Consider the following 144,179-nt stretch of genomic DNA (forward strand, 5'->3'; position numbering starts at 1 on the left):
GCTAACTCATGCTGTTATTTATACATAAAAAGAAAGTATCCCCACCTAAACATTGTAGAACAAATACATTTCTAAACAGGAATTTAGATATTAATATACACTATGAATTTATGGTCTGTGAACAGCAAGTTTAAGTGGGTCAACTGCACTAAAGCGATCCTTTAGTTATCTTTAACTTGTGTTTATAGCCTCGAGATCACTCTACTTCAAAAATTGTCCATTTTTAGCTCCTACTATTCAGTTATTTTTTTCCAATACAAAGAAATTGAAGAGGAAGTACACAGGTCAGATTGAAAAAACAAATTTGTAAGTACTAGGTCATAGTTCAGGGAAAAGGTTTTATTTAGGGCTAACAACTAGATAATAAATAAAGGCATATACTATACTCATGTAATAACAGATGTTCTCATGCACTTAACACATACAATAAAGCTGGCTTACATTGTTGTTTGGACAAATTGAGAAGAGGTATTTGGCAATACTATACATCTGAACAATTTAAAGATTATAGAACAAATTCTTCCTGCTGTTGATTTTTTACATTTCCTTTATACAACTTTGAATAAATATTAATACACTTATTTTTCCTCATACTCTGTCTTCACTTTTAACATGCCAGATAGCTAAGCCATAGCAATATACAACCGCCTAGAAGCTGCTTTTATGGTTTATATTAAGTGGTAAGAGCCTGGAAATTATTCCTAATTTTACCATTTTTGTAAAAGTTAGTTAGAGCCAAATTTTAGAAAAAATTGCACAGAGTTTAAGGTCTTTTAAACATTCAGTGCAAGGCCAGTCCAGACCACAAATTATGATACTGTAACGTAAGCCAGTATAATTTAAATAACAAAACGTGCCCAAAAGATTCAAGAGGAAGCAAACAGAGAATGATTTTACAGTTGAAAGATTAATTTGATACCTAACATGCAGATACTGCAGTATTAGACATTTTTCAAATCTTTATGAGATGGCAAATTTAGATGATATAAGTAGGCTTTTTTAAGAACAGAACTCACAATACTACCACAATGGCCAAAAAATGACAAACTATTATAAAGAGAAATCTATCTGGTTAAAAAAATTAAGTATTTCAATTAACACTGAAAAGTGTTTGTAATCATTATTTACAATTTATCAATGATACCAGTGTACAGCTTCATACAGTCAAGTATACTGCTTTCAGCAAATGCCAATTCTTGATCCCCCAGTAAAGCATTAGACAGTAGTATAGTATTTTTTCTAAACACATCAATTTAATGAAGGAGATCGATCTGTGGTCCAGAGTAATTCTATATATGGCCATTTGGTTTGCAAACAGCGCTTTATTGGAGTATCATCAGTCTGTAGCATTGGATCTTCAAAGCCCATAATAACTGCTGTGCCTTCTACATACATGACCTGTCAAAATAAAACCATCTACTTCAGTATATTTCCTGAGATACCTTTAAAGATAGACAGAGAATGTTGTTTTCACAGTGTAGGAAGCCACTTGTAACAAAGCATGCTTTTCATAACAAAAGGAAAAACTCAAATCAAATTAAAAGTTTTACACAAGTATTTCACATTTATTGAAATATGAGATCCAGAGTATCTAACTGGTAGGTATTGATGCCTGAAATGTCTATTCAGGGCATAGATTATTCATGCAGTTCACATACTGACAGTAAAGGCCAAAGCAGAAAAATAAAATAGAGAACTTAAATGACGCAAAAAGTCTGAGGCAATAGGCCATTCATTGAACAAAGTCAATTTGCTTTAGATAAGAAAAAGATGAAAAAGCACAACAGGCAAACCATGTACAAATCTTTCTTCATAGCATATCACAAGTCTTACAAGAAAGTCAGAAATCATGTTTTGACAAAATTTTCAGATGAGTAATAGTACAGTTTTGAAGCAGAATGGTTTCACTGCACCAAAGTCTGTGTTTCTATATATGGAAACACTATGAAGTTATAGCACTGAAATTTGCTCATATAGGTAAATGTTACTATAAACAATCTGAATATTTTTAATTCAAATACAACAGAAAAGAGGGAGGAGTGAATTAACATACACAGGTATCAATAGACAACAAATGAAAAGAAATTAAATACAATTGTGCACAAGAAAATACAGGTTAATAATGAGGATGGACAAAATCTTATATTCCTTATTTCATGCTTTCACGAATAAGCACACAGAATATATTTAACCACCCAACTAAGTGGCCCGATTTTCAGAGGTGACGAGCACCCACAGCTTGCACTGAATTGGAGCTGCAGGTGCTCAGCACTTCTGAAAGACAGGTCACTTCTTTAGGTACCCTTAGGTGATTTTATAATCCCAATTATTCTGATTTCAATGAGCATTAAATGGTGATTGAATCAAAATGCATTTTCTGGAAGGGACTCCTCACTGGTAGTTGTCTCTATGTCTATTCTATTCATTCCTTGTGATCTCTACTCAGACTGATAGCAAAGGTGCTAATTAGAACTGGTTGAAAAATGTCTTTTCCTTTGAAGAATAATCTTTGATTTGACAGAAATTTGAATATCAATTTTTTTTTGGTGAAAACCAGAAATTTTGATTTTGAAATGCTGCTGTGGTGCTTTATGGGAGTTTAAGTTAATCTTTCTCATAACCGCATTCTTCTCTCCAGGTCCGACTACACCTCCCATGATGCATTGCCTCCTCTCTGGAAGAATGTGATTGGTGTACCACAGTAAATATGGTTCGACCAGAGAGCATGGTATATAGAAGTGGAGTATGAGGTAGCATTTCTAAATTGAAATACTTCTGGTTTTGGGAAGGGGAGGGAGTAATCAATTTTCTGTGGAAAGCAGAGAATTTTTGCAAAACATGTTTCTACTGAAAAATTTTGACCTAGCTAATTGTTCGGTGTCAAATGTGGTGGCAGTTCTGCAATATGGACAGAAGGAATGGCACTGACATCAACTCATTTCACATAAGACAGTGAACTGCTATCACATGGTCATGATTATTGGTTCTCCTAAGCAGGTCCCAATTCATTTTCTCTCAGATCATCATACCTTTTCATTATAATTGGACTGCTTTAATCCATTGTAGTGATATACACTGAATGACTCTGGAACCCTGGAGTCCTGGTATAAACAAGACAGTTCATGTTACATCATAAAATCAGCTTATCGTGCACCTTTTTTCTCTTTACAATTACTTTGCTTGAAGGGAAAGGGGCAAGTAGGTCAGAAAAAAAAAGGTGAGTTAAGATACAAGATACTGAAAATTTTCCAGGCCCCTCATAGGAGAAAAATACAACACCCAGTCAATCGGTTCCACTACCTGTTAATAGATTAGGCAACCCAAAATGTTCAAGAGACTAATGATTCAGTGCCCAACTAGATATCTTGAAGTGGAATGATTTAAAAAGAGAGTTGAGCATATACACTCTGACAATTGGGCCTCCGAAGTCACTCATGTTCAACACCCAAAAATACTAGCCACTTAAAACTGTTAAGTCTGATATAGTTAGAATGCTTAAGTACTCAGTAAAAGGTTTAATGAATTCTTTCCAAGAAAGAATTCCTTCTTCACTTACCAAAAAGTGCAGAAGAATCATGTCTGGTATTTAAATTTAATAAGACAACTAATTCCACTTTGTCAGTGGTGTATTGCTTCCAGACTTGCCAATAATTGCAACATATCGGTTTTTGTATGAAATAAAATTTAATTCAAAAGACTTTCTAGTGGTTCCACAGCTCTGGACCTTTCAATCTGAAGAAAATGAAAGCTGCAGCCTACACGTTTCCTCTAGACATTGAATCATCTCTTAATGTATTCAGTCCGTACCATCTTTGGCAGCAAAGCTCTAGAAGTGCTTTTGAATCATTGTTGTGTTAGTGTTTCACATTGCAGTATTGTTTTGCTACGGTACATTTTTCTGATCTATATTACATCTTTAAAAGGTGCATTGCCAAGTATACTTTTAAAACAGTAGTGGGTGTTTCACTTTTCCTTAGTAACACTTATCTTTAAAATAAATTTTCCATTTTTTTTTTAAACAAATGCTAATTTTCCTGTATTTCAAACATGGCTGAAATTAATAAGGCTATTTTGTTTACTAACTATAGCTTCAAGTTATATAGTGAGATGTGTAAAGATTTGTTTGGGTCCTAGCATCAATTAGGTCAGCAAAATCTAGGAATAATATTTGTTGGCTAACTGCTGCTACAGAGGCTGCAAGACTGGTACATAACACTGTGGCCATTTCATTCTCACAAAAGATTAAAATAAAACTGATTTTGATAATTCAGGTGACTTTCCAATTCCCAGGTAAGAGAAACGGCATTTTAGATCTAAAATACTTGATGACAATTTCTCCTTATCTGACTTTGTTCCCTTATCTGTAGAGCCCTTCAAATCAGCGGGTATCCGCTTTATATCCATGGACCATTTCTGTGGATAGCTGCATGGATGTGGATACAAATTTTGTATCCACGCAGGGCTCTGATGGTAAGAGCCGGCGGACAGCTGTGAGGAACCGCGGCATGGATCCTCCACCTGCCTTGGGTGGGGGTCCTGGGAGCAGGGACACTGGGCAGGGGGCCTCTGCTCAGGGCAGGTGAAGGGTCCGCCATGGCTCCGCACAGTTGCCTGCTCGGCTCTTTCCATGGCCGGGCGGGCGGCTCCAAGCCGCCCTCACCCCCTCCAGCCAGAGCTGGATCCAGGAGAGCCACAGTGGCAGCTGTTGGGAGACTGGGTCTCTCCACCTGCCCTTAGCGTGGGGCTGCTCAAGACCTCGACCCAGGGCAGGTGGAGGGTCCGCCATGGCTCCCCACAGCTGCCAGCGTGACTCTCTCCGACCTGGCTCCAGCTGGGGAGAGGGGCAGCTCTGAGCCGCAACCCAGCCACAATAACAGTCGGGCAGGCAGCTGTGGGGAGTTGTGGCGGACCCTCCACCTGCCCTGGGCGGAGGGCTTGAGCAGCTCCAGGGCATCTCCACAGGTCTCCCCCGTCCTAGGCCAGTGTGGAACCCAGCCGGGAGGCTGCAACGGACCCTCCACCTGCCCCAGTGCAGGGGGGGCGGGGGAAGGAAGGGAAGGCTGAGAACAGCCCCTAACTGTTTCCCCACACCCTAGATTCCCCGCCCGGCCGAGGGCAGGTGGAGGATCTGCGACTCCACGTGGGCTCCTCACAGCTCTCCCCGACTGAGCTCCGGCGTGGGGGATGCCTTGGAGCCTCAGCCCGGCCCCCAGCGTAGAGCCCTGCAAATCCACGGACATCCACAGGTAATTTTTGTGGATAGCAGATCGGATGCATCCGCACAGGGCTCTACTTATCTGACACTTGGCAGCTTCAGCAGCGAGTGCTTTTTGGTGTGAAGGCTACAAATTAGAATACTTTTTCATTTAAACATTTTGGAATGCTAATCATGTGGGACAGTTATATTGAATTGAGTTCAAAGAGTTACCCGCTGACCCGAAGTATAAAAAAAATGCAACATTTATTAGCTTAAATAATTTTGCAAAAATGCACATTAGAGGTCTGAATGTTTAATGCATCACTGAAGAATTCTATTTAGTGAAATACAAAATGTTCTATGGCAAAAGAAGTAGGAAAAAAAAATCTACGTTACCTGCTCAGGGAAAAATTCTTGCAGAAAGGGACCCAGTAATATGATTCCTAGTCCTTCTGGGTCTAATTTGGTCTTCATGAGATTTACACTAAAACAAGAACATTGGATACAAAAATATGAGTTTAACATTTTTATTCTCACATGACTTATGTGGTACTACAACACTTCTGACTGCCAAGTATATTGAGGTTTTTTGATTTAGACACAAATGAGAAATGCACCAGAACGGCACCAGATTTGAGAAAATGCAGTTATTTTTAAACCAAAGTAATCTGTTATTTAAAATTGAAGTAGTTATAATTTTGAAAGATTGCCTTATTAGGTAAAGTCAGCTAAAAGTCATGCAGACTAAAACCTACACTTTAGCCCAGAAGACATTTTACTGTATGCTGCAAGCATTCCTCATCTTAAACACACAAACCAGTCATCCTTTGAAGAGCTCTGACCAAACAACCTGTTTTTAAATGGAGATTTGAAAAGCCACCAATGAATACATTTCAGAGATTTTTAAAATTAAGTTTGATAAGAATAAATTTAATTGAAATAAGGTCCCATGTTTATCATAGTATATTTACATAGTGCCTTTCATATTAAAGTAGCCCAAACCACTTAACATTTATTTTGATATTATACATACAAAAAGAGTGAATGAGACTATACATGGAGTAGTATAAAAGCTTTATTGGCAATATAGTGTGGGATTTTTGCAAGTCATTCTAAATGAGTGTCAATAAAACATTTACATTTCTATGTATGCAATATATTTTACAGACACTATTTAGCAGAGCTTTAAAAAGTATTAATATTTTTCCTAGCTCTCAGTCTAGTTCTAAAAGTTTACCAGGATAGGCTTCTGAATGAGAAACTTTAAAATTCACACGGTATCTAAACTAGCTCTCCTGTAAATCAAGCAGAATTTTAACATGAATTTTAAACCTGTCACTGGTCCACGATAGAATATTTCCCATTCTGCTAGCAAGCCAAACCTTTGGTGTGTTTAACATTTTAGTTCTTTTTTTAAAGCAGTCTAAAAACTGTTCAGTTTTGGAATATTAGAACAAGTTCTAGGCATGATGGATTAGTGGACAGAATGCACATGAGGCATATTTAGGTCTTGTTTACATGGAGCAGCAACATGAGTATAAGGCTGTGATTTCTAACGCGCAACAACATATTGTGCATTAAATTGGTCCACGTAGAGCCCGCTGGTGCTCACTACATTTTCCACAGCTCACTTTAACATAGTACTGTTCCAGACAGAGCTATGGTGAAGTGCAGCAGGGTACACGGACCAATCAACACGTAACACATTAGTGAGCATCAGAGGGGTAGCCGTGTTAGTCTGGTTCTGTAGAAGCAGCAAAGAATCCTGTGGCACCTTATAGACTAACAGACGTTTTGCAGCATGAGCTTTCGTGGGTGAATACTTGCATCTGAAGAAGTGGGTATTCACCCACGAAAGCTCATGCTGCAAAACGTCTGTTAGTCTATAAGGTGCCACAGGATTCTTTGCTGCTTCTACATTAGTGAACATTAGAAATCACACCCCTGTAAGGTGCATTATTCCACTTTATAGATACTCACAAATGTATACCACTTTTCAAATACTCTGCAATTAACCTAATGAATATAGAGAAACCCCTTTACTCAATGAAAGACATCTCTAGAAAATAATATAGTAACTGTTTAAAAACCTCTCAGCCACACTAAGTTTGAAGCCTCGTTTTAAGCAGTCATGGGATAAAAGAAAGTCCTCTCGTGGATCAGTAACCGGTTAAAAGATAGGAAACAAAGCATAGGCATAAATGGCCAGTTTTCAGAACAGAGAGGGGTAAGTAGCAGTATCTCCCAAGGATCAGTACTGGGATCTGTGCTGTTCAACACATTCATAAATGATCTGCAAAAAGGGGTAAACAGTGAGGTGGTAAAGTTTGCAAATGATAAAATTACTCAAGACAATTAAGTCCAAAGCTGGCTGTGAAGAGTTACAGAGGGATCTCACAAAATTGGGTGACTAGGCAACAAAATGGTAGATGAAATTCAGTGTTGATAAATGCAAAATAATGCACATTGGAAAACATAATTCCAACTGTACATACAAAATGTTGAGGTCTAAATTAGCTGTTATCACTCAAGAAAGATCTTGGAGTCATTGTGGTTAGCTCTCTGAAAACATCTGCTCAATGCGCGGAAGAAGTCAAATAAGCTATCAGAATGTTAGGAATGGGATATATAATAAAATATAAATATCATAATGCCACTATATAAATCCACGGTGTACCCACACTTCGAATACCGTGGGCAGGTCTGGTAATCCCATTTCAAATGAGATTTTAGAAATCGAAAAAGGTATAGAGAAGGGAAACAAAAATATTTTGGGGTATGAAACAGCTTCCGTATGAGGAGAGATTAAAAAGACTGGGACTATTCACAGCTTGGAAGAGAGACTACTGAAATGGGATATGATAGCGGTCTATAAAATCATGAATGATATGGACAATGTGAATGTGTAATTTACCCCTTCACCTAACACAAGATCTAGGAGTCACCCAATAAAAATTAATAGGCAGCAGGTTTAAAACAAACAAAAGAAAGTACTTCTTCACATAATGCAGTCAACCTGTGGAACTTATTACCAGGGGCTGTTGTGAAGAACAAAACTGTAACTGGATTAAAAACAAAATTAGTTAAGATGGTCAGGGATGCAACCCCATGCTCTGGGTGTCCCTACGCCTCTGACTACCAGATGTTGAGACTGGATGACAGGAATGAATCACTTGATAATTGCCCTGTTCTGTTCATTCCTTTTGAAGCATCTGGCATTGGCCACTGCCAGAAGACAGGATACTGGGCTACATGGACCATTGGTCTGACTCCAGAATGGCCGTTCTTATGTAGAAAGTAAACATTAACCAACTGAAAATATAGATGGAAGTTAGGGAAAATGTAACCATCAAATTCTAAACAGGGATAATCTTCTAAAGAGTATCATAGGATCTTTAGTAATCACAAATTAGAAGAATCTCATTTCACCTCTAAAGATGACACCTTCAGCAACAGTGCCATCAATGCCATGTTGCAGGAATTCGTTCAGAACTGAAATAGAATAATTCCATCTACTGAGTCACCAGCATAACTATCCAACCACAAATGGTTTTCCTTGCACATTTCCCAAACACTGAGCAGGTCTGAGGATGGTTAAGTTTTGAGATCTGAAGAGATCACAGCCTGATGTAGAAGTTTATAGGAAACTACATATATATTATACATAATGTAGATGTTATTTGCTTTGAAGAACAACACATTTGTAACCACCATGTTTGATTTTTATGTTAAAGAAAACAGCATGACAACATATAAGGAATTAAGAATCCAAATACTCTTTACGTTATTTAAGTTTGTTCCATATTTCACAGACTGGAGACCCTAAACACAAGGAGACTTAGATGTCAGCTGAAAAATGTGGTGAACCTACATAAGTCAGAACCTACTCTATAATACTATTGCTTTAACAGAGAAAATATTGAAGACTATGGATACGGAGAAATTCCACAGCTTGATCTGCAGCAAAGAGTCTTTTTAATATTGTATACCTTTCTTCTGAATGATTCTTGACCATACAACACCTGATGTTCCATACGCAATAAGAGGTCATGATTATGCCACAAATATCCTAAAACCCAAGCAGCCATTTCTAAAAGAGAGATGGATTTAGAAGGAGGATTTTTCCCTTTTCTTTTGGGAAAGCAGATTTTTTTTTTTTTTTTTTTTAAAAAGAGGCAGTAGAACAAAAGAAGCCTTTCTAAGCCTCCCAAGTCAAGCTTTTCCCCTAGAATTTGCAAAATTCTGTTCCCCTCTGGAGGAGAAAATATGTTTCACGTAGAGCTAAGTACAACTACATAAAATGCAACCATACAGAAACACAATCAATCTGAAAAGCAGTTTGAACTTTGAGCTCTAGGATGGTATTAAATCTTCCTGTAACATGGTGGTCTGCTGTTGAGAGACCTTGTTTTTTCTAGCACACAGATTCACCTTGCAGTATAGGGTTGTCATAGGCAAATACATGTACTTACAGAAACGTGGGACACAAATAGCTAATAACTGGGAGGTAGGAAAGATGCTCTTCTTTCTAAATCAAAAAATATTTTAAATCTTATCTTTAGGCCTTTTTTATTTCATTTACAACTGACTCAATATTTTGAGACATTGTCCTCAGGACACTACACAGAATTAGCTGTACTAACAATTCAAGATAAAACCAACCCATAACTAATCTGTTAAATGAAAATTTAGCTACACAAATTATACTTACTATTCAGGATCTGATACAAGATCCAAAGCCTTCATTACATCTTCTAGAAGGGTATCAGGTATAAATCCATTATCTACAAATGAGACAAATTTTCTCATTAGGGGAAAATAAACTGAAAACATTTCAAGATTATGGATTTTACCCAAAATACTGGCAATCAAACCCACATCTTAGAATAAGATGAGGTCTTAGAATTCATGATTTACATATATATATTTCCTCAATTAAAAAACTGCAGGCCTACAGGTCTTAAAAATGCCATTTTTCTAAAACATTTGAAAATGTGAACCTTATTAAACTTTATTAGTAAAAAAAAAAAAATTGACATATAACACCTTAAAATGGTGAGAGACTATTTCTAAACTTGTTTCTAATTAAAATAAAATGTGAATATCAGGCAGCTTCTGATTTCTAAAATGAAACTCTCAGAACACGATGGATCAGGTATGAAAGTCTTACATTTTTGAAAATGATTAGGGAAAGTGGTGGGTCACACACCAAGAAACATACAAAGTCCCCAGTATTGAAAAGCTTACAATAAGAACTCTACTTCCTACTATTGCTATATTTGACTTCCTCATGCTCTGTAGTTTTCAAGAGGCTTGTCCATTTTATTATTAGGTTGATAAACAGCAACACTTCGTGATTTGGTGGTTAATCAGTAGGTAGCATACTTCCCTATGGGTATGTCCAACTACACAAGAGCTGGAAGATGTGAATTCCAGCCTGAGGAGACATACCTGTAACTAGCTTTGATTGTGCTAGCTCACTAAAAATAGCAGTGTAGCCTTGGCAGTGCAAGCAATGGGAGGGGCTTGCTGTGCCAAGTACATACCTATGGTCTTGGATGAGATCATACACAGGGCAGCCATGTATGATTTATAGCACACTAGCTCACTAAATCAGAGATAGTGCAGGTATGTCTCCTCAAGCTGGAATTTACACCTTCCAGCAGTAGTGTATGCATACCCTATGAATCAGTATTAAGCCTTATCATGAACAGTGCCTTACAATGCAGGGGGCTGAACTACTGGAGGTGCAGTGTTCTGCATATATTGTAAAATTGTTGTCTTATTTTTCCAGAAAGATTCTTCACACTCAAAACCAGTTAATATAAAGATCTCAACCCAAAGCTAAAAAATGCAGCCCTACCTTCTGGGTCATATGTTTGAAAAACTCTTCTGGCTTGTTCTGAAGGAGCTTCAGGGGCAACAAGGGCCAAATCCTAAACAAGAAAGTTCCACAAGATTCATTATTTCAGACCAATACATATTGTTTCACTATGCAAGTACATGACCATACTGAAAAATTTCAAACCTTAAATTAATGAAGAAACAAAGTATAATGGCAGAGGTAAGCATTAGCTTCAAGTTAATTCCACACATTGGTGGTATTCAAAAAGGTTGCGTTAAGAATGCGTTATGGTTTATTTACATGGCTTTCCAGACAACTATCCTGGTATGGATATAGCTTGTCATGCAGATGTCATGGCATAGAAATAGCTGATTCCAAGAGCAAAGAGAGTGTTATAATTGGGATGCTTATATTGGCAACTAAATCCTTTTGAATCTAAAAAAGGCCTACACCTTTAAATCAAGGTTAAATACTCTTTAAAATAATTTTTTAAGACAAGAATAATTAAAGACATGGAAATAAACTCAGAAAAGTTGGTAAAATGCAGATAGGTATACCAGAGCTAGATCATGCCAGACTAGCCCAATAACTTTCTTAGAAAAAAATAACTGAGTTCTTTAGACAAGGGAAATGCAATAAGTCTAATCTGGACTTCAGTAAGAAATTTGATATAGAGATTAGTTAAAATGGAAAAAAAAAGTAAATTAATAGAAGAATTGTTAGGTGGGTAAGAAACTGGCTAAAAGAAAGAAGACAATAGGTCATGCCACAGGTGGCCCATCAGAGTAATCTGATTGCGGGCTGCGAGACATTTTCCTGACATTGACTGTCCACAGGCACGGCCCCCCGCAGCTCCCAGTGGCCATGGTTCGCTGTTCCCGGCCAATGGGAGCTGCGGAAGGCGGCGGGCCGCAGGTTCTGCACTATTGAGTTATGCTGAAAAAACTATCAGGCTGGAAAGAGGTTACTAGTGGAGCTCTTCAAGGACCGTTTCTGGAAACAATCTAAATTAATATTTGCCTTAGTGTACTAAGGAAATTTACTGAGGACAGAGTTGGGAGTCATGGTCAATACAGAGGAGCATCGGAATATTATACAGGAAGAATTGTATGACTTTCAGAGATTCCAGGGCTGTGTATAACAGGCTATAGAGCACCCCCAAAATAATTCCTATAGCAGATCTTTCAGAAAAACATCCAATTTTGATTTAAAAGGTTGCCAGTGATGGAGAATCCATCATGACCCTTGGTAAATTGTTCCAATGATTAATCATCTTCATTTAAAAATTTACACCTTATTTCCTGTCTGAATTTGTTTAGCTTCACCTTCCAGCCATTAGAACATGTTATACCTTTCTTTGCTAGACTGAAGAGCTCATTATCAAATACTTGTTCCCCATGTAGGTACTTATAGACTAATCAAGTCTTTGTTAAGCTAAACTGAGAATCATGTTTTATAATCCTTCCATCATTTTCATGGCTGTCCTCTGAACTCTCTCCAGTTTATTGACTTGCTTCTTGAACTGTGGAAACAAGTACTGGACACAGCATTCCAGTAGCAGTCACATCAGTGCCAAAACACATAGATAAAAAACAACATCTCTACTCTTAATCGGGATTCCTGTTTATGCGTCCAAGGATCATATCAGCCCTTTTGGCCAAAGCACACTGGGAGCTCATGTTCAGGGGATTACCCACCCCCAAATCTTTTTCAGAATCACTGATTACCAGAATAGAATCCTCCACCTTGTAAGTATGGCCTACATTCTTTGTTCCTAGACATATAAGAATTTATGTGATAAGATGGAGCTTATCTTTGGAAATGACAGGAGAAAGACAGACCTAGGTGCATTTGTTGATCACAGGATGACTGAGCCACCAATGTGATGTGGCTGTAAAAAAAAGGCAAATGCGATCCTAGAATATATCTGGTGAGGTATTTCCAGTAAAGCTAGAGAAGTATTTATATCGTTGTCCAAGACACTGATAAGACCTCATCTGGAATAATGTGTATAATTCTGGTTACCTATTAACCAGAAAGATGGATTCAAACTGTAACAGATGCAGAGAAGGGATGTTAGGATGACCAGAGGACTGCAGAGCCTATTCTACTAGAGGAAAGCCCTTGGCTTATTTAGCCTTGCAAAATGAAGGATATGGGGGAGGGAGGGGGAATAAGATTGCTCTCTATAAATGCATTGGGGGGGGGGCAAGGTGTAAAACATCAGGGAGGGAGAAGAGCTATTTAAAGTAAAGAACAATATTGACACAAGAACAAATGGGCATAAACTGGCCATGAATACATTTAGGTTGAAAATTAGAAGGTATCTAATCATAAGAGGAAAGAGGTTCTGGAACAGCCTTCCAATAGGAGTAGTGGGGGCAAACAACCTAACTATAGTTTTGATAAATTTATCCAAATCAATCTTAATTGGATTATATGACACGGCTGACAGCAATTGCCAGAGACTTGACTCAGTGACTCGGGAGGTCCTTTCCAGTCTTATGTTTTCATTGCACTAAACCTAAATAATTTGTTACAAGTTAAAATAAAAAACAAACAAAAAAAAGTTACCCTACTTAATTAAAATGACCCACAGAGCACAATTTTTTTTAAAATTTATTTTCATTTTCTTAAAGCAGAAAATCAAAGACAACACTTTCAGTCAGCAGATTTCAGCACATGACAAATGGTTTAGTCTGGATTGTGCAGGCCTGTACTATTGTTCAATTTAACTGAGTAGACATAAATGGAAGCCATGCAGCTACATAAAGATAATGACGTATGTTATTTTAGTACAGTGACCCACATCTTAGATTGAAGAAATAAAAAGCTACCTCGGGGAAAAATAGAAGTGAAATGCATTCAACCAGAATTTCATTCTTATATTAGGTCTCAAATGCAAATACTCCAAATGAGCAAGATATTTAAAAATATGCTAAACTTTAAGGTTGGCATGTGCTTAAATACCTCCCTGAATGGGAAGTTAAGCTTGTAACCTTGCTCTCATAATTCATTGAAAGTATATGTAACGATTTACTTCTTTAGGATGCTAAATTGGCATACAACAACATATTAGGAATCCCCATATGTGATGAACAATTTGTACAACTTAAAATAAATGGCATTCCTATTTAAAGAAAACTAATAAAAAGGCACTGTAATAAGTTTCATAACTAGAACAATGTTATAGAACCTCAATACTTTTAGCAGTACATTCTCATGTTTATATAATTTATCTGAGCCCCTTTCCCAACTGTAAGTTTTGCAAAAAAACCAAACTGTTACACTACCAAACTATAGGATTTAAAAAAAAAAATTCTTCCAACCAAAGGTTGTAACAGAAGTTTGATGGAGTGAACAAAATTAGCTCTTTATCTTGCATCTCCGTTACTGCAACATCCTTAACATAAGAACGGCCACACTGGGTCAGACCAAAGGTCATTCTAACCCAGTATCCAGTCTTCCAACAGCGGCCCATACCAGGTGCTTCAGAGGGTATAAACAGAACAGATAATCATCAAGTGATCCATCCTGTCATCCATTCCCAGCTTCTGTAAAACAGAGGCTAGAGACACCATCTCTCCCCATCCTGGCTAATAGCCACTGATGCACTTATCCTCCATGAATTTATCTAGTTCTTTTTTGAATCCTGTTATAGCCTTGACCTTCACAACATCCTTTGACAGAGTTCCACAGACTGACTGCGTTGTATGAAGAAATATGTCCTTCTGTTTCTTTTTTAAACCTGTTGCCTATTAATTTTATTTGGTGACCCCCAGTTCTTGTGTTATGAGAAGGAGTAAATAACACTTCCTTATTTACTTTATCCACACCTTCTCTCTAGCCTTGACAAATGCAATCTTGCCCCGCTCATATCCAGTCAGAATACTATTGCAAATATCATTTTCCTAGGGCATTACTTTAATCGTATCCCTCTTTGAATTCCTCTACTTGCTCCCCATTTCTACATCAAACAAGCTGCTCATATTCACTTCCAAGGCCATTCAGACAATTCCCACCCTATTAATCATCTCTCATTCACTATTTTGGTGTTGACACTCATCTCCTATTGACCTGTAATGCCAGCCTCCACTGCCCACTTGTTCAATTTTGTAACACACCTTCATTGCTTTCTCCCATGCTGACCCATAGGCTTGGAAGGCACTCCCCATAAATGTCTACAACGCTACTGACTTGATTACCCACCTTCAAAACCCTCCTTTGCCATGATGCCTACAAAAAACTTTACATTGGTTAGGCTGCTCATGTGCCTATCATGACCAATATTATGTCACTGTTTACTTGTACTCCCTCATCTGTCTATATCCATCTGTTATCTCTTGTCAGATTAGAAGTCCCTTGAAGCAGTGGCTGTCTTTTTGTTCTGTATTTGTACAGTACCTAGTACAATGGGGTCCTGGTCTATGACTACATCCCGTAGGCACTACAATAATACAAATAAATAATATTTGAAAAGGTTAAAAAAACCCAATCTTAAGAACTTTAAGTATGAAGAAAATGAATCATTGCAGCAATAATGAATATCCAGAATGCTCTGATTAAGTTTAATAGAACTGTATTTTGGGGTGGAGGACACAGCATGAAAACATTCAGGCTGGAACCTTTCAAACAACTCCTTCCTAATTTTATACAGGGCTTGAAAAAGACGCTTCACTTGGTCTAACAGAAACTTTTGTCAAGGCGAGTGGGCTGAGGAGCTGCTGGCTTCTTTCCTGGCGAATGATAGACTCAGGATTGGAGAGGCTATTTTTAGGTCCCTTAAACCTTGTTTCATATCACAGTGTGTCCAATCTTCTCCCCTACTTTCATAACATGTGATGTCAGCTTAATTGGGCAATAATTAGCACAGGATTACCATCTCCTTTAAGTTTAAAAACAGGCAACAAAGAGCTTTTATGCCATTCATTTGGCATTTTCCCCTTTTTTAAGAATATCACTGAACAAACTTGTAAGACACTTGATGCCTTCCCTTCCTGATGATTTCACTGCATCCACTTGTACTTCAACCGGACATGGTGCTGTCTCCTTTTTTCATATTCCTAAATGCCTCTGCAACCGCTTTGTCCTGGAAGTAATCTATTGCACTTCAGTTTGGCTCACATATTCTTAACTCCCCACCATAGGCTCTCATTCATCAATCTTTCAAAATAATCATTCCAAATTTTGATTGACCCTTTGTTTGCAATATACTATATTCATTTCTAATATAAGCAAACTTGATCAAATCTCTAGTCATTTTCTCTCTTGCCTTGAGTCCATAGATGGTCTTCTCTCTTCTGTAATCCTAGTTAGTCATATATGCATCACGGTCCATACTTCTTGCTGTCACATTTCTTTTGGCTGACTTTTTTTGCCCCCATGTATGCCATCTTATCACTCAAGTCACTGGCCTGCCATTTTTTGAAGGTTACTTTTTTCTCTAATGGATTCTTTAACATGAGTATTCCACCCCCAAGTCTCCCTTCTTATCTCTTTCGGCAGTGGATTCACTTGTTTCCAGCAAAGGTGTCTTAAGTTTGAACCAACTGTCCTTCATGCGTCAGCTGCGACCAAATCTCCTGATGTGCATCTGCAGGTGTTGAATAGGGGAACTCCCTGTAGATATGCAGGACAGCTTGGAATATTCTATAAGTAGTTGTAGACCAACTGGCAACAACATCTCTCAGCAGGGCACTGTGGGGTAAGCAGGTGGTGCAGCTACCAGCTAAATGCTGGTCAGATGAGGATGTCAAGGCAAATAAAGACTGCCTTAAAATAAGTCTTGCCAGTCCTGGTGGGGATCGTAAGCCTTAGTAGGGAGCTCCCCTAGTAGAAGAAAAGCTATTTCAAACCAAATGTGTTAGACTTAGACAGTCACCTGTAAATCTCATCGAGTTCAAATATATTAGATAGATGACTACCTAATATAACCAATCCTAAAGCAACTGTTTGAAACCCATGCATGAATGAAGGGTTTTTTGTTTGTTTTGTTTTTTTAAATTGCAGTATTAAAGAGGTATAACTAGTTCTTTTGGTACATGATTGTATGCCTTCTCCAAGTTCACAAGGACAATATCCTGTTGCTATCTCTTTTCTCTGAACTACTCCATGAGGATTAATAGTGCAAATATGGCATCAGCTATGCTTCATCTTGGCATGAATCCATACAGACCCTTCCAAATTTCAACCATTCACACAGATGCTTTTCATCAATCTTCTCTCATACTTTCACAGCATGTGACATCAACTTAATTATGGAATTAGTTATGATGACAAGTTATGGGAGATTGTAGGTAGTGTCATGGCACACCCCCTTTTAAGATTATTTAAAGATCTTTTCTATTTACACATTCTAAACGTATTAGTTTTACATTAAAACTTGATGCATGCTGTGGATAAAGCCATTTTATCCTCCCCCCACACCCTAATCTCAAAAAGTTACATTATAAGTGTGACGTTGCACTCCATATGCTTTATGAAAATATACTTGGAATGTGAATATAATGTAATGAATATGCTTTATGCAAAAGGTTTCTTTAAGGTATCACTAAAAAGCTTATAATCTACTGAATGTGTTCATCCTGTTTGTATCTAAAAACTAGAAATATGAAGTTAACTCTGAGGTCCTATTGTAATTATGCAAAGTGTGGGCCATTAATGGTGGTTTAGAATCTTGACCAGGACAACTGGCTGTAAATGGCTCTGTTTACTTGTAAGCCTTCCTGCGTTCCTGTGAGTCAGGCTGGAAAGAATGGAGGCTTGGGGTCTCACAGGACATGTGACCTGGTATTGGAATCCATCTTAAACCTGGTGCTTTTCCATTTAGAAGGAGGGGTGGGGACCCAGAGAGACAAAAGATTCCCACCTTGTGCCAAAGCCATAAAAGGGGGCGGAACAGAACAAAGGGGGCTGCAGTCATGAGAAATCCCCTAGTTACCACCTGAGCTGGAACTAACAAGAACTGTACCAGGGGAAAGGATTGGGCCCAGACAAGGAAGGCATCTAATCTGTGAAAGAAGCTTATTGGAACATCTCTGAGGGTGAGATTTACCTGTATTCAGTTTCTTAAATGTATTAGGCTTAGATTTACATGTTTTGTTTTATTTTGCTTGGTAACTTACTATGTTGTCTGTTATTACTTAAAGCCACTTAAATCCTACTTTTTATACTTAATAAAATCACCTTTGTTTATTAATTAACCCAGAGTAAGTGATTAATACCTGGGGGAGCAAACAGCTGTGCATATCTCTCTATCAGTGTTAAAGAGGGCAGACAATTTATGAGTTTACTCTGTATAAGCTTTAAACAGAGTAAAACGGGTTTATTTGGGGTTTGGATCCCATTGGGAGCTGGGTGTCAGGGTGCTGGAGATAGGTGACTTGCTGAGCAGTTTTTGGTTAAAGTCTGCAGCTTTGGGGGCGTGGTGCAGACCTGGGTCAGTGTTGCAGCAGACATAGCATGGTAATTTCAGCATATCAGGTGACAGTCCCAAGGAGGTCTCTGTGACGGAACCCATCACAATATGATCTTGTACTTGTTTAACTTTTTACAATTCCATGGGCTATGGAAGGAGTCGTCAAAATAAGTCTCAAAATATCTCCAGCAAATTCCCATAGATATGACTTGATTACTTGTTTAATGGTCTTCATTTGGTAACAAAACTGAAATAATGTAAATATTCATAATTTGCGTTGGGCAGTGCACATGCCTGTCTTCTCGTTTCAATATGCATGACCATGGAGGAACACAAGGAATCAGTCTTTCCATTCATTAATTGGCATCTGAAATATATTGTATACTTGTACAGTAAATGGCTACAAGTTTAAGCCAAATGCTAAACTGGAATAAAGCCAGCTATTTGTTACACATGACATTTTTAAAGTATGGAATTTTGATGTTCTATGCAAGTCATTCAAGAAGACATTATATAATTTGCTTTACATGAAGCTTTAACTCTACACTACGGTTTTCATTGTTTAAAATAGCAAGATCAGAAAAGCACCATTAGCTACCACAAAGAATTGTCAAGAAAATAAACTTGTACTTTTTTTTAGAAGTGCAAAAAAACCCTAAACTTCATAGTAACTTTGGAATTCAGATGGAATATTGTGCTATGATAGCAGGTAAAAACAAATTAAAATATCTTCATACGTATATGACCCGCATTCCCTACGGCAGGGATAGTCAACAGGCAGAATATAGGCCAAATCTGGACCACCAGATACTTTTCAACGGACCCCGAAATCCTTTTATTTACTTATTATTGTTTATTATTATTATTATTGTCTGGAGGCTGGCCATACCTTTGACCAAGAAATTTGGACCTTGACAAAAAAAAATTGACTACCCTTCCCCTAAGTTTTTGCAATGGAAATAAATGGAAAATATGAACTTCAGTCAGTAAAGTTTAAAAATGTGGCAAACATCTAACAAAAATGTATTTCAAGTGCCCAAATTGAAATTCCATCATTTCTGCCAAAATATGAAAAACAAACCTCCAGCCTTGTGAACTGCATTTGATACATTCCACACATTGAAACTTCCATACAAGGAAATCTCATCAACAGTTTATCATAACAATTGTTCAACACTTTTAAAGTACTCCATGTCTCAAGAGGCAAGGAAATCATGTTTCACCCTGTGGCTCTGGTGATACACATTTTTACAACTTTCAAAAGTTCTCTTCAATAATACCAGTTATTTTAAGATCTCCTGTTTATTCTTGGAGGCAAAATATATTCTTAGTAAGTTCTAATGAAAACATTCCAGAAGTTTGTCCTGCTAATCCAAAACAGCTCATAAGAATGGCTATAATGACTAAGCTGCAATGACATGCCTTTGAGTTTTTTACAACACTCTTCATTGAAGGACCTATTACCCTTTTAATTCAAACCCACTTGGATATGAAATATTTAGAAATTCTATACATACTACAGTAAGTATATGACTTACAGTAATATTTTATTACTATTAAAATATCTTGAAAAATATTTTCTACATTGTTTGCCTAATTTCAAATTAAAATATCAATATATGTAAGAAGTGCCTAAGTTTGATAAAGATTACATTCATGTTTTTTAATAACTATTCCAAGCTAATCTATAGATTTACATCATTCCTAAAGTATTACAAAGGCCATCTTTTTGTAGTTCACACCAACTTTCATCTCACTACACTCAATAAATTGATAGTTGTTACTTCTAAAATACAATACAGCAAGTCTTCCCACTCAAAGGACACAGATGCTAAGACACAGATGCTAAGATTGTTTTTAAAAACAATGGATTCCAAAAAGTTAGGTTCTAAGCAGTCTAATTTTCAAGAGTGCTAAATACCCAGCAAATCACGATGATGTCAAGACAATATCTCAAAGCACACTCAGTACAAGCTTACACACAAATTCTGTCACTTCAGCACAATACTGACCAGTGACACCATGCTACTCCAGTTCGGGGCAACACCATAGAATAGAATACCAAGAGTGATAAAAGCATGCAGTGCTTTTGTGATATGGACAGACAAACTAGACAGACTAAAAGTGATCATCAAGTGTAACCGAAGAATGATTGATTAAATGCACTAGACCTTTCACTCACTGCATCACAAAAACACAAGATCTAGATTTTCTAAGTTTTTGTTTAGTGTCCTTTTATATATCAAAGTATGAATACAAAGTAAATGACATGAAATATTGGTATGATATACAAAGTACATTTTAGCAGAAACAGTTTTTTAACACCAAACAGAAGTACTTGGTTGATCTGCGAGCCCACAAAGCGTGCAGAGAAGTCTAAACTTAAAGATCGTATTAAAAACTGGCAGTTGAAACTACTGCAAGTTAAAGGTAGAAGGTGGCTTTGAGGGAGGAGTTCCCATCATGCTTGCATTTTCCTTAAAGGACTTTAGCCAGGCAGACGTAGTTTACAACCATTCAATAAAGGAGTGATTTGTTTTTCAGTATAGTATAGAAGGAAACAGAGTACGTTTTTTCTAGGCTCTTCTCATTTCAAGAATTTCTTTCCTTCTCCCAAATCCTTAAGGTCTTTCAGTGACCTGCTATAGACCTGTATTAAAATGATTGGCTGGGAAGTAAGACAATACCCAGTGAAGCCTATCAAGCCACTACCAAATGTGCTGGATGGATTGCTGTTAATCCCTGCTAGTGCTTCACTGTCTTCCGAGTGAAGTATGAAGGTCAAATTGATCCCCTTACCTGGTAGGGAGTTACTCAACCATTAAAAGACTGGGTCAGCCAGAAAAGCTTACATGTAATCAGTTCAGTTAACACCAATTGCCAATACACAGAAAGTTAAGGCCAATTCCTATCTACTAGCTGTAGTTCACTGTTGTACCTATAAGAATTAATGTTATTTTTATGTGGTTGATTTGAATTACATATAGAAATGTGTTCAACAGTAACAAATCAGTAGCATTCAAACCTGCACCTTATTTGATGAAGAGAAGCATGTAGTTCAAACATACTTTATACGTTTCTCACTTTCAAAAACAAGCTTATAGCCAATATTACTGTTTATTTAGCTAATGCTCTGACCCCATTTCTATTTAACCTTATAGTGAAGTCAATGTTGAATCAATGTCAGCATAATTGACTCCATAGCAACAGACCAGTGTGTAAGAACAGAACTGTGATTTCACAGCAGGATAAGACAGGAGAAGCTGGACTATGAGAGGAAAAATGTTTATTAAAACTCAAAACTTTAGTAGCAAAAAATGCAACACAAACAGGAGGATTTTTGGTTAAATAATCCTGCTTTCAATTCTGCTTTGGTATGAAATTCTCTCATTAAAAATAAAGAAAGTAATCTCCATGTAGTGCTATGGCAGCTTCCTAGAGGTTTATTTTTCCAATAGCATATTGGTGGTTTGTTTGCAACTCACTATAAATGCCAACAGGAGCTACAGAAACCCCTTATATTAGTAAAAAAAAAGGTGATACTAGCTTGTGAAAGTGTGTACACAGTAAATCTGTTTTATTTCTGGTAATGAGATCTTGAAACTCAAATGCAACACTCAATTCTATAAGATGGTGTTTTACCTTGTTGGCAGAATACTTTACAGTACTTTTTAAAATCTTGAGTAGTTAGTTGCTAATGATTAAATATGCTTAATTATATGATTTTTATGTAAAAGCCTGCCTTTTTAAATCTTTAGCGTAAGGCCATCTGGAAGTGATTGATTGTCTCTAAGTCTTAAATCTTTTTGATAAAACAATTTAAATAGAGAGGTTTCTTACTGACTGGGGAACTTTTTAGACTAACCATGTGATTTCAAATTTGCTTTGGTAAAATTCAAATAAAGACTAATTCACACATTTAAACTAAAACCAGATAGAATTAATTTCCTGTAATCATAAAACTGCTGAAATAAAAACCTCTTCAATGCCAAAGAGTTGTAGCTCGGTCATCAGTATGTTTAAAAGCTACCTACACTACACCTTTTTATAAAATAGCAACAGTAGCTGCTCTTAAATAACTACTGAAAATACTAGCCATCCGTTCACTGGCTAGATAGATAAGCAATTCATTACCCACGATCTTTCTGCTCTGCTATACCTTTTATTGCAGATATTCTGCTGTTTATGTTCATCAATACACATTAAAAAACAAAGCAGCTTTTATACACCAGCAGAGTAGCCAGTATGTTGCAATACTACCGTCACACAAAAAAGTAGGCAGAAAAAATAGGGATTCTAGACATTTTAAAAACAGGTAAGTTGAAAAAAAAAGTTTTCTATTCTTCAGAAATATCTGGTAATTTTACTCAATAGCTCCACCTTGGGCCAGGTCACAGCTAATCCCAGTTTCAAATATATCTTCATGTCCAATAAAGTTGAATTATCACATTTGACTTATCTTAATACTGAATTCAAAGTTGCTCCATATTGTTGCCCATGAATGTGAGTTTTGCTTAAAGGCAGAAGTTGAGTAACTTGATCAAGGTCTGACACAAGGGTCTGCTACTGAAAAATCTCTAAAGGGGAACACTGACAGCAGGGAGCCTGCATTTTACTCACTACTTTCTACTTGGTTAACAATCTGCAAAAGTAAATCAGTTGTAAAGCAACACAATCTCTTGTTCTGCAATACACAACTGCACTTTTCCGGATATGCCACAGGACAGGCCTGTGATACTGGTTTCAAAATGTTGCTAATATCACTGGAAAACATACCATGTAGGAGCAGAGGCACTATTAAAGAGATGATGCATTTTCCAGAAAGTTGCACTCTGGAGGGGAAATGACAGAAGAGAGATTCAGAAATGTAATCTAGAGATTAGTCTTTGGAAAAAAAGCTGTACCATACTGTGAAATATTTGCTTATTTTTGGGGTTCTTATTTGAAAAAGAAAAGGAAGGGGAGACCATCTGCCACAAAGGAAATACAGTAGAACCTCAGAATTACAAACACCAGAGTTACGAACTGACCAGTCAACACACCTCATTTGGATCTGGAAGTACACAATCAGGCAGCAGCAGAGACCCTCCCCCCCCAAAAGGTAAATATAGTACAGTACTGCGTTAAATATAAACTACTACTAAAAACAAAGGGAAAGCAGCATTTTTCTTCGTAGAAAAGTTTCAAAGCTGTATTAAGTCAATGTTCAGTTGTAAACTTTTGAAAGAATAACCATAACATTTTGTTCAAAGTTATGAACATTTCAGAGATACAAACAACCTCCAATGCCTGAGGTGTTTGTAACTTTGAGGTTCTACTGTAAAGCACAGTACACACAGGAGAACCAATTTATAAGCAAAACATAAGAAATAAGAAAACACAAGAACCTACCAGGGAAACTCAAGAATGTTAAGAGTAACTGAGTGCATTCATGTAATTCATTTAATTTGTGTGGGATCCCCTTTTACGTGCAGTTCTACTCAGAAGCGGCTAAGGTGGCATCCTGGGGTTCCACATCTGTTCAGACTTCCACAAATCTGCTTCAATAGGGCAAAATATGCTAATATCCATGCCCTATAGTCATATCAAGATGTAAGTGTTCATGCTTTGTACAAACTGAGTAGAAACATACAAAGGGTTGGCTTTAGTACTTCCTCCCTGCAAAGTCAAATGCTTCCTAGCCAATTCATTAGTTTTCATCTTTCTTACCCTCACTGAGCATCAACATAAGTTACATTTGTAATGATAAAATAATCTGTTCTGTAACCAGTAAGTGAAAGAATGCAAACACCAAACAAGTAAACCAATCCAGTATCACTGTATTTGATATATTAGCATTGTTGCTTATAGAAAGAACTTTCTGAAAAGCTATGCTTCAACAGTGCCTCTTTATAACTTAACACTAAAGACCCCACTAAAGGGGTCAGTCCTGTCTCTGGTACTATTCAATATTTTCATTAATGACCTGGATAATGGAGTGCAGAGTATGCTTATAAAATCTGCAGATGGCTCCAAGTAGAGGGGAGTTACAAGTACTTTGGAAGACAGGATTAGGATTCAACATGACTTTGACAAACTGGAGAATTGGTCTGAATTCAACAAGATGAAGTTCAATAAGGACAAGTGCAAAATACTTGATTTAGGAAGGAAAAAATCAAATCCATTACTACAAAATGGGGAATAACTTTGCTAAGTGGTAGTACTGGTGAAAAAAAATCTGAGGGTTATAGTGGATCACAAACTGAATGAGAGTCAACAATGGGATGCAGTTGCGAAAAAGGCTAATATCCTTCTGGGGTATATTAACAGGAGTGTCGTATAAAAGATACGGGATGCAGCTGTCCCACTTGGCAGTGGTGAGGCCTCAGATGGAATTTGAGCACCACATTTTAGGAAAGATATGGACACATTGGAGCAGGTCCACAGGAGAACAAAAATGATAAGGGGTTTAAAAAACCAGATTTCTGAGAAAAGGTTAAAAAAATGGACATGTTTAAGTCTTGAGAAAAGACAATGCGGGGAGGGGGAGGGGGGAAGGTAGGGACCTAATAACAGTTTTCAGATATGTGAACGGCTGTTATAAAAGAGTACAGAGATCAATTGTTCTCCATGTCCACTGACGGTAGGACATAATGAGCTTAATCTGAAGCAAGGGAGATTTAGGTTAGACACTAGGAAAAACTTTATAACTGTAAGAGTTGTTAAGGTCTGGAATAGGCTTCCAAGGGAACCCCCCACATTTGGAGATTTGTAAAAATATGTTGAACAAACACCTGTCGGGGTGGTCTAGGTTTACCTAGTCCTGCCACAGTGCAGGGTCCTGGACTTGATGACTTCTTGAGGTCTCTTCCAGGTCTACATTTCTATAATTCTGTGATTCTAAGTCAGGTATTCAAACTCCTCAAGCAGGAAAAAGTTGCTTAAGCACAAATGTAGAGCCTGGTTAGAGCTACTGCTTATTTTAAAACTTATGTACAGCTTGCCCTCAAAGACAAGGTATCAGGCAACTGTGAACAAGTATTTTAAAAACAGCTATGTGATAAAGAATTCATCTTCACATTACAGCAAACGTTTTAGATGTTCAATTCTGTAATTGCCTACAGCACACCAGATGCTTAACTCTGTCGGGGTGCATTATGAAACTCCCTGTTCTGTTGAGGTACTTCCCTTCTCTCTCCACCCCCACTTCCTGTTTACTTTTGAATTCTTTTCTTTGAAAGAAAGAAAAGTATGCTAATACTGCATTACATGTAAAACTTCCTTGTTAGTTCAGTTTTCCAACCTTAATGCTGTATTAGTGCACTTTTTAACATTAGTGCTCTGGGCACAGTTGTTTTCTTGGTTGTATAGGCCCTTGAAATTATAAATTTTCTAAATATGCCAGCCATTGCTTTTGCGGTCCTGGCCCATGAAGTGTATTCAGCTCATCCATGTCTTACACTCATGATCTTAACTACACAAAGTATTCAGAATATCTGTTTTCTAAATTAGCCAGTACATATGCTTGCAGAGTTTAAGGACTATCTCCACTAACAATTTTTTCTGTATTGGTAGAATGCATGGTATCAAAATGTCATTGATAAAACTTTTAAACTGAACAGTTTGCTGACTTCATGTATAACATGCAAAATAAATCCATATTTACCATTTAAAGTTTTTAAAAATCTATTTTAATTCAGGAATATAATCTTAGATAAGCAGGCACACAAAAAGGTGTTTGATTAAATGTGACTTCTAATGTTACTTGGAGGGAAGAAATAAAGACATCTGCCATGTAAGGCATCAATATCAATCTGGTCTCAGTAACAGATATCACTATATACACTGCCAATTTATCCAGGGAGGGTTAAGAGCGTCCTGCACCACTAAAGACTGTTTTCTTTAAAATTTAAAAAAAAAAAGTTTAGGCTTTCAATGTGTACCCTCATGTGCCCTCACCTGAAAGTGAAACTGCTTAATCAGAAGAGGTCAAAGGTGTTATTCTATACACAAGAACGTCCCTATCACTATGAAAGGGGACAATGAAGGGTATGTAAAACTCGTTTCCCACCACTTCAAAAGAGTCTGAAATGGATTTCCAAGGGTATTAGTCACTGCACTTGTAAAGGATGAAATTGGATGCTGTATATGGGTTTTTGCTAATGTTTCTGTGGATTTAACAGCTGTCACATGCATTACGGTTTTCATGATCAAACAACAGCCAAAAACAAATTGATTTCTGTAAGGTTCTTGCCATGCATACAATTGCACTAGTGTCCATAGTGTTTCTGCATTTTCACTGGATACATGTTTAGGAGTTTATAACTAGAAGAGAATTTGGGACAGAGCTTGGCATAAAGCTTCAGTCCAAGACTATCTTGGTTACGATTTAAAAAAAAAAGATTTGCCACTCAACAGTATACTGCCACGTTGGGGGTCAAAGTTAGTTTTCTGAGCTTATTCCTTTGCTTCTAGTCCAGCAATGTTTGAGTAATGCAGACATAGCAGGCTTAGCCTCAGAAAGGGCAGTCAGGAACAAGGAATGTCACCTCACACTACCTCCTCCAGCTAACCAAGGAGAAACACTGACCTGCTCAGGAAAAAGTCTACTGCCTTCCTTTGCCAGAAAGGAAGATCAAGAAGAGAAAGGACAAAATGAGGCAATAGGCTAGATATAAAATATATCAGAACTGTGCACAGACATTTGAAAAAGTTCACAGGCACAGTAAGTGGTCAAAAGGGCATGTTTACACTGCAAAAAGAGACCTGTGGCATGGCCACAGCTGGCCTGGTTCAGCTTACTTGGGCTTGCAGGGCTTGGGCTGGGGGGCTAAAAATTTCAGTGTAGATATTCAGGCTCAGGCTGGAGCCTGGACTCAGACACTGCAAGGGGGGAAGGTTACTGAGCCTGGGTTCCAGCCCAAGCCAAATGTTTACACTGCAATTTTTAGCCCTGCAGTCTGAAGTCCATAGGCCCAAGTCAGCTGATGTGGGTTCTGAAACTTGGTGTCAAGTTTTTTATTGCCGTGTAGACAGACCCTAAAGATTAATGCTCTATATTCTGAAAACCAATAAATTCTCACTTCAAATCACTACTCATGGACATTCAGTAATTATATTCTAAAGGCTTTTATTTTTGGAACTATACACTACATTTATGACTTCCAGCTAAGTGAGGGAAGACACTTTTGATGGATGTGTCCCATTTCATTTTGTAATCAAAAAAAGAAAAAATCTAGGACAATCTTCTACCAATAGTCAGCACTTCCCAACTGAGAATCATTAGCCAACACTCATTTTCTAAATGAAAAGGCAATACAGGGAGTTTGTGCCATCAGTTCTCAAACTAATCCAGGCAGAGTTAGCTGGTCACACAGTGTTGCTTCTCTTCATTTCCAACTGTTAAATCACTTTAAGAGACTGGTAAAAAACCTCCTAATAGCACTATCATGTAAACAGCTGCTGTGGCCATACGGATCACAAAATAAGAGGGGAGGCGGTATATGCGATTGGGAATGGAAGGGGTGTTCCCCACACTAGGACAGTTTGCATTTTACTTTATAGTAAATATGGGAAACAGAAAGAAGTGACATTGTAGTCTGTCACACCCTAGGCATCTCAGTCTCTCCTGTTAGCAGCAGCAAATATTAAAAACAGTATTTTGGAGTATAGTGAGTTATACTTCTAAGATCTCTTGAAAAGTACATATCACGAAGGAATGTTTGAATAAGTCTTACTCTTCTAAAATGTATTTTTGCTATACCAATATAGAACCAATCACTATACATATACATATAGCAGCATAAGTACTGGAATGGTGAACCGTGGCCAGTGGGAGCTGCGATCAGCCAAACCTGCGGACGTTGCAGGTAAGCAAACCATTCCGGCCCACCAGCGGATTTCCCTGATGGGCCACGTGCCAAAGGTTGCCAATCCCTGGTCTAGATGAAGTTTACAGACTCATGATAGTTCAAAAGCTTGTTGAAAGACCATGCATGATAAATAGAGAAAAGGTTAGCTATGAGTGCTGCGATAGTCTCTTCATTGAAACAGCCTAACACAGCTTCTCTTTTCTCCCTTTTATCTTTTCACAAGTACGAGGACATTCATTTAGACCTGCCTCTTTGAAAGATGGACTGTTCTATTGCTCAAATTTAGTAGGTAAAGAAGTGATTGTTACATTGTCTTCTTAAACCAACTCTTCCTTGCCTTCCACTCACTTAAAACCAGATTAATATTTACAAGAACTAAGGCCCTATCTATGCTTGGTATACAGTGATCTGCAATCAGTGTTGCTGCATTTGTGCACTGAAATTAGACAAACAACTGGTGCAAGTCATGGCTTTTGTACCTTTGCTTGGACGGGTTGCAGAGATGCTAGCTGCTGCCACAGATGGAGACTAATCTTAAGTATAGAAAAAATGTACTGAAGATTAACTGGATTACAGTGACATCATGTTGGCCCAATCTATAGATTGTGTATGAATTATATTGATTATCTCATCAATCGTCATCTTCCTCATCATCATCACCAGCGATTGTCATCGTAGCTTCTCCCAAAGCACGCAGACTGGTATACAGCTTTTATAATGTGTTATATTAACACCACTAAGTCTAATGAATATTATGTAGGTGTTTCATCCCCTTTTCCTTACCTATATTTCCTCACCCTATGAATGTTGGGGTGCCCTTCTCCCATAGGTTACTAATCTGTTTACTTAAAGTTTATTGTCTTATATGTCAATTAGTTACTATGTTATTCTTGTGGCTGGACATCTGCTGATGTTCCTAACTTAGAATATCCCAAGCTGGTATAAACTAGCATTTTGTGTTTACCTGTGAGCAGTTTAATCATTACAGCATTCTATCTTATGATCTACTGGTTACTCCTGGTTAACTGTCTTGGCTACACTTGCCAGTTACAGTGCAATAAAGCCTCCCAGAGTGCTGTACCTCACTCCCCGTCCACACTGGCAAGGCACATACAGTGCTGTGTCTCTGCAGCTACAGCGCTGCTGGTACTCCACCACCCTGAGAGGAGCAACAGCTGTTGCGTATTGGCTGAGATGCTGCTGCTTCAGTGTAAACGGGGAGTAACGTTATGACGCACTGATTGACCTCCGGAAACTCCACATAATCCTTTTAACTGAAGTTTTGTTGTGAACTCCAGACGCGGAAGTGCTGTTTCAAAGCTCCATTTCGGGGGCTGCTTATCAAAAAAACAAACACAGCTACTGTTTGCTTTGAATGAGTGAGAGGCAGGCAGGGGGGCTCCATTTGGAGTACTAATGTTTGCTTGAAGAGAGAGATTGTGGGGGGGGGGTCCATTTCCGTGAGGAGCTGCTTATCTGGTCTATGAGAAAAAAAGAAACAGCTGCTGTTTGCTTTCAGTGAGTGAGAAGGAGTGGGAGAGGGAGGGGGGGGTCTGAACTTACAAGACAGTGTGCTGACACACTCTCAGCACTCCAAAACCCACTCTCTCCCCCCACGCTCCCTGTCACACTCCACACACACACACCCCATTTGAAAAGCACGTTGCAGCCACTTGAATGCTGGGATAGCTGCCCATAATGCACTGCTCCCAATGCAGCTGCAAATGTGGCCACGATAGTGCACTGGCAGCTGTCAGTGTGGACAGACTGCAGTGCTTTCCCTACTCAGCTGTACGAAGGCAGGTTTAACTCACAGCGCTGTACATCTGCAAGTGTAGCCATACCCTAAGGCTTTGGCCTTATGCCTTGATTAGCTTGAAACATTTAACCTCATTTTGTTACTACTTTAATTTATATGTATGCCTTGCCTAGCAAATACCTGTACCTAGAGGCTACAAAGAAACTGAAGCAGGCAACAGTTGAGCTTTTAAAGGATTTTGTAGTCTCCCATGAGATCTTGGCTATCATTTTAGACTTGCACCTCTGAAGGATAGTCATCAAAGCAGCTTTCAAAGACCGAGTTTCCATTTTGTCTTTAAAAAAAATCATTTTATCCCTATGCACAAGAAAGCTTTTAGGAGTGGAGAAAGCCTTTAATGGAGCTAAGGAGTACCACCAAAAAAGTATTAAAAATAGAATGGTAAATGAATCCTCAAAGTCATTAAAAAAAAATCAGATTTTTCTTTAAAATACCATGCCCTTAGTCATGCTCAGAGAAAAACTGAAACGGTGGCTAGAGTAGCAAGACTGAGTTTTGTGAAATATTCAGAAAGACCCACAAGTCCATAGCACTTAAACCGAAAGTACCACACTGACAATCAAGACTCAGACATACCATTGGGGAAAGGAGCCTCGCAGAAGAGTGGCTTTGCTTTTCCACTTCACGGGGCACAAATTACAGAAACAAAGAACAATTGGTTTACATTTATGTGCTGAGTTTCTATAAATATCAATTTTAAGCTAGAACTATCATTTAACCCATCAAGTTTCAGTCAATTGGGATGTTTATTCTTCCAACTTTGAAAAGCAAAATATCTACCCGTCATGTGATGAGTCTGGCCCAATGTCTTCTATTGTACCAAACATGGCTGGAACCAACATTGGTTTGACACCTAAAAAAGGATACAGAATGATACAATGATGTTCACAGCCTTCTCTTCTATGTGGTAGGCTAATATACTGTACACAGTGACTTACAAAGTAAGAAATGTATATTTAGCAGTGCATTTGATGTGTTCAGTACTTGCAAGCCATTCTGTGTACTCAAAAAAAATATGAGAAAGCCGAAATATGTTTATAACTCAACATCTGAGATGTCAGGTATATAGAGGTATTGTATGCTGTTCATCCACTAGAAGTGGACCATGCCAAATACTTCAAATTACAGTGGACTCATTCATAAATCACCTTACCTCATTCTCTGCAAAAAAACCCTCAGTTGTCCTATTAAAAAGTTACATTAAAATTAATTACTAAGACAACTGAATACTTCTGATGTCTTTTGCACAGAATGAGATTCGACTTATGAATGAGTCCAATGTAGTAAGTCCAAATATTAAAATAAATATTCAATACTGCTTTGCTTAGAAATGTGCAGAAACTTCCATTAAAAATTTGGCATCAACGATTTTTATTCAAATAGTGCATTTTATATGGTGGCTAAATTTTTTATGACAAAGTGATTTTACATATTTCTTATTACTACAACCTTTTGAAGTTAAAAATTACACCAAACCATAAAATAACAGAATGTGCCAATTAAACTTTTAGTTATAGTCAGAGAAGACCATAAATTACATTGTGGAGTTACAATATTTATTCTCAATGTACTTCAATATCAAATTTGCCTGTTTTACAAGTCAGAAGATGTATCTTTAACTAGCTACACTGCTAACTGATCTGAAATTAAACTATGCTCTCCTTCATGTACCACCAATAAAAACTTGAATTAAAAATTACTATTTTGTTGCTCTGGAAAATGAAGAATATATGTAATGATGATAGTTAAGTAGAGAATATGATTTGAAGACAGAGCACCCACACTGAATTAAAAAAAAAGAAGATTTTTGTAGTCACTTTTCTAGCCAGATTTTAAATAGACTAAAATGTTTAAATAGATGGTTACATTTCAGCACACACTTAATTGCATTTTCCCTATAACTCTTGGAAAATTTCTGAAGTGCCTCTTCATTATATTTACTTGAATGTTTGGCTTGTCATGGGAAATTATCTTGTTTCATCTATAATGGGTGTTTTGTTTGTTTGTTTATTTTGGAAAGGGCCTCCTACAATACAAACTGGAGCAAGAGTTTTCATTCTAAAAATTCTAATTAACTTTGTTTCTGTGAAGATCAAATAGGAACAGCTTGGGGAGAAAAAAAATCTGGTATATTTTGACTCTTGATTTACAAGCCTTTCATCTAGGCTTGGAAAGGCTGTGGGAAGATACAGTAAAAGTGATATTCCATCTCTATTCTAGCTCAGTGTGACTGTACTAAAATGTACAGCTTTGAAGAAGGAATCCAAGATAAGAACCAAAAATCTTAATCTTTAAAGGCATCTTGAACTTGCACACATGAATGACAAGTGATTTCATCAAAGCAATACTCTTCCATCCCCCAAAGTCAATGAATGCAATTCATTTCATTTGTAATTAACCACTTCAAGTCATCAAATCAACACAGTCTACCGAGGACTTTTGTGCCAGCCAGAGTGACCACAGTTGATGGTGTCGTAGCAGGTTAGTGAAGTTCCCAAATCTGACTCAATCCGTCAAATCAACAAATCTCTGGGGCAGCCCCGCAGGTGGCACCAGGTAGGGAAAGTGCATGCACCTCTTCATGCATCAATGGAGAGTTTGAGTGCAGTGTGTTGGGGTGTTTTGTGTCCATCCAGGCTACAAGGCTGAAAAGTATGCCACACCACTTTTGATCATAATGAGTGATAGAAGGATGGTCAGATCTCTGAGATTATGAGATTTTGCACAAAATCAAGCCATTTTATGCTCTGGATTTGGTGCTGACAGCACACATGGAATGTTTCTAGCTGCCAAGTCTGCCTGTAAGAGAGTGTCCAGGTTTCTGATGTCTATTAGCAATATGGGAAGTACATAGGTTTGATAGGTCTTGAACTTGGTCTCAATGCAAAGACATGAACTTTGTGCAGGAGGCGGTGAGACCTATTCGCAGGGCTGCCTAGCGCGGGTTGGGGCCCCGGTGAAAAAAAGTTTTCGGGTCCCCAGCAAGGGCGGACCAGCTAAACAGGGCCGACGAAGCTGGGGAAGCTGGGCCCCCTTCCGGAGCACCGAGCCCCAGTAATTTGTACCGGCTCCCGCACCCTATCTCGTCGACCCTGCCTATTCGTCAAAGAACGTCCAGTTTTCTGAGACTGTCTGAACTCTGCTTGCAGAGTAGGTAGATGAATGTGTCAATACTCCATGGTTCTGGACGTTGGCCTTCTGCCATGAGATGTTCAACCTGATAGTGTGGGCAGACTCTGAGACCCTGGTGGGCAGGGCTGAAATTCTATAACCTCTCCATAAGCAGGTTAGCATCGTCGACAACCTGGATTCGGACACGTTGAGCAGCAAATCCTAATATCTAGCTGATAGTTTGACAAAATAATGCCAGGGCAAGAATGCATACCTGCAGCACACCCGAGGTTGTGCAGAAACACAGAGAAAGCCATGCACCAATGCAAACTCTTGTCAGTACAGGTGTGAAGATTGTGCATATCTGAAATGCCAAGTCCGCTCTGCATGAGACAAAGTGCTAACATGCAGACTAATTCAAATGCTACTTTGAAGCGTGTGGTTAAATTTTCAATGCAGCTCAGCCAGAAGCCAAAGGGTACGGACAGCTTCCACTGTGGACTGCTCAACAATGAAATCTGATCGCTGTGGATGATGTTTGTTAAGGAGTGGCTACATCCTACCATGCAGAACATGAGCAAAAATCTTTCCAGGAACTGATAACAATGAGATCAGCCTGCAGCTGCTACATTTGGTGCAAGATTTTTCATTTGTACATGGACACTGTAATGCCATCTTTCCATTCTGCTGGCATTTTGCCTCATGCTCAGTTTTAAAAACAGTTGATGCAGGCACATGTGCACTGATTCAAGGCATCTTTGAGCAGCTTGAATGGAATATCAGGTCCAGTAGCATGTCTATTCCATAACTTTTGGATAGCCTACTTTAGGTGATGGAGTACAGTGTTTGTCCCAAGTCTGCAGCTACACTGTTTGCTAGATCACATAGCTCTGGACAGTTGTGAGCAGGTGTGTGGGTCAGCACACTTTCATAATGTGTTTTCTCTCTGTCCAGGACCTTGTCCATCAATGAGCAGGGAAAGCCATTTAGTTTTGGGATGGGTATGTCAGAAGGCTGTTTATGGCTGCCAGCCAGATGCAATGGCTCTGAAAGCAGGAGGCAGATTGTTGTACTTTAGGCTGGCCTCTGCTTCATCAGCCATGTAGTTGATGTAGATCTCATGGTCACATGTGGCCATGGCCCAGAAAATGCCTTTCAGCCTTTTACTTTCCTAGACACCTTCTTGCTTGCATGCTCCCGTCTTCTTTGCTAATATATCAGAGGCCTCTTCAGAAAGCCAAGGTTTCTTGCACAAGTGTCTGACATTGATTTTTCCAGCTATGGCATGTAATACAGCATTAGGTAAACCAAGTCCAGGTGATCTCCACATCATCTGATAGGGTACTGAGGTTACATATGTGATCCTCAACGGCCTTGTGTATTTCGCTGCTTCAACAGGATCCTCAAATAGATGCTGGATGTTGTACTTACTGTTGGTGGACATCTGGCTTGTGAGGAGTTGGAAAATGCAGTGAGCTCCACAACTAGTTTGAGTCTGCTGGTGCTTCTAGATCTAGGGAGATTTCCCTATGGAGTGGTTTCTGATGAGGATGTGATTAAGTTCCTTCATGGCACATCCACTGTTTGAAAACCAAGGACAGTGATGGTTAAGGTGCCTAAACCAGAAACCCATGACAGACAAGCCCTCCTGGGCACACAATGTCAAAAGCTGGATGGTGTTGTCATTTGGGGAACCTGTACTGAAGGGTGCTGGCACAGTTTCACACCCATTTAATTTACAGCCAGTCATGGCATTGAAGTCTCCAAGCACTAGCAGAGTTGACTGGCTTTGCTGCTAGCTGGTGGTAGAATGCATCCTTTTCCGCAGGTAATGCTCCTTCTGATGGTGGGAAGGCCATAATGACTGATAGGTGTCCACGACAATGTTGGCGCCAAGTACAGAGTAAGTGTGAAGAGATGGGGTTCCATGTGCTTAAAGTGGTCAGACAATCTCTAACAAAACACCACACCCTGAATTAAGTGTGGACCACTGGAGTGGAGAAAGGTTGATCCTTTCACAGTAACTTGATCACTTTGCGACAGATAGTCCTGTGATGTCAGCTATTTTGATCTTGAAATGGGTGAGTTCTTTGACAAGTGCTGTGTTGTTAACACTGAATGGCACTGGATACATGTGCCATGTGACGATATGTAACACACCTCTAAGGTCTGGTTTGGACTTGCACTTAAAGTTCCAACTTCCTGGAACAGCTAAAATCCATCTTCAAAAGATGGATAGGAAATCTTTTTGTAAAAAGAAATAATTAACTTATTCTCGTAAGGGCATATATACAGTTACATTTTCATGGTCGACATCAGCTGTTCTCAACCAGGGCTCTGTGGCGCCCCACAGGGCTGAAACCCCGAGCTCCGGTGGAGCTGAAGCCAGGAGTGGAGCTGTGGGGATGAAGCCCCGGCATCCCGTGGAGCCCTGAGGCACACCTCCCTGCTGGGCCCTGGAGTTTCTATAGCATGTTACAGGGGGCCTCAAAGAAAAAGGTTGGTCTACATCACCCAACCATGAACAATAACCTTAGATGTTTATACTTACAGTGCGCACATTATGATAAGGTTAGTTAGCAACCTTAGAAAACTTACAAATATTCACATCAGCTTTGTTTTTGATTTCTGAAACCAGTTAGAAATGTTTTCACCATGTTGACTTGATTCTCTTTAAGTGCAAATTCTACAAAGATTTGTAAGTAAAATATGCAGTACCTTTTCAGATTAATAACCTCTGTGCTGAAGTTTGTAAATCTTGATTAAGAATGCTTCAGAATGCTGGAGACAGTATTTCCTCTTCATATACCTAGACAGTGATCCCTCATGAAGCCCTGACTACTTCTGATCCGAACAGGGGACTTGTAAAGTTTGCAAGAGGCAGCAAGTGCCTCAGCAGCCTGATCCAATTCAAACTTGTTAGCCGAAGTTCTGAATACTACCAACAGCTAAAACTCCTCGTGATCTTTCTACAAAACTCCCACGATTCTCTGCCAGTGCTCAACATACCTGTCATTCATGCCTCTGATTTCGGGCATCAGCCAATTTTTACCTCTTCTCTCACATCCACTCAGCATCTTACTCTTGACACTTTCACAAGATCTTTTCTTTCTGTCCCTCTCATCCAGACCCTACATCCTCCTCTCCAGACTCCTAAACATCCACATATCACCCACTTCAGCCCATACAAAATGAAGTTGTGCTAGTCGTTTTTGCCTATGGCTCTGTTCCCATCTTCCCGGTCTATAAATCCTTCCAATGACTCCTTTTTCTACTGCTTCAGGTACAAGATTTTTCTTAATTTCAAGGCACTTCATGAATGTGCACAGGGACTTGGATCCTACTCTACTCTTCTGCTTGTGGTTTCAAGAGTTAAAAAAAACCTTAAGAGCTACTAAAGTTTCCCCAATCTCATACCAAGGAGTCAAGACCCCAGTACTGCAAACCCCCAGAGTTCAAAAGTCATCAGTCAGATCTCCCAAAAATCTTTGTTGTTGTTGTTTGGTTTTGGGTCTATCTTGATTTAACTACCCCTGTCAACTCTCAGTGCGCATGCAGCAGTAAGTGGTGCCAACACTCCCAAATTCATAGAATAATGTGATTTTGGTCCCCCTCACAGACACTCTCACTGGCTGCCTGATGGAGTAAAGCTTACAGCTTCTCCCCAAACTCCAAAATAGTTATGTCCCATTCTGTGCTCAGATCTGCCTGTCTTAAAGCTCATCAATTAATCATGCACCCTCCACCCTCACATCAAGTCTGCCCTAAGCCACATAGTGAAACTCTGCTCCTCCTGCAGCTCCAGGAGACCTTCACCTTCACCCCCCTTAGGCCTGCGGAGCAGCTACAGCAGGGTCCTCTTCTACCTCTCTCAGGGGTATGACAACAGGAGTGAATCCTTTTCCTTCATTACCGCTGGACCCTCCTCCCCCTCAAATCTAGGTGGTCTTCACCACCTTTTCCCTACCAAGTGTTACAGGGATGAAGGAATGGGAGGGGAAGGAGCCAAGAGGAGCAGACTCATTTGTCACAGGAGGGTCTGTGGAAGGTGCAGAGCCAACCTGTTCCTGATCCCCTGCCCCACAAACTCATCTCATTCACGGGTTGGGGAAGAGAGGGATTGTTTGCTTCTTGATTGGCTGCTTTTCCCCAGGAAACTGGGAAGTGGGAGAAGGCAATCAGCTGTTTTACCACACACAGGGCTGAAATTCACATAAAGGCTGGAGTGTGTAGTCTCAACACAAGAATGGCTCCAGCAGGGGCCAAAATTACATTACTTATGATGAAATCACAAGGGCTACACATATTAGATCTTCAGAATAAGTATAATACCTACATTTGCTATGGAAGGTCAACAGGGAAAAAAGGGAGGAGGAGTTGCCTTGTATAGCAAAGATTTATAAACTTGCACTGAGGTTGAGACAGAAGTGGGAGGCAGATGTGTAGAAAGAGGGTTCAGGTTACAGGCCCCCTAGCCGGAGCTGAAGCCTTTGCCTTTAACCCCTTCCCCACCTGGGGCAGTGGGGCTCAGGCTTTGGCTTTGTTCCGTCCCGCCCTCCCGGGCAGTGGGACTCAGGCAGGCTCAGGCTTCAGTCCCCACTCCTGGGGTCATGTAATAATTTATTGTTGTCAGAAGGGGGTCACAGTAAAATGACGTTTGAGAACCCCTGGTTTAGATAATACTTAGTTCTGCCTCAGTGAAGGGGACTGGATTAGATGACCCATTGAGGTCCCTTCCAGTCCTATGTTTTAATTATTCTAATTTAGGAAACATTTATGGCAGTTTAACAGAAGTAGTACTTTTATGAATGCCCAACAACATGAGACTCCTCAAACAAGCAAAGAGTTCCTGTTTCTAAGCTCACAAAAATCACATGTGTAATGACAAGTGAGGGTCAAATAGGGAGCAGATAAAGAGGGAGACCAAAGGCAAGATGAAAAAAAGATAACTTAGCCGGTGAGAATGGCACTTCTACATATCTTGATAAACCAACTTCTTATTTATTGACAAGTTAGCTATTCTGCCCTTCACCTCATGCAGGCTTCACATCACAATTGAGTTTTTAGGAGGATTTGAACACAAAGATTGAGCAGAGAACAGGCAGAACTCTCCTGGAAACTATAATACAGAGACCATTTTTTAATAGCTAAAGAATTCTGTACTTAAACTTTGTCCCTTGTTTCAGAATTACGATCTAAAAGAAGAGTTCATTGTAAGTTGTTGAATTAGGAATGGGCAAAACTGCAGAAAAGCTTTCCACAAATTAAAAGCTATTTCCTAAAATCAAAGATTCACTTATGCAGAAAGCAGCTTTTCAGAGAAGGAGGTAAACAGTTTGACTTACAAGGGACAATGTCTCAACCACAACTATGGAAATACATGTCTAGAGAAAATTCAACATATGATTTACGAGTTCATTAGGAACTGTTAACTCAAATGTTTTATACTTTAAGTGTAATGGTTTAGCTTAAATCCTAAAGGTTAAGCTTTTCCTGATATGATGTACTAATTCTAAACATTTAGTATGTATACTCGAGCTTACAGTAGATTTCTGTACCTCATATGGTTTAAAAAATGGGTAAAAATATTTCCAAACAGGTGGAGTTGCAAAGAAACCCCATACATTTTATTCAAACAAACCTCCCCACAACTATAGCAATTTAACATCTCAGACGTAACATCAATAGCACTGTAAAACCTAAAATATAATAGTAGCTTAAACAACCTCTCTTTTTTAAAATGCAAGTTTAAGCTTAAAGACACTATAAAGATATCAAAAACTATTAAATTTGTTTTTTAAGGGAAGGGCTGTTTTAAATGTTCTGTGATTCAATTTTTGTATTAAAGGCAGCTGAAACTAACACTGTAACAAGATCTGAACTTTGGATTTATATGGTATTTATCTGCCTGGGGTCGTATAACAAAAACCAAAGCTATCATACCTTGGCAAAAAAGACTGAGATGTGTTTCACTGCCAAGTATCCAAATAGGAAACTTTGGAGATTTCAAGTAGGAGCCAACCTAGAAAAGATGCAGTAAAAACAAATAAACAAACTAGCTTACAGCTATAGTGAAGCCCCAATACCCCCCCATTTGTAATATTAAAAAATTAACATTCAGTCACAATTTGAAGGCAGTATTTTAAAACTTTACTAAATCTGTTTTTGATTACCATATCCCCCATTTAATAATTGGTGATCTGTGATTTAGCCATGTAAATCCAACCATCAGCAGAATTAGATGGCACTTGGCCCAATCCTGTGTAGTGCCAAGTGCCTTCAAACACCACCGAAGTCATGAGCTGGTGGTATGCTGTAACTCTGAGGCCTAAGTTACTGTTCATGCCTGTAAAAAGTAAAAAAAAAAAAAAAAAGTGTGTGTGGGGAGAGGAGAGGGTTAAAGCAACTGAATAGAGAGCCTTACAACAAGAATGCAGTTTATTTATATTGAAAAGATCCTATTTAGAAGAAATTTTTTTTTTAAAGGTACAACTACCAACTTGTTTTGAAAAAGAAGGATTAAGTGACAACAAAGGGTTAGGTGTTTAAGTTGATTAATGCAAAAGTCTACAAACAATTACATCATAATTCTACATCTTAGGTGGCATATTAAATAAGTTTTTAAACTTGTCCCGAGAGAATGTGTCACACAATTTAGCGCAATTTAATAGATGTGGCAGTTTCATCTCCAGAGATTGTACTGCTCAAACACCCTACTCCAAACTGTCCAGGAAAAAGTAGTATTGGATACTCAGGATGTCAAAACTCCACTGCGTAATTTGGAAAACAATATAGCTGCTCCTGGCACATTGGGAGCAGATTTCAATAAGGGAAAGTGTCAGTCGGCGAAGGCAGTAATATCCCATCTCACAATCTCAGAGACTAATCCTTCAAACGTTCATGCAAGTAACCGTACTCTTGTGTTTGTTTGTATATTCAGTCCCTTAAGGTAGAAGTCTATTTGGTTTATGCACTTGACTATGCATCCTGTGATTATAAACTCATTTATGTTACCTGACAAAAATAAAACAGACCAATCAGGTGCATTTCTTCATCCTTATTAAACCAACCTAACTTATGGTCCCTCATTTCAGAAGTGAAAGCTCTCCCTACAAAGGCCAAGCGGGTATTGCTGAGTTTAAGGCATCATACCGCCATATGCCCTACATGGGGTGCACTTATGCTTACCTTAGTCTACCACTGCATCTTTTTAATCTATTTTTATTCAAGTGATTAAACTTTGAAGAGACATTCATGGTTTGTAGTCAATATTCTTTTAAATATATGCAAATTCTACATAATTCTCTATACAGCATTAGCCAAGTCAAAAGGATTCAGTGTAGTATGAAAACAAACACCAACAAGCCAGCCTTTGACAAATGTTACCAGAACAAAAGTGCATGGCAAATAGACAGAAAACATTAACAAAGCATCCAAAATATTACAAGTGTAGTGAAAAGCATACTAATGTCCCTTAAATAAAATCTTAGTGTTGAAGACTTATGTTCTGTATCACCACATATCAAAATAGCCAGAGTTTGCATTTAAGTAGATTTTGGTATGTGCAGTGATGCACACATGAAGTTAACATCCAGCCCTTGGATGTCAATGTTTTTGGCACAGAGAAATAGTAATAAGTAAATATCCAAGCAATTATTTATTTTTTTAAAATCTAGGGAGTTACAGCACAGACTGGAACAAGGAAGTTACAATACATAAAATCATAAATCAACTTGGATTTAACTCTAAGTATAAAAACAGTGCCAGCTTCTACTTACATTAAAGTTGCTGCAAAGCAGTTCCTTTGTAAAAAGCAAATCTAAGAGCTACCTATCAATGCATAAATAATGAACCACACCAGTGTAGCTTTAAAATATATCACTAACTAAAATAGTACATCTGCCAAAATTACACATTTTGGCTATTCCATTTTTGTCTTTATTTTCTATATGACTGAAGTATGGGTTTTTTTAATTTAACAAATGAGGTAGCTAGTATCTACTTTTTTTTTTTTTTAACTTCTGGTACAAATTAAAGTGTTCAGCACTTCATAAAATGCATGGTATTTTTGAGCAAGGTTGGAATATCACATTTAAACATTCTTTTGGCTAAGAAAAGGGCAAAAATACATAAATTAGTTATTCTATTAATGAAGAGAATAAACTGTTCATTCTTAATGTTTACTCATCACAAGACATGTATTGACATGCCTAACAATAAAGAGAATGTTATTTTATTACAGACTTTTAGGCTTGGTTTCATTTTGAGGCTAGAAATACTACAAACCAATAACTCTTAGACTGTACTCTTCAACAGTTTAGGATGAAGTGCCTACATGCAATATGTTCAGAAGAGGATGATGCGTTAATGGAATACTGCTAAGGAGCAACTCGCAAGAGAAAGATCATTTCAGAAAATGATGACGAAAAAGGCAGCTTACCTTACAGTATCTTAGGGATTCCATTAATGTCAAAAAACCTACAGTTGCCTGTTTACGTATACCAAGTAGTTCTGTTTAAAAACAAAACCCAAACATTTAATTAGATAAGTTATTTTCTATTTTTTCAAAAATCATATGGTTTAAGACACCTTATTTTACAAAGACATACAACTTAAACAAGCACTGAAAAAGGAATGAGGTCAGGTCAACTAGAAGCTTTAAAAAAAATTCCTTGATGACTTTAGCCAAATCCCAAATTGTTTTTTCCATAAATGAATACAACCAAAATGAATTTTACTAGAAGTCTGCTGTTGACAGTCCTTTTAAAAAAGTTTAGATTTTCAATAAAGCAAATTCTTCTGAAGTATTCCAGTATGCTCTAGAAAAAAATAACACCCTGAAACTGCCATTTTTGAAAATGAAAGGAGCAAAAATTTCCACTTTTCTCTAATCATATTGACACTGTGTAAAATACAAAATCAACTGGTTTTGAAATATTAGTTATTAATAAATGACTATTTCTCATTTCATTTTCCTGTGGAGAACTTCATTTTTAAATTACATTGCGAGCAACCATCTGTACCAGCACTCAAGTATCAGTACTAATCATCTGAAGTACTATTTTTAAAGAAAGCCTCACAGTAAGAATGAAAAATATTTCGAAGCCGATGAATCTTTGAAAAGTATAATCTATATAGAACTAAAACTTGGACTTCGGCATCTTTAGAAATGTAGTTCCACTCTGAAAAGGACTAAAAACGGCTCTGGGCTCTCATGTTTATTGTCTCAATGAACCACAATGTGCAAAATTTGCAAATAGGAAACTATTTGCCTGAGCTGGACATTCTCTTGGATCTGAAAATCAAGCGGAGTTATTTTGTACTCAAGAATAACCACTAGTAATAAACATTCTGCAGCCAAAAATACAGCATCCCTAGCTTTACACAGGTCTGATTAAAATTTAGTAAACAAATCTGTTGATCAAAAGGAGTAGAATCCAGCTTTCACTCTAACAAGAATAAAAGCAATAAACATTTGTGACACTAAAGCAAGCATATGTCTGAACATACAGTGAGCAGATCTATTTGGTAAAGTCTTTAAGGTAATATATCTACACAGCAAACAAACATCCGCAGCTGGCCTGATTCAGCTGGCTTGGGCTCGGGAGGCTCAGGCTGCAAGGCTGTAAAATGGTGGTGTAGGCATTCGGGCTCAGGCTGGAGCCCAAGCTCTGGAACCCTGCAAGGGGGAGAGTCTCAGAGCCCAGGCTCTCATCTGAGCCCAAACATCTACACTTCAATTTTACAGCCCCACAAACCCGAGTCAGCGGCCAGTGTTTAACTGCTGTGTAGACATATCAAAGTCACTTTTCAGAGAATTACACCGAAGCTACTTTGATTTTGGGGAACTGTAGCTCTTAAATATACATTTGATAGTAATAGTAACTCATGTTATGATTACAAACTGTGATGCATTTACCTACAGGCCAACTTCTGGGGTAACACTCTGAAGAGAAAGAAAATCAACTTTTTTTTTTAATAATGTTTCAATTAGACTCAATCCTGCATTTTATGACAGCACTGTATTTCGCTCTTACTTACTTGGGACACCATGTGCAATACGTTTTCAAGAACTTGAATTCAACACCCTGTGCAGTGAATTGACTACAGGAATTGCATGAAAGAAGTGTTAGTTTTTCCATGCATTTCCTTTATCTATCCATTCCAATAAGTCAAAAAAGATGATATTGGGTAAGTTTGGCATGATGTGTGTTTCATTCATATAAGCTGGTTATTATGCACGATCTTCCTTTCCCAATGTTGTCCACAAACAGACTTCTTTGCTCCTAGCTGCCCAGGAAATGTATTCTGAAGATTCTACACCTTGTAGAATCAAAAGTTTATCACTAAGGGATCTTTCTGATTAACCTCTATTTTGGAGGTACCTTTGGACCATAGGCTGTTAAAATTCTTTCCAGGCTGACATTCAGCCAGACAGGAAAGAATTTGTTCATGCACTGGTACATTTGGGAGCTCAGGCAGCATACTTATTCACTTACAGCCCCATTGCTATATATGGCAATATACTGAGCAGAATCGCACTTTCCTTGGGAAGAAGCAAAAGTGGCAAGTCCAATTCAAAATCTAATAGGGGCCTTGGGTTTGGGGGGGGGGGGGGGATGGGACAGGGCTCAGGGCAGAGGGCTGGGTGACTGCCCCCCTCAGAACCCCCAGGCCCCCCATTCCTTGTCCTCTGACTACCCCCTCCCCTGGGACCCCTGCCCCTAACTACTCCCAGCACCCTAACTCCTATCCAAGCCTCCCTGCTCCTTGTCCAATGACTGCCCCCTAGAACCCTACCCCCTACCCATCCCAACTGCTCTGACCCTTATCCACACCCCCACCCCCAGACAGACCCCCTGGACTCCCATGCCTATCCAACCGCTCCCCGCCCCTTGACAGCCCCCGCCCAGAACTCCCGACTCATCCAACGCCCCCAGCTCCTTGTCCCCTGACCACCCCCTCCAGAGACCCCCCCCACCCTAACTGCCCTCCCAGGACCCTCCTTGCTCCCTGTCCCCTGACTGCCCTGACCCCTATCCACCCCTCACCCCCTAACAGACCCCGGGACTCCCATGCCCCATCCACCCCTCCCGCTCCCTGACTGCCCCCTCCAGAGACCCCCGCCCCTAGCCACTCCCCCTCGGGATCCCACCCCCTATCCAACCCACCCTGCTCCCCATTCCCTGACTGCCCCCACCCCTTATCCAACCTCCCCGGCCCCCTTACCATAAGGCTCCAAGCAGAGCCAGATAGGCTGCCTCGCGGGAGCGCGCAGCCCCGCTCCTCAGAGCTCTGCGCGCAGCGGCAGGGCTCCGGATGAGCGGGGAGCGTCTTTCCCTCCCCACGGAACCAAACACTGCCCCGCGGGAGCGCGCAGCCCCAGCCCCCAGAGCGTTGCATGCGCGGCAGCAGGGCTCCAGGAGAAGGGGGGAAGGCGCCGGCGGCTTGCTGCGCTGGGCTGGACGCTCTGGCCCGGGAGTGCAGACCCTGCGGCTTGCTGCACCGGCGGGATTTTTAATGACACACTGGAGTCCCGGCAGACCACAGCATGCCATTAAAAAAATCGGCTCGCGTGCCGTCTTTGGCACACGTGTCATAGGTTGCCGACCCCTGTCCTTCTATTTTGAGACATTATGTCAGAAAGGAAACAGAAGAGATCCTCTGATAGTTGAGGGCTTTCACATAACCTGCTATTCTGACTCAGGCTTCTTGTCAGAAAATTAGTCCTTTTCTAAAAGAATTTTTGCAATTACTTTATTGGGTAGTTAGTTTTTAGTGCACTGCACCTTTTATAAGAGCACTTTTTTCTGTCCTTTATTGTGCTATACCTAGTGATACTACTTGAAGCTTAATGTAACTTAAATGCCACCTTGTGTTGATATGAAATAATGCAGAAGTTCTGACATTACAGAGATTGTTTTTGAAAAGGCACAGCATTGTATATATTAATAAAATGTAGTCTCTTTGCAGCTGCTTCATTCAGATGAAAGAGGAGGTTACTCACCTTGTACAGTAACTGAGGTTCTTCAAGATGTGTCCCCCTGTGGGTGCTCCACTTTAGGTGTCGGTGAGTCCTGGCGCTGCTGATCAGAGACTTTTGGTAGCAGTGCCTGGTTGGGACGTGCATGCGCAGTGGCCACCTTGTGGTACCGTTGGCGCTCACGTGTCCAGATCCACTTAATTCCTACTCTATGTAAAGCTCATATAGAGAGCTCTGTAGAGAGGCGGAGGGTGGGTAGTGGAGTACCCACAGGGACACACATCTCGAAGAACCTCTGTTACTGCACAAGGTGAGTAACCTTCTCTTCTTCTTAGAGTGCTGTCCCTGTGGATGCTCCATTTTAGGTGACTATAGAGCAGAGCCTTGTTATGGAAGGTTGGGTTCTGGAGTAGGTTGCACAGTTGCTGATAATATCATAAGGCCTAGTATTGCATCATTCTCAGAGTTTTTCGTTATTGCATAGTTGTTTGTGAACATGTGTATTGAAGCCCAAGTGGCAGCCTGGCATATTTCTTTGATTGGGACATTATGTAGAAAAGCAGTCAAGGTAGAAACGGCTCTCGTTGAATGGGCTGATCCCTGGAGGGGGTTCTATCTTTTGCTGCTGATAACACAGGTAGATGCAATAATCAAAATGGATTTTGACAGTCTGTTTTGAAATGGCTATGTCTTTCGATCGTCCAGTGGTGGTGGAGATGAAGAGTCTCGGTGACTTACGGAAATATTTTGTTCTCTCTAGGTAAAATGCTAGTGCTCTTCTAACATCTAGTGTGGAGAACAGATTCCTGGGTAGACCCACATGACTTTAGGTAGAACGCAGGGAGGGAATTGTGTAAGTTGACTGACATGGAATAATAAGGGTACCTTTGGTACGAATTTAGGGTGTGGTCACATAGTTGGGCCATGAGGGCCCCGATCTCATCCATGCTACATGCTGAGGTGATCGCAACTAGGAACGCTACCTTCATTGATAGGTGTAGCAGTGAACAGGTAGTAAGGGGTTCGAAGGTGGTTCTGGTAAGTCCTCTGAGGACTAAGTTTAGATCCCATGCAGACTTCAGGATACATGTTCTGAATTCCTGCAAGAAAGCATTTTGTAATTGGATGCATGAAGGCTGTGAAGTGTGACACAGACATTGAGTCCTGGTATTTCGGTGCCAAGAATGGGAGACCCTGGTGTGGAGGTTATCGGCATGTCTGGAGCCAAGGTTGTCGGTGCCGAGTAGATATGTTCAGGCACCTGCATTGGTGCTACCCTCTTGTGAGTGGCTTTGGTTGGTGCTGATGTTGGCGGTTTAGGTCTGATGGGTACTTACTCCCTAGGAGTCTGTACCGGGTTGGCATTGTTGTTTTCAGTGCTGTTAACACCTTGTCCTTCCTGGGAGTGGTCGGTGCCGTGGAGGAGGAGGTTGTCTTATGCCTGCCACTTGACTCCTTGCCTTTACCGTTCATACTCCCCGTGCGGGCGGTGCTGGAGGTGCCTGGAACACCGAATGTGCTCACCTTGCTGGCCGTTGGCACTGAGGGTAGTGATCTCGCTGGAGATCGTTTTCTCTTTAACAGTTCTCCCTGCAGGGCCGTAGCAACAAAGAACGTGGCCCCCTCCGAACATATGTCCAGGGCCCCTTACAATGCAGAAACATTTTTTTTGCCACTTTTAGGGGCCCCTTTCCTTGCGGGGCCCCCTCCAGTCGGAGGGTACGGAGGGCGCTCGCTACGCCTCTGTCTCCCTGCGTCAGTGATGTTTCCCTTTTCCTCAATTTTTTGGAGGAAAGGGTATGTGCTCTATCCAGGGAGGAGGTGCCTGGAGAGTCCCTTCCTGGGGGTTTTCTAGCATCCGATGGAGTAAGGGATTTTTCTGTTAGACTAAAAATTATCCTAAGATCCCTGTTTCTCTTTGCTCTGGCTTTGAGGTTGTTGCAGTGGGAACATTTCTGGGGAATGTGGGCCTCCTCTAATCAACGGACGCACTGTGAGTGGCCGTCAGGCATCATGTCCTTGCAAAAAGTGCATCTTTTGAATACAGGCAAGCCTGGCGTTGTCTTTATCTAATTTTCTAATTAAACAGAAATAAAGAAGGAGAGGGGTTTTTTTTTTTTGGAAGTCTAAATAGTTTTAAACTGAAGTTTAAGACTATTTCTACACTATTGACTAACTAAACTCTAATTGCTATCTAAATTGTTCTATTTCTCTATTTTAGGTCATTTTCAGAGATCGCTGTTGCAGCTCCATTTACAGCCCTAGACAGTGAGAAAGAACTGAGGGGGTCAGGGTGCGCAAGCACCAACAGGCAGCTACTGCACATGCGCGTCCCAACCAGGCACTGCTACCAAAAGTCTCCGATCAGCGGTGCCGGGATGCACCAACATCTAAAGCAGAGCACCCACAGGGACAGCATTCGAAGAAGAATTACTACTTTCTAGATCACAGCATTTGAGCCAACAAAAAGGAACTGGTATTAAAATTGGCTCATTGTCTACCACAAAAATGCTTCATAAAGAAATCAAGCAAGTTAAGATAGTTTATTTTGTAACTACTCTGTGAATCTCAAAGTTAGTACTCACAACTGAGAGGCATCTTCCAACTATGCAGGAATATAGGATGGAAGAGAGAAGACTAGAGGAACAGAGCAAGCGTGGGAAGTAAGCGGATAGGAAGTCAAAGAGGTAAACTGGAACTGGTTCAAATAATTTAAAAACAAAGGTCAATCTGAATTGGCGCAAGATGGGTAGGAAAACAGTTACTTAATATTCCCATATGGCACTTGGATGCTTATGGAATTTCACAAGTCAGTACTGTATACCATCTGCAGAACAGTTTTGAATATTGTAATTTGATCTTTTTCAATAGCTAACCAAAAGCATGAATTTGATTAAAAATCTGAAATAAAAAATAAAAGTGTTAAGATTTAGGACTTCGGCCTGTTCCCACTCAAACTAATCAAGATACTAGGGGTCAAAAACAAGTTAATGGAAACCAAATACAATTATACCAACTGTTAAGACATGTATTTTGTCTTATTTTATACATAGTAAATGTGTACAATAAACTAATATTAAACATCAGACCACCACCAACTTAGGTTTTTGAATCTTTAAAAGCCGCACACCTTAACAGTATTGCATCCAAAAAAAATTATTCTAGGATCAGTGAATAGCTTTTATTATCCAGGCTCAATGATATATTAGAACATAAATACAGGAGGCAGAATCAATGGAAGGGTTCAGAAGAGTAGAGCATTAGAAATGCTATGAAATTTAAGTTTCTCTGACATTTGAGAGGCTGAAAAGAGAGATGATCAGTCTACTGGGATAAATTTAACATGTGCATTGTTTGCATCTGCTTCATCTTATAAACTTAAGACTTATGAGTAGATAATTCTGGTACAAGAGACATTTCTAAACCTAGAGATTAAAAAAGATGTACTCTGTTACTACTATATTTTAAAATTTGTAATCAGTTTGTGGCCAGGCGGCTCCTTTTAAAAATTATATCAAAACAACTGAACCAGAGATCATTAAAATATCTGCAAAATGCAAATGTGCACTTTTATTCAGAAGTTACGCAAGTGTCTAATTTAAAACTGTATGTGCTTTCAATATTTAATTTATCATATCTAAGGTAGGCCCTCCACAGATTAATCTCACCACATGTAGCCCACAGGGCTGTCTTGCCTTTATTATATTCAGCAGTAAGGAATCTACAGGCCTGTATCTTGTAAGACATTAGCTTAAACAAGTTAGCATAAGCGTGGTTAAATAGGCCTGTAACCTTTGGCATAGACAATTGGCCTAATTACCTTTAGATTTTGGGGAATAAGGAGAGTTTGCTCAATGGTAGAAGTTGGAACTTAACAGTAAATGGCAACTGCAAGGAACTTGGAAGTAATAGCTGCAATTCTGCTTAAGCACGAAGTGATGGGTATGATAATGAGCTAAAATGGTATTAACATGTATCAATATGTGTGTACTTATTCTATAGGTTAACTTTAGCACTATGTGGATAAGGCAGTTAGATTTGGCCAAAGCGGGTTGGATATTATCTTAGGGCCTATAATAGGGCAACCAACATGTGGCGTTCGTTCTTTCTTCTAGGCTTTTCTGCTTTTCCCCATTTGACCCTTCAACTCATTCAGGAACCTGGACCATTGAATTCATTGCCAGGCCAGAGACAGGGCTGGTCCTTTGTTTCTTACCACCAGGTCCTCAAAGAAGGGTGCGAATATGCAAATCTAAGAGCTTATGCAAAGAATGATATCACAGATATCCCCAATACTGTATTATCTCTATCTTTTTATGTGGCTTGGATCCTTTCTGGCTTTATTCATTATTTTAATAAAGGTCTCTAAGGTTTTAATTTGCCCTGAGTGTGAGTGTCCTTGCCATCCACCCTGAGGCTTCCGACAAGATATTGGAATAATTGGTTTTAGTTCTCTGTAGCCTGATTTTGGGACAAGAACTTGTCACAGTCATATCAACCATCACTACAATGATTATTAACCTATTAAAAGTGTCAAGCAACACATGCAACTGGTAAATAGAACTGTTGACATAACCAGTATCCCTCAACCACTGTGCAACTGCATAGGATGTCCAAAAGGCATTGGATATCTGCTATACATGGAGTGCCCTGTCCAGCTCTGACTGGTAGTTATTGCCTAGAAGCAGCTTAGGCAACTGGCTAGTAATCATACTAGGAAAATACCTATGGAGTCAACTTCAAAGAGTCATGTAGGACCATACAAAGTCCTTGTATTTTACTTGTGCATGCCTTCTACGTGAGGAAGCTACAGATCGACTGTTGCCAACCCTGAAGAGACTGACTAAAGAAGAAATGTGACAAGATAGAGGAAAACAGTGAACAGACCAAAGGAGGAAAAAAAGGTGTAGTGCAAGAAGGAGAGAGGCCAAAGATAGCGAAGGAGAAGGGAAAAGCATACTTGTGTTCCCAATGCTGTAACTCAGCTTTTCTTACTAAGACTGTGGAATGTAACCAATCAAAATACGTTTACTGCACAATTACAAGCGACTATCCACCCCACGTAATCTGAAGAGTTTTGGGATACATGCAAGCACTTCCTTTACTTCCCCCTATACAATTAGGAATTTAGATGATATTTTCTTCCCCAGGAATAGTTGGGTACAGATATGTATCATAGAAAATATAACTGAAGAGTTAGACAAGTGATTTTTAAAAAATAATAAAAGGTAGAGCCTTACATCCCTGAGTGCCGTATAAATATTGGCTGATTAAACACCGACCTCACAAGGATTTTGAGGATTAATCAATACCAGCCTCAAAGATTTTGGGAGGATTAAATATTACTTTTACTTGATGCCTACTTCGAAGTTAAGGACAGCGAAATAGTACCTCACCTACTGAACAAGGAACACTGTTCAACTCAAGTTTCTAGCACCGAACAGTTATGCTGTGTAAAAACAGATAAAATTATAAATTGGAAGTAACTTACTCATTCCTGAACATTCTCGATCTCCATCCCACACATTAGAAACTGCATGCCCCGTCAACAAGAGGTTAATTAAGCTTTGGCTATGTAATGGAAAAATATACATTATTAAAAATTTATTTATTAAATGCCATTTATTTCTGCAAATCTAATTATTCCTGAACAAAGGAGAAAACTCATATCTTAGCAAGCATTTGCTGTCTAAACACTTTGAATTCAGTTTAAATATATATCTCAATGACACCCAAAATAGTTTTTAAACACAAGATTGCCAATTTATCACCATTTTACGAGACTGAATACTTCCTCTGGAAATTCAGTATTAAAAGGGTTTGTTCCAAAGCGCAGCGAACCATGTGAACAAAGGGGTTCCAAGAATTCAAGTAGAAAGTTACTGCAATAGTTGTTGCTTTTATCTACTGTAGAATAGCAACTGAATTCTTTTCATACTAAGGATGCTCAACAACGATTTCTAAAAGAATAATCACTTGTAGAAACATGGGAAAGTGTGTTAGTCCACTCTGTGGAGACCATTGAATAATCTGGCTATTCTAGTAAAAATATAAAAAAGTTACAAACACATCTCACAAAAATTACTATTTACAACTTACCTCCCATGGCCATAAACAGGATCTATCAATGGCTCTGTGGAATCTTCAATTTCATTTTTTATGTTTTCGATACCCTAGAGAAAAAGCAGAAGCACTCACTGGAGTATTTATAAAAAATTAATGCTGTTAAAGAATGAAGACAAGCTTAAAGCTAACAGATACAAAATAAAACAATCAGACAATAAAACATATCACGGTTGGCTGCCTTGCTGCAGAGTGGCATAACTGACAGAAGAGACACTAAGGGCAGTGTCACTTGAAAGTGAGAACAGGCAGCCTCATGGCACTGTTGTAGCCGGCGTCGCAAGTTATTTATGTTCCAGATGCGCTAAAGATTCATATGTCCCTTCATGCTTCAACCACTATTTCAGGGGACATGTGTCCATGCTGATGACGGGTTCTGCTTGATAACAATTCAAAACAGTGCAGACCAACGCATGTTCATTTTCATTCTCTGAGTCAGATGCCACCAGCAGAAGGTTGATTTTCTTTTTTGGTGGCTTGGGTTCCGTAGTTTCCGCATCTGAGTGTTGTTCTTTTAAGACTTCTGAAAGCATGCTCCACACCCCATCCCTCTCAGATTCTGGAAAGCACTTCAGATTCTTAAACCTTGGGTCGAGTGCTGAAGCTATGTTTAGAAATCTCACATTGGTACCTTTTGTGTTTTGTCAAATCTGCAGTGAAAGTTCTTAAAACGAGTAACGTGCTGGGTCATCATCTGAGACTGCTGTAACATGAAATATATGGCAGAATGTGGGTGTAAAGGAGCAGGGGACATATAATTCTCCCCCAAGAGTTCAGTCACAAATGTAATTAACTTTTTTTTTTTTTTTTTAAATGAGTGTCATCAGCATGGAAGCATATCCTCTGGAATGGTGGCTGAAGCATGAAGAGGCATACGAATGTTTACCATATCTGGCACATAAATACATTGCAATGCCGGCTACAAAAGTGCCTTATAAATATGTGTTCTCACTTTCTGGTGACACTGTTAATAAGAAGAGGGCAGTATTACCTCCTATAAATGTAAACAAACTTGTTTGTCTTAGCGATTGGCTGAATAAGAAGTAGGACTGAGTGGACTTGTAGGCTCTAAAGTTTTACATTGTTTTGTTTTTGAGTGCAGATATGTAACCAAAAAAAAAAATCTACATTTGTAAGTTGCACTTTCACTACAAAGAGATTGCACTATAGTACTTGTATTAGGTGAATTGAAAACTACTATTTCTTTTATTATTTTTACAATGAAAATATTGGTAATACAAAATATACACTTTGATTTCAATTACAACACAGAATACAATATGAAAATGTAAAAAAATCCAAAATATTAAATAAATTTCAATTGGTATTCTACTGTTTAACAGTGCAATTAATACTGCAATTAATTGTGATTAATTTTTTGGAGTTAACCACGTGCGTTAACGTCAATTAATCGACAGCCCTAATACTGATACATAGTGAGGACCTAATAGAAGAGCTGGTTATAGAGGACAACCTTAGTTCAAGTGACCATGAGCTAATTCAGTTTAACTACATGGAAGGATATACAAAAACAGATCTGCAACTAGAATCCTGGATTTCAAAACGGTTAACTTTTTAAGGGAATTAGTTAGGGAAGTGAACTAGACTGAAGAACTCAAAAATCTGAATGTAGAGAGGCTTGGAATTACTTTAAGTCAAAGTTGTAGAAACTATTTGAAGCCTGCATCCCAAGCAAGGGGGGGAAAAAACCATAAGGAAGGGCTGCAGACTAAGCTGGATGAGAAAGCATCTTAAGCAGATGACTAAAAGAAAGCAGACAGCCTACAAGGAATGGAAGAGGGAGGGATCAGCAAGGGAAGCTACCTCTTGGAGGTCAAAGTGTAGGGATAAAATGAGAACTACCAAAAGGCTAGCAGAGTTGGATTTTGCAATGGGAATTAGAACCAACAGTAAAAGGTTCTATAGCCATATAAATAAGAAAACAAGAAAAGAAGAAGTGGTACCGCTAAGCACTGAGGATGGGGTGGAGGTTAAAGATTATCTAGGCATGGCCCAACATCTAAACAAATACTTTGCCTCAGTTTTTAATGAGGCTAATGAAGAGTTTGGGGTAATGACAGAGTGACTAATGGGAATGAGGATATGGAGGTAGAAATTACCACACCCAAGGTGAAGTCAAACACAAATAGCTTAATGGGACTAAAAGCAGCCCAGATAATCTCCATCCAAGAATATTAAAGGAACTGGCACATGAAATTGTAATCCCACTAGCAAGGCTTTTTAATGAATCTGTAAACTTGGGGGTTGCACCCGCTGACTGGAGAATTGCTAATACAGTTCCTATTTTTAACAAAGGAGGAAAAAAGTGATCCAGAAAACTAAAGGCCTGTTAGTCTGACCTCAATTGCATATGTAATTAAGGACATAGAGGTTAACAATTGGGATAAAATATAATATGGTTTTACAAAAGGTATATTGTGCCAGACCAACTTAATCTCCTTTGAGAAGGCAACAGATTTTTTTAGTCAAGGAAATGTAGTAGAGATCTAATATACCTGGATTTCAGTAAAGCATTTCATACAGTTCCACATGGGAAATTAATTAAATTAGCTAAGATGGGGATTAATATGAGAATTGCAAGATGGATAAGGAACTGATTAAAAGGGAGACTACAGCAGACCATACTAAAAAGGTGAATTCTAAGGCTGAAGGGAGGTTACTAGTGGAGTTCCTCAGGGACCAGTCTTGGGACCAATCTTATTTAACATTTTTATTACTGACATTGGCAAAAAAAAAAAGGGAGTGTGCGCTAATAAAATTAGTGGATGACACAATGTTGGGAGGTATTGCCAATATGGAGGAGGACCAGACAAGAAGATCTGGACGACCATGTAAACTGGAATAGAAGAAATGGAATGGAATTTAATAGTGCACAGTGTAAGGGCATGCATTTAGGGACTAACAAGAATTTTTTATATAAGCTGGGGACATGTCAGTGGGAAGCGAAAGAAGTGGAGAAAGACTGGGGTGTATTGGTTGATCACGGGATGACTATGAGCCGCCAATGTGATGCAGATGTGAAAAAGGTTAATGCAGCCCTAGCATTCATAAGGCACAGTAAATCCAGCACAGAGAGAGGGAAGCGTTAGTACTGTTATACAAGGTACTGGTGAGACCTCATCTGGAATACTGTGCACAATGCTGGTTTCCATGTTTAAGAAAGATTAATTTAAACTGGAACGCGTGCGGAGAAGAGTTTCTAGGATGATTTGAGGAATGGAAAAGTGACCTTATAAGAGGCGATTCAAAGAGATTGGCTTGTTTAGCCTAACCAAAATAAGGCTGAGGGGAGATATGATTGCTCTCTATATATCATCAGGGGATAACTTAAATAACTTCTCTCCCTCCCTGGTATTTAAGTGCCAATGTGGACAGAAGAACAAATGGACATACACCGGCCATTAACAAGTCTAGGCTTGAAATTAGGCAAAGGTTTCTAACCATCAAAGGAGTGAAGTTCTGAAACAGCCTGTCAAGTGTTGGGGTGGGGAACGGATGGATGGACGACAAAACGTAACTGGCTTGGTAAGTTTATGGAAGGGGTGGTATGATGAGACTGCCTACAATGGCATGTAGTTGATCTGCGACTGCTAGCAGTAAATATCACCCCACTGGTGATGGAACACTAGATGGGGAGGGCTCTGAGTTACTACAGAGAATTCTTTCCCAGGTATCTGGCTGGTAAGTCTTGCCCACATGCTCTAACTGATTGTCATTCTGACCCTAAAATAGCAGAGACCCTGGGGTTTTCTCATCTTCCTCTGCAGCATGGAGCACGGGTCACTTGTAGGTTTAAACTAGTGTAAATGGTGAATTCTCTGTAACTTGACGTCTTTAAACCATGATTTGAGGACTTCAGTAACTCAGCCAGAGATTAGGGGTCTGTTACAGGAGTGGGTGGGCAAGGTTCTGTGGCCTGCGATGTACAGGAGGTCAGACTAGATGATCATGATGGTCCCTTCTGACCTTAAAGTCTATGGGATAAGGAACAATCACTCTACTCACAGTTAATCAGTGGGGGAACATTGCCAGGAGATCCTCTGACTTTCCCCCTTCCTCAGGATTTCACTGCTATCAGCTGAACTAAAGACTAAAATGAAAACGGAGCTACAGATTTATGGACCTAATGTCCCTACTTAACAGGTAGGAATGGGATGGCAGTCAACACAGAAATACATTTTAACTCTATAAAAAGATTCTTTTCCACCTACTCCCCTGTAAACTACCATGTGAAGTTCAGAAAGGAATTTTCTTAAAAATAAACTATTTACAAATTTATTTCTGTGCTAGATGCCCCACTACAACATGAATAAGGAGCCCATCCTACCCATAAATCTGGAATTAACTCAATTTTAATTTCTGAGCTTGCTGCTCACCTTTAAGTAAAGGGATAATGATCAAATCTTTTTTTTTAAAAACAAACCTTTGTCAATATCACAGAATACAGAAAGAGCAATACTCCAAATTTATTTGTCCACACTGAATACTGATCCCACATGGCATCCTTTAGTTCTGGAAAGCTTTGGAATGATTGCTTGCTGAAGACAGAAAAAAGGAGAAATAATTTAGATGTAGCATTAGAATAGTGTAAAAAGTAAAGAGGATATTAGGTTCTAACATTAAGCTGTTACTCTGTTTTTACTTGGACATCAGTGTTACTCCATGCTGAGACAGTTAAACAGCAATCTCTGAGGTTAATATACCTGCCACATAACTATTAGTATTTATTTATCAGAAAAGCAAATAAATGGTTTCTTTAGAGAAGCTGGTTACAGTATTATATTTTTACTGATATGCAAATATTTTAGTATAAATTATGTACATTTGAAATAGCGCAAAGTGGCTAGAATAAATAATTAATACGTTTTTCAAATCTGAAGTTGCAGTAGACTGAATAGGTCTGTCAGTACAGTAATTAATAATGAAAGGAAAGGAGAGGGGAGAGTTGTATCTTAAGAAAAACTCTACCCAACCAGGTGAAACTATTTTCCTTCAATGAACAATGTGTAGGACCTATTATAAACCACTTTCCTCTCTGAGACTTCATTTTAAAAACCAGCTTGCCCCTCAAAGAATCATTAAGCCTTTGAAAGGCTGCTGTTAAAAGGACATATCCTCAATGGGCCACCTCTTAGACAAAGCCTTAGTGAAAGCAAGAAGTCCTCAACTCATTTGTGGGTGGGTGTAATGGGAAAAACTGGTATGGAAAATAAGGTGGCATATCTGGACAAGCAGATAGATTGTAAATGAAAGTCAGAGGTAGAAGAAATCTCTGAATGCAGGTAAGTGAGGTGACTGCTTTCTCTTGGGACAGCATGGGACCGCAACCAGAGATTTCTTTTAATAACACGTACACATTGTTTCTTTTCTGTCACTTAAACTGAGAAAGCATAACATACATTAGGTAAGGCTAAGTGTAAATCTAAATATACTAAACAAGCCATTGTTTTTACTCCACTTTTTTCTGTTTTTAATAAATCTTATTTAATGTTAAATTTATATTGCAATGGTGCAAATTTGCTTGTGAGGGGGAAGGTTCACCCAAGCCATTATTGGTAGCAAAAGGCATCCTACAACCTTGAAAGAGGTACAGGAGGCACAGAAAGTTCAGAAACCTAACCCGCCAAATGAATTTGGTCAACAGGGCATGGGAAAGGATGTCCACTCCCAGTGGGCTGTTTTGTGAGAAGCTGTAATGGGGAAACATCTGGGGACCTAAGACAGGACCAAGGAACAGACAAGAGTTGATTATAAGGTCAGGCAACATGTTATATTTTTTTCCTCCTCTCTCCTCCATCACATAAAAGGATGTTTTGAAAACTGATTGGTAAAGACTATTGTAAGTACTCTTGAGGTTGATAAAAACTTGTAGTGACCTTTAAATTGGTAACTTATTTTATCCAAAATATTCTTAAACTTTTATTACTATTCTCGTTTTGTTCCTTACATTTTATTCCTGTAAAAGGTATAACATTTTTTTTTAATTTATTAGCTTCAGAGACAAATTCGACACATTTCTTTAAAAAGTTTCCTGGCCCGTCTAAGTTATGGAAAGATACCAGGTGAGGCAAGCTGTTTCTTGTAATACAGGTCAAACAAGCATTTAAAAAAAAAAAAAAAAATCAGCATAATCTGTGAAGACTATATCACAACAAATGTAATTATTCATATCCTTTTTACTCAAATTTATTAAACATGCCTTTTAATTAACTGCAAAGAGATGCACATATTTATGTGCAGTGTGCTAATCTGATATTTTAGATAATTTTAAAAAATCTGGAACCAATTATTGCTTTCTTTTTGAATTATAAATACACAGCATAAAAACAAAGTTTTAAACTCCAAGTTTGACCAACCCCTACAACACTTTGTCATATATCTGATTTTGAATATTAGTGAGATTGTAAAATAATGTATTTTAAATGTTCCAACATGTTACTTACTGAATTAATGCATGAAATCGCTCAAAGCCAAGCTCTTCGGCAGCCAAGGCAGCTATACACAAGAGACACTTTTCAGCACTACACATGGCAAAAAATGACACAAGATACACACAGCAAGCTAGTATACTTTCAAGCGTCAATTATATTTTTAATTCCCCCTCCTTTTGAAAGTTTCAATTTTATTTTCAATTTTTGTATCTAACTGATGTAATCTTCTTCACTGTAACAATATGGGTCCTTCAGCATACAAATCAGTGAATGCACCACTATTTAGATTACAGAAAAGTATCTTAAAATTTAAAAAAAACAAAAAAAAATCAAGATTACACAGCTCCTAGTTTGTAGCCTTGAAAATTTGTAAAAATATAAACTGTTGATTTTGCAAAAGTGATGATGCTTGTTAGTCACCAAGCAGAAGCATGCTACAAATAATTTTGCAAGTCAACTGCAAGTATTATTTTCTAGAGGAAAGCAAGCATGATTATTTGAACAGTTTTAGAGCAGTGTCAACGTAAGAAAGCTGTACTTTTTTTCAAATGTTTAAGTAATATTTGTTTTTGTAAACAAATTAGAACAGTTCGATAGTTTTAAGCACACTGTTCCTGCAACAAGTTTTCATAACTCTAAACTAACTCTCCCCTCAGACATTCCTCAAATATATCTACAGCTAGAGGGGAAAAAAAAAAATACAGCATGTAGTGTTGTCCCAGGTTTAGTGTAGACTTTTGGTCCCTCATAAAAGCTTTTGAAACGGAGAGAAAATGAGCTTTTCTTGACTTTCACATAAGTAGGCTCTAAAATCTATTTTGATACTTGTAAAATGTGTAAAACAAGTATCTAAGATTATGAGAGACACTCAAAAAGCAGCATCATTAACAGGCTTTGACTCCACCAATATTCCTAAATGTTTTATCTTATTCCTTTTGTATAATAGCTACAACAGATGCTTCCACTTTCAATTAAAACTGAACAATGAATTTCTGAATATCTATTTGATCCTATTAGTGCTTCCGTTTGCTTCTATGAATGCATGGTTGTGCCCTGTATCAGTTACACGTGTACCTGTCATAAGCAACACTACTGAGCCAGTATGAAGGTTCACAAAGCATTAAACATTCCTCAAAGTATCTAATTTATCTGTAGAGGAATGGCTTAATTGAATATCAAAGTTGTATTTTCAAGAGTCTTTTTAGTTTGCCTGCAATACACAATATGCTTCTCTCTTCAGTAAAGATGTGACTTCTGCAATGATTAATGTCAGATTTATGAATTACAGGAGGTTTTGGACCATGATTTCAGTATCCTCAGCACTGTCACCTACATATTAATGGTTTTAAAAATCACAAGCAGTCAGGAATTGCAAAATTTATATTTATAAGAAGAATGATCTTTTTGTAAGTCTCATGTCCTACCATATGCATTTTGGAGAAATATGAAGACAAATATTTGAACTAGAACAGAAGATAAGACAAATGTGCAATATGGCCAGATAATAGTTGGAACCTTAAAATCAGTCCTGAAATGGCTAAGTTACCTGTGGATCCTTGTCTTTATTAATAGATTTCCTTTTTTAAATAAGTAAAAAAAAATTCAGAGCTATTTGTTTTAAGCTTGTTTCTCTAGTCAGTGGACCACTCACATATCAAGATAGAAATTGCAAAATTAACCCCATAAAAAGTGAGTGGACCAGAATATTTTTTGAAAAAGGAGAATGATCATTAAACTCTTCCAACTTAATGGCTAAAAAGCTTTACACAATCTAAAAAAATAATTTTGGGGCAGCAATCATGCATGTTACATTCCTGCACAAAAACATATTTTAGAAAACACATGAACAATAGCTCATAATGATAATTATTGTAACTTTAGCTACAATAGCAGCTATGACGACTTCTTTAAAGAGACTATAAGAGTTTTTTAAAACAAAAAAAAAAGTAAAGGAAAAAAGTTAGAGAGAATATACATACAAACATTTGAACCCGAACAACATTTGAACCCGAGAGCTTGTATGATTATAATAAAGTGCATGGCCAACAAGTCATTAGTGTACACCACAAAAGCAGATGAAACAAATGTGACCATTCTGTGTGTGTGTTTGAATTCACTTTGTTGGTAGTTCTAAGAACAGTATTTTAGATTATTTCACTCTGATACTACTTGGAGTGGAATAGCAGAAACTTAACATTTGGAACAAAAGCAGGAAACAGATAGACAACAGATGAGGGGCCTGGAAGAGAAGGGGTAGCACTAAAAATAATCGTGGAGACAGGCATAATTCAGATGAGATCTCAAACACAACATTTAGTTGGGAGAAAAAGAGGAGAGGAAAGAACAGATGAAATAAAAACAAAAATCCATATAAGAAAAAAGCTGATTAGAGAAAAGCTGAGTTCAAAAAAATACTATATTTAGAATATTTGGAATTATTTTATAGTGTTAATGTATTAAGCCAGAATTAGAAATGTTTACAACATTATAAATATACTTCAGCTTTTATTCCATTGGAATAATGTAATTAGACCCCTGAAAGCAGCAGCCTGACTGCCAAGCTGACTGCCATCTGTGAAACCATCCTGTCCTCCGCAACATCAAAAGTCTTGAAAAATGAAAAGGCAAAGTTTGAATGTTCATTTGGTCACAGCAACAAAAGCGGGAAATTTCAATCTCTGTCTTAACCCTGCCCTACCATGAGTTCCTTGGTACCCATCTCTTTGTCCACAGCCTGGCCAGATAAGGACTTGGAAGCCCCCCATAGCTAAAATGGGAGAAAATGAGGACAGCGAAAAAAAATCTTCAGATCAGGAAGGAAGTAAAAATCAAAATACTTCTTGAACACCAGAGTACAAGTAAGAGATGAGCTGTTCAATGCCCAAGAGCAGAGAGAGACAGACAGGGGAGGTTCACCATTAAAGTTCCCTGTTCTTCCTTTAAGTACAGGCTCTTCATAACAGAAGGAAAATGTCATCCCATTTATAAAGGGCAAAGTCAACCACAACTCCCAAACTGGTACAGCAACATCAAAAAATATATAGGAATACACTGGGACAGATTAGTTCACTACAACAGTTAGCTCATACATTCTAACTAGCCTAGCCATAGTGAGAGTGACCACACTACTGAATACTTTGAACTAGAGTGACTGGATTATCAGCGGATTAGTTGAAAGTGGAGTTGCTGCATCCCCTCTCCATTACTAGCTCCAGCTTTAGCAGCACTCCTCTCCAAACCACCCTCCTTTATGGGCTAGCTGGGTAGAGCTTAAAGTACCACTGAACTCAAGCTAGAGATTTGTGTGTGGGGGGACAGGAGTCTGGTTGAGCCCAAGTTGACAATGGAGTGAAGAGAAGCCCTAAGTGGCCGGGCTGCCAGTATCAAGGTTGCTGCAGGGGAAAAGGAGAGGGTTTTTTGTGGTAAGCAAGCCCACTATAAGTGTTCACATAGTGCTCAGGTCAGGTCAGTATTTTAACAAGGAGAGTTGGTTTGGAAAAGACTTGTGGCAACCAGAATCTGCTCCAATCTCTTACAAGACAAATTTTGCAGCACAAAGATGTTCATGACACACAGGAAACCATACAGAAAATATTTTACTCAGATATTACTATTCCCTGGTTACAATAATCTTTCAAAGAAAGAATTTATCAATCCCTAGAAATAAGTTGCCAATACAACTTTATGCCCATTATGTCTTAAGTGGAAAAACATGTTTTTTTAACAAAAATGGGCAGAAATTCTAAGTGATCCTCTCTGAGAGACTTATCTTTCTAATAACCACTATATGGTGAGGTTGAACTTTGTTAATTAAGCAGCTTCTAGGAACAAGTATGTTTAACTACTATTATCTGAGCATTCAAAAGCATCCTAGGCACTTACCAGAGGCTAATAAAGATAACCCTTACCAAAAAGGCCTTATGATCCAAACTCTATTCAATACTGTCACCCGATTTATCTATTCTTAAAAGCTTTCTCTTGCAATATTGCCTACAGAAAGCAAGTACAAGCATGTACAACAAAATTTGAAATAAATAATGTATGACTATCACCTTGATGGTGCACTCTTCCTCATATCATCTGTGTACACTAGCACTTACTGCGATATAACTTATGTTGCTCAGGGGAGTGAAAAAGCAACCCCCTTTGAGCCAAGTAAGTTACAGTGACCCAAGAGCTGGTGTAGATAGCACTAGGTTGTCAGGAGAGCTTTTTCCACCGACACAGCTATTGAGGGTTCTCTAAAAGAATGAACTATTGCTCAGGAGACAACACAATTAATTTAGAGAGAAATACATCTTACAGGGTTGTTCCTCCTGATGACTTGACTCGACAGGACTCTCAGAAATACTAGCAGTTTCTTCAGTTGTTTTTCCTCTTATCCATGTTGCCAAAGAGTACGATTCAGAATTATCAGAGCAAGCCATCTCTAAAATGTCACATAACGTATGACAAAGAAGGTTCTTCTGTTCTTCCTCTGAAATATCAGAATCCTGCATGAGTTCAATTACTGGTTATCACTATCTTAAGTATGCTAATAGCATTGAATGTATGCACCCACTTATTAACGTTGACAGCTGTCAGAGTACAGAAATTTAAAACCAGCCCTCCAAAGGTACATCTCAATAAGATTTCTGTTACTCACTTTCAGTTTAGTTTATAAGAATTTAAACTAATCCAAGATGAATGTTTCAATCAGTGATGTCCACCAATGTGATCAAAAATATTGTAGACTGGCATTGAGGTATGAAAATTAACAAGTTACTTATGCTTCACATGGCACTATAATTTTTCCCAGTATGAAGATAACATGGAAGCACAGTTAACAGGCAAATGTACAAAAATTTAACCTCTTTGTAATGCAAATTACTAGAATAAAAAAAATATGAAAACAGGTCCTAATTACCTTGACACTCTCTCCAAGCAGACTTCTCACAGGTGAAAAGCTTCTTCAAAAGGAATGCCTTTATGTAATTAAAGCAACAAGCATTAGACTACAAGATGAAGTACCGTATATACTCGATCATAAGCCGGTTCGTTTATAAGCTGACCCTCCCCCAAAGATGGTTACATAAAAATGGAAAATTTTTATGACCCATTCATAAACCAACCCTATAATTCAGGGGTCAGCAAACTTTGGCTCCCGGGCCATCAGGATCAGCCGCTGGCAGGACGAGATGGTTTGTTTACCTCGAGCATCTGCAGGCGCAGAAGTAAACCTAAGTAAACAAAGTGTCCCAGAGTGCCAGCAACTAGTGGGGAAATGTGGGGGGGGGAGGAGGGGAAAAGAAGCTGGGGTCAGGGCAGTAGCCCCTGTGACCATCCTCCACATGACCCCACCCCTAGCCTGGGACCCCCACAATCTCCCCATCCCATCCCTTCCCACCTTATCTGGGGAGGTCCAGGGGAGGCTGTCTCTGGCCTGGCTGGAGCTGCTCCGGCAGGCTGGGCAGCGCGGCCACAGCCTGCTCCAGCAGGCCAGACCGGGTGGTGCGGCTGCAGCATGTTCCAGCAGGCTGGGCCGGGAGGCCTGGTCGCAGCAGCCACAGCCTGTTCTGGAGGGTGGGGCCGAACGGCACGGCTACAACCTGCCAGCCCCAGAGCTGCAGCTGCTTCGGAGGCTGAAGGGAGAGCAGGGTGGCCAGAAGCGGAAAGACTCTGGCCCTGCCTCTTTCCTTCTGCATCTGCTGGCTGTGCTGCCTCTCCTTGCTCCCTCTGTTGGGGGGAGGGGCTGTGTTCCACCTCTCCCGCTCTATACCTGTTCATAAGCTGACCCCCTTCTCTGGTGCTTTCCTTTTTTACTAAAAAATTCACTTATGAATGAGTATATATGGTAATCAATTTTTACTCTACATCAATTCAATTCTACATTTCACATTATATTTATATTAAAAAGACAGCAGTAATATACAGTTAAAATGTCAGATATTTGAGCTCAAACTATGAAAGCATGGCAGAGCTTCATTTGTTCTCTGGTTTCCCTACTCAATCCTATTACATCAGTGGCTTCAGAATAAGTTTCTCTAGTTTTAAGTATAAACCTCAAGTGTGAAGTATACCCATACTGCCTACTAGAGTTCATACCTGTATGCCAAACTGCATACCGAACTAAGGACTACTACCCACTGGGACTCTTGCTTAAGTGAAGGTACACCACCCCGTCATAATTCTACAAACTAAGTTATATAGAAGACTACCCTATCCTCCTTCCATGCAGAGACCAAACTAAACATTTTCAGCAATTAACAAGCTCAGCAGCTTGCAAGCTACATTTTTTCTTTTAAAAGGGTGCCTGGGTAATGTTTCCAGTTTACATCTGAAAATGTATTGCAGTTCTAGAGATCTGCTAGGTTTTCTATAAATCTCTGTGATTTAAAATAAATAAATAAATAAATGCATCAGGTATCACACTACCAACTTCAAAACCAAATATGCAAAATGATGTTCTTTTTGCCACTTACAATGCGAAAGTAAACACAGATTTATATGCTCCTGCTCTAATTAATACACATACCACATAGTATTTCAGAGTGTTACAGCACTCCCACAGTCTCCCTTTCCTTGCACCAGGCTCACTTACCCAACAGATTCTCCTATCAGGGCTGTCTAGCCAGCTTTCTTCCTTTAGCTATCCAGTACTAGCAGCAGCTACTCCAGGTTCTCTCCTTACTCATCGTTTGAGCCCTTCCTTCCTGCTCCCCCAATCAAAACCCATTTAACTCACCCATACATTTTTAAAATAATTTTTTAAAGACAAATTGAAGGACAAGGGGATTGAATCTATATACACTGAAATGAGAACAGTCTCATAGATTTCGAACCATTGGCATGCCCCTTCCATTTATTTAGATTTATAGGCAGATGTAATCAATTTTACAACTGACCTGTGTTCTTTTCTCCCAAATTAGGAGGACTTAATTGTATAATTGTATAATAATTCCTATGTCATGGAACAGTGGCTCCCAAACTATGGACCACAGATTGCAATGGAAGCTACATTAGAAAGAGCTAAAAAAAACCCAAACTAAATACTTTCCTATTATTACTTGTGATAATTTAAGCAATTGCAATTGCTTAAATTATCACAGGTATGTTAATCCACATTGGGATTGGCTACAAGATACTAATGTAACCCACACTGTGAAAGTTTGAAAATCATTATCACAGGCAATCAAGAGTACTCCAATTCATATAAAGTTTCCAGTATAAGAGTCCCAAGAATGGCAATGATCAATTTTAATGTCTTAATTATATTGACTTCACAGATTTCAGTCCCAATGATTTGGGACTATGAAAGTTTATTATTTCCACTTGATTATTCAGAAAGCACTTGAAACTCAAATGCTCTAAATTTTTTAAGCAGAATTACCTATTGCACTGGTACCTGTTCTGCTGTGGTGAAGGCAATCCTTTTAAGAAAACCATTGGTGAATTTGAGGTAAAAAGGATTATGAAATTTCAATTTCATATCAGTCTTGCTTACATCTTATCTGTGCTTTCTTTTCACTTGCTACATTTTTAATTGCTCTCTTATCCCGCTCAGCCTTTGCTCTATACCTTCTTTTAAGCTACCTAGGCTTGAATTCGTCTCTTACTTTCCAGAAGAGAAAATATCACTTTTGCAAAGTCTCTATGTTGATAGATTATTTTTGTCCCTTCTTGTTCCTAGACTGTTGCCTCATGTGTTGTATTTATTATCAGATGTTGTATATTCAGCTGGCTGGGGATCCCTCTCTATCTTTGGCTTGATTTTTTTATTCAGCTATGGTATCATATAAATTATGCAAGAGCTGGTGAAATTTTGTGCCTGTTAAGTTTAAACCATTTCTGTAACCAGTGCACTTTACCTGAACGGGTGCAATCACCGCACAAGGGCCACCTTCAAATTGTTCTAATGCAGTTGATTCAGATTCACTATACACAAACCCTGACAATGAAAAAGAGTATGGTTAATGATCTACTTAAGCATGCACACTTATTACATATATTCTCCTTGACAGGAATGCCACTCACCTTATTCACCAAGATCAAGTTAGTTTTGTAGACTAGAAAACACCATTTTTACAGAGCAAACAAGTCTAATTTATGAAACATGAAAATCAAAAATGTATGGAGTACAAGGGGGGCAGATTACATTCCACAATATTACTTATATCAGCAATGACACATGGCGAAAAAGGGCTAGTCTCTCGAGTTTTGAATTAATAACATGTAAAGTAGTGATCAAAATTAAGATGTCCATCAGAATGTGACTTTCAACACTCTACTGTACTCATTCTGATTCAGTAAGAATATAGCTCCATAGAAATCCTGTTTAGAAACTTCAGACACCATATCTTAGTGTAAAAGCTGATTTTTGAGCTTTTTACTGAATATTCACTCTCTGTAAATAATCCATTTCTGCTTCCACGGTAAACCTCCCACTAACATCACAGGAGGCACTACTGGGCCACAATTAAGGATTTTAATTTTTTTTTAAGGCATGCAATATCTTTTTGAGCAACTATCTGCTTTCGACTACAGAAAGCCCTTTTGGAATGGTGTCCTCCACAGGGGCTGAAATGTTAATTGTCCATGAACTAGACACGTTCAAGATGATCCTGGACAGGACATCTGAAAGTTTTCCACTTCCATATCCACGATAAAATCTTAAGACTGAAACATCAAAGCCCAATTTGCCACACAAAAATTTAAGTTAGGGTGGACTAGCATATTCCAAGCACCAGACAATATTCAGCTAATAGTCTTTTACACAATGGACTAAATTTATAGGCCAGTCTAAAATTATGTAATTTGTGGCACCCTTCACCATATATATGACCATTCTTTCACTAGAAATGAAAATTACATCTTCCTTAGTCTGTCTGCCAAACCCAGAGGTGATGCATAATAGTGTGTAACTGACCTGTTACTAACTGGGTGTTAGTTCAAGATGATCTGAGTCTACATTGATATCATTTACATACCAAGCGCCAGCATACACAAGTTATACCTACTTAAGACTCCCTTAATTTGAACCAAAAATCTCTATTACTCCATAGTGCTTACAAATGTTTCACTGGTGTCATTTCATTCACCTGGTGTAAATTACCTAATGATATAGATTGCCACCAATACGATGAGCTAGGAACATCCCATAGCCTACTGGCATTCATATGTACAATCTGTGGCTATGTCTACACTGTGGGGAGGGGGGGGAAGGAGGGGTGTTGACCTAAGATATGCAACTCGGCATCTCTTAGGTCGATTTACCTGGCAGTGAGGATGGCGGCGAGTTAACCGCTGCCACTCCCCCGTTGACTCCTTTTCCGCCTCTCGCCGCAGTGGAGTTCTGGAGTCAATGGCAGAGCAATTGGGGATCGATTTTATCGTGTCTACACTAGATGCGATAAAATCGATCCCCGATAGATCGAACACTACCCGCCAATCCATTCTATTGCCACAGCGCCCTCAGGTGGGCAAAAGGCAGAGCTGCAGCAACTTTCAAGCAGAAGCGGTTTTCTGCTCAAAAAATTAAAAATATGCACGGCACATTATGCCTCATGCAGTGGTGCAGAATTCCCCCAGGAGTATTATTTGTACATCTTAGTATGGATACTCTGAGTACTATAATTTTAGCCTTTCCAAAAAGTACAAGTCTCTGGATTTCTTTATTTTTACGCAATGCCTATAGCAAATGTTCATTCTAACTTCGGCTAAGACCTGCTTACTGTATGATGCCCTTTAGGTTTTCATCTACCTTTTGGCCCTTTTTTAAATTCCAGAAGGATAATTCAGTTAGGATTCTGGAACTAAACCAAGTCTTTAAGGGTTTGTTGAAGTCTACTCCACCTACGTTATCTACTGACCCCTTTGGCTTCCCTTCCTCCTTTCACTCCCCACAAGTAACCTCTTCTTGGGGAATTTCTATAATAATTTTAACAATACAGAAATCGAATGCACTACTTCTTTCTTAACAACTTGTTGAAACCGAGAAGTAGTCTTCCTCAGCCAACATAGTCTTTATGTACTGTCAACTTTAACAAGTCAAAACCTAACCACCAACTTCCTTCCGTCTCCCTCTATCTAAGATATAGCTATGCTCTTCAAAGGCAAGACTAATATTATCCCATGTGAGCTCATCTTTCTTCCCCTATATCAAAAACCATTCCTGACTTGCCTGTCTTCCTTTCATCCATGTACATGATGATTACTTCAGAGCTTCAGAGTCTCAATGCGTGGATGAGACGATGGTGTAGAGAGGAGGGGTTCACGTTCATTAGGAACTGGGGAAACGTCTGGGATGGGAGGAGCCTATACAGGAGAGATGGGCTCCACCTAAACCAAAGTGGAACCAGACTGCTGGCACTAAACATTAAGAAGGTTGTAGAGCAGTTTTTAAACTAGGAGATGGGGGAAAGCCGACCGCTGCAGAGGAGCGTGTGGATCGGACACAGACTTTTCTTAGGGGAGAGTCTGATGATAGAGAATCTCCAGGTTATAGTCAGGAGCAGAGGACGGAAGAGGATAATGTAAGGGCCGGATCAGATGATAAACAGTCACATAAAAAAGAATCTGGCACATCAGAAAAAGGCAGGCTAATAAACAGGGACAAGTTTTTAAAGTGCTTGTACACAAATGCCAGAAGTCTAAATAATAAGATGGGTGAACTAGAGTGCCTTGTGATAAAGGAGGATAGTGATATAATAGGCATCACAGAAACCTGGTGGATTGAGAGCAATCAATGGGACACAATCATTCCGGGGTACAAAATATATCGGAAGGACAGAACAGGTCGTGCAGGGGGAGGAGTGGCACTATATGTGAAAGAAAGTGTAGATTCAAATGAAGTAAAAATCTTAAGCGAATCTACATGTTCCATAGAATCTCTATGGATAGAAATGTCATGCTCTAGTAAAAATATAACATTAGGGATCTATTATCGACCACCTGACCGGGACAGTAATAGTGATGATGAAATGCTAAGAGAAATTAGAGAGGCTATCAAAATTAAGAACCCAATAATAGTGGGGGATTTCAATTACCGTATTGTCCCGAGTATAGGCCGCACTTTTTTCCCCTAATTTAAGTCTTTAAATTAGGGGTGCGGCCTATAATCAGGAACTTGGGGAAAAAAAAAAAACTTCAAATCCCAGCCGCGGCCGGGAATCAGAGCGCTCTGGGCTGCCCGCCGCGGCGGGGAGCCCAGAGCCTTTTAAATCCCAGCCGCGGCGGGGACTCAGAGGGCTCTGGGCTGCCCGCCGCGGCGGGGAGCCCAGAGCCTTTTAAATCCCAGCCGCGGCGGGGACTCAGAGGGCTCTGGGCTGCCCGCCGCAGCGGGGAGCCCAGAGCCTTTTAAATCCCAGCCGCGGCGGGGACTCAGAGGGCTCTGGGCTGCCCGCCGCGGCGGGGAGCCCAGAGCCCTTCAAATCCCAGCCGCGGCGGGGACTCAGAGGGCTCTGGGCTGCCCGCCGCGGCGGGGAGCCCAGAGCCTTTTAAATCCCAGCCGCGGCGGGGACTCAGAGGGCTCTGGGCTGCCCGCCGCGGCGGGGAGCCCAGAGCCCTTCAAATCCCAGAGCGGCAAAGCAGGGGAAAAAAAAGTGCGGCTAGAGCAGGGGGGTGGGGGGTGGGCACGAAAAATTGCGCGGCTGAAACTGCAAGGGGGGGGGAGAAACAACAACAAAAAAACTTGGTGCAGCGGGAGCAGTAAGGCGGTGGCGGGGAACAAAAACGGTGCAGCTGAAGCGGGAAAGCAGGTGTAAAAAAAAAAACCCGTCAGTGTAAAAAAAAAAAAACCGGTAAAGCGGGGGGGAGAAAGGAAAAAAAACCATGGCTGGAGCGGCAAAGGAGGAGAAGAGGGGGAAAACAGCACGGCTGGCAAAGCAGGGGAAAAAACAAAACAAAAAACCCTACAGGGCGGCCAGACCCAGGGTGCAGGGGGACTCCCTGTGCTACAGAGTGGACGCCTGGTCTAGTTGGGGGGAGGGAGAGGGAGGCGGCATGGGGGAGCGGGGGGAGAGAGAAGGGGGGCGGCCAGCACTTCAGCAGGGAGCTCACCCCACGGCCCCAATTGCCGTGCTGTCTTCCGGGAGGGCTCCGCGCTGCGCCGGTCGTCAGGGAGGGAAGGACACGGGCTGCCCTGTGGAATTTGCTGCAGGGCGCTCCCCTCCTCCGCACCCTATAGGGCAGCCAGAGCAGCAAACAAAACCAAAAAAAAAAAAGCAGTCGTTCTACTAATGTGTATATTTTCTTTGTTAAAAAAGTTAAAAATTTATTTTTTTAAAAATAGCACCAAACTTTAAGGGTGCGGCTTATAATCAGGAGCGGCCTATACTCGGAACAATACGGTATCCCCATATTGACTGGGAACATTTCACTTCAGGACGAAATGCAGAGATAAAATGTCTCGATACTTTAAATGACTGCTTCATGGAGCAGCTGGTACGGGAACCCACAAGGGGAGAGGCAACTCTAGATTTAATCCTGAGTGGAGCGCAGGAGCTGGTCCAAGAGGTAACTATAGCAGGACCGCTTGGAAATAGTGACCATAATACAATAACATTCAACATCCCTGTGGTGGGAAGAACACCTCAACTGCCCAACACTGTGGCATTTAATTTCAAAAGGGGGAACTATACAAAAATGAGGGGGTTAGTTAGGCAAAAGTTAAAAGGTACAGTGACTAAAGTGCAATCCCCGCAAGTTGCATGGGCCCTTTTTAAAGACACCATAATAGAGGCCCAACTTCAATGTATACCCCAAATTAAGAAAAACAGTAAAAGAACTAAAAAAGAGCCACTGTGGCTTAACAACCATGTAAAAGAAGCAGTGAGAGATAAAAAGACTTCCTAATGAGGCAAATAGAAAGGAGCACAAACACTGCCAACTTAAGTGCAAGAGTGTAATAAGAAAAGCCAAAGAGGAGTTTGAAGAACGGCTAGCCAAAAACTCCAAAGGTAATAACAAAATGTTTTTAAGTACATCAGAAGCAGGAAGCCTGCTAAACAACCAGTGGGGCCCCTTGACGATCAAAATACAAAAGGAGCGCTTAAAGACGATAAAGTCATTGCGGAGAAACTAAATGAATTATTTGCTTCAGTCTTCACGGCTGAGGATGTTAGGGAGATTCCCAAACCTGAGCTGGCTTTTGTAGGTGACAAATCTGAGGAACTGTCACAGATTGAAGTGTCACTAGAGGAGGTTTTGGAATTAATTGATAAACTCAACATTAACAAGTCACCAGGACCAGATGGCATTCACCCAAGAGTTCTGAAAGAACTCAAATGTGAAGTTGCAGAACTATTAACTAAGGTTTGTAACCTGTCCTTTAAATCGGCTTCGGTACCCAATGACTGGAAGTTAGCTAATGTAACGCCAATATTAAAAAAGGGCTCTAGGGGTGATCCTGGCAATTACAGACCAGTAAGTCTAACGTCAGTACCGGGCAAATTAGTTGAAACAATAGTTAAGAATAAAATTGTCAGACACGTAGAAAAACAAACTGTTGAGCAATAGTCAACATGGTTTCTGTAAAGGGAAATCGTGTCTTACTAATCTATTAGAGTTCTTTGAAGGGGTCAACAAACATGTGGACAAGGGGGATCCGGTGGACATAGTGTACTTAGATTTCCAGAAAGCCTTTGACAAGGTCCCTCACCAAAGGCTCTTACGTAAATTAAGCTGTCATGGGATAAAAGGGAAGGTCCTTTCATGGATTGAGAACTGGCTAAAGGACAGGGAACAAAGGGTAGGAATTAATGGTAAATTCTCAGAATGGAGAGGGGTAACTAGTGGTGTTCCCCAGGGGTCAGTCCTAGGACCAATCCTATTCAATTTATTCATAAATGATCTGGAGAAAGGGGTAAACAGTGAGGTGGCAAAGTTTGCAGATGATACTAAACTGCTCAAGATAGTTAAGACCAAAGCAGATTGTGAAGAACTTCAAAAAGATCTCACAAAACTAAGTGATTGGGCAACAAAATGGCAAATGAAATTTAATGTGGATAAATGTAAAGTAATGCACATTGGAAAAAATAACGCAAACTATACATACAACATGATGGGGGCTAATTTAGCTACAACGAGTCAGGAAAAAGATCTTGGAGTCATCGTGGATAGTTCTCTGAAGATGTCCATGCAGTGTGCAGAGGCAGTCAAAAAAGCAAACAGGATGTTAGGAATCATTAAAAAGGAGATAGAGAATAAGACTGAGAATATATTATTGCCCTTATATAAATCCATGGTACGCCCACATCTCGAATACTGTGTACAGATGTGGTCTCCTCACCTCAAAAAAGATATTCTAGCACTAGAAAAGGTTCAGAAAAGGGCAACTAAAATGATTAAGGGTTTGAAGAGGGTCCCATATGAGGAAAGATTAAAGAGGCTAGGACTCTTCAGCTTGGAAAAGAGAAGACTAAGGGGGGATATGATAGAGGTATATAAAATCATGAGTGATGTCGAGAAAGTGGATAAGGAAAAGTTATTTACTTATTCCCGTAATACAGAAACTAGGGGTCACCAAATGAAATTAATAGGCATCAGGTTTAAAACAAATAAAAGGAAGTTCTTCTTCACGCAGCGCACAGTCAACTTGTGGAACTCCTTACCTGAGGAGGTGGTGAAGGCTAGGACTATAACAATGTTTAAAAGGGGACTGGATAAATTCATGGTGACTAAGTCCATAAATGGCTATTAGCTAAGATGGGTAAGAATGGTGTCCCTAGCCTCTGTTCGTCAGAGGATGGAGATGGATGGCAGGAGAGAGATCACTTGATCATTGCCTGTTAGGTTCACTCCCTCTGGGGCACCTGGCATTGGCCACTGTCGGTAGACAGATACTGGGCTAGATGGACCTTTGGTCTGACCCGGTACGGCCATTCTTATGTTCTTACTTACCTCTAAATAAATCACCAATACTCTCCCACCTTTCGTCACCTAGTTCTATGACCATCTTCCCAATCCAATCCCATTCCTCATTAATCATTTCCCTTCCGCATTCACCTTTGTTTCCAGTTATCTGAAAAAACATTCAGATCTATTTAACTACAATTCAATTCCATTAGAGCAGCAAAATTCCATTCTTCCAAGTTCTCTCCTTTGAGTCTTTTATATCTGGATTCTGCTCACCTCAATCTAATACCACCACCCTCACCCAAACCCCTCATTTTACTAGTGAAAACAAAGTATTCTATGCCCCTGCTGATTTATCTGTCTGATGCTTTTCAAAATTCAGTCCTACACATGCACCCCCCAATTTATGAGCATGTTCCTTTTAAAATTCCCTAGTCAAGAGATTCATATTTCTCTTGTCATATCAGTTATCAAGCCAGATGAAACGTTTCAACTTCTTCTCATTCCTTATTCATTATTTTCACCAAATAAATATCTGGGTCCAACATTATAATTTCAGTTCCCAAATAAGATTCTCTATACAAAATTAACAAGAACTTGCACAAAATCTGCATCTTATTTAATATAGTACAGATCTCAGATTCCATGATTATCATTACTTGTTTTCCTATGAAGAAGCACCAGTCCTGCACAGATGTTTGCACCTGATTAAGTCAACCTGATTAATGCAGGGACTTCAGAGGTTGCAGCCCAGGGCCCCGGGCTAAAGGGGACCCCACAGGGTGCTGCAGGGCTCAGGCAGGCTGCTTGCATGACATGGCCCCATGCCAGTCCCTGAAGTGGCCGGCTGCTGGCATGGCTCTGCGGCCCCTGGTGAGAAGGATGGGGGAGGCGGCTCCACGCACTGCCCCCGCCCCCAGCACCATCCCCGCAGCTCCCATTGGTCAGGAACTGGTCAATGTGAGCTGCGCGGGCAGTGCTTGCGCACACAGGCACCACACTGTCTCCCTCCCCCCAGGGGCACCCAGAGATGTGCCAGCAGCTATCCACTTCCAGGAGCAGCGTGGGGCTATAGCACACAGGCAGCCTGCCTGAGCCCTGCTGCACCCCAACACTCTGCCCCAGCTTGGAGCCCCCTCCTGCACCCAAACGCTCTCCCAGAAAGAAACTAATATAACAGCTGTTCTAAGGCTATTCTGAATTAACTTAACAATATTCTACATGTTTTAAGACTGAGATGTAACCACAGAACGGCTTTATGTTAATTAAAAGGCAGGTTTAGTAGTGTTAATAGCCCTGATGCCGTAATTGTGATCATTTTGTTATAAGTTAGGAAAGAGACTTGTATACAGGGCCTCACAAAATCTAATAGCTCCAGGTCCACAGGAGAGTTAATCCAGCCCTGTATGCATGAGAGTTTGAAATTGAGCAAGTGCAAAAATCTATGCAAGATTGGGCCCAAGTCTGTACCCAGTTTTGGCAAGATTACTTATGATCCCAGTGCTTCTCTGTAGTCACATAAGAATAAGCAGCAAACACTGGAAAACTGATTGTAGAAACAAAAGCCTAGACCAAGGGTCAGCAACCTTTCAGAAGTGATGTGCCAAGTTTTTATTTATTCACGCTAATTTAAGATTTTGTGTACCAGTAATACATTTTAACATTTTTAGAAGGTCTCTTTCTATAAGTCTATAATATAGAACTAAACGATTGTTGTATGTAAAGTAAATAAGGTATTTAAAATGTTTAAGAAGCTTCATTTAAAATTAAATTAAAACGCAGAGCCCCCTGGACCAATGGCCAGAACCTGGGCAGTGAGAGTGCCACTGAAAATCAGCTCGTGTGCTGACTTTGGCACACATGCCATAGGTTGCCTACCCCTGGCCTAGACCATGTAAAACGTGTATATACTGCTGTATGGATTCAGTTTGATAAGTAAATTTTCTCCATTTCTCTTGTAATTCATTTCAGTATCTTAAAAAGAGAATGCCAGATAACCCAAAAATATTTTAGCTATGAAATTGCTTCATCATGTATTCATAGACCACAAATGATCTAGTAGCAAAATAAACCAAGTTCACATGTGCAAAACATCATTACTGTATATAGTGGTTTCATCTGTACCCCCCAAGCATGCTGTTTCCCAATTTATGCCCCTCCCCACCTTTTTTTTTAGGAGCAACAAAACCCCATGGACTGGTATTGACAAGACAACAACAGATAAAAATAGAGGGTTGATAAAGGGAATATTTAGCTTTCAGTAAAACTAACCGGGAGGCTGAATTGGGAAGAATTAAATCGGAGACAGAAGACTAAAGGGAAAAGAACTCATTCAGAGGGAGACAAGTCTGAGTTCTTGATAGGAGGAGAAGGCAAGTAAGGGGGTGGACTTGACAGAAGGTGGCCAGAGCAGGGAGGTAAGTGAGGCACAGGAAATGAGAGCAAGGAGGAGTAAAGGGCAGAGGGTGGGGAGGAGGGCAAAGAGGAGCAAAGCGAGAAGGAGAACGTGGGACAAGAGTGAGAAGGTGGGGAAGAAGAGGAGGGCACGGGGTGGGGAAGAAGAGGGGGGCACAAAGGAATAAGGGGCAGCTGAGAGAGGCAAGGAGTGGGGAGGGGCAAAATGTAGGGCACAGAGGGTGGGGAGGAGGAAGGGGGGAGAGAAGAGTGAGGGGCAGAGGGATGGGGAGGAGCGAGGGAAGGGGGAGATGGAGGGCGGCGGGGGGGAAATCAGGGCAGACCGTGGGGAGAGGGGCACCTACCTTGCGCCCAGCGGCAGAAGATGGTGTCAGCGAGCCCGCCGGGCCCGGCTTTCTTGCCCCACACCAGGTGGACGAGCTCTTGGCTCAGCTCAGACATGACGGGGCGGCGGCGGCTCCTGGCGCGGGAACGAGACGGGGCTGCTACCAACCCGCTTTCCCTGAACATGGGAAGGGGCCAGAGCAGAAGCGGCTGCCGGGACCGGGGGGAGGGTCCAGCAAGCGGCCGCTCACGGCGAAGGAGGAACCGCCACCGCCGGCTCTGTTAGGTTTCACTCAGCGGAGTCGCCTCTAAAAGAAGCTTCCGGTTCCTTTCCCGGGTGAACCGGAAGGGGAAGCGCAGCTCAGCACTAATCCCACTGCCCTCCTCTCAGCCTGTGACGCGGGCCTGTTGCCGTCCCTCAGCGGGTTCTGTCTCGCGCTGGGTGCTGGACCCCGCTCGCGGCCTGGATGCCGCAGGGCTCGAGAGCGCGAGGCTGGGAGCAGCCGTTGGAAGTGTTGTGTTCTCCCGCGGGGCGCCTCGTTCCCCGCGGGCGGGGCTGGGCGGGGCTGCTGGTGCGGAGTCTAGTCAAAGGCGGCGGCGAAGCCGAAGATACATCTGAAACCCCTTGGCGGCTCGGGCTGTGTGGGCCGAGGAAGGGGTTGTGATACAGCGGATCTAGGTCCCAGACACAGCCCCCTTGGGGGCCGAGCTCCTCTCCTGGCCAGGCTGGGGGAGCCCAGGCGTAACCTCTTGTGGGGCCACTTGCACAACGGGGCATCACCCTGCCTCTACCCCTTCCTTGGATAATCTTCACCACAGATTCCACTGCCATGCCTGCGCAGGTGCTTCACAGATCTACCGTGTGCCAGACCTGCCTCCTGCCCAAACTCAAATCTCAGCCTCTCCCTTTGAAAGCGCCTTTGGTAGCGGCTAGCTACCAGCTCAAGGTTGATGTGGCTGGAACAGCGTTCTTAATCTACCCCACCACCAGCCACTGTAGAGTCCACTACCATCCTGCCAGGCACTCAAGTCCACAGCCTGGGCATCATCTTTGACTTGATCCTTGCTCTAGGTCCTCATATCCAGGCTATGTCTAAATCTTGCAGATGCTCTCTGCATAACATCTCTTAAGATACAGCCTTTCAGCCTTAAGATGCATCTGAAGAAGTGGGTTTTTTACCCACGAAAGCTTATGCCCATATAAATCTGTTAGTCTTTAAGGTGCCACCGGACTCCTCGTTTTTGTGGATACAGACTAACAGGGCTACACTTGACAGACTTTCCTATGCATCTGTTGCCGGCTCAAAGAGCCCAAGGCGGAGCAACAGCGGGATTCGTTGCCCGGTGTGCGTCGCACTAATTATCACACCAGGGTGGAGAAGCAAAACCAGGTTTATTTGAGCCCCAAATAAGGTGTCAGGGAGAATAGCATTCTCAAATCCTGCACGCCCGCTCACAGGCGGGGTCCCAACATTTATACCCCCCTTGTTTGTGTAAGCCTTTTGTTCGGTTTTTCCCCCTCACCCCTCCCTTCCCAGCAGCAGCTACATTAGGCATTACATTTCAGCGTGTTAGAAAAGGTTCTCATGCACAAGCTTATCTCTGGCCTTCACAGAACAAACGCATACAGATTTTCCTTCCCCCTCTCCCCCTCCTCCCCGCCGCTTCTGCTGTTTCAAACTCCTACATTTGCAAGCGGAGATTGCTGACAGCTACACATTTTGCTTGCAGTCTGTTAGCATCTTAGGCTGGTTAAAGTTCACAGCATGTAAGAACTTTGGTTCACTTCAGGCCCAAAGTCACAACTTTGGTTTACTCAGGCCTAGTGGCACCAACACATCCACAGTGCTAAAACTTGGCCAGGCTCTCATCACCTCTTGCCTTGGTTACTGCAACATCTTTCCCTTTGGACTGGACAAAAACAATCTTGCCCTGCCCCCATCCATTCTAAATGCCATAGCAAAGATCATTGTCCTAGCTTGTCACTTTGGCCACGTCACCCCGTTCTTTGCATCCTTCCATGGGCTCCCTCTTCTGTATCATGTCAAACAAGCTTCATGTTCAAGGCCCTTCATAGCCCTGACATCTTTCATTTAGTGTCAAAAGGTCAATTCCTGCCACTTCCATTGCTCACTTACCATAATGCCCCTCACACTTGGAAGGAGTTCCCCATAAGTGTCTACAAAACTAACTCCTTATCCTCTTTTAAACGCCTTCTTAAAATTATCCTTTGCTGTGATGCTTCTGAAAAACTTGACAACGATATAGCTCCTGGTATACTGAGACCACAGCCTTGCTGACCAATATTGTCCTATTTCCTTGTACTCCCTCTGTCTGTATCCATCCATTGCCTCATACTTAGATTGTTATCTGTTTGAGTCAGGTGCTGTCTTTTCTGAGTTTGTATAGCACCTAGCGTCCTAGTCCATGGGCAGGCTGGGGCCTTGTTCCTCCTTGTACCCAGGCTCCCTGCCCAGGCCTTAGAAGGCAGGACTTACTCCCCAACCATCCGAGCAGAGGGCTCCTGCCAGCCCAGAAGAGCCATGATTGGGTGACAGGGTGCCTTGAAAAGGGCTGAATTAACAACCCCAGAGACAAGCAGGAGCAGCTACCACATCACAGAGCTATTGCTGCAGGTCCTGTTGCTCTGGGGACTTGTGGCCTACTATTCTATGTACTCTGGCTGTCTGGGGTCAAAGGAGGGAAGAGCTGGTAATCTGCCCATGCTTGTCCCACAGCTCACCCCCCAAAAGCAGGACATTTCTACTAAAATAATCAGCAGTGCTATAATTAATACAGCAGTTCAAATTGTGATAATTGGGCTTCATTGTTAACTGTGGTCTGATAAAAGTGAAAAGCAGATATGGCCTAGACTTGGAGACCTGTTTTGGAGGGATTATGGGAAAGAGCATTGGAGGAGTTCGGCAGCTGTGGATGGAGAAAGATAAAATGCTCCCCATTGCTTTCTCTTAGGGTTCATGCACATTCGAAAGTTATTCCAGAGTAATATAGGGTGTGAATTTAAAGCAGAGTATCTATTCTGGAATACTTCCCCGTGTGAACACTATTATTCCACAATAAGAGTGCCTTTCAAAGTGGAGTAAACTAATTCCAGATTAAGAATGTCCACATCTGGATTTATTCTGGAATAGTTATCCAAAGAGTGAAGGCGACTCTCTTTCCCAATGTGTGGATGAGACTGGGGCAAGACTGCAAGTAAACTGATTGAGGCTCAATTCACCCAAAACTGACATGATACTTGGTTATAAGAAGTATACCAATCACTCTGTGAAGGAATGTGCCCACCATTTGTTATTTGAGTGTGTAACTTGCTGGTAGAGCCCAAGCTGCTTTTACAGGATCAAATAAAAGCTGTGGCTAGGAATGTCTTTTTTAAATTTACATCTAGTCACAAGGTTGTAGCCTGTTCTGTAAAGATATTATCACTCAGCTTCAAAGGCCAGAAGGGACCATTGTGGTCATCTAATCTGACCTCCTGTATAACACAGGCATTAGAACTTCTGCAGAATAATTACAAGAGCATAACTTTTAGAAAAATATCCAATCTTGATTTTAAAATTGCCAGTGGTGGAGAACCCAATACGACCCTTGGTAAATTGTTCCAATGGTTAATTAAATTGTTTTTAAAATTGTGTCTTATTTCAAGTCTGAATTTGTCTAGCTTTCTCTTCCAGCCATAGAATTGTATTATAGCTTTCTCTGCTAAACTGAAGAGTGCATTATCAAATATTTGTTCCGCATGTATTTATAAACTGTGATCTAGTCACTCCTTAGCCTTCTCCTGAGTCACAGATAAACAGATGAGACAGACAAATAAATTGAGCTCCTTGAGTCTATCACTGTAAGACATGATTTCTAATCCTTTAATCATTCTCGTGGCTCTTCTTGGAACCATCTCCAGTTTATCAACATCCTTCTCAAATTGTGGACACCAGAACCAGTCACAGTATTTCAGCAGTGTTTACACCAGTGCCAAACACAGACGTAATATAGCCTCCATGATCCTATTCAAGATTTCTCTGTATACATTCAAAAATTATATTAACCCTTTTGGCCACAATATTGTAACAGGAGCGTGTGTTCATCTGATTATCCACTATGACTCCCAACTCTTCTTCAAGAGACATTGCTTCCTAGGATAGAGTCCTACATCCTATAACTATGGCCTACGTTCTTTGTTGCTAAATGTATAACTTTATGGTTGGCCTTATTAAAATGTATATTGTTTGCATGCAGCATAAGTGGTTCAGATTGCTCTGTATTGCAGACATGTCCTCTTCATTATTTACCACTCACCCAATCTTTGAGTCATTTAGCAACTTTATCCGGGACGATATTATATTTTGTTCTCTATTATTGATAAAAGTGTTAAATAGCATAGGGCCATGACCTGATGTGTGCAGGCCCCCACTAGAAACAAACTTGCCTTATGGTGCTGATTCTCCATTTACAATTACATTTTGAGACCAGTTAGCCAGCGTTTAATCCATTTAATGTGTGTCATATTAATCTTGTACCGTTCTAGTTTTTTAATCTAAATGTTGTGTGGTACCAAGTCAAATGCCTTACAGAAGTCCAAGTAAATTACATCAACACTATTACTTTTATCAACTAAACTTGGAATCGTACCAAGAAAAGATAGATCCTGTGAAAGTAACCTATTTTCCATAAACCCATGCTAATTGATATTAATTATATTACTCTCCTTGAATTCTTTATTAATCAAATCCCATATCAACCACTCATTATTTTGTCTGGTATCAATGACAGACTAGCAGGTCTATAATTATCTGGGTCATTCCCATTTACATTTTTTAAATATTGGCACATTTGCTTTCTTCTGGTAATCTGGAACTTCCCCAGTGTTTCAAGACTTACTGAAAATCAACCTTTATGGTCCAGCCATCTCTTTTAAATGCAAGTTTTCTGGACCTGCTGATTTAAAAATACCTAACTTTAGTAGCTGCTTCTTAACATCATCCAGAGATACTAGTGGAATGGAAAGGGTGTCATCATTATATAATAGCACTACATCATCTGTTTTTTCTCCCAACTACAGAACAGAAATATTTATTAAATACTTCTGCCTTTTCTGCATTATTATAGATCAGGGGTCGGCAACCTTTCAGAAGTGGTGTGCCGAGTCTTCATTTACTCTAATTTAAGGTTTTGCATGCCAGTAATACATTTTAATGTTTTTAGAAGGTCTCTTTCTATAAGTCTATAACAGGCCTGCACAACTCGTAAAGCGGCAAGGGCCATATTACTGCAAAGAAAATAGCTGAGGGCTGAAACCCCCCAGCCGTGCTGAAACACCCCCTTCCCCAGCGCCACCCAGCCCTGCCGAATCCCCACCCCCCCAGCGCCGCCCAGCCCCCGTGTAAGCAAGCAGGACTCACCCCAGCAGCGTCACCTGCTGGTCTTCTTGGGAATTAGCTCATCCAGCCGTTGGAGCGCCCTCTGCAGGCCGGTGTCCCTCCTGGACCCCGGTGCCCTTTGATCTGGGGTGCTGCCCCCGGCAATACCCTCACACTCTGGCTCTAGGTCTCCCCTCTCTAGGGAACCTCCAATCCTCTAATCCCCACCTCACCTCAGTATAAGGTTACTGCCAGTCACCAACTAGCCCCCGCACCCTGGGGCAGACTGCAGTATATCAGCCACTCATCACAGGCAAGGTTGGGCTTGGACCTGCTGCCTCCCTCTATAGCTGGGCTGCCCCTCTGCAGCCCTGGTACTGGTCTTAGGCCCTTAGCTAGGTCTGCAGCTTGGGGGTTTTCCAGGCTGGAGCTCCCCAGCTCCTCTAGCCTTCCCCCAGCCCTGCTCCACTCTCAGTACCCTACTCAGCTCCCTAGCAGCCAGACCCTTCTCTCTCTACAAGCAGAGAGAGACTTCCTCTGGGCCTCTGGCCCACAGCCTTTTTATACAGGCCAGCTGGGGTGGCTTCCCCAACCAGCTCAGCTTTTCCCCTGCCACAGCCCTCCCCCAGGGCTGTTTTAAGCCCTTCAGGGTAGGAGCAGGGTACCCACCCTGCTACACCCCCCGAAACACATCCCCCAGCCCAGTGCTGCCCGCACCACGGAAACAAAGCCTCCTTCCCCAGCGCCGCCCCGACGAAACAGCTGTGGACCGAAAAGGAAGGGGTTTTTTTGGGGGGGGATGATACTTTATTAAGAATTTTTCAATTAAAGCAATTGAAATTTTAATTTTTTTAATTTTTTTTATGAATCATGGAAAAATGAAACTCACCTGTTCCATTGAAAGAAAACATTTGTACTTTTCATAATTACCTTGCAAATTTAAATGAGAGATATTACATCTCTTTTCAGCAACAAGCTTGTCATATTCGGGGGTCATATTTAAAGTGGATATTTTCATAATGTCTTCCAAATGGTTGTCAGTCAGAGAAGAACGTTGCTTGTTTTTATTCATGTTCATGATGGAAAATGTTTATTCACATATGTAAGTGCTTCCAAAAATGCTGAACATTTTCAGTGCAACTTAGATAAGATTCTTGTATTTTTAATTGTCCAGACTTTTTTAGAAGTCCCACAGGCTGCTTTCTCTGTGTTCATTTCAGTAAACTGCCAAACATTTAAGTTCAATAACCTCCAACTGCAAATCTAGTGGCACTTCCTCTGGATCCACAGAAAAGGAATCTTCAATCAGCTTCAACTGGATATCACCATCTTTAGACAAAGTAAGTCTTCTGTCAAATTCTTCAATCAAAAGATTGATGTACTTTGTGTATTTTTCTCCTAACTCGGCGTGTTTGTGCTGAGGGATATGCTGTGCACAAGTGGGAAAGTGACACATTTCACCTTTTGACAGCTGACTTCTGAAAAGTTTCAATTTCATTTTGAAAGCTTTCACTGCTGCACACATATAAGTTGATTTTTTCCCCTGAAGTTGAATGTTGAGATCATTCAAGTGTGCTGTAATATCACAAAAGAAAAAGAGATCTTGATTCCAGGACTCATTTTCAAGCTCTGGGAATTTTATTGGCCCATTTTCTAGGAATTTTGCTACCTCCTCTTTCAAAGCAACGAAACGCTGGAGCACTCTTCCTCAACTCAACCACCTCACTTCTGTATGGTAGATTAAGTCGCGGCACTCGGCGTCTTCCCCTTCAAGAAAGGCTCGAAATGTCCTATGTTTTAGTCCTCTAGAACAGATGTAGTTTACAATGGAAACTACCACTGACATTACATGCTCAAATTTTAAGACTTTGCTACACAAAACCTGCTGATGTATAATGCAGTGATGTTTGGTTATTTGTCTCCCGATAAATTCTTCAAGAGACTAACTGCTCCAACATTTTTTCAGCACATAGCTAGAGCACCATCAGTACAAATGGCCACCAAGTTTGTGAAATCTAATCCCAATTTATCATTCATGCACTTTATCACTTCACTGGAGATTTCTTTTCCGGTTGTGCGACCCGTCATGGAGCACATGCCAACAAGTTCTTCAATAATTTCAAAGTTTTTATCAATAAAAATAATTATCTAATAAAAATAAGAAGTTGGGCGGTGTCTTTTAAATCGGTGCTTTCATCCATAGCTAGGGAGTAAAAGCAGAATTCAGTGACTCTCTGCTTTAACTGATCACTTAGATTGGTAGAAATGTCAGCTATTCTTCTCTGTACAGTCATGCGTGATAGACTGACATTCTCAAATATTCCCCTCTTTTCTGGACATAACTCAGATACAGCAATCAACATACACTTTTTTAAAAACTCGCCTGCTGTGAAGCATTTCCCAGTAGCAGCAATTTCCTTAGAAATTTGAAAGCTTACTTAATAACCGTATTGTTCTCAGTGCTCGCTTTCTTGAAAATTTGCTTAGTCCACTAAGGTTTTTCACTAAACTGGCTGCTTTAATTATTTTTTCATTTGGGTTCAATTTGGTAAGATTGGGATGTTTAGTTTCAAAGTGCCGCCGAAGGTTGTATTCTTTCGGAACAGCTAACGTTTCGTGACAAACGAGGCACAGTATTTTGTCTTTGGAAACAGTACATAAGTATTTATTCGTCCATTCAGTGTTGAAAACTCTGTGCTCTGATTCTATTTTTCTTTTTTTCTTTTCACTCATGGTAGCTATAAGAACATAAGAACATAAGAACGGCCATACTGGGTCAGACCAAAGGTCCATCTAGCCCAGTATCTGTCTACCGACAGTGGCCAATGCCAGGTGCCCCAGAGGGAGTGAACCTAACAGGCAATGATCAAGTGATCTCTCTCCTGCCATCCATCTCCATCATCTGACAAACAGAGGCTAGGGACACCATTCCTTACCCATCCTGGCTAATAGCCATTTATGGACTTAACCACCATGAATTTATCCAGTTCTCTTTTAAACGCTGTTATAGTCCTTCACAACCTCCTCAGGTAAGGAGTTCCACAAGTTGACTGTGCGCTGTGTGAAGAACTTCCTTTTATTTGTTTTAAACCTGCTGCCTATTAATTTCTTCTTGTTCAGCACACTTCCTAGTTCCCTGAAGTAATCTATTATCTGTGAGATATCCCACAACACAGTGTCATTAGTACTGATATGAACCATCACCAATGCATCCTTGCCCGTTGACTTCGGAAGCCTATCCAAGCCTACTTGTCTTGGATCCAGGAAGCACACCATCCTTTTATCTGCCTGTCCCTTGCAGAATGTTCTTTCAATTCTTCTGAGTATTGAATCCCCAACAAGGATAGTCTGTCTTCCTTGGACAGTTGTAGATCTCTTCAGCATTTACATTTTAAGTCTTAGCTCATTAGCTTATTGTAGAGATGTATGCAGATGAATAAAACAAACCATACACATCTCCATCAATTGGTAGAGAGAATCTACAGTTCAGCAGCAAAAAAACAAACAAACATAAAAAAGGTTTTTCAATGAAGGTGTTGCTCTGAGGATGCAAGGATGATGCACGTAAAAAGAAAGAAATTGATTTAACAGAAATAAAAAATAAACATAAAGATCTTCAATTTGGAGCATAATCCAATCTAACCTAATTTCTTAAAGGCCTTTCCCACTTCTGATTACCAAGTAGCTGTACATGAACTTGACAAATTAGAGAATTGGTCTAGAATCAACAAGGTGAAATTTAATAAAGACAAGTGGAAAGTACTTAGGAAGGAAAAATCAAATGCACAGCTACAAATAAGGGAATAACTACCTACGTGGCAGTATTGCTGACAAGGAACAGGGGGTTATAAGTGGATCACAAATTGAATATGAGTTAACAATGTGATGAGTTGCAAAAAAAAGCTACTATTCTGGAGTATATTAACAGGAGTGTTGTACGTAACACATGGGAGGTAATTGCCCTGCTCTACTCAACACTGGTGAGGTCTTCATATGGAGTACTGTGTCTTAATTCTGGGCACCACACTTTAAGGAAGATGTGGACAAATTGAAAAGAGTCCAGAGAAGAGCAACAACAATGATAAAAGTTTAGAAAACCTGCTCTATGAGGAAAGGTTAAAAACTCTGGGCATGTTTAGTTTCGAGAAAGGAAGACGTGGGGGGGGGAACCCGGTAACAGTCTTCAAATATGTTAAGGCCTGTTATGAAGAGGATTGTGATCATTTTTTTCCCCATGTCCACTGAAGGTAAGACAAGAAGTAATGGACTTAATTGGCAGCAAGGGAGATTTAGGTTAGATATTAGGAAAACTTTCTAACTATAAGAGTAGTTACACTCTGGAATAGGCTTCCAAGGGAAGTTTTGGAATCCTCATCATTGGATGATTTTAAGAACAGATAGGACAAACACCTAGGTTTAATTGGCCTAGGTTTAATTGGTCCTGCCTCAGCGCAGGGAGCTCGACTGGATGACCTTTCACGGTCCCAGTCTGTAAGGATTTATTTCTCTGTAGGCCAATCTGATCAGAAGATCTCGGGGAGCCTTACCGTTTATCTCCCGCTGAGTCCCTCTTTTAAGCCCATCTATCAGAGCTGACTTTAATGAACTCCACACGCACACAAATATAAAATAAACAACACTTTATTTGCTAAGGGGAAAGGAAGGAAGGGAAAGGGGAATGGATTAATGATTCTGGAGATTTGGGATAATAAAAAGACACACACACATGCACTCTATAATACAAGATGTTTTTCTACCTTTACAGGCGTTCGCAATGAAGAGGCTGCAGGATTCAGATGACGAAGCCAGTGATGAACACCAACTGTGGATGACAGATGAAATAGACAGGTACGTGTCCCTATCTTAACTCCCACCCTAACCCGCTTTGCGTCGTCCTGAGTGCACAATTGATCTAACTAATTGGACCAGGTCGTGTATGCAAGTTTGCTTTCCCAAAACAACAAACAAACAACCCCAACTTAATTAGTAAGTAACTCTTGCAGGCCAATAGCCAGTGCCAAGACTGTACCGCACTACGAGAGAGAGCTAGACGCTTGAGCTTCTGACAGTTTCAAGACCAGTGCCCCTGGCCCCTCCCCTCATTGGTCTTTATAGGGAGGTGTTGCTGGGCAAGGTCAGATTCCTGCTCTTCTCATTTTCTCGCCTTTTCTAGGTACCGAGGAACAAGAATCTGACCCAAAATGGAGGTTGCCTTGTCCTTTTACCAAAACCAAATGGCCTTTTGATTTACAGAGTGTATTATAACTTTTATACATAAACATTTTTTAATAATTTGGCAAAAATGTAAACTGAAATTAACATTCCAGCCTTACATTTCTATGGTTCTTACAGTGTTTCCGCATTCCCTTAGGGTAGAGGTCCCCAAACTGTGGGGTGCTTCCCCCTAGGGAGGTGTGGATGAACATCTGGGGGGGATGGCGAGGCCCAGGCTAGCCCCCATGGGGGCTGCAGAGGGAGCGCCATCCAGCCCCTCCCTGCTCCCAGCTCTGCTCCGGTCCCACCCCCAGCCACGTTCCGGGCCCCGTGCCTGCCCTCACCTTCGCCACTAGCAGCAGCTCTGTTCCCGGCCTGGGAGCTAAGCCTGGGGCCAGGGCCGGGAGCAGAGCTGTACCTGGTCATGGCCCCAGTTGCAGGCCCCCACCACAGCCCGGCTGTGGCTCTGCTCCTGTCCCCTGCCTTGGCCCCTGGCTTTGGCCCCATTCCAAGACCCAGACCCACCCTCAGCTGTAGCCTCCCACAGCCCACCCCCAGCTGTAGCCCCAGCCTTGGCCCCCTCTCCCTGCCCATTCCTGAGCCCTCTAGAGAGGGGTGGGGGGTGGAGGGGGTGACAGAGGTAAGGCGGGCATGACCCTCAAAAGTTTGAGGACCTCTGCCTTAGGGCATTAAGGCCTGATCCAAAGCCCACTGAAATCAATGGAAAAACTCCTATTGACTTCAGTGGACTTTGGATCAGATTTTTAGTCCCCAGCCGTGCCTTGTTCATGCTATATACCTCTGCAAGGGGTAAGCAGGGAGTGGACTCTCTGCTGGCTGGAAAACAGCAGGGTCTAGACCCTGTCACACAACCTTTGTCAGAAAGCTACCATTCCACAGAAATTGAGGAGCAATTGCTTTAATTTTGGGATAACGTTGTGACTCAGAAAAGCTTTTAATAAATAAAATTTTTAATTATAGCTATACTTCTAAAGAGAGGGTTCTCTCTAACCAGGGCTGGCTCCAGACCCCAGCGCGGCAAGCACGCGCGTGGGGCGGCCCTTTCCCGGGGGGGCTGCAGGCTGGGCCGGCGGACCTGCCACAGTCATGCCTGCGGGAGGTCCACCGGAGCCCCAGGACGACCGGACCTGCCGCAGGCATGACTGCGGAGGGGGCGCTCGTCCCGCGGCTCCAGTGGACCTCCCGCAGGCATGACTGCGGGCGGTTCGCTGGTCCCGCGGCTCGGCTGGACCTCCCGCAGGCATGACTGCGGCAGCTCAAGCGGAGCCGCCGGACCTGCGAACCATCCGCAGCTGCGGGAGGTCCAGCCGAGCCGCGCGACCAGCGGACCCTCCGCAGTCATGCCCGCGGGAGGTCCGCTGCTCCCGCGGCTCCGGGGTGCCTCCCGCGCATGACTGCTTGGGGCGGCCAAATAGGTAGAGCCGCCCCTGTCTCTAACATTCTTAGTCCACTATTACAAGGATCTGTGATGGAATAAAAAAGTGGTATTGATCCAAGTATGCCCACAAAGAACATACAAAGCATGGATGAAGGTATGCAAGGTGCACCTATGCAACACTTAATCCAAAGCAGGAGAGGAAGAATGTTAAGAAGTTCAGACCTGCAAATACCAGAACATCAATTGTGAAATAAGGAAAAAGTTAACACATCAATAATCTTGAGAACACTCTGTATACCGTATCAGCTGATCGGAAGATTTCAAAAAGCCTTCCTAACTACTAGAACCTTACAGGGCTGAAGCACTGGAATTTCAAAGTGGAATGCTTGTTAGCCTCTCTATGCAGCATATATTTTAGGGGCTGTTAGCAAAATATTTTGGTCTTCCTTAGGTTATTCATATAAACTGTTGAAAATATTTTCAGAACTATTCTTTTGCTGGGAAGCACCCTTTTTGTACTATTATGGGTGCATGAAAATGAAAAGACCTACATGATTTTAGTGAAATTAATAACGTCTCTTCTGTCTGAGACACATTTTTTATTGTCTAAATTTACCAATATGCTGACAGTTTTATTCTTTAATAAAATCAATCTAGTTTTAAACTAGTTTTGTGGTGGAGTCTCTATCACTGGAAGGTTTTTAATCAAGAAATATTTTTTTCTATAAGTGTTCTAGGTCAAACAAGAATTAATTCATGGAAAACCAGTGGCCTGTGTCATGCAGAAGATAATGTTATCTTCTGGTTTTATAGTCTGTTAATCTAAATCATTTATATTCCTGGGTAACAAAACTGTTCTGATAACACTGTCTTCCTTCTGTAAAAGCTAAAACTAGAGGGCCCAGTTTTCTAACCATTCTGTGGGTGGACCTACCACAGAAACTTCAATGAAAGTTCGCTTTATAGATGACAGACAAGATGGGGTTGTAATATTTTACTTCTCTAATTTGTCATCACCCAGTATTACTTCTGAATGTTTTATTGATAGGCTAAGCACACTTAGCCTATGTGTCTTTTGCAAGCCTGCCACTATTCTGGTTTTACCAGTACAGCAGCTTCTTGCTGGAATTTTTCTCTCTTTTGGGTGCAAATACTGAGGATTGATCAGCAGGTGGCACTGCTGTACTTCTTTCTGCTATAGTAACAAGTTTTCCAGCACAGTGCCTTTCCCACATTTCCATTGAGTTCTGATACTGGTTTGGGTACATTTATAAGATATTTCATCAGTTTCTTTCTACACCGAGTAACTGCATAAGGTGCTTAACTGAAGCAAATTCCCTGTCTGCATTGGCATTGTGTGTCTTGACAGTATTGGCCTAATTTTGCTCTTATACTAATGTAAATCAGGAGTAACTCCAGGGAGCTTAACGGAATTAAACTGTTGTATGATCAATATAAGAACAGAATCAGACCCCATATTTCTTACAATAATTGGTCTTTTCCTATTGTTCTGCAGTTTTTTTCCATTTTGAATCAATGATGCATAGTGTATGAGGTGCTTTACAATGTTCCACAAAATAGATAATTCCCTGCAAGTGTAATGCACTTTCCTTACAATTTTCAAGTGCCTGTGGTCATGGAATAACAAGTATAATAGACTGTAGGATTAAAAACAGTTCTTAGAGGAGGGGGCAAAGAGTAGGCATAGAGGGAAATGTTTCAAGCGGGACATAAGGGTGAGAGAAGGATGATCACAGGAGTGCTCCCCAATTTGTCTGATTTAGTGCATGGAATGCAGAGGAAGAGGCTGGTATATAGCAAATGGAGTTCAATGTAGACAAATACAAAATAATTAGTCTGGGAGCAAGAAACCAATCTAGGGAATATGTGCCAAATAGAACAATCAACCAGTACACTGGCCAGGGAAAGCATCAGGGAATTATTGTGGAAACATCATCAGGCCAGTGCACAGTATCAGTAACAACAATGAAAAAAGGCAATCAGTATAGTAAGTGGTATTAACAGCAGCACAGAATACAAAATAAAAGAGGTGAGGCCTTGGCTGTCTAAGTCATTTGAGTTAGCCTGCCTAAGGATTACTGATTCCTATCTTAAAAAGTGTGCACTTACAAATTCCAGTGCCTGCATAAATGTGATGGAGCTGTGTGCACACTTTGTTATGTGTTTGCATAGTCACACAGGGCTAAAATGACACGTGCATTTAAGAAGATTTATGCCACTTTATGCAATACAGGTCAAGATACTCAGAAAATATATTGTTGCCTTTAATAGAGTGGAGCAATAAAGTTGATACCAAGTTCAAAGAATCCAAATATATGCTAAGTGAATGATGTCTTGGTTGTTCACTGGCATTTACAACTTAGATGGGGGAGTGCAAATTTACTGGAGGGGGTGAGGTTGGACTTGCTGGACAAAGGGATTAGGCAGTGAGTAAGGATCTATTGCTTTTTGGAGTTAAGAATGTACTAGTACTTTTATTTTTCCCATTTGAATACTGATTGGCACCTCTGAAGTCCAGTGCAGAAGCTAATACTTCACTTAATTTTAATATGCCAACTGCTCTGCATGTTATAATGATAACCGTATACTGCTTCACACAAATAGAGCATCTCTGTATATAATATGAATCTGACCTCTGCTCTGTGTAAAAGGTGTGACTCAGCATGGAAAATATAATTTAAGAACGGGACAGTTAAATGTGGAAATAAATGCCATTTTGTTACTCTGGAGCATTGCTTGAATATCTCCAAATTAACATGCACATTTAGTCTTCTTAACAAAGGATGGATCTTTATGGTGACAATCTGAGTTGTTTTTGCCTATTTTTTTATTAAATGCATAGGAGCTGTTTCCCATTTTTAATTCTATGCTGCCATCATGTGGCTGTTTGCCTTGTTAATTTACAATGTATCTGCTGCTTTTCAATGCACACAATTTTTTCTATTTTCCTTTCTATATAATACACAAAATTCTATTCAACTTATTTTTTCTTTGCCAGTAAGATACAATTAATTGCTTTTTAATTCTCTTTTGTTTTCTTAGGACACAGAAACAACCACTCTCCCCCTTTAAATCGCTACACTAAACTCACTTTGTTCACTCTGCTTCTCCCCCATTAATGTCCCTGTACTACTTTATATTTCTATATTCACCTCTGATCATTTAAAAACCAAAATTTATCTCACAGCAAACAAGAAATGGATGAAAAACATAAACAATTTATAATTTCTGTATGTGTATGTCCTCTCCCCCCTCTTCCCTTTGCTTTTTCTGACTAATTAAAGGCCTAATCCTGAAAAGTGCTTGCATTATCTAATGTCCCAATCCTGTGAACTGTGGAGGGCTGTCAACTCCCAGGGGCATTCAACAGAGCTATAACTAGACATTTTAGCACCCGGAGCGAGCAAGCGTATTTGCGCCTCCTGCTGGGGCGGGGGGTGTTTGGCATTTTTCTGCCCCATTTTTCCACACTTGCCCCGCCCTAGTTACGACCCCGGCATTCAATAGGAGTTAAGGGCACTTCACACCTCACAGGATCACGTTCCTGAGAGCAGAGATTGTGTTATCTTATTTGTCTTTAAAATGCATTCCCTAGCTCTGGTAATACATAAATAAATATAATAATAATAATAATGAAGAAAATGCCAAGCTGCTCAGTGCATACAGTGGAGAAAAGAGTCACACTTGTGTAGCCAGATGCTGTAGTATTGGTGGGGAGTTATATAGTATTATATTGTTAGACTTTCCAAGGCAAGGTTTCTATGGTTCCCCATTCCTATTTACTCTCTTCATAGCTTTGGTTATCTAGGGAAAAAGAAGTAGAAAATGTCCACCAAATCTATACTGAGAATACATTGTTTAGAAGTTCAATGTGGCACAGTAATGCTACTGGGCTAGATTGGGCCTTTGTTCCTAGTTGAGTGTGTAGCTGCCAGGGCTGGCTCCAGGCACCAGCTAAGGAATCAGATGCTTGGGGCGGCCAATATCAAGGGGCAGCCCTCCGGTCGCTACTGGGGGCGGCACGTCCGGGTCTTCAGCGGCAATTTGGTGGCGGGTCCCTCAGTCCCTGTTGGAATGAAGGACCAGCCGCTGAATTGCTGCCGAAGAGTGGAGTGGTGCGATTGCGCTGCCGCAGCTTTTTTTTTTTTTTTTGGCTGCTTGGGGTGGCAGAAAACCTGGAGCTAGCCCTGGTAGCTGCACCACTCCAGGAGGAGCCTTGGGAAGGAATGGTAATTTAGTTGCAAATTCTCCCCTGCTTTACCTTTGCTTTCAGAGGAGTGGTGGGGAGTGATCTACATCACCTCTTCACAAGGTGCAGTTTACTTCCTCACTTGCATTAGGCGAATTCTAGTGGCTGCCATGGGAGGGAGGGGAAGAGCCTGCACTCTGTGGATACCTTGCCCCTCTCTACCCACTTGCTCACAGACAGGAGAATAGTAGCCCCATGGAGCCTATCTCCCCCACCCTTGGACTTGCAATCCAGACAGGCAATGCAGGGATTGGGTATGTGTAGGGAGAGAATGGGCCTTAATGTCCTCTGACTCACCTGTGCTGTGTCATGAGGGCCACTGGCTGTCTGGACCACTATAATATGAAACTAAAAGAGCATATAGTGATTTACAGACTTATTTGTAAAATTGCTGATGGTAAGCATGTGGAAATGAAAGATACACAAATGTCTCAAAGCTAAGAACAGACATAGCACTTGATACATTCATTATTGTGCCAAATACAATAGGAAGAACATTGCTACAGGAGATAGCTGATGCCATTGGAATATGCTTGGCCTACTCTTTCAAATGGTGGGACTATTCTCTGATTGTCTTCTGACCTCACCTCATGTTCTTATACCACAATTACCCTGTAGAAATTCCTCCAGTACCCTCATCCAACTATTCCTCTGTAGAGACAATTTAGTAGCATCTGTTTCTTCCTTAGTAATGCTACAAACATGCACATACTACTGTGTTTCCCCCAATGCAAGATCTCATACAGTTTCAACACTTCCTTTTCAGTCTCATGTATTGTTCCCACCATTTACCCTGTAGAGATCCCAATTCTCTTTTGGACTGCAAGAAATTATCTGATTGCTTCTATTGGTACCCTGGCTGCAAGATAGACCATATCTCTCCATCTTAAAATTTAAGTAATGTACATTTAAGAAAAAATAGTATTTCAGGTAAATGACAAGCTCTTTCTAGAGGGACTGTGCTTTTGGAAGCTGGGAGAATAATAAGATAAGAGTATTCAATATAATTGCAAAGATTTTTTGTGCTACACATAGATCAGCAATTCTCATACCTGAAAACTTAGTGTACCATATCTAAAACCTAAAAAGTACCTGGAGTATCACCTTCATAATTTTAATCAGTGTAATTATAATGGATTCTTACTTTGATAAATCAACTAATTTTCCACTTGATTGCACCATTGTATGTATACCACAATTTGATAACTGCTGGTCTAGCGGAAACCAAAAGAGCACAACAGGCAATCTTCTTTTGTGAAAATAATTGGTTTTAATATAGGAAATAGTATAAAATTAACCCATACTCCAGTATTTTAATTATAATTGTGTTACCTATCAAGGAGATAAAACAATCTATCGATTTCCCTTGATGCATGTGTATATTGGCTATTATCATGAGTGGTAGTCATCCTTCTCACGGAGGGTGAGGAAGTACTCCTAAATATTGACATCTGATTCATAGCTCAGTTTCTATTAAAGTTAATAATTTTAATTGCAAACCAAGCAGGAATGCCATTTTTTTTTCATATTTTAACAACAGTGCTTTAGTTTAAACTACAGCACCACAGATTGAAATTGATGCCTACCAAGCTACTATAGTACCATCATTTGTAGAAACATTGACAAAAATTAATATCCCTATTTGTACAGTAGCAGTTACATGAAAATCTAGCAGGTATGCTGAGGATTACCAGAGGGAATGATACAAGATGTCTAGATAGAAAGAGAAAAAAGTATGGCACTGAAAACAAGAAAGTGGACATACATAAGAGAGACTTGCTTATGCATTTTTTTTCCAGTTATCAAGCATGGAGTTTTCAGTTCCTTGATTTCTTATGGTTTGGATTTTGTTTTGTTTTTAGTGCTGCTTCATCTTGTTTTAAAGTCATAGGTTGAGATGCCCTGTCACTAAATTAAAATGAAATTATATTTTAGAGTCAGTTTTTGTCATACATTCACATGGTTACTCTGGATATGACCTGTGGCATATTGCTCTGGGTTATGGACTGCAATTCTTGTGAACGGTAAGAGAAAGAAACTGACAATATAACTGCCAAAAAAATAAAAAAAATTATTAAGAATGTCAAGAATTAAATGCATGTATAACCAATAATAATAATATTTTGTGTTCAGCTTCATTGATTACAGGTAGCTTAGACAAATTTTAGGTCTAGGATACTTGAATCAACTAATAACTTCATGTGCATGCAGTACTCTTCAGCAAATTGCACCAGTTACTTGCAGTAACTCTGTGGTGAAGAAAAAATAGAGAGCAAGCAATTATGCCAAATTCTCTTGTAAGAATGAATTATGAATCATTCCAGTTCTATGTATCTTACTGTTACTAGTACTATATAGAGTATTTTATTTGATTTCAATTTTAAAATGAATGTCTATGTAGCATGAAGTTGAATATCTAAGTGATAACTGATGTCACCAGGTTTCTCCCAAGATTACTGTTGCTTCCCTATACAAATAGAACCAGAGACTTCCTGGAATATAGTTTAACTCATTAAAAACTACTTGGGGGTTCTGGTATTGTTTTCTTATGAAGCTAAGTGAGAAGTGGATATCATCATAATCAAAGTTTTACTTCCTCTTCATTTTGTGGGGTCTGGAAGCCTGAGAACAGGTAGGAGAACATGGGAGCTTATTGAGGATGTGTCATAGGAATGTGTGAAAGTCATGGAGGGAGTATTACAGGGGCCTGGGATCATTTGGGGGCACTTACAAGGAGGGAGGACAAGTTGTGGGAACATTTCAGGGAGGCCATGTGAAGTGCTACAGGATCTTGGAGGTTTAGGGGAGCCTGTTGGAGGTGTTTGTCAGAAAGATCAAGAGCAGTGAGAAGTCTGGAAAGGGGGAAAAAAGAAGGCATGAATAGTCAGGACTCAGGAGCCTTTAACTTTAAGGTTTCAGAGTAGCAGCCATGTTAGTCTATCCGCAAAAAGAACAGGAGTACTTGTGGCACCTTAGAGACTAACAAATTTATTTGAGCATAAGCTTTCGTGGGCTACAGCCCACTTCATCAGGTGTTTGCAGTGGAAAATACAGTAGGAAGATATATGTTGTCTGTGTAGATATATATATCTTCCTACTGTATTTTCCACTGCATGCACCTGATGAAGTGGGCTGTAGCCCATGAAAGCTTATGCTCAAATAAATATGTTAGTCTCTAAGGTGCCACAAGTAATCTTGTTCTTATATCTTTAAGGTAGCTCATGTAGTGCTGAAATTCTATCTGTGAAGGTAAAGACTGTATCTTGGGGTGCTGGGACTCTTTCAGGGAAGTTCATCAGGAGGGAGGATAACGTGGAAAAAGGAGCTTGCCAGGAGGGTGAGAGCAAAGTTATTGGAGTGCCAGAGCACGTGAGCTATGAAAAACTAGAACTCTGTCAAGGAGAATCAAAAGCGTAGAACGGGGCTCTGGAGAGACAGTGGCCTCGGTTAGTGTTTGGGCTGCAGGGAATCTCTTGATTAAAGCTGTGCAGGAGTGAGAATTTCTGTATCATGGGAAAGTCTGTGATTTCAGCATTTGTTTTAATTACAAATCAGCCCTTGTTTTCTCCGACACTTCCTGCACCTCATGTGCTTTACATTCTGTGCAATTCTCTCTTCGGAACAATCTTTTTGTCTTCTTCATCACTGTCAATCTGTACCTATGTCACACTGTTCCCTAACCTTGGAATAGCCTCTGTCTTCTGATATGATGGACATCCTACCTTTCCTCCGTCAAATCTATCCTAAAACCCATTTCATTCATCTAACCTTCCCAATGACACCCAAAATGTAAATAAATAATAATTTAGGGGGAGAAGTCCACAGGGTGGATTATGATTAGGGGCCTACCAAATTCACGGCCAGTAAAAACGCACCACAGACCGTGAAATCTGATCTCCCCGTGTGAAATCTGGTATTTTGCATGCTTTTACCTTATACTATACAAATTTCACAGAGGACACCAGCGTTTCTCAAATTGGGGGTCCTGACCCAAAAAGGAGTTGCATGGGGGTCGCAAGTTTATTTTTGAGGGGTCGCAGTATAGCCACCCTTACTTCTGCCCTGCTTTCAGAGCTGGGCAGCCAGAGAGTGGTGGCTGTTGGCCAGGTGCCTTGTTCTGAGGGCAGTGCCCTGCCAGCAGCAGCATAGAAGTAAGGGTGGCAATACTATACCATGCCACCTGTACTTCTGCACTGCTGCCTTCAGAGCTGGGCAGCCAGAGAGTGGTGGCTGTTGGCCGGGTGCCCTGTTCTGAGGGCAGTGCCCTGCCAGCAGCAGCATAGAAGTAAGGGTGGCAATACTATACCATGCCACCTGTACTTCTGCACTGCTGCCTTCAGAGCTGGGAAGCCAGAGAGTGGTGGCCCAGCTCTGGAGACAGCAGTGCTGAAGTAAGGGTGGCAATACCATACCAGGCCATCCTTACTTCTGCACTGCTGCTGGTAGTGGCTCTGCCTTCAGAGCTGGGCTCCCGGCCAGCAGCCACTGCTCTCCAGCTGCCCTGCTCTGAAAGCAGTGCCACAGTCAGCAGCAGCTCAGAAGTCAGGGTAGCAGTAGTGCAAACCCCCCCTGCCCGCTACAATAACCTTGCCATCCCCCCACAACTCCTTTTTGGGTTGAGACCCCTACAGTTACAACACTGTGACATTTCAGATTTAAATCGCTGAAATAATGAAATTTATGATTTAAAAAATCCTATGATCGTGAAATTGACCAAAATGGACCGTGAATTTGGTAGGGTCCTAATTATGATGAGCTGGTTAGAGTGGGTTCACAGGAAGGAAGGAGTCATAGAGTAAGAACCTGTTGTGGAGAGGGAGGTGATAGCTAAGGGACTGCCATGCAAAGAAGGTTCAGTTTTGGACATTTTTCAGTTAGAACATTTTGATCTTTATCCATCCTGAGCTGAATCACCAAGGGGAATATCACCACCCCACAAGAAAAATAAACTCACTCACAGTATTTTATGAACGTGCATTATCATAGTTTATATGACAGTAATTTTGCCTGTCACACCTTAAAACTTGACATTTTGAAAACAGTGCAATTAGCAGTAACTTCAGATCATCCAAATTAGCTGAATTTTCAGCTCTTAATGTCAGAATTTTCTGCCCAGTAGAGGGAGTTGTAGTTCTTAGTATAGATGTCCTTAACAATACTATTTAATTTAGTTCAGGGCAAAAGTCTCTCTTAACACAATCTGGTGGTTAAGAAATTAAGGATCAGGAAGCTATGTCAATTTATAGCATCTGATTTGAAATGTACAAATTAAAGAATTTCAAAGTTCTGACTTCCCACAGCAGCTGTGACTTGGCTTCTTTGCACATACTGTTTGCATATATGCTGATAAGTTTTATCCTTTAATATAGCACTGCATGGACAATGTGGCTGCACTGCATGGACAATGTGTAGCACTGCATGGACAATGTGGCTGCACTACAGTGGCTTTGAATGTCTTCACTTTGGTACAGTACTTTTAAATTCCCCAACTATAATGTTATGCTTACATGGTTTTTTTGTCTTTAGTTTTCTTTCTTTAAAAACCCCCACAACAACCCCCTTCCCTCCTGTGCTCTGCATTAGCTACCTGTCTGCTTGTGGGCATCAAGGTTCTGATTATGATTTATAAAGCCCTGAGTAGACAGGTACTCACCTTTATTCCTAGGTTGCATTGTGACAGTTAAGATAAGGAGTTCTGAAGATAAGATAAGGAGTTCTTCTGGCAGCATAGCTACCCCAGAACCCCAGATGACATTAGCTAAGCCAACAAAAGTGCTTTTTTGTTGCACTCTTTTGTTGGCATTGATGAGTCTGCACCAGGGGCTTTGCTGGCATAGCTGTGTTGGCTGGGAGTGTGTGATTTTTTCATACTCCTAACCATCATAACTATGCCGGCAAAACTTGGTAGCATAGACTAAGTCTAAGACTAGCATCAGGCCTTTTTAGTGGGGCCCCTCACAGGATGTACTGGAGAGGGGTCTCTTGTGGGGGCCATTGTTAAAATTCTGCCATCGGACCAAAAGGAGAGTGATGATGTCCCTCAGTGGAGTTCACGACTTTGAATACAGAAAAATCATCTCTGCCTGAGATGGCATAGCCCTTGGCCTCATTAAAATGCTTCTGAAAGAGATTTTCTTTCTCCCCACTGCTCTCCTGCCATTTGAAATACACTGAACTTCATGGAGTATCAGGTATTCTTGGGAAAAAGCTTTTAGGGAAGGATACGCTAGAACTTCAATGAAAGGGGAACACTCTTCAATTTACAACCTGAACACTGCTACGCGACTTATATTGCTCCTTTATCTATTCTCTGGCCCTAAGCTCTGCCCAGACCTATCTGCTTAGTACCCTATACCATTTCCCACTAGACTCCTAGACTTCTTTTCATCATGCCCACTATGCATGGAACAACCTCTGTCCTGTGAAGCAAATATCATCCCTCTTCTCCTTCAAATCAGTCAATTAACCCATGTTTTTGCCTAGTTTTCTATACCTATTTACTATGATTCTGTTGGCTTCTGTTGTCATGCCTCTTCTTTTTGTTTTCTGTATTGTATCTATTGTGACAGACCCAGGCCAGTGTGGTACAGAAGTCTGGTAGAGGGCAAATATACTGGTCACTGGATGAGTAGTTTTCGGTTCCCTGAGTGACCAGAGCAGGGGCTGCACTAGAGTAATCAGGAACCTGCTAGAACCAATTAAGGCAGACAGGCTGATTAGATCACCTGCAGCCAATCAAGGCAGGCTAATCAGGGCACCTGGGTTTAAAAGGGAGCTCACTCCAGTCAGGTGAGGAGGAGCCAGAGGAGAGAGTGTGTGAGTGGGAGAGAGAGAGAGAGAGAGAGAGAGAGAGAGAGCGCGAGCGAGCGAGCGAGCGAGCTGGGCGCAAGAGGCCCAAGGAGGTGAGGGTGTGCTGCTGGAGAACTAAGGAGTACAAGCGTTATCAGGCACTAGGAGGAAGGTCCTGTGGTGAGAATAAAGAAGGTGTTTGGAGGAGGTCCTGGGGAAGTAGCCCAGGGAGTTGTAGCTGTCATGCAGCTGTTACAAGAAGCACTATAGACAGCTGGAACCTGGAGTAGAGGGTGGGCCTGGGTTCCTCCCCAAAACCTCCAAATTCCTGATCAGACACAGGAGGAGTTGATCCAGACTGTGGGGAAGATCACTGAGGTGAGCAAATCTGCCAATAAGCGCAGGACCCACCAAGGTAGAGGAGGAACTTTGTCACACTATGTAGATTGTAAATTTCTTATGGGCAGGGACCTCTCTAAGCTATGTATTTTGTAACATGCAATACACACACATTGGCATTTTCTAAAGAAATTAGAATACTAGTTTCAATGTTTTCTGTATGTGATTAACTTCTTTCCTTTTCTTCCATAACTCTAATGTGACCAACCTTATTCAATGTCCAATATACAGCATACCTTGCTTTAAAGACAATATAATAGAGTTTAACACTAAGGATACTCAAACTCCTGAAATTTAGTTTCCTCATTTGTATCCAGTGTGTTTTCTATTGCCAAATCCATCTTTCAAATGAGACAAAGCTAATCACTTGTGATCATTCAGGCAGAAACTTTCAAAAACTGTGCATGCAATTTTATGTCTAATTTAGACATGCAGTCACAGCCATCACAATTACTCTGTGTGAATAAGGACAGTAATGCTCATTTCTCTGGAAATTTATGTCTAAAAATCATATGGCCCTTTTAATACAATTAGGGGTCTTGTGTAAAATTCCATTGTATTCATATATAGTCTGTCTACCTGCATTTCTCCTGAAGTTTCAACTGAATATGTAGTTCTTCACCTCCTGTTCCAGACTGTTGCTCATTGTTGTAGTGTTATTGTGTTGCTATTAAATAACTATCAGGTTCCACCCTAGTGGGAAGTACATTTCACTTGTGGGTGAAATGAGCCACAGACATCCCGCTCTCTGCTGAACTCTGGTGTTTTATGAGGCTTAATTGATGTTTGAAAAACATTCTGACATCTTCAAATAAAGGACACTGTATAAAAGCAAATTTCAGAGTACTTCACTCTTAATCAGGATAAAAGTCTGTCCCCCTAGACAGTTTCTACTATTTTATTATTAATGATTAAAGGGTGAAAAGGGTTTATTGAAACATTTGAACTATTTTAAAGAATCAAAGTGATCTTACAGTGTGAAACACCACATGTCACAACGAAGCAGAGTTTTACCAGACCTTCCAAATGAAATCATCATTGGTTTGAGAGCAAGCATGAGAAATTTCAGCCCAAAGGGTAATTTTTTTTTCAGAACTGTCTAAGCACCGGGAAACTGAGGCTTATAAGGAAAGCATCTATTCAACTCTAACTGCAGAGCTACCACTGCAAACACTATTCTAAAAGAAAAAGAGTGAAAAGACAAAACTCAGACATTATGGCAATCTTTCCCCGAGATAGCTGTCCTTTGGAGACCACATGAGAAAGAGCCTGACATTCAGACACTCCGTTGGGTGACTGGAAATAGCTGGAGATGAAATACCTTCTATTGAATAGTATGAGACTGAGTGGCAGTGAAGTGCATCACAGATTGTATTGTATTTTGACCTATGCATCCTAGAATAGTATTCTACAACACTTAGTATAGAATGGGGAGTTTAAGGATGAATTTCAAACTCCATCTATCTCTCCCTCTTAACCCTTAACACTAACAAAAACATAGAGACAAGGGTGTTGCCTTGATTTACATTAACATACTTTCAGTGGCATAAGCTTTTTACAAAGTGCCTAGGGTGGGTTCACTGTATTCCCCAGCCATGTGTTGGGCAGCAAAATCTATAAGGAATTCAGCTTCCAGCAATGTCCTCCCTCTTTCCTCTCTCCCCACTACACAATTTAATTCTAAACAAGGATAGTTGCAGAGGAAAAACAAGTGCCTGCCAATAGCTGCTTGTGGGCATGCTTTTGTGCTACAATATCACTCACGTATGCATGCTCTCTCCATAGCTCCTTTCTCATGTAATGCTATAAAATGAATATCTGTTTATAAATTTTGGACATACCAGGTTTACTGCATCATACAAGCCTGAGCCTTCATATTATAATTAGTTATAATACTCACCCTAAGTTTTGCATCTTTAGGTTCTGTATTTGTAGTAGCTACATAAATGACATACTGACAAAACAAATTAATCTTTTGAGTCTTCTTTGCAGTTCAGCAATATGTCTGCACTGTGTAGCATCTTTTGGAACATGCGCTCTCCCCCCAGAAACAGGGCATGTGTGTGGGAATAAATACTCAGGGCCAGATTCTCTGTTGTACTCAGCAGAGAGTAGGGTCCATCAAGAAACTGGTTATGGCTTCCCAGTTTCTGCTCAAATTTGCACCACCTGGCAACAATCCCCAAGAGACTATTTGCTAGCTGAGTATGGACAGAGTGCAATATGCTTCAGCACCTCCTTCTCACTCTTGACATGCCCTCTCCTTGCCATCAACACATCCCCTGCATTGCAGATTGTGCGGAGGGGGAGTGTAGTTGGGACTGCTATGTGCTGTGAGTGTTCCCAGCAGGGGACATTTAGGCCTAGATACTGCCCCTTTTGCATTTCCGAAGCTGTACAAAAGGAAAAGAGCAGGTCAGAGAATCTGGCCCTCAAAGCCTACAATATAAAGGTCATTGCACCTAGAGAAATGGAGGAACCTGAGAGGAAATGGATATTATCAGAGCTGTACAGAGCATGGAAGTTCCAGTTCATGAAGAAGTTTGAGATTTTGAAATTTGACTTTGTTCCATATCAGAGTAAAAACTGAAAATTTTGAAATTCTCTGTGAAGGAAAATGTCAAAAAAAAAAGTTTGTTTCAGGCCATTCAAGACCATTTCACAAATTTGAAATGTTTAGTTTTGATTTTGACTTAGAACACAAAATACAATTCAAAATGAAAAGTCATTTCAAAATGAAAAATCAAAATATTTCATTCAAAAATATCAAAACAGCATGTTTTGACATCATTGGAACTCTTTCCCCCACTCCACTCCCCACTGTTTCTTTTCTAAATGAAATTCTGGCAAAATTGACCCAGTTCTGTGCAGTGTTTTGATTTTTAGAGAATTGTGTATTCCAGTGGAATATGGTTCCATTGAAGTTTTTCTGACCAGCTCTAGATAGACTCTTGGAAAGGAAGTCAACACAGATTTGTCAGCATATGGACAATACATGGTCTCTCAAAATAAGAAACTGTTTTGTTTAGCTCCTTCCTCATATTCACCTCTCTTCCTCCTCCTTATCTGCTGGACATTTCTTTTGACCCTTATTCTGTTTTGTACCTTCCAATACAGATAAATGTGGAATCCTTCCTGTTGTCTCACCTGCTCTTGGGTCACTCCAACCATATGTTAATCTCAAGCCTCTTATCTCATTTGGACAATCTAATCAGAACCATTCAACTGATGCATAAGTCTGTAGGCCTATATCAGTTAATGTTTGGCCTTGTAGGGGCAATATGTAGAAATTATGTCAATCCTGTTTTTGGTGCCTAGACTATCTTCCTATACTAATAAGCATATTACCCTACATTCAGCTGTCTCTGGTATTTAATTATTCCCACGACTGAAGAAAGTTTGGTGTCAGTGTTTTTTTGAGAGCTTGTCTTCATTGCAGCATTTAGTTCGAGTTACTCTACTTGAATTAGCCTAGCTCAAATGAGAGCGACCACCCTGTGAAACAACACTGGAGCTACACCGTGAGATTTGAATAGTAGCACAGAGTAAGTGGTGTAGCAGCTGATGAGTTGTGCTAACTCACAACTGTAGCTTCATCCCCACTGCATTACTACTAGCTAGAGTGTCAGCAGCATTTGAGATCCAACCCCTACCCCCTGACAGGCTAGCTAGCTCAAGCTGAAAGCACACATCTCTATTTCAAGTGAAGTGGTATGTGTGGACAGGAGCCTGATTAGGGGCAGCACTTGAGTTATAGGTTGAGCTAACACTACAGTGAAGGCAAGCCCTGAGACAGAAATTTCATAGAATATAGAATATCAGGGTTGGAAGGGACCTCAAGAGGTCATCTAGTCCAACCCCCTTCTCAAAGCAGGACCAATTCCCAACTAAATCATCCCAGCCAGGGCTTTGTCAAGCCTGACTTTAAAAACCTCTAAGGAAGGAGATTCCACCACCTCCCTAGGTAACCCATTCCAATGCTTCACCACCCTCCTAGTGAAAAAGTTTTTCCGAATATCCAACCTTAACCTCCCGCACTGCAACTTGAGACCATTACGCCTTGTTCTGTCATCTGGTACCACTGAGAACAGTCTAGATCCATCCTCTTTGGAACTCCCTTTCAAGTAGTTGAAAGCAGCTATCAAATCCCCCCTCATTCTTCTCTTCTGCAGACTAAATAATCCCAGTTCCCTCAGACTCTCCTCATAAGTCATGTGTTCCAGCCCCCTAATCATTTTTGTTGCCCTCCGCTGGACTCTTTCCAATTTTTCCACATCCTTCTTGTAGTGTGGGGCCCAAAACTGAACACAGTACTCCAGATGAGGCCTCACCAATGTCAAATAGAGGGGAATGATCACATCCCTCGATCTGCTGGCAGTGCCCCTACTTATACAGCCAAAATGCAGTTAGCCTTCTTGGCAGCAAGAGCACACTGTTGACTCATTTCCAGTTTCTTGTCTACTGTAACCCCTAGGTCCTTTTCTGCATAACTGCTTCCTAGCCATTCGGTCCCTAGTCTGTAGCAGTGCATGGGATTCTTCTGTCCTAAGTGCAGGACTCTGCACTTGTCCTTGTTGAATCTCATCAGGTTTCTTTTGGCTCAATCCTCTAATTTGTCTAGGTCCCTCTGTATCCTAGCCCTACCCTCCAGTTTATCTACCACTCCTCCCAGTTTAGTGTCATCTGCAAACTTGCTGAGAGTGCAGTGACGTCCATGCCATCCTCCAGATCAGGGGTAGGCAACCTATGGTACGCGTGCCAAAGGCGGCATGCGAGCTGATTTTCAGTGGCACTCACACTGCCTGCGTCCTGGCCACCGGTCCGGGGGCCTCTGCATTTTAAATTAATTTTAAATGAAGCTTCTTAAACATTTTTAAAACCTTATTTACTTTACATACAACAATAGTTTAGTTATACATTATAGACTTATAGAAAGAGACCTTCTAAAAACATTAAAATGTGTGACTGGCCTTAAATTAGAGTGAATAAATGAAGACTCCGCACACCACTTCTGAAAGATTGCTGACCCCTGCTCCAGATCATTAATGAAGATATTGAACAAAACCAGCCCCAGGACTGACCCTTGGGGCACTCCGCTTGATACCAGCTTCCAACTAGACATGGAGCCATTGATCACTACCTGTTGAGCCCAACGCTCCAGCCAGCTTTCTATCCATCTCATAGTCCATTCATCTAGCCCATACTTCTTTAACTTGCCGGCAAGAATACTGTGGGAGACCATATCAAAAGCTTTGCTAAAGTCAAGGAATAACACACCCACTGCTTTCCCCTCATCCACAGAGCCAGTTATCTCCTCATAGAATGCAATTAGGTTAGTCAGGCATGACTTACCCTTGGTGAATCCATGCTGACTGTTCCTGATCACTTTCCTCTCCTCCAAGTGCTTCAGAATAGATTCCTTGAGGACCTGCTCCATGATTTTTCCAGGGACTGAGATGAGGCTGACTGACCTGTAGTTCCCCGGTATGTATCAGTATGTATCCTCCATGTTAAAGTCTGATTCCAGACAGAATTACTGCCTCCATAGATAGGAGAGAAGCATTTAACTTTGTTTTGCTCATTGGGGAGTTCTCTTTTTCAAGGTTATATATTTCTTTTTTTCATATAATTTTATTCAGAAATGAACGATAGTTATAAAAAACATTATAGTCTCGCAAGGGGACTACATTCACAAACATAGTCCCGAGTGAAGACATATAAATCACAGTAATATATTCCATCAACTTCCATTTATTTTGCCCATAAGATAAGGCATTAAGTAAAATTTTTACCTTGTAAACTAAGAAAAGAGAAAGGATAAGAATTTATTGCAACCAATAAACAAATTGAAAGAAAGGAGGAATTTCAGAAATAGTATACCATTTAAAAAAAATAAATCAAGAAATGAATATTTTATTCACTATGTTGAAAAAACACTTTAAATCATAATGTCTAAATTGGTTTCCACTTTTTTTGGTGGTACGAGATCAAAGCAAGCTATTATTTTGATAAGGAATCATGGTGCCTATCTAGAATACGAGTCTTAAGGTTAGGGTAGATTCTGTTTGTGTCATTAAAGAAAGGAGTTTAGTTGGCAATAAAGTACTGAAATTTGGCCTGTAGCATCACAGGTTACAGATTTCATGAAATAAAAGGATTTTTTGGTTTTTTTGTTGTTTTTTTTTACAGTTTTCTCTTTTGAGCTTCATTTTTGGTTTATCACTTCAAAAGTTTTTTTTTCTCTTACTTAATTGGCCTCTCAGAGTTGGTAAGACAACTCCCACTTTTTCATGCTGTCTGTATGTGTATATATATCTCCTCAATATATGTTCCATTCTATGCATCCAAAGAAGTGGGCTGTAGCCCACGAAAGCTTATGCTCAAATAAATTTGTTAGTCTCTAAAGTGCCACAAGTACTCCTGTTCTTTTTGGTTTAGGTTCTAAGGCCCCAATTCAGCAAAGCAGATGCATGAGTCCGTCCCTATTTAATAAAGCACTTAAGAACATGCTTAAGTTTAATATGCTTAAGTTCCATTGACTTTGGTGGGACATAAACACAGGCTTAAGTGCTTTGCTGAAGAGAGATGGACCTAAGTACATGCTAAGTTCTGACATCATCCCAGTTACAAACTCATGTTCTAGACTTCCAAACATAATTAGGGTCTGATGTAAATTTTTGACTGATGGAAACAGGAGCAGGCCAGTAGTAAACTGGAATCATCTAATTTAGAAATGGTGTACATAGCTGTGACACACTGGGGTACAATCCAGATCAGGTGGTGGTGGGGGGGCTGTGTCACCTCTGTCTTTTAATGTAGGATGCCTTGCTGCTGTAGCCTCCAACCTGGACTGCTCACATACAACCACAAGCATGCAGGTCACTCCCAGAGGTGTTTGTGTAACTGCAGCCTGCCAGTCACACCCTGGATTACACTCTGATTCTCACAAGCGTTAGTTATCCTGAAGAGTGACCACAACACACTCCCAGTCCTGGATTTCCCCCAGAAATGTATGTCCTGTATCTCCCTGCCTTCTCCTGGATAGAACCTATATAAATACAAATATATTAAGTCCATTTTAAGATATACATTTTAAAGGAGTACAAATAATGAGGCATAAAAGTCAGAAATAGCTACAAGAAAAATAAAGATAAAATGCTTTCTGGTGCCTAACTTAACAAACTATGGGCTTGGCTACACTTACAAATTTGCAGCGCTGCAGCAGGGTGTGAAAACACACCCTCTCCAGCGCTGCAAATTGCGGCGCTGCAAAGCGCCAGTGTGGTCAAAGCCCCAGCGCTGGAAGCGCAGCTCCCAGCGCTGTCCGTTATTCCCCACAGGGAGGTGGAGTACGGACAGCGCTGGGAGAGCTTTCTCCCAGCGCTGGTGCTTTGACTACACTTAGCGCTTCAAAGCGCTGCCGCGTCAGCGCTACCGTGGCAGCGCTTTGAAGTGCTAAGTGTAGCCACAGCCTATATTAGATTCAAGCAAAGTTTCTCACCACATGTTCCAGCAGATTACTGACCAAACTTTTAAGTCAGGACCCCTCCCCCAGAGTCCAACAGCTGTTTCCTTTTGTCTTTTCAGGTGCGGAGAATGAGGTGGGCAGAGAGGAAAACAGGGGTTCTTTGGGGTGTTTGCTCCTCCTTTGTATATTTTAGTTTCCCTCTTGAAAAACATTTCCCGCTGAAAACCATGAGACAAAGCATGTATGTGGAAGGATATACCCGACTATTTTTTCCACCTGTTTGAGCTTGTTTTGTTTTCCATTCCTGCTTGATGACCCTGTTTACTGCTTAAATGCAAATTAAGGAAAGCACACATTCCTTTGTTTGGGACAGACCTGTTTGCTGACTTCTATTTGGGCAGGGCTGTGGGTTTGGAATGTGTTAATAACATCATACAGGGGACTCTCATAACTTCACATACAATGTTACCCCACATATTTTAATCAGACAATACTGACCAGCAAATTATGAGTTTTCAAATGATGCCTTAGTAGGCATACCTTGTAGAAAATTATTACACTAGCATGTAGGGTGTGAACACAGAGGTGTATTCTGTCACACTAGGTTATAGCTCAGAAATGGGTGTGAGCAAACCTGGTCCTTTTCACTGCATCTGGATACTTTCCAGCCATGTGCATGTGTGTTGTGTTTTGGAGCATTTTTCAACTAAAATGCAATAGTTTTTTTTGTTGTTGTGTTGTTTTTTTTTTTTTAAACATTTCCAATAGACACTTCATTAGGTCTTACTGGCCAGTATGGTTCTCATTAATAAGTAAAATATCTTCCTCTCCTGTATTTAACACTGGATGGTAGGACATGTGCCAAGTACAAATAATAATGAGTCAGGTTAAGCCCAAAACCTAAGGTTTAAATGGTTTACAATAACTATGTTAAAGATGTTTTTTCTTATTTACATAGCCCAGCACCTGCCAACAAAACACTATGATGTGGAATGGTTTTCAAGAACCAATTGCAAAAATATTTGAGGACTGGGAACTTTTAAATAGTGCACATGGGGTTTTATATATCATCTGCAAATGGTGTCTCAGACAGATATTGTCAGTTTCTCCCTTGTGTGATGAAGAAGGGCTGCTCACTGGATCACTTTAAACCAGTGAGGAGATAGGAAGCTTGGATGTGACTGAGGAAAGAGCTGCAGACTCTGTGGAGCAAACAGAGAGTGCAGTAGTGCTGCTATCTCACCCCGTGACCTGCCCTCAGGTTGGGAATATAAATTCTCTTCTCCCCCACACCCAGATTGTTGCCTTGTATTAATGTTATATTTAAAATAAATGTGATAATAATACACATACTTTGGAATTAGGTCTTGCTGTTTTGTACTTGTTTTTTTTAAGGTTAAGATCCACAAAGAGGACCTGCAGGTGTCATACAGGCCTAGCCAAACAATTTTAATCGTATAGGAGGACTGGAGACTGTTTCTATTGTTCACAAGTCACTTGAGTCCTGAGAAATAAGCCCTTATGAAAATCAGATGCCTTTTAAAATTTTTGTGTGAAAAGAGTTTTTACCATAGTAAATAATAGTACATTATTGCATATCAGATCACAGTGCTCTGTACGTTTTGTGTAATGATAATTTGGAAAGAAGCCCATTAAACTAGGAGAAAATGCATAAATTATTCATTCCTTTTATAAGTTTCAAAACGATAAACCATTTTGCATTGCATTCTGGAATTTTGGTACACATCACAGTATGAATTTGTATGCTCAGTTTGCCAAATTTATTTGTCTTCAATGAAGATAAGCCACAGAGAAGTTAGCCCAGGATAGTTAGGAGAAGCATTCTCCGAATTAAAAAAAAGAGAGAGATTGTTTGTTTGTTATTTAAGTGATTGTTAAGTAATCTACACTATAGAAGTTCAGTTTTAAACCATAAAACTCCCAAACAAATCATTGTTTTTCAACACTTGGAGAATACATACAGCTTCTGGGTTAGTTCCATTTTGATGAAACCTGTCATTGATAAAAGAGAGTTCAAGCTTCACTAAACCAATTAAAATGTTTTTGCCTCAGGAGGTAAATAAAAGCACATGATAGAACTAAAGCAGAGTGGGAGAGTGGTAATCAGTACAATAGTTCAGTATTGAACAATATTGAACACTGTAACAATAACACATAATAAATCATTTTGAAAGGTACATTGGATATATTTTTTCAAGGACAAATAAAGTATACTCGTGAGGATCAAAAGGAGGTCTATGTTATTTTTATGGTCCATTTTAGAAAGTATTGGGAATTCCTTTTAAAGAAAAACTTTCTCCTCAACTGCACAAAATATTCCTGAAAATAATTTTGACTATGACTTCGTATGTGTAAATTTGTCATAGTTAGAGGTTTTTTCTTAGAAGTGTTTACACCCCTTCATCTTTCAAAGTCTGAAATGTATTTCGGGGATTTGTGTTAAACAGTTTATATCTTGATCTTATTTACAGAAAAGTGAGAAGTAGCCCACACTTGTCTAATTACACCATCTAAACTGGGGGTAGATTTCACTAATGCTTGCATTCCTAGTTCTTTATTTCCAGCATACAATTTAAACAGTTCAACAAATTCAGATATATCAGAAGTTCTAGCTTCACTGAAATCAATGGCCAAACTCCTGTTGACTCCAGTGGAGCCCAGATTTCACCAATTGTTTTTAAATGGGAATTAAAAAGATGACTTGGAATACTGACTACAATAAGACAGACAACCCTTTCACTTACTTCAGTAGAAGTTGTGCTTATGTGCTGTCCGCTAGATCAATTCACCATAGCTAATCCACCTGCCCAGTTAAACAAGATAGCTAATGAAAGAAATTCTCCTGTTTCTAAGAAACTGATTTAATACTATTAAACATAGAGGTGAACACTGAGGCAGCATTAAATTTACAGTTTGGGTTTTGTGCTTTTATGACTTCAGATTGCATTTTGTTATTTTGATTCATCTTTTTTCACCAAAAATATGAATGTTGGCATGTTTGCAAAAGTAAGATGCATCTTTTCATAAAGAATGGACCGCCTCGCTTTTAAAATTACCTAATTTTGGCTTGAAAATTTCAGTGGAAAATTACCTGTTTCAGATTGAAAACATTTGCATGCCTTAGTGAAAAGGTTTCCTTAGAAAAGGGTCTGTATTGCAGTTAATAAAATGTAAGAGCCCTTGAGTTGCCTGTATTTTGCATTTTAGTACAAATATGCTGCACACCTTCAGGTCCATTACTACAGCCCTTACTCAGTGGTTGATCTCTAAAATTAATAGTGAAATCCCCATCAACTCTAATGGGAACAGGATCAGGCTTTTATTCCTTACTTAAGCAAAACTCTTAAGTACATATGTTGTCTTCCTAAGACTGAAGAGTGGAGGGTTTGACCCTTAGCACCTGCTTAGGATCTGGCACTTTTATCACTGTGAGGCAGCTAGGACTGCATATAAAAACTGAACACCAAAATTGTGATTTCAGGAGGAAAATATTTTTTACTGCGACTAAATTTAAGTCTTAACCTTTCTCCCAAATTGTTTATGTCAAAAAATACTGTTCCAAGTTGAGCTGTTGAGTACCCAAATGTAAAAGAGAAATTATAAGTCTATGTCTGTAAAACAGGCACTGTCCATTTCTGGGCATAGTTGAGTGAATGTCAGATTGGGGTTTTCTTAAGATTTCAATTCCAGCTTTTTGCTAGCTGTGCATTTTTTATATTATTTTTGAACTTGGACTTTTTAGGGGGTTGAAATAATGCCAGAAGAGTGATGCATGGCTTCAAATGTCTCCAAATACCTATGGACCTGCTGATTGGGTATATTGTTGGATCCATGGAATTTCTGAGCCCAAAGTTACTGGGATAGTGAAGTTCTTCATTTGCATAAGATGACCTAATCGGACCCCAATTGGTGATGCCAGTGACCTCAGAAGAGAGCAGCCCCATTCTGATTTCACAAGATCATCATGAGAGGCGTTCCAAAGGAGAGGAACCAACCAGCCTCCTATCTTCAAAAACTGAAAGGAAGAAGCTTGCTTCTGGCTTGTTTGCTTGCAGTGACTGCTCCTAAGGCCCTTGGCTGCTGGTCTCTGGCTATGCAATGCCAGTATGCCTGACAAAGAAGCCTATGTTTCCTGCACACTTTCTGCTTGGCCACCGAGGTAAAGGACTCCAACAACATGTGTCTCTACTTTGATATCTGCAAGGAAGTAACCTCTAGCCATTCAGCAAATCTGCAACGTTAAACATCAGAGCCAATGCGTGTTAAACGTCAGAGCCGATCACTGGCTTATCTTTTCAACCACATACAAGCTTCCTGAAGGTGAATGAAGCCACAAGCATCACAATAACCATTCTGCATAAGTGTCAACCTTTAGGGTTTTGTTTTCCAATCTCTGTTAGTACAGAGATACCTCTACCTCAGCATTCTTGCACTTATTTTTAACATTCAACAGATGGCCAGTAGCGAGAGCATGCACATCTGTGTTTGGCTAAAATCTACAGAATTTAGAATTGCACCTATAGAATTAATAAATGTATTTGAGCATAAGCTTTCATGGGCTATAACCCACTTCATCAGATACATGGAGTGAAAAATACAGTGTGCAGGTATAAATATACAGCACATGAAAAGATGGGTTGGGAATGGATCACATCCACCCTGATTGGATTGGCCTCATTAGCACTGACCCCCCACTTGGTAAGGCAACTCCCATCTTTTCAGGTACTGTATATTTATACCTGCCTACTGTATTTTTCACTCCATGCATCTGATGAAGTGGGTTATAGCCCACAAAAACTTATGCCCAAATAAATGTTTTAGTCTCTAAGGTGCACAAGGACTCCTTGTTGTTTTTGCTGATACAGACTAACACGGCTACCCCTCTGAAGCCTATAGAATTGTTTCCCAAATACATAAGACAGCCATAGGTTAAACAAACTGCCTCTCTAAAACATCACATGCATATATATGATGGGTTAAGAGTTGTGTGTTTGATCCTGAGAGATCCTATTATTTTCACCTAACTTCATCATTTGAATATGAAATGAAAGAAGCCTCATCATCTAGAGCTGTAATGAAATGTTTCATTGTAACCCTATGTTGGGAGAGAAGAGATTCACTATCACTAGCAGTTTGGACAGGTTACCTTTCTTAGCATCAGAGCTGTAGTCTCAACATTGGCTTCAACCTGAAAGTGATTTGACCTTCTCTGTATAAGCTGTTTGACTGGAACCTAAATATATGGGTTAGCATTGAGACTTGGGGCTAATAGCTAAACAAGACTATTGCCTTCTCAGATTATTACATAGAGCTTCAAAGGGACTGTTGGTTTATTTGATATGATTTAATCAACCAGCTAATTGTATAGTTTTGCTTAATTTTGTTTAGGTAATAAAATATATAAAATCGAAAGCCTATGTGGTCTGGATGTTTCCTCCTCAGACAACGGGGTTCCATACCTGTTAGAACTCAACTTCATGTCCTTGATGATGGTCTAGAAGTCTGTAAGATTAATTAAAAATACATTATCTGGAACTGAAGAGGGAAGCTCAACAAGCAACTGTTATAGTAGCAGCGTAACTGTGGAGTGGATTGTAATTATTTGATTTCCACCAGGGAGAAAACAAGGTGTCCTTGGTCATAATCACAAGCAGCAATCTTTGGCAATCTCCTTAGCAACTCTAAATAACTTAAGAGTCCTCCAGAAAATTGTGTTAAAATCAGGCCCAAACTTGTCCTGATGCAAGTAAATGGGAGCGAACACCAGGAGTTTTATTGACAAAAGAACGGTAGAGGGTTTTTTCTTTTTATATATATAAAATTAATGGAGATATACCTATCTCCTAGAACTGGAAGGGACCCCAAAGGGGGAATCAAGTCCAGCCCCCTACCTTCACTAGCAGGACCAACTACTGATTTTGCCCCATATTCCTAAGTGGCCCTCTCAAAGATTGAACTTACAACTCTGGGTTTAGCAGGCCAATGCTCAAATCACTGAGCTATCCCATTTTACATAATGGAAAGCACATAATGATCATTCTTATGCAATAAACAATATGTTTGTTTAAATAGATATTAGGACCATTTAAAAAAATCATTCCTATTATGGTTGGAAAATTTCCTATTCTGCCAAATAAGTTTACTTGCATCACTTTGCAACTGAAAAGGTATCATATAATATCAGGCTGTTCAGATTGAAATGTGACTGCGTTTCTTTGCAGATCTAGAGGACCACAGATCAGCCAAAAATTATTTGACATGGACTTCCACTGGAGCTGAGATTTCAGCACCATCAGAAATTCTATGGGAAATATCCTCGATTTGGGTTAAGCTCCCAGTGGACAGCAGACCTCATTGTAAGGCAACACACACGCTATAAAATGAAGTAAGTCAGTTTGATTAGACTTTGCTGCTGTTTAGAAAAGCTAAAAACAGAATTCTCTCTCTCTTCCCCAAGGGAATGTGGAGGTCGAGGACAGTGAATGTACTTTGGCTAGTAAGTTTGAAGATGTTCTCAATGCAGCAGTATGTATTTGAGTTTTACAGGTGTGGCAGATTTCAATTCTATTTTGCCAGTCATTGACCTCCAAAGATATAAATATTTACACTGCAACTTGAAAAAAAAAAAACCAACAAAAAACCCCAAACAGAGAAATGATCTTAAATGGAATCCTCTGCAGCCGTAAAAAGCTTTTCATGCCACTGCAAAATAATAATAGTACATTTTATTTCTTTTATGGTAGTGCCTAGAAACCCTAATCAAAGATCAGAGTCCCACTATGCTAGGCATTGTATAAACAAGTAAAGAAGACATCCTTTGTACCAGAGAGCTCAACATTTAGGTGTCAGGCTGGATGTAAGAGACAACCAGGGAAACAGAGTTATTATTTGGCGATGGGGTAACAATAAAACGAGCATAGTTTAGCATAAAAGCAGAAATCTCATTTCTCCATATCAATTTGAAATCTGTATGAGCACTTCACATTCAGTTCTTTAGCAGTTGGCTTACAGATGTATTGTGTTATACATCTGTAACATTAGCCAGGGTATAATCTGGACAGATGGATGGCTGTGTCCCCTCAAATCTCCAACTTGGTGTGTCTTTTACATTGCTTCACTGTAAGAGCAACCACTCATGGTCCTGCTCACACACAGCCTCTAACATGTAAAATCACTCCCAGATGAATTACATGAATGCTCTGGCCAGTCATTCATGAATTAACATACGAGGTGACACCAGCAATCTCCCAGTCCCAGATTTATGCCCAGAAAATGTATCTTGTACTGCCCAGCACCCTCCTGGACAATGCAAGTTCATAGAAAGTTCATCATTTCATCAATGGAAAATGATATGCACAAATCCTGTTATCTCAGGTGGAGGTTCCCAAACACTTCAATCCAAACACACTGGTTTAGGTAAAACAATAAAACAGAAAGATAGATTTTAAGTGATTACAAGCAATGAGGCATAAAAGTCAGAATTGGTTACAAAGAAAAATAAAAAGATAAAGCGCAAATTAATAACCAATTAGCCCACAAAGGATTTTCTCACCACATGCTCTTTACCGTGTTTACTGTCTGGAAGCATTCAGGCCAGAACCATTCCCCTCGTTCAGTGTTTCTTCAGGTTGCTGCAGTTGTTGCTGCAGTGAGCAGAGAGGATAGCAGGAGAGAGGGATAATTTGTCTTGTGTGTATTATGTATTCTTAGACCATTCTCCCCTCTTTGAAGATTATCTCCAGATGGGGTTCAGGCGACAGGAAGTCTGTTTACACCTCCATATGTAAAGTTCTCTCTTACACCCTTCTTCCTGCCAAAGAATGGCAACCCAAGCTCAACAGAGTGTTATAAGTGCATCTCAATGGGTAAACTGTAGGCAGATACAGAGCACCTAGCAATGATCAGCACCTCCAAATCTTTCTTCATCCTGCTCAGACTGTAGTCCTTTTGAATTTTTCCTCATAAGTCAGTTCCTCCAGAGCCTTAATTATTTTGGTTACTAAATTCCAAGGGCCTGATCCTCAGGTTTACCAGAGCCGCACTTGGTGCACCTGAGGGGTGGGAACAAAGGTGGCTTTCTGCCTCCTCCTTCTCCCTTGCCCCCTCAAATCCCCAGTGCAACTTAGAGTAGCTTCAAGGGTTTTGCAAGAGCAGAGGTTAATCTGAGTAAGGGATGGGGTAAAGGTTATTTAGAGTAAGGCATGGAGTATGTGCTCTCTGTGTAAGCCTGATCTGAGGATCTACACAAATTACTCATTATAACTTTGGTAATGTCACTAGAGCTTGGGTTAGGTGTGAATAAAGAAACAAACCAGAGGCTGAGGAGCAGACTGGCGTCATGTGAGAAGCGGGAACATCAGATGAGGGAGGAGAGGGGAAGTGGGACAGAGAACAGGAGAGACACGCACACAAGGAGGTGATGCTGCTCAGAGTGTGCAGAAAAAGGGAATAGTAATTTTTCATTGAAAGAGAAAAGAGCAAAGGGGAGGAAAACCCACCCAAATAATTAATAATAATTAAGGTTACAATTTTGTCACGGAAGTAACAGAAGTCACGGAATCTGTGACTTCCAGAGACGTCCATGACTTCAGCCAGTGGTAGCTGGTAGCTGCAGGGTAGCCCTGCCACCCGTGGCAGCCGGGAGCTGTGGGTTACCCCCACTGCCTGAGGCGGCAGGGGCTCCCAGGAGCTCCGAGCCACTGCAGGTAGCGGCAGGACCCTGCAGTTCCTGGCCGCTGCAGGGGGACTCTACAGTTCCCAGCTGCTGCAGGTGGCCGGGGGCTCTGAGCTGAGCAGCTCCCAGATACCACGGGTGGCGGGGGGCCCCTGAGTTCCAAGCTGCTGCAGGCATTGGAGGGACTTTGCAGCTCCTGGCCACCAAGGGTGGGTGGGAGACCCAACAGCTGAGCTCCCCATTTTGTCATGGATATTTTTAGTAATAGTCACGGAGAGGTCACAGGCTTCCATTAATTTTTCTTTATTGCCTGTGACCTGTCCGTGACTGTTACTAAAAATATCCATGACAAAATCTTAGCCTTAATAATAATACTTTGAATTTGAACAGCTCCTTTCTTCTAAGGATCGCAAAGTGGGTGTTATCCTGAGTTTACTGAGCCACACGCTCACACAGTAAATCTGTGGGTTTTGCTTCACTGCAGAGTTAACCTGAGTTATAACTCAAGTGTTGCCTCTAACTTGAGTGCCACCCACACACACAAAGCCATCGCTCAAGTGTGGGGGTGCTTTTTCCTCGAGCTGGCTGGCCTGGGAGTGGGTATAGGCTAAAACTCAAGTGAGCACAACACATCAGCTGCTAAGAAACCCACTCCATAATGTGGGTGCAGACTAGCTGCACTAAAATGCTGCTAGTCCTCCAGTGTGCTTCTCACAACTCACATCATGTGTCCAGAAAGGACAGTTAAGTTCTCCAACAATTCACAGGGAAGAATTCAGAGAATAGCTCAACTTACTGCAGTACTAAGAACCATGGGATGTGTCCCAAGACTTTTATCATTATAGACAAATGATTGCAATACCAATGTGGACGCAGCAGCTCAAGTGTTATTTCACCATTTGGCTACTCTCACTTCAGCTCAGCTAACTGAAGAGGAGTAACTTGAGTTAATTCTGTAAAGAAGACTTCCCTTGTAGTAGAGTCAGAAATAGAACCCATTATTCCTGACTCTGTTTCCAGGATTCTAGCCCCTAGACTACGTTGCCACCCTTTCTAGGGCAGGGAAGGCTAATGTTGTTTTTCAGAGAGTGATAAGAAAGGCTGATAAAGAAAGGGTATAAAATAGAATTGGAAAGTTTTCCCCAACTATTTTTCATACAATTCTCTACACAGAAGTAGAACAATAGCTGTTCCTCCTTGGCTATATTTAATAAATTTCTAAACTAAATCCTGCTAAATAAGCACAATGCATCAGCTAGAAGAATAATGAGCAACTTCAGCACCCTTGAACCCAAGTACTACTCACAAACCCAGGTCAGAAATTCTTGCATAGGAGAGAGACTGCAGACACATGGCATTTTGTTAATGCTCCAATATTAATAAAAATTGCCTTTTTATCACGTTAATTTAATCTCTAGAATGATAGAAATATTAGATGTCACAACATCTTAGGAACTAAGAGAATGGATGAAACTCTGATGTACCTTTTGATGGTGGTTGTAACATATAGTTATACTACTTCCAATTAGTGGTGGAAAAATATTGATATAAATTGTATTAGTACAAAAGGTAAAGGTGCTCTACCACTAATCATAATAAATTGCAGCATTCAACACAGAAATGTTATAGGTCTTTAAATTGCTTTTGCCTTGCTATATGAATATAGCTGAACATAGTTTAATACATTTTTTACAAGAGGTAATTTTATCTAGCCCATACAATGTCAGGATAATAATAACGATATTCTAATATTAATGCAAGCACAAAATATACATATTGATGAATAATGGTCCTATGGTTTTGGGTCTCCTTGCCAAGTCATATTAAGATGACAAATAATTGCCACTGCTTCAGAGAAATGGTTTAGGCTCTGTAGTCAAAAAGCACATTAGGGACCAACAGTGTCCATTTGTTATCCTTTGTCAGGAAAACATGGTTCTTAATGAAAGGACACTGATTGAGGACAGTGACACTAAACCTTTTTCTCAACAAGAACCATGACATGGGTATTAATAAGCAGATTGAAAGGTTAAGACTCAGCTTTGGAACTATAAAATCACAAAAAAATCTGAAATAAAACCCCCACATAATTTGGCAAAACTACAGTGTAAAATAGATTGTGTAAGCCCACAAGCCACATGAGGTTACAATGGACAGAAAGCAGTCCCCAGCCACTGCAAGGAGAGCATTTAAAATCTGTACCCAAATCCTTTTTTAAAAAAGTCTTGTTTCCATTTCTCTATCTGTCTTGGTAAATTCTCTCTTTCCCTCTCCACCAATGACAGTGCTCACCACCTCAGCCAGGGCATTTTCTGAGTGTTACGAGTGTCTAGGAGAGCAGATGGCCTAATTTGCAGTGTGAGTAAATACAATACAATACATACCGGGACACGATTCTCAGCTGGTGTAAATTGGTACAATTCAATTGAGGTCAATCAAGCTATGCCAGTTTACACCAACTGAGGATCTGGACCACTGTTTTCATTGAGAATTCAAGGAAAGCATGTGCTGATTATTTGGGGGAAATAAAAAAATACCTTACTGTATGAAAAATGTTCCTGAATGCACAATTCATGAAAGAGATTATTTACTAATTACTGCAGTGCATAGCTTCCCATCAGAATCACAGATGAGTTTGGTACTGTAGGACCCTGATCCTGCACAGACTTACCTTCTAAACTTTACACATGAGGAGTGCCATTGGAGTCAGTAGAACTGCTCAGAGTGCATGACGTTAAATACATGTGCACGTCTCTGCAGGATGGGGCCTCACTTGCTGTGTCTGCTCTGTTGAGAAGAGGATGGGGCCAGGACATCCCTGCGGCCCGTGCCACTTCCCACAGCTTCCATTGGCCGGGAATGGTGAACCGTGGCCACTGGGAGCTGCAGGGAGCCATGCCTGCAGACGGAAAATGTAAACAAAATGTCTTGCAGCCCACCAGCGGATTATCCTGATAGGCCACATGCCGAAGGTTGCCAACCCCTGTCCTATGCTCTTCTCACAGAAGACAGATGAGAAGCTCTACAATCTTAAAGATTCAAGGGCCAAGTTGAAATTGTTGAGAATTTACATGCCTTTCCCTAAAAGAAAGCAATTCTGCCTGTAACAGGGTGGCTTGCCCCCATGGGCCCCATTTTTGTTTGACCTCAGACACTACTGTAATAAATATGATTATTTTAATAATATTTATCAAATACTGTAATGCAAGTGCATATGGCTACTGAAGTGACTAACTGGCCAAACGCATGCACAAATGCCTGATTTGTAAGTGCACAGTATATTTTCATATGCAGCTTGTGTATACGCCATTTTGAATTTGCTTAGTTTTGAAAGTTTTGCCCATAATATTGAGGATTGTGAGTTAAAGCTGCTCCTGCTTGAGGTGATATTTTAGCAATGCTTTTTTGTTGGTGGTGTTTTTGTGTTTTGCGATGAGGTTTCTTCTGGCAATGACAGAGGGGACAAATTGTTCATAGATCTATGTGCCATCCTTGATACAGTATATTTTCAGTACTGTAGTTTTCGTGTGCAGTGTTCAATTAGTTGAATGAAGAGACAGACTGCCAATATCTTGGTGAATAATGGACTTATTTTTCTTGCTTATAGTCTGATCTTTCTGGAACTCCCTCCTAGAATCTCTGGTCCTACTGGGACTTATCTGGATAATCCAGTAATGGGTTTGGGATATGACTAGCTATATTTCCTCATGGAGGAAGTCACTAGTGAGGAAATTTAAGAAATGTAAGTAGTCAGATAAGGACATGAGTTTACATAGGGGCCAGTATATTCTGCGATTGGATGGCAGTAGAATTTGCTGCAAAATGAATCCTTTGCTGCATTGTTGTACTACAGAACCTTAAGTTTTCCTTTAAAAACAAAAAATACTTTTAATCCTTATAGTTGTAAAGAAAACATCAATATGAGAACTGAATGTATGCAATGTAATCTGGGTCTGCATGCGGCCTTTAACTAAAGCTCTAACTAGAGCTGCTTTTGATTTTTTCCCCACAAAAACCATACATTTTTTAAATTTGTTCATGAAAAAAATCCCCATTTTTGACCAGCTCTAACTACTAAAAGAGATCTGAAATGCCACTGTACATCTCAATGAGCTAATCCTGAAGCCTAGTGAGGTCAATTTAAATAAATGTCAACTGTTAACTATTGCTCTGCTCATCATTATAGCAGAAACATCCATCTAGGGTATATATCCCTCAGTCCCAAACTGCCTCCCACATCTTAACTGGTGCCAACCCCCTGTCTGGACTTTCAACTTCCCTGCCAAATTCTAAATACAGGTATGCATTACCTTTGCAATAATCTGTGTCCCACAGACAGTTTAGAGTCATCATAAAATAAATGAATGAGCCAGGGGACATAGAATCTCAGGCTTGGAAGGGATTGCAGGAGGTCATCTAGTTCAATCCCCTGCTCAAAGCAGGACCAATCCCCAGACAGCTTTTTACCCCAGTTCCCTAAATGGCCCTCTTCAGGATTGAACTCACAAGCCTGGGTTTAGTAGACCAATGCTCAAACCACTGAGCTATCCCTCCCCACTTACAAGTATCCTCCAGACACTCCCTTTCAGTTCCTTTATAATGCCTTTCTCTCTCCCCCCCCAGCAGATGCTCACAGGTTTCCTAGAGCAAACAAAAAAAGAAAAGTCCTCTCCCCCTGTTACATCCCTTATGTGAGAGGGGAGTTCATAGGAAAATCAAGAGAGGTAATGGTGACCTGGATACCAGGCAGGCATGCTGGGTCAGCCCTTTGGGCTTAGTCTAAATTGGGTTCTACCTCCAGCCCCTCCTCGTGGGGCATACTGCTCTGAGGCTGGGTCTTGCGGCTTCGGAAGCAGTGAGACTTGTTGCTAGCTCTGTCTCAGCTGCCTGAGGCAACCCTCTTCCTGTTCACCACCCCTTCCTAGGTCAGGGTTTCCCTTTTAAGCTGCCCCCCTCCAGGCAGAACAAGCTGTGCAGGTGCATCTAGTTGGTGTTGAATAGGCCTGTTAGTCTCTTATCTGCCAGAGTGCGGACATGTCCCTTCACAGCCAGCATAACCTCAGAGTTACGAACGCCTCGGGAATGGAGGTTGTTCGTAACTATGAAATGGACCTAACTGAGCAAAATGTTATGGTTGTTCTTTCAAAAGTTTACAATTAAATATTGACTTAATACTGCTTTGAAACTTCACTATGCAGAAGAAAAATGCCGCTTTTAATTTCTTAATTTAAATGAAACAAGCACAGAACATTTCCTTACCTTGTCAAATCTTTCTTTTTTTAAACTTTCCCTTATAGTTTTAGTAGTTTATGCTTAACACAATATCAGGGCCGGCTCCAGGCACCAGCTTATCAAGCAGGTGCTTGGGACGGCGACTCCGGAGAGAGGCGGCACTTTCAAGTATTCGGCGGCAATTCGGCGGAGGGTCCCTCACTCCCACTCGGAGCGAAGGACCTCCCGATGAATTGCCGCAGATCGCTATAGCGACTTTTTTTTTTTTTTTTGGCTGCTTGGGGCGGCCAAACCCCTGGAGCCGGCCCTGCACAGTACTGTGCTATATTTGTCTCTGCTGCTGCCCGATTGTGTGCTTCCGGTTCCAAATGAGGTGTTTGGTTGACTGGTCAGTTCGTAGCTCTGGGGTTCATAACTCTGAGATTCTACTGTAAATTGAATTCAGAATAAAAATAAACAACAGAAATACTGGGCTGATTCATTATTCATTTTCATACTTTCAGGGACAATGTCAACATGAAAATCAGTTCTGTAATTTTTTAAGACTACTATTATTACAAGCAGTATCAGAGATTACTGTAACTGATAGGAATTAGAGGAAAAAATGTGTCATTTCCCTCCATTTGTTTACTTTGTGCATGAGAAGTTTCACTATTTACCTCATATAGGCAGTTGGTCAGTTAGGCACTGATTCTGCATATTGATCAGCAAAAATGCGCTTTCTGCCTATATGATGCTTTGCTTTTAAATAGGGGTATCCTCCCCCATGGACCAATGTGCAGGACTGGGTCTTAGTCAGTTTCCACTGTTATATTTGGCCTGACTAACAGCTTTGTTTGTGATAGTTGTTTTCAGCTATTTGTTATTTATACATTTCTAGGGTGGGCATAGAGGACAGAATATAATGCTTTAGTTTCTCCTCACTCATGGAGGTCAGGCAAGAGGATTTCTTATATTAGCCAACAAGTTTCATATACTGGGTGGCCTAGATCGTGTCTCCTTCCAATAACTATCCAGCCTGCTGTCTTCTCATAGCCAGTGGAGTTCTCCTTCAGCTCAAAAAATAACAGCTTGCCTATTTGTTGCAAAATATCCTATATATCATCCCCATTGATAACTAACAGTGGTGACAGTTTGTTACTCAAGGAAAGCACTAACAGACAACTATCGGCAAATCGTCCTTGGGTAAGAATTGGCATCTTCTATTGAACTCTATGGATGAGAGTAGCAAGTGCATAACCAAGGGTAGAATTTGGCCCCAAGTATGCAATCTTTTTGCAGTTTCCCAATAAGCGATAATCTTCATCTCCAGCAGAGCAGCATTACTGTGATACAACAGATCTATCAACCAGTCACATATTATTAGACTTGGAAGGATTCATATTTTTTTTAAAATGTTGCTGAATAATATTGACATTTACTTCCAAGAACATTTCCCTGATTTGTTTTCAGCAGTTTACAGTTTTTACAGTAGCAGGAAATAAATAAATAAATAACACACACACACACACACACACACACATACCCCTAATTGCTTTTTATTCAAAATATAATGTCCGTTGAAATCCAGATTCACAACAGAATCAGATACGGAATCATAATATTTGCTAATCATATTGCATCATATTAATCCCTTACAATTTCATTTTAAATAATTATCAGCTATCATAGAAGCCCAATTAAGCTACTAAGGGCCTACCTTCCAACATGTGAGTCGTCCAATTGACTTCACCATAAATTTGTACCATGTTGTTTCTCACTGCTTTGACATCTGCCTCTACCCAAAACCAGCCAAAGAAAATGCCATGATCTTAATGAGATTACACATACGCTTAAAGTTAAGCATAAACATGAGTTAAGTTTAAGCACCTTGCAAATCAATACCCAAATGCTGAATTCTTGCATCAAGTCAGACACTCAAAAATGGTTCATTCATGTTCTTCTTTAAATTAATGGGACTTTTGCCATTGACTTCAGTGGGAGCAGAATCAAACTCATATACTCTTATTAGCTCTTAAGTGATGAATATGTCCATATTTTTAATTAGCATCCTATCTCTGGAACAACAATGGCAATTTTCTTTGGCTGATTTTGGGTGGAGGCAGACATCAACAACTAGCTGCACTTGCCAATTAAAATGGAATTCTTCCAAGCTTTTATGTGGGGTGCAATCCTGCACATGCAATTCTTCTTTAAAAGTCAGTGCAAGTTCTGAATATGAAGGTTATGAAGGATCTAGCCCATGATGGATGGAATTGTGTAATTAAAGCTGCCTACAATTTATGCAACTCTCCAATGCTAGAAGGTTTGATCTTGCTGCAAGAAAACCTACCACCACATATGGGAAGAGGTTTTCAGGATTTTTGTAAAGATATGTTAGTAGATTAGTAGAAGAACATTCACTGATTTGCATTACCCAGGAATAATTTGATAGTGCAGTTATATTGCTATTTGTACTCCTGTACCTCCAGTTGACATTACCCTAGTGCATGTCTTTAGAAAATGGGAGGTAAAAGTTGCATTCTGTATGCAATATGCCTTCCTTTTTTTTTCATCTTCTTTTTATTCTCTTCCTATACTGTCCTACCCCGTCTTCCCCACCCCCACCTTTAATTTAATGAGAAAGCCATGCACAGATGCCAGGCAGACAAATGTACTGAAGCCCCGTTAGCATTTAATCTCTTTTTAGATAAATGCAAATATTGCTGTCGATGGTACTGGAGCCTTGACCAGCAATCATTTGGGGAGCTTGTTCATCCATTTGTCAAGTCATGACCATTATTATCAGTCATTGCAAATTGAGATCCAGAATATTCGTTCCTGACGAAAACAACAGAATTAAGCCACAGGGCTACAGAAAATTGCTTTCATATTCAAGCAGTGCTACACATATACAGCCACCTCGCTGATGATTTTACTGCCCTGAAGAAAATATATTGCTGCTGCCACAACCCTGTCTTTTGGTACTTTGTCACTTACAAGTGATGATAAGATTGCAACAAAGAGACTTCTTTTTAATCTTATAGGTCATCGTTTGTACTCTGGACAATCCTCCCTTTTGTCCTCTCATTTAGTGTAGATAAGGTGGAAAATTCCTTTTAGTTGCCTCTAAAGTTCTTTTAAGCAACAGTGAACCAAAACTCAGCCTTCTGATTAACGTGCCCTGAAGTTGTTTAACACAGCAATTTTTTTGTTTACATTTTTCTTTTAAATTGAGAGTTCTGGATGCATCTTAAATAATTGTTAAGAAACTGCATCACAGGTACACTTTTGATAGTTTCACATGAAGCTCTCAATGTTAAGAGAGCAACTTAATCCCTTTAGTGCCAGGAGAACCCCAATATCATAGAATAACTATTACTGAGTTTCGGACCATTATTATAACCATCTGTTACTGCTGAACATGCTCATAAGAATTTCTATTTTGTGTTATCCAACCTTGCACTTCAGAGGTGCCAGAAGGAATGAAATAAAGAGAGTCGATTTCTGAATAAATTCTCCATTACCTAGAATACTGAGTCTTTTAAAGAGGGACTTTCACACTGACACACACTTGGAAGAAAAAGAGCATTTGTAAAAGCAGCTATTTATTTGGCCATATTCCTTTTCCTTATTTTCTGCTTTTGAGAAGAGTTGCTTTTCTCTCAGGCCAGCTTTTCCTTCAGCTTTGTCCCCCTCTGAAATCATAAGCCTGTGGTTATGATATAACAAAAGTCTGTCGCCACGGAAATGCGATGCCACAAACTCAGTATTATGGGGTATCCGTTCCCCTCCACTCTGAGGTGCAGAAGAGGCCAAAAAAGGAGCTGGGAAGAGCAGAGGGAGGTAGAGCTACCCCTGCAGCATGCTCTCCCCTCCCCAGATGCCATTTGAAGTACCTCTGCAGCCACTCTGTGCATTTGAGGGTCTGTGAGTTGGGCAAGAGAAGGCGGTTGGTGATAGGAAGGGAGAGAGGCTGGAGAGCAGATGCCCTATATCAGTGGTATCCAACCATTTCAGCCTGAGGGTTGACCATATTTCAAAACCATTCTGTGATCACTGTTTTGGGACAGATTCTCAGCTCCGTTTCATTCCGTTTGCATCACTCAGGCGGTGTAAAGGGAGCAGAAATCAGACATAAGGAAGGCCTCTGCTGGGGCTCCCCCCCCCTCATGTGGAAGAGTTGCCAATGGCTCTAGAGAGCCAACCAAGTCAGCTCCTACACATCCTTCACTGCACCTGGGTCCCAGTACTACCAGGGGCATTGTCCCCACAAACAGTCTTCAAAGGGCTCCAAATTATTGTCAGAAAGGCCAAAATATGGCCACCTACAAAGTTATCTGGTGTTAAGCAGCGGAAGTGACAATGACAAAATACTGACACTGTAGCCAAATTCTACTTTCTTCAACCTTAAAATCCAAGACTTTCCAGGGGCCAAATTAGCTCCTGGCTCCTTTACGTTTGTTTTGTTTTTTTAAATAGTGACGTCTAGGGCCCCCCAAATACCCGCATGTCCGTCCCCCCCAGTAATGGGACCCTAGAACTGGCCCTGACCAGGAGCTGCACAGGGCACGTCGTGGTGGTGTGGGTGGTGGTGGAGAGGAAGAAATGGGGATCATGCTCACTCCAGGTGTGTATGGTATCTAGGGCTTGTCTATACTACAAGACTATTTCGAATCTACTTAAGTCAAATTTGTGGATTCGACCTTATGAAGTCGAATTTGTGTATCCACAGTAAATACACTAATTCGAATTTCTGAGTCCACAGTAACGGGGCTGGCGTCGACTTTGGAAGCGGTGCACTGTGGGAAGCTATCCCACAGTTCCCGCAGTCCCCGCTGCCCATTGGAATGCTGGGTAGAGCTCCCAATGCCTCCTGGGGGAAAAATGTGTCGAGGGTGCTTTTGGGTAACTGTTGTCATTGAACCGTCAATCACGCCCTCCCTCCCTGAAAGCGCCGGCGGGAAATCTGTTCGCGCCCTTCTCTGGTCGGTTACAGCGCGGACGCCACAGCACTGTGAGCATGGAGCCCGCTGCGATCATCGCTGCACTTATGGCCGTTGTCAACTCCTCGCACCTTATCGTCCACCTCTTCCACAGTCAGCTGCTGAGAAATCGGGCGAGGAGGCTCCAGCAGCGCGGTGAGGACAGGAATTCACAGAGTGGCGCAGACCTCTCACAAAGCAGGGTACGCCGCGCCGTGGAGATCATGGTGGCAATGGGTCAAGTTCATGGTGTGGAACGGCGATTCTGGGCCCGGGAAACAAGCACGGACTGGTGGGACCGCATAGTGCTGCAGGTCTGGGATGAATCACAGTGGCTGCGAAACTTCAGGATGTGTAAGGGCACTTTCCTTGAACTCTGTGACTTGCTGTCCCCTGCCCTGAAGCGCCAGGACACCCGGATGCGAGCAGCCCTGAGTGTGCAGAAGCGAGTGGCCATAGCCCTCTGGAAACTTGCAACGCCAGACAGCTACCGGTCAGTAGCGAACCACTTTGGCGTGGGCAAATCTACCGTGGGGGTTGCTGTGATTCAAGTAGCCCACGCAATCGTTGAGCAACTTCTCTCAAAGGTAGTGACTCTCGGAAACGTCCAGGACATCATAGATGGCTTCGCCGCGATGGGATTCCCAAACTGCGGTGGGGCTATAGATGGGACTCACATCCCTATCCTGGCACCAGCCCACCAGGCCAGCGAGTACATTAACTGAAAGGGCTACTTTTCAATGGTGCTGCAAGCACTGGTAGACCATAGGGGACGTTTTACCAACATCTTCATTGGGTGGGCGGGCAAGGTTCATGACGCGCGTGTGTTCAGGAACTCTGGTCTGTTTAAACGCCTCCAGGCAGGTACTTTCTTCCCGGACCACAAAATAACGGTTGGGGATGTGCAGATGCCTACAGTGATCCTCGGGGACCCAGCCTACCCGCTAATGCCCTGGCTCATGAAGCCCTATACAGGCACCTTGGACAGAGAGAAGGAACTCTTCAACTACCGGCTGAGCAAGTGCAGAATGGTGGTGGAGTGTGCTTTCGGACATCTCAAGGGGAGATGGCGGAGCTTACTGACTCGCTCGGACATCAGCGAAAAGAATATCCCCGTAGTTATTGCTGCTTGCTGTGTGCTACACAATCTCTGTGAGAGCAAGGGCGAGACCTTTTTGTCCGGATGGGAGGTTGAGGCAAATCGCCTGGCTGCAGTTTACGCTCAGCCAGACACCCGTGCCGAGAGAATATCCCAGCGGGAAGCGCTGTGTATCCGGGAGGCTTTGAAAGCAAGTTTCCTCGGAGAGCAGGGTAACCTATGACTCTCCACTTGCTTTCAAGAGAAACTGACCCTGGGCCTGTGTCTGTATGTGTCGATTTCGATCTGCGGTTACATACCCCGTTCTCCAAGTTTCCCCCACTTCCAAAGCACGTTTTAAAGCAAATTAATTGTTACACTCATTATTAATAAATCTTTGTTTTACTTTGCATTTCTGTTCAGGTGTTGAAATATGGACGCATACTGTGCTGGGCACGGTGTGCACTGATGTACAGACAGCTTGTTCCATAGAGGAATGACATCCTCCTGCTCCTACATAGGTCTCTGGGGTGGGGGACGGTTGCAAGTGGTTGTGCATGAAGGGGAGGGATTGCAGGAAGGGGTGGGTTTGCAGGAAGGGGCGAGTGGTGCCTTCTTTGGATAGGGGTTTGGATGACGGCAGTGGGCTGCGGGTTTGGGCGTAGGAAGGGGTGAGGGGTGTGGGGGAAGGGTGAGTATCTGTCCGTGGATGAGGGCTCTTGTTGGGGCTCAGGGCAGCGGAGAGGCTCGTAGCTACGGTGGAAGTGCATGGTAAGGGCAGCATGCCTTAACATTAAGGGGGTGGCAGGCGCTAGGACCCTGGACAAGCATACACATCACAGAATGACCCGGCGCAGCATACACCACACAGAGTGACCCTGGTGCCTACTGACTGCAGTGTGTGTGTGCCCTGCAGTTGATCATGGCCCCAAGTCTGTACCCTGGTAATGTAGGCTATACCGTGCAATTATAAATCCCCTCCCCCCCCCATACACAAAAAAATCCTCTGACACGAAAGACGTGACCGAAACAGTGAATAACAGCAAACAGCTTTTAATAATCTAATACACAGTGGGGGGATGAAACTTGGATTTGGGGCTGGGTGAGCCTGTAAGGGAAGCACTTCTACAAATTTATAGCGTGAGAGGTGTGTGGTACATTAGCGCTATGCAGTGGTGCAGTGACAGTTCTCACGGCCCCTACCGCCCCTCCGTCTTGTACTTTTGGGTGAGGGGGGGGGCAGGACTTCTTGGCTGGGGAGGGCGGTTGCAGATACACTTCAGGGGGGCTCTGTCCTCCTGCCTGCGGTCCTGCAGAACATCAACAAGGCGCCGGAGCGTGTCCGTTTGCTCCCTCATTAGCCCAAGCAGCGTTTGAGTCGCCTGCTGGTCTTCCTGCCGCCACCTGTCCTCCCGTTCGATGTGTGTGCGATGCTGTTGACATAGGGTCTCCCTCCACTGTCTCTGCTCTGCCGCCTCGGCTCTGGAGCAGGCCATCAGTTCCGCGAACATCTCGTCCCTAGTCTTTTTCTTTCGCCGCCTAATCTGCGCCAGCCTCTGCGAGGGGGATGCCGGGGCAGTCCGGGAAAGAGCCGAAGCTGTGTGATGGGAAAAGTAACTGATTTCCTTGAACAGATACATGTTTGCGAACAGTGAACACAGTCTAGTCAGTTTCTCTGAACAAGACCATACAGGGCAACAAGTCTCACGAGATCTCAGGACAAGTTCAAGATTTCGGAATACGCTCTCATTGGCTGCGGCATTGCACAGGAGAGCGGACAAGTGGGGAGAGACAGCTGAATCCGTCTAGCAGACAGTCCTGGTAAGCCTTACAGTACATTCTGCTTATCAGTTAATGGATAGCTGTGCCCTCCCGCTAAAGGCAATCTGGAAATCATATACTCTGACCCTTTTCCAGCCACTCCCGCCAGTGCACGGGAAAGATCAATGTATGCTTTTCCTATGTGGCCTACAACACGTGGCTGTTAAGCGAGGGTCATTGTTATGCAAAGTAAAAGTCAACCATTCACAACAGTAACAATACACTAATTGCCCTAATTAGATGCAGCATTTCATGAACGAGATCACCCTGATGCGGGTCCCTCGGAGTCACAAAGAGCGGATGCTAAGGGAAGCCCTGCAGAGACCAGGACCATATGCGGCCATGCTTGTGGAGGCGATGATTCCCATCTACATAAGGATGTCCTGGCGCAGAAGAGTGTGCTTCCACGGAGCACCCAACAAGGCACCCCTCCCCAGGAACCTCCTGCGGAGGCTTTTCGAGGACCTAAATGAGACCTTTCTTGAATTGTCCCTGGAGGATTATTGTTCAATCCCTATATGTGTAGACCTACTTTTCATATAGTTTTTCATTGAAAATTTTATATATAGTATTTCTATTTTTTTATACCTGTTTTATAAAAAATAAATGTTTACATGTTTATAGCACTTACCGCCTGATCCTTCCCCTGATTCAGAGTCCGGGTTAACGGCCGGGGAGGGTTTGTAGGGGATCTCTGTGAGGGTGATGAAGAGATCCTGGCTGTCAGGGAAAGCGGTATTGTGTTCGCTGTCGCCTGCGCCGTCCTCCACAGACCCTTCCTCATCTTCCCCATCGGCGAACATCGAGGAGGAACTGTCCAGGTTCACTATGCCATCCACTGAGTCCACGGTCACTGGTGGGGCAGTGGTGGCAGACCCACCTAGAATGGCATGCAGTGCCTCGTAGAAGCGGCATGTCTGGGGCAGGGCTCCGGAGCGTCCGTTTGCCGCTCTGACTTTTTGGTAGCCTTGTCTCAGGTCCTTGATTTTCACGCGGCACTGCATTGCATCCCGGCTGTATCCTTTCTCTATCATTGCTTTGGAGACCTTCTCGAAGGTCTTTGCATTCCGCTTGCTGGAGCGCAGCTCCGACAGCACAGACTCCTCGCCCCACACACCGATTAGATCCAGGACTTCCCGGTCTGTCCATGCTGGGGACCTCTTTCTATTCTTGGATTGGCCGGACTCCTCTGCTGGAGAGTTCTGCATCATTGCAGGTGCTGCGGAGCTCGCCCCGATGTCCAGCCAGGACGTCAGATTCAAAGTGCCCAGACAGGAAAATGAATTCAAATTTTCCCGGGTCATTTCCTGTGTGGCTGGTCAGAGAATCCAAGCTCTGACTGCTGTCCAGAGCGTCAACAGAGTGGTGCACTGTGGGATAGCTCCCGGAGCTACTAAGTTCGATTTGCATCCACACCTAGCCTAATTCGAGCTAGCCATGTTGAATTTAGCGTTACTCCACCTGTCGGGGTGGAGTACCGAATTCGAACTAAAGAGCCCTCTAGTTCGAATTAAATGGCTTCCTGGTGTGGACGGTTGAGCGGTTAGTTCGAATTAACGCTGCTAAATTCGAATTAAAGTCCTAGTGTAGACCAGGCCTAGGAGACTGTTGCCAGCTGATGAAAGTTAGAGCAGGCCCCATGAAAATGAAACTGTCATTAAGATGGAGTGAAAGCTGGGAGTACACACTGACTTAGGGGGAAAGTAATACAAGAACTTCTTAGTTATTAAAACAACCCCAAACTTTTGGAAACGCAGGAAATTCAAAGCTCCTCTTAAGAGAAACCCAAGCATCGGAAGTGCAGAAATGGACACTTACAGAACCCAAACCACCATTAAGTCCAAGCTCCCTATCAGTGCCTTAGAGAGCCACTCCCATTGCCCCAGTTGAACCATTTGAAGGGACCTTTGGTTCAATCCAGGTGCTACTAAAGTCAATAGAAAGACTCAAAGTGACTTCACAGGGAATTAGACTGGGCCTCTGTGAGTAAACGTTCATTGGACCCAAGTCTCTTGTGAGTCACACTGGTTAAATCGGTATTAGCTTCTCCAATACACCAAAGCAGTGTAGAACAGGTATAGGTGAAAGCTGAGTAAAGCATAGTGAGTATTTTAGCTCCCAGGCAGGGTTTTCCCAATATGGCTGAAGCTGAAGATGTTGGACCACATTTATCAAGTTATTGCAATTTACTCCTTGAAAAAATTTGTAATAAGAAAAGTGATTTAAACCTATTCAGCACAAAGGTGTTCAAAGATCAAAGAAAGGATTGCTCTTGTTTTGCCAATTGCTAATTTATCTTTTGTAAAATTGCTGATCCTTCCAGCCCATGCTTAGATTTGCATTGTTTATTTTCCTTTCGTACTAGAAGTTTATAAAGCAAATGCAACCAAAATCCTCTCCTTGTTCAAGATTTACATTATAGTTACTTTTGTGACTTGGTAGTTTAAAAATAAGTGATTTAGGAGAGGAAGAACACATTTTTGAGACAAACTGAAGAAGAACTGAAGTGATTTACAAAGTACTACTGCTGGAGTGTACAATGTAAATCTTAGTTCCTAAGAAAATGATACAGTAGAGTAGCTTGTAGTGGAGAAAGTGACATTTTATAGGAATTATTAAGCCTGAAAACATTTTGATCCAGGACAAGAAAAAAAAAAGCAGCTCCTCAGAAGAGAGGTAAATATTGTTGGCTGCAAGACTTTCTCAGTTACATGATATATCTCAAAAATATAATAAGGGTGATGGCATGTTATTTTTAAAACAAGTTCTCAGTCTTTCGAACTGTTGCATGACATGATTCAAGTTTTCCTGGCCATATGCTGATTACATTGTAAGATTGTATAAGGTATAAAAACATAGTTGTTCTTCAACAAAGGGTAAAAACAAGAGGACTTCTTCAGATGCAAAATACAAAACAGAGGCACAAAATTATGGAAAAAAAGATTTCCAAGATACTGAAAAACATAAACCAGTGATTGAAAGGCTCCTAAAAGGTTGAGAAAATTCCATCAAAGTGATTTGTACATTTCACAGCAGCCATTCTATAACTCTTGATGAAAAACTATTATTTAAGGCTCTATTCACACTATGGGCTCAATTCTGAACTCAGATACAGGGAGGGCATTTGTTACAGGGTATTAGCTCATAAAATCGATTGCTTGCATGTTGAGACATGCCTGTTTATTGAACCCATACACACATGCATGTGTTTTCACACGTCACAAAACGTATCAGAACAGCCTGACTAGTTCAGGTTGGCCCGTCTCACAGAGACCTGCAAAAGGTGCCATTATTACACTTTATCCACAACTCAGAGCAGCTGCTCTGATTCAAACTGGCTAAAAATGTATAATTTACTCAAACACTGATGTAATTTGTGGCACAATTCTAAACCCATGCAGGTGGACATATTAGTGCCAACTGCAGAAGAAATGCTGCTTTTTTCACAGCACTAGTGGCAAAGAGGCTCTGAGATCACAACCTGGGACAGACTTCACATCATCATGCCCACCAAGGAAGAAATTAAGTCTTCACAAGGCAATGAAATAGGGAGAAATATGAGCATGCCAGGGGTGTGGTGTGTGGATATGATCACAGAACAAATCCACCTTTCCCAAATCAACACAGAAGGGAGAAGAGAGCTGCAGCTGTATATATAGCAGCAGCTGGAAACATCATGGATATCTCAGTCCGTACTTCAGTGTGGGGCCTGGGAATTGCATCCTGCAAGTTGGGTGCCTGAACGCACAGTTCCATATGAGCACAGTGTTTTGATTGGTAGTGCTCATTTTCAGGATTGGGCCCATAGTGTAATTTTTGAAAAGTACTATGGACCTACCACTTGGTTTATCCATCTAACTGGGGAGAGTTCTGCTTAAAAACAGATGACAGGATATCGGTGTTACTAACCGAAGCTATTCTGTTTTCCTTTGAGATTTTATTATTACATTTACCCATATGGGAAAGATCCATAGAAATTATGTTATATGATAATCTAGCTATATTTTTGAACCAGACTATTGAATGTAACACAAAACTTTATCCCTATTATAGACAAGAAGATTCAGAAAAGCAGAAATTCTCTATTAAATTCTGTAGGTTTTTACAGTAATTACTGAATATAACCTTATTCAATTTCTATAGAACCCGATTGGGTTTCACCTATATTCAGTTCTATAGGGTTTTGCCATATGGTTAAGTGAAACAAACCTGTTGCATACAAGTCTTGCCTGGTTCTCTTTTCAGCAAGGGCCCTATGGTCTCTCACTACCCATTCAATCCCATTACCACAGAATCTTGCTTAGTACTTTAAAATTGATATTCAGGAAGGAAAATATTGGACTATATCAGTCACAGAGTGAACGCTCTCGCTTTTAGGGGATTACACAAATTGTTGCCAATTGCTGAGGCCTGAGGGGAAGATGTGTCTAACTGGCTAAAATTCCCTAGAGAGCACAAGGCTGTGCTACAGCAAACGTTTAAAACTCTCACTATACTCATCCAGTTTGAGCTACTGTTAAGGAATCTAAGGGCAGGTCTACACTAAGGGCGGGGGTCGAACTAGGGTACACAAGTTCAGCTACGTGAATAGCGTAGCTGAACTCGAAGTACCCTAGTTCGAAGTACTTACCCGTCCAGACGCCGCGGGATCGAAGTCCGCGGCTCCAAGGTCGACTCCGCCACCGCCTTTTGCATTGGTGGAGTACCGGAGTCGACCGCGGCGCTTCCGGAGTTCGAACTATCGCGTCTAGATCAGACGCGATAGTTCGAACTCCGAGAAGTCGAACTCACCGCGTCGATCCGGACAGTAAGTGTAGACTAGCCCTAAGTCCATTTTCCAATTCCTTTTTGGCTTATAGGGTACTTTCATTGTCTTGCTTTGTCAGGGTCTAAGTTGGGCAAGGTAACATTTTCTGAACGCTGGAATAGTTACCTCTTTCCTCTAGATCTATTGCTTCTCCAGAGAAATCCTGATAAAAGGTTGCAAAAGCTACTGAAATTTTTTTCTGCTCTGCAGGCTGTTTTATGGGTCCCTGGATATTTTATCTTGCTTACAGTCTATGAAGTGTTCTCTTTCTGTAACTGAAAGACTATGAGTCTACTTGCCCTATTTCCATATTCTACCTGTGTGTGCTTGCGTGCAGTCATGAGGAGTGGGGCAGAGTGTGCAGAAAAAGAAGTTTCACAAAAGCAAAATTTTTTTATTTGAAAATGGCAAAAAGCTATTTATTTTTTTACCATTTCACAGTATTTTTATGTTCCCCCAAAATCCCACCCACCACCTCAGCTCTTTAGTGAAATAATTCTCTGTTGCTTTTGAAATTCCCCAAACACAAGACATGTCTACCAGGATTGGGCCCCTGGTAGTGACCAATACTCAATAAGTCAGAAGTGAGGCAAAGGGGGGCCCACAATGCAACAAGCCAATTGTACAGTGCTATCCATGGGAAAGAATTTCTCACCTAGGCAGGTATGGGGTGAGAAAAAACAACAGCTCATATTGTTCTCATAGGATTGAATATTATTGATATTTTTCATCCACGGATCTCAAATCACTTTACAAAAGTGAGAAAATACACTATTATATCACCATTTTGCCTATGGGTAAAGTTAGGTGCTGAAAGAGTCAGGGGCCAGAGTCTCTGGTACGCCAAGTCCACTTTGCTCTATGTAAGTATTGCAAAGTGGACTTAAATGGCTGGGGATGGCTAGCAGAGAATTTCCCCTATGCAGGGGAACTCAGCTGGCAGAGAGCTACTAGAGGTGGTTCCACTGCCACGTATACCTGAGCCCCCTTTATAGGACACAAAAGGTGTCGCAGGGGCAAGGCACAGAAGATCTCCAGTACACCCAATCCTCTACTGACTTAAACTCACTGAGGCACTTATACCGGTGGTGTTAGTTAATGCTGCTACTCTGCCATTTTCATAGAGTCATAGGACTGGAAGGGACTTTGAGAAGTCATCTAGTCCAGTCCCCTGCATTTATGGCAGGACTAAGTATTATCTACACCATCCCTGACAGGTGTTTGTCCAACCTGCTCTTAAAAATCTCCAATGATGGAGATTCCACAACCTCTCTAGGCAATTTATTCCTGTGCTTAACCACCCTGACAGGAAGTCTTTCCTAATGTCCAACCTAAATCTCTCTTGCTGCAATTTAAGCCCATTGTTTCTTGCCCTATCCTCAGAGGTTAAGAAAAACAATTTTTCTCCCTCCTCCTTGTAACAACCTTTGATGTACTTGAAAACTGTTATCATGTCCCCTCTTAGTCTTCTCTTTTCCAGACTAAACAAACCCAATTTTTCAATCTTCCCTCATAGGTCATGTTTTCTAGACTTTAAATCATTTTTGTTGCTCTTCTCTGGACTTTCTCCAATTTGTCCACATCTTTCCAGAACTGGACACAATACTCCAGTTGAGGCCTAATCAGCATGGAATAGAGCGGAAGATGTGAGCTGGGGCAGGGCATCTCTGGATCAAGGAACCACTACTGGCTCCTCCATGGTCCCCCCTCTGCCCTTGCTACACCTGAGCAGAGCTCAGATACAATCTAGAATCTGCCCCTAAGGTTACACAGTGGGTGAGTGGAAGAGCTGGTAACAGAATCACAGTCCTCAAGCCAACGACTAGCTCATACAAGTTCAATCTCTCCCTTCACCAGCACATTTCCATCAGGCTTACAACTGGCATGCGAGTGGCTCTCTGAACCTCTGTTTGTTGCACAGTGTTATTCCCTGCAGTTAGAGATAGGTATTGTATAGTCATGTGTGGGCAATCAGGGTGGTTGCCCAAGGCACAACATTCAGGAACACCAAATCATTGGATTTTGGGGGTGCCAAGCCCTTGGGGGGGTTGCTTTGTTTTTGGTTTTTTGCTTGACAGTTATTTTGTTTGGTGTTTATTTATTTTTTTCTTGTACCTTTGTTTTTGGGGGGAGCAACAAAAACATTTTCTATTCTGGGTAAAAAAACACTGGAGGGAAGGGTGTGTGAAGGGGCAAGGCACCTCCTTTGCCTCAGTGTTTCTCCCATGGGTAGCAAGGGGCCTGGAGTAAACCAATCTGACTCTGGAGGGTTTCTCTCTTCACTCAGGTTTTAATTTTCCTTTATTTACATGGTGAGCCTCTGGGTAATTCCAAAAAGTTCTCTCAAGCAAAACAAAAGAAATCTCCAAATTCACAGGGCAAACAAATACTTTCCCCTGCTCTCTCTTCTGGGATGTTACCTTGCTATGCTGGCTCCTAGTTGCCAGTGTTTCCTCAAGCAGCTATTATCTTAGTTTCTTTCCCTATAAGGAGGGGATATACCCTTTCCCCCAACCTTTCCTGCTCCTGCTGCTACCACTTGTTTCTCATCTCTCCCCTTTCCTCTCTCACCAGAAGAGGGGTTTTTTAAGGTCATTGGCAGCCCTTAACTGGCCTCAGGTGTCTCCAGTTAACCTGAGGTAGCCCTTTTTCAGCTCATCGAGAACAGGGCCTTCACCATTCTAGAGCTGATATATCTGTCCTCTCCCACTCTCTTATATCTGTCAGGACTGACTTTGTCAGAGTGTGTATGTGTGTGTACATACACACTCACACCCCCTGTATATAGTACCTAAAGCTCTGGAAAGATATCTCAGTTTCCATGTCTCAGTGTTGGGAAAGGGTGTCAAAGATAGCAACGAGCAGCTGGGTTTGCAGGTGTAGGAGTCAATGAGGCTGAAAAAACAGTGTTGTTTGACAAGAAATACAGCAGAAATGAAGAAGAGAACAAACTTGTAGTGGAGGAATTCCCATGTAGGGACACTCCAAATTTAAATTCATTTGTCTGCAGAAGGCCCCAACACTGAGCCAGGTTCTACTCAGTTACACTGGTGTGAATCTAAAATAAACCCAGTGGAGTTATACTGGATTTACAGCAGTGGAAGTGAGAGCAGAATCTGGCCCACATGGAATTTTAATAACAGCTAAGACAAGTCTCTTAACATATTTAACCCTTTTTAAAACTCAACATGCTCTATACAGCTCCATTTACTTGACTGAATGCTAGAGTCAGACTGATAGAGCTAGAATGCTGCAGGGCCACACTAGTAAAGCCAAATTCTACTGTCAGTTACATCTGTACAACCTCATTGAAATCAATAAGGTTACATGAGTAACTGAGGGAAGAATTTGACATATCCAGTCAAACTGCTAGAGCATTATATTGCTCTTTACAGGGTGGAATTCTGGCTAAGTAACTTTTTTTGCACAGCATTGAAATGGATATATAAGTTGGGATCATTACACGGAGCATGCTTTGCATGCAGGAGCACAAAGATATTGCTGGTAAATTATAATCTATTTCATTTTAAAATTACATTCCAGGGCATTCTGAGAGCCAGGGAACTCATCCTATGGCTGGAGAGAATGTTTGCACCAAACTCCAAATCTGCCATAAGTCTGGATTCTGTTTATTTTATTTATTTTGATTTTTAAAAATGTTCTTACTAAGAGACTCTAATAGTTTTTGTAAAGTACTTGTACAGAAACAATTCTGATCAAGGCAGAACCAACACCCATATCAAATCCCTCCTGACATGCCAATTAAAATGCTGCCCCCAATTGCTCTATCTCAGGAAAAGCCTGGGAGGATAGATGAGACTTGCAATGTGCCTTTAAGATCAAGAAATTTAATACATGAGGCACCAGGAATGACCACTGCTCCCACATTCTACAGGGGGCTGCAGCGCACCAAGATTTCTTTTTCCAACAGGGCAGTGGAAACCAGTAAACAATCCTGCACTTCCTGCCAGACACTGGGTTACTGATGAGGGGTAAGTAGTACCCTGTAATCCTGTGCTTCAGGCTGCAGCAGGGCTCACGTAATGCTGCTTCAGCAACAGATAATCCACTTTAAAACTGGGCTAACTTCAACTGGAAAAAATTGGCGGGCGTTGCTTATCACTGAAATTCCTTGTCAGAATACAAATATCTGTTCTGCGACCATCAGATAGTTACAGACCTTTACTGCCTTATGCCTATAAACCTACTTTACATACAAGGATCATTATTCTGCTCTTAATTATATCTGTGCTAATCCATTCTTGCATGGGTATAACTGAGGCCAGAATATGGCCTATAAACAAAGATAGAAATACATAAGAATGGCCATACTGGATCAGACCAAAGGTCCATCTAAGTATCGTGTCTTCCAACAGTGGCCAATGCCAGATGCCCCAGAGGGAATGAACAGAAAAGGTAATTATCAAGTGATCCATCCCCTGCCGCCCATTCCCAGCTTCTGGCAAACAGAGGCAAGGGACATCATCCCTTTTCATCCTGGCTAATAGCCATTGACGAACCTATCCTCCATGAACTTATCTAGTTCTTTTTTGAAGACCTGTCATAGTCTTGGCTTTCACAACATCCTCTGGCAAAGAGTTCCACAGGTTGACTGTGCGTTGTGTAAAGAAATACTTCCTTTTGTTTGTTTTAAACCTGGTGCTATTAATTTCATTTGGTGACACCCTAGTTCTTGTGTTATGAGAAATTGTAAATAACACTTATTTACTTTCTCCATACCAATCATGATTTTATAGACCTCTATCATATCCACCATTAGTCGTCTCTTTTCCAAGCTGAAAAATCCCAATTTTATTAATTGCTCCTCATATGAAAGCTGTTCCATACCCCTAATCATTTTCGTTGCCCTTTTCTGAACCTTTTCCAATTCCAATATATGTTTTTTGTGATGGAGTGAACACATCTGCACGCAGTATTCAAGATGTGGGCATACCATGGATTTATATAGAGGCAATATAGTATTTTCTGTTTTATTATCTATCCCTTTCTTAATGATTCCTAACATTCTGTTCGCTTTTTTGACTGCCACTGCACATTCTGTGGATGTTTTCAGAGAACTATTCACAATGACTCCAAGATCTCTTTCTTGAGTGGTAACAGCTAATTTAGACCCCATCGTTTTATATGTTTAGTTAGGATTATGTTTTCCTATGTGCATTACTTTTCATTTATCAACATTGAATTTCATCTGTCATTTTGTTGCCCAGTCACCCAGTTTTATGAGATCCCTTTGTAACTCTTCGCAGTCTGCTTTGGAGTTAGCTATCTTGACTAGTTTTGTATCATCTGCAGATTTTGCCACCTGACTGTTTACTCCTTTTTCCAGATCATTTATGAATATGTTGAATAGGACTAGTCACAGTACAGACCCCTGGCGGACACTGCTATTTAGCTCTCTCTATTCTGAAAACTGACCATTTATTCCTACCCTTTGTTTCCTATCTTTTAACCCAATCCATGAGAAGACCTTCCCTCTTATCCCATGATGGCTTACTTTGCTTAAGAACCTTTAGTGAAGGACCTTGTCAAAGGCTTTCTGAAAATCTAAGTACACTATATCTGCTGGATGCCCCCTGCCCACATGTCTGTTGACCCCCATGAAAGAATTCTAGTAGATTGGTGAGGTATGATTTCCCTTTACAAAAACTATGTTGACTCTTCCCCAAAAAATTATGTTCATCTATGTGTCTGACAATTCTGTTCTTTACTATAGTTTCAATCAGTTTGCCTGGTACTGAAGTCAGGTTTACTGGCCTGCAATTGCCAAGATCACCTTGAGTCCTTTTTAAAAATTGGCATCACATTAACTATCCTCCCATCATTTGGTACAGAAGCTGATTTAAATGGTAGGTTACATACCACAATTAGTAGTTCTGCAATTTCACATTTGAGTTCCTTCAGAACTCTTGGGTGAATACGATCAAGTCCTGGTGACATATTACTGTTTAATTTATCAATTTGTTCCAAAACGTCCTCTAATGACACTTAATCTGGAACAGTTCTTCAGATTTGTCACCTAAAAAGAATGGATCAGGTTTGGGAATCTCCCTCACATCCTCAGCAGTGAAGACTGATGCAAAGAATTCATTTAGTTTCTCTTCAATGGCCTTATCATCCTTGAGTGTTCATTTAGCATCTCCATAGTTCAGTGGCCCCACTGGTTGTTTAGTAGGCTTGCTGCTTCTGATATACTTAACAATTATTTTGCTATTACTTTTTGAATCTTTGGCTAGCTGTTCTTCAAATTCTTTTTTGGCCTTCCTAATTATATTTTTACACTTCACTTGCCAGAGTTTATGCTCCTTTCTATTTTTCTCAACAGGATTTAACTTCCACTTTTTAAAGGATGTCTTTTTGCCACTTATTGCTTCTTTTACTTTGTTGTTTAGCCACGGTGGCAATTTTTTGATTCTCTTACTGTGTTTTTTAATTTGGGGTATGCATTTAAGTTGAGCCTCTATTATGGTGTCTTTAAAAAGTTTCTATGCAGCTTGCAGGGATTTCACTTTTGACACTGTACCTTTTAATTTCTGTTTAACTAACTTCCTTGTTTTTGTGTAGTCCCCCATTCTGAAATTAAATGCTACAGTGTTGGACTGCTGTGGTGTTTTCCCCACCATAGGAATGTTAAATTTAATTATATTACGTTCACTATTACCAAGAGGTCCAGCTATATTCACCTCTTGGACCTGATCCTGTGGTCCACTTAGAACTAAATCAAGAATTGCTTCTCCTCTTGTGGGTTCCAGGACTAGATGCTCCAAGAAGCAGTCATTTAAGGTGTCAAGAAACTTTCTCTCTCCATCCCATCCTCAGGTGACATGTACCCAATCAATATGGGAATAGTTGAAATCCCCATATTATTATTAAGTTATTATTATTGAGTTTTTTATTTTTATAGCCTCTCTAATCTCCCTGAGCATTTCACAGTCACTATCACCATCCTGGTCAGGTGGTTGGTAGTATCCTTAATGCTATAATCTTATTATTTCAGCATGCGATTTTTATCCATAGAGATTCTGTGGTACAGTTTGGTTCATTTAAGATGTTTACTTCATTTGATTCTATGCTTTCTTTCACATATAGTGCAACTCCCCCATCTGCATGACCTGTTCTGTCCTTCCAATATACTTTGTACCCTGGTATTACTGTGTCCCATTGACGATCCTCATTACACCAAGTTTCTGTGATGCCTATTACATCAATATCCTCATTTAATATGAGGCACTTTAGTTCACCCATCTTATTATTTAGACTTCTAGCATTTGTAGATATGCATTTAAAAAACTTGTCGCTTTTTAGCTGTCTGCCATTATGTGATGTAAATGAATGGGACCCTTTTTCATTTGACTGTTCCTCATCAGATCCTACCCATATTTTATCTTGCATCCTCTCCTCCTTACTGGGCAATAGAGAATCTCCATTAATAATTAATAATTCAATTTTGTGTGTACTTTGTTTCATGTTTTTTGAGTATATACATACATACATACACACAAAACATCTATTCTTGGTTTTGAGGGGGGAAAAATCAACCTTAATGTTAAAAATACCTGTTTTTTAATTTGCTCCAAACTATTCAAGAATAAAAATACAGTATGTGAATTTTGAGGTGTAATTTAATTATAACATTTGCCATGAAAAATTAACAATGAAATTTGATGTCATGAGAAGTAATTTTCTTGATTTGTATTAGACTGAAAATGTCTCTGAAATAAATATTAATTGAAAAGGCAGGTATAATTATTTATGGTTATTTTCCCCCACAACCACATGACTTTGATGAACTTTAAAATAAGAAACACAGAAAAACAATTATTTTTAAGTGGCTAGGATGCAGGCTGGAGGGAAATCATAAGCATTAAAATATAATATAGTTGTGTTTGTGTGTCTGTGTGTGTGATTTGCTTTTAGGCCCTTCTTCCAAACTGTTGTACAGTGAAAGATGAATATGAGACATTTATTGCTGCTCTGGGACTCACTTGAATGTCTGTGATTGGCCTGAACTGAGGCTTTGTTTGAAGGTTATGCGATGACTTTGTCATTCAAAGTCAGCACCTCTGACAAGCGCTATCCTCAGAAGAGGTTGACTGAATTCTGCTGGATAAACACAGCTAGATTAGCTAGGATGTGGGATCCTTTCACCTCTTCACTTTTACTCATTAAGATCTGGGATCCATGACTTGTGCTGCACTCTGGTCAAGGTCTTTGAACATACAAGTGTTTATAATCAATAAACACTTCAGTGATCACATGTGTTGTAACATGTAATTACAGAGACAGATCTAGAACAAGGATAGGCTCACAGTCAATCAGGGGGCATGTCATACAGCTGCAAGTGTTTCATAGCCTATAACTTGCCATACATATAGAAACACCAGTAGGGGAGCTCTATTATTCCAACACATTCCAACCTTTCCAATCCTACAATTCTATGATTGTCAACTCCTTCAAAGAATCAGTACAATGCAAAACAAACAATGTCCAAGGTATAAGGCAAGAAAAGCCTTTCTTCAAAAAGCTACAACACAGTGAACCATGTTGATAAAGTAGATGCACTCTCAGACCATGTGCATACAAAGGCATGGGAAACTGGTCATGAAATGATAGTTTTGGAACACAAATTCAAATATATTATCATTGATATGAAGTGTTAGTGAATAAGTTGGGATGAAAAATATAAATATCCATTGTCTTGGGGTGCCAGAAGCCATGAAAAATCATGATCCAATAAATCTTACTGGGGAAAAAATGAGATCTTGTCACTTCTAGGACTGAATGCATAAGATTACCTGATTTATGGGAGCTCTGAAGTTACAAGGTGGCACCTGAGAAGCCCAAGGCAGGGAGCTGTGTAGATAGAAGGATAAATAGTGACTATATTTGATTTTAGAGGCTGAGACAGCATGAAGGAAAAAGTTCCACCAAGTCTCAATATCTCTGAGATGCTGCACTGAAAACAGGTTTTTTTCTGTATACACTCGCAGTTAAACTGTTTTCAATACCACTTCAGGGGTTCTAATGCTGAAAAACTCTGTTGGCAAAAGATTAATTGCTTAGTGTGGTTGGGGGCTTTTACATGATTAAATTAGTGGGAATTTTGCTTGAGTTTGGCTTTCAATTTTGACTGCATGATTCTGACCCAGATGTCCTGTTGTTGCAGAGGAAACACAAAGCCCTGAATTCAAGATCTGTCAGCTAAGTGAAGGAGGAACTGATTTTACATTTATAAACACATATATTTGTAATTGTTGAAGCTTCCTTCTAGATTTAGCTAGATAATGAGTTAATCCTGCTCATCCTCCTCATGGAAGTAGTCCCATTGCGACGATGCGCAAATTTCTCATTCAAAGTGATATACTAACATCTGATTAAAGTGCTAAGTATTATTTACTAACAAATATTCAAACTCTAAAGTTAGGCACCTGAAGAAAAATGGCCTGATTTTCAGAGATGCTTAGCACTGGCAGTTCCCATTGAGTTCAGTGGGAGTTATCGATGCTGAGCACCAACAGAAATCAGGCCACTATAATTTAGGTGCCTAATTTAAGGGTCCTGAGTTTGGAAATTTGGTCATTATTACACATGCAGAGCTAGCAGTGACACTTAGAATAAGTTTGCCTAATACTTTCCATTATAAGACCCTGTTTTAAGTAGTTTATAATTTTGTCAAATTTAAACTGTTCAAACCTTAATTTCCAATGCCAGGTATCTGCCTTAGGCTTAATTTTTTTTATTGACTGATTTATTTTTAAGTTTAATCAAAAGCAGTTCAACTATTTTCAAGAACAAGATTAGGGGGGAAAATATGTTATTTTGCTGATGTTAAAAATTTCTTGCAACCATTTCATTGAGAATCTCGCAAGAACTTAACTGGGGTTTGCACTGATGTGAGGGATGTGTCTTGTCCTCCCAGACTTGGCCAGTTTACAAATCTCTGAAAAATCAGTGCGCACATGCTCAGTAAAGGTTTCTTAGGGGCTGGAAGTATTATTCTGTGATTCTGCCTGAACTGAGCATACTCAATCCACACATGGCTCCTATGTGCTGACCAGACTGTGTATGCACCATGTCCACAGTAGGCCATTTCTGGGTGCAAGGGCTGAGCAGAACTTGCCCTGCAATTGCTGCTCCTGACAGCTGGAGGTCATTGTGCTGCTGGGCACCAGATATGAAAGCAGGGATACTTGTGCTCTCAGTGACACCCTGCTGGTGCCCAGGCAGCATGGAGGAGGAGGAAGCTGACTGAGTAAAATGCAAAGAGATGAGGAGCAGGGAGAGAGAAGAGCAAACTGGGAGTGAGAGGAGCAAAGGGTGTGTGTGGAGGGGGGAATGAGCAGAAGTTTGAGTAGGAGCTAGGGAGTGGGGGCAGGAAGCCTTTAATGGCGCTCCAAAACTTGGAATTGAACCCAAGAGTCCCAAGTCTCAGCATTCTTCTACTATTACTGTCCAGCCAGTGACTGAGAATCTCATTAGAAACATGTGTGTCGCTCGTCCCCCTCTAGTGGCTAGTCCACATAGAAAATAACAATTTACTACTGTTACCAATTAACCCATTAGTGTAAGCATTAAAAGACTGTGTTGTGGATCTAAGGGTCCCAACCCCACTCATGAACCGTGTAGGGATCAGCATGGTTCCACATGATGGCATTTCTGTTCTTTCAGTTGCTTCAAAAAAACAACAATCAAATGGAAAAAAACACCTTACGAAATTACATAAAAGGCTACATTAAAATGTTTACGTTACAAAGTCAAGCATTCAGTAGTTAGGAAATGTCAGCATTAAGGTTGCCAGTGTAATTTGAATCCATCCCTCTTCTGTGTGCATTATGATACAGATCTTTAATTACATGTTCACATACTATTTTTGCCACAGGTCCCCTATTTGTTCATATTTAAATGACACATTGAACAGGTAGTTTAAAAAAATACTGTATTTTTAAACCAATTTTTCCTCCCAAGCAGAATTAAATTTCCCAGAAAAAACTAATTTATTGAGTTCAACTCTAAGGCCAGAGAATACTAATCAGAAACCTTCTGTGCTCCCTCAATCCTAATGAAGTTGAATGAATGATGGAAATTGTCCTTTGTCAGCAAAACTGTAGGAATAATCTAATACTGAGCTTTATTAAACAATGTTTTGCTTACAACAAGTAAACAGCTTACAAGATAAGCTGTACAGCTAGAGATTTTTGCTAAAAGATCCACTTGTACGGCTCATGAATATTTTTGGCAGGTGAGGTCCAAAAGTACTGTGCTTTCCATGGGCACCTAT

The 144,179-nt window shown here is 40.8% G+C and overlaps 1 protein-coding gene and 1 long non-coding RNA gene across 4 annotated transcripts; one reads left to right on the plus strand and one right to left on the minus strand.

Moving 5' to 3' along the window:
* Positions 1–318: 318 nt before the first annotated feature.
* MINDY3 (MINDY lysine 48 deubiquitinase 3) lies at positions 319–75,819 on the minus strand. Of its 2 annotated transcripts, XM_045006033.1 has the most exons (16): positions 75,390–75,816; positions 65,646–65,725; positions 62,705–62,762; positions 62,102–62,275; positions 57,811–57,862; positions 55,791–55,905; positions 51,323–51,396; positions 50,715–50,794; positions 41,681–41,751; positions 39,199–39,262; positions 32,361–32,377; positions 11,061–11,133; positions 9,909–9,981; positions 5,594–5,681; positions 3,030–3,101; positions 319–1,398 (listed from the first exon to the last, which is right to left on the minus strand). In XM_045006033.1, the coding sequence occupies exons 1-16, from the start codon at positions 75,553–75,555 to the stop codon at positions 1,249–1,251; spliced, it is 1,407 nt and encodes a 468-aa protein (XP_044861968.1). In that variant the 5' UTR covers positions 75,556–75,816; the 3' UTR covers positions 319–1,248. The 2 variants fall into 2 exon arrangements, with proteins under 2 accessions (XP_044861968.1, XP_044861967.1); XM_045006032.1 differs by lacking the exons at positions 319–1,398; positions 3,030–3,101; positions 32,361–32,377 and adding an exon at positions 30,910–30,982 and having other exon boundaries at positions 5,589–5,681; positions 39,184–39,262; positions 75,390–75,819.
* Positions 12,686–49,594, plus strand: LOC123364167. 2 transcript variants are annotated; one of them, XR_006577023.1, is made up of 3 exons: positions 12,686–12,790; positions 47,445–47,910; positions 49,339–49,594. It is a non-coding gene; the product is annotated as an uncharacterized LOC123364167 (long non-coding RNA). The 2 variants fall into 2 exon arrangements; XR_006577022.1 differs by lacking the exon at positions 12,686–12,790 and adding an exon at positions 43,294–43,431.
* Positions 75,820–144,179: the final 68,360 nt, after the last annotated feature.

This window comes from Mauremys mutica, chromosome 2 (assembly GCF_020497125.1).
Source record: "Mauremys mutica isolate MM-2020 ecotype Southern chromosome 2, ASM2049712v1, whole genome shotgun sequence".
Classification (NCBI taxonomy): Eukaryota; Metazoa; Chordata; order Testudines; family Geoemydidae; genus Mauremys; species Mauremys mutica.

Excerpts from the sequence above, each read along its gene's own strand:
- MINDY3 (XM_045006033.1), bottom strand. The coding sequence starts at position 75,555 with ATGTTCAGGGAAAGCGGGTTGGTAGCAGCCCCGTCTCGTTCCCGCGCC. Across the intron at positions 39,263-41,680 it reads AATCCCTAAGATACTGTAAG|GTTGGCTCCTACTTGAAATC; the intron begins GTAAGCTGCCTT and ends CATCTTTTCTAG. Across the intron at positions 5,682-9,908 it reads CTTGTATCAGATCCTGAATA|TGTAAATCTCATGAAGACCA; the intron begins GTAAGTATAATT and ends TTCTTGTTTTAG.